At 39.1% G+C, this 143,397-nt stretch overlaps 8 protein-coding genes across 23 annotated transcripts in view; 3 read left to right on the top strand and 5 right to left on the bottom strand.

The window, feature by feature from the left end:
- Positions 1 to 31,916, bottom strand: part of mRpS29 (mitochondrial ribosomal protein S29) — a 35,127-nt gene extending 3,211 nt beyond the window's left edge. The window contains exons 1-8 of one of the 2 annotated variants that reach the window (XM_019054163.2): positions 31,194 to 31,916; positions 10,717 to 11,034; positions 8,360 to 8,475; positions 7,548 to 7,761; positions 6,595 to 6,687; positions 4,355 to 4,491; positions 2,480 to 2,640; positions 975 to 1,116 (exon numbers count right to left, since the gene is read on the bottom strand). In XM_019054163.2, the coding sequence (XP_018909708.2) occupies positions 975 to 1,116; positions 2,480 to 2,640; positions 4,355 to 4,491; positions 6,595 to 6,687; positions 7,548 to 7,761; positions 8,360 to 8,475; position 10,717 (864 nt within the window). In that variant the 5' untranslated portion in view covers positions 10,718 to 11,034; positions 31,194 to 31,916. Of the gene's footprint in view, positions 1 to 974; positions 1,117 to 2,479; positions 2,641 to 4,354; positions 4,492 to 6,594; positions 6,688 to 7,547; positions 7,762 to 8,359; positions 8,476 to 9,454; positions 9,679 to 10,716; positions 11,035 to 31,193 lie in introns of those variants that run through there. The other variant, XM_019054161.2, reaches the window with a different exon arrangement.
- Positions 31,917 to 34,682: 2,766 nt separating this feature from the next.
- On the bottom strand, positions 34,683 to 55,615 carry LOC109038893 (uncharacterized). 3 transcript variants are annotated; one of them, XM_019054154.2, is made up of 6 exons: positions 55,386 to 55,615; positions 50,881 to 50,980; positions 49,840 to 50,043; positions 49,393 to 49,527; positions 47,487 to 47,981; positions 34,683 to 37,027 (listed from the first exon to the last, which is right to left on the bottom strand). In XM_019054154.2, exons 2-6 carry the CDS (start codon positions 50,972 to 50,974, stop codon positions 36,903 to 36,905), a joined length of 1,053 nt encoding a protein of 350 aa, XP_018909699.2. In that variant the 5' UTR covers positions 50,975 to 50,980; positions 55,386 to 55,615; the 3' UTR covers positions 34,683 to 36,902. The 3 variants fall into 3 exon arrangements, with proteins under 3 accessions (XP_018909699.2, XP_018909701.2, XP_018909700.2); XM_019054156.2 differs by having other exon boundaries at positions 47,553 to 47,981; positions 55,386 to 55,613; XM_019054155.2 differs by lacking the exon at positions 55,386 to 55,615 and adding an exon at positions 52,328 to 52,782.
- Positions 55,616 to 59,517: 3,902 nt separating this feature from the next.
- On the bottom strand, positions 59,518 to 96,881 carry LOC109038914 (uncharacterized). 11 transcript variants are annotated; one of them, XM_072301765.1, is made up of 9 exons: positions 96,714 to 96,869; positions 91,386 to 91,603; positions 74,708 to 74,765; positions 67,807 to 67,939; positions 66,852 to 67,049; positions 65,424 to 65,838; positions 63,866 to 64,146; positions 62,063 to 62,460; positions 59,518 to 61,612 (listed from the first exon to the last, which is right to left on the bottom strand). In XM_072301765.1, exons 2-9 carry the CDS (start codon positions 91,391 to 91,393, stop codon positions 60,746 to 60,748), a joined length of 2,358 nt encoding a protein of 785 aa, XP_072157866.1. In that variant the 5' UTR covers positions 91,394 to 91,603; positions 96,714 to 96,869; the 3' UTR covers positions 59,518 to 60,745. The 11 variants fall into 11 exon arrangements, with proteins under 11 accessions (XP_072157866.1, XP_072157875.1, XP_072157876.1 ...); XM_072301774.1 differs by having other exon boundaries at positions 63,866 to 64,143; XM_072301775.1 differs by having other exon boundaries at positions 74,729 to 74,765.
- On the top strand, positions 67,949 to 74,693 carry LOC109038913 (uncharacterized). Its single transcript, XM_019054181.2, has 2 exons — positions 67,949 to 71,014; positions 72,811 to 74,693. Exons 1-2 carry the CDS (start codon positions 70,417 to 70,419, stop codon positions 73,254 to 73,256), a joined length of 1,044 nt encoding a protein of 347 aa, XP_018909726.2. The 5' UTR covers positions 67,949 to 70,416; the 3' UTR covers positions 73,257 to 74,693.
- LOC109038912 (uncharacterized) lies at positions 78,595 to 96,701 on the top strand. Its single transcript, XM_019054180.2, has 5 exons — positions 78,595 to 79,362; positions 81,701 to 81,889; positions 82,725 to 82,817; positions 87,959 to 88,267; positions 93,531 to 96,701. Exons 1-5 carry the CDS (start codon positions 79,278 to 79,280, stop codon positions 95,465 to 95,467), a joined length of 2,613 nt encoding a protein of 870 aa, XP_018909725.2. The 5' UTR covers positions 78,595 to 79,277; the 3' UTR covers positions 95,468 to 96,701.
- An 11,686-nt stretch (positions 96,882 to 108,567) lies between the features above and the next one.
- Positions 108,568 to 121,724, top strand: LOC109038810 (uncharacterized). Its single transcript, XM_072301743.1, has 4 exons — positions 108,568 to 108,982; positions 110,258 to 110,376; positions 113,446 to 113,727; positions 119,312 to 121,724. The coding sequence occupies exons 2-4, from the start codon at positions 110,283 to 110,285 to the stop codon at positions 120,349 to 120,351; spliced, it is 1,416 nt and encodes a 471-aa protein (XP_072157844.1). The 5' UTR covers positions 108,568 to 108,982; positions 110,258 to 110,282; the 3' UTR covers positions 120,352 to 121,724.
- Positions 121,725 to 122,241: 517 nt separating this feature from the next.
- On the bottom strand, positions 122,242 to 129,410 carry LOC109038929 (uncharacterized). Its single transcript, XM_019054201.2, has 6 exons — positions 129,216 to 129,410; positions 127,251 to 127,440; positions 126,440 to 126,521; positions 125,162 to 125,256; positions 124,033 to 124,216; positions 122,242 to 123,216 (listed from the first exon to the last, which is right to left on the bottom strand). Exons 2-6 carry the CDS (start codon positions 127,350 to 127,352, stop codon positions 123,125 to 123,127), a joined length of 555 nt encoding a protein of 184 aa, XP_018909746.1. The 5' UTR covers positions 127,353 to 127,440; positions 129,216 to 129,410; the 3' UTR covers positions 122,242 to 123,124.
- Positions 129,411 to 132,409: 2,999 nt separating this feature from the next.
- LOC109038812 (uncharacterized) lies at positions 132,410 to 138,695 on the bottom strand. 3 transcript variants are annotated; one of them, XM_019054011.2, is made up of 6 exons: positions 138,545 to 138,695; positions 137,810 to 137,973; positions 136,413 to 136,494; positions 135,992 to 136,086; positions 134,161 to 134,344; positions 132,410 to 132,727 (listed from the first exon to the last, which is right to left on the bottom strand). In XM_019054011.2, exons 2-6 carry the CDS (start codon positions 137,876 to 137,878, stop codon positions 132,636 to 132,638), a joined length of 522 nt encoding a protein of 173 aa, XP_018909556.2. In that variant the 5' UTR covers positions 137,879 to 137,973; positions 138,545 to 138,695; the 3' UTR covers positions 132,410 to 132,635. The 3 variants fall into 3 exon arrangements, with proteins under 3 accessions (XP_018909556.2, XP_018909555.2, XP_072157840.1); XM_019054010.2 differs by having other exon boundaries at positions 138,321 to 138,690; XM_072301739.1 differs by lacking the exons at positions 136,413 to 136,494; positions 138,545 to 138,695 and having other exon boundaries at positions 137,810 to 137,968.
- Positions 138,696 to 143,397: the final 4,702 nt, after the last annotated feature.

The following is a 143,397-nucleotide window of genomic DNA, read 5'->3' as shown; positions in this document are numbered from 1 at the left end:
GTTCAACAAAACAAACCGCAACAAAATCGGACCATGTGCGGCCAAACGCGAGCCGTTTGAACGCGCCGAGGTGCTCGACGCTCGAATCCGCGGGGATTTGAAGTTCGCTACAGGCGAAGAGCTTCTCTGCCTAAGCCTCAGTCGTTCATCACTGACGAAAAATCAAAGAAATTTTTGTAGAATAAGGGGCTTACCTCACTTCTCCACATAACCAGCTCGATCCAAGCAGGTCTGATACTGAGACCAAGAGAACAGCTTTTGGATGCCACGTGCGTGGAAGTCTTTCAGCTGACAGGGGATGAAAGAGTGGACGGCTTGTTTGACCTCTTCCACTGATTCAACATTAACTCCTCCGAGTTCAGATTTCAGATACGATAATAAATGGCAAACCAGACCACCATTTATTCCCGTTCCTGAAATCTGAACTTGGAGGAGTTAATTTTGAATCAGTGGAAGAGGTCAAACAAGCCGTCCACTCTTTCATCCCCGGTCAGCTGAAAGACTTCCACGCGCGTGGCATCCAGAAGCTGTTCTCTTGGTCTCAGTATCAGACCTGCTTGGATCGAGCTGGTTATGTGGAGAAGTGAGGTAAACCCCTTATTCTACAAAAATTTCTTTGATTTTTCGTCAGTGATGAACGACTGAGGCTTAGGCAGAGAAGCCCTTCTCCTGTAGCAAACTTCAAATCCCGCGGATTCGGCGGGAGCGTTGAGCACCTCGGCGCGTTCAAACGGCTCGCGTTTGGCCGCACATAGTCCGATTTTGTTGCGGTTTGTTTTGTTGAACTCAAAATATCCTGAGGAAGATTTTGAGCCCAAGTTTTTTAAAATTGGTCCATTCTAATGGATTTTAGAGAGGGGGGATACTTACTTATTGAACGCCCCTCGTATGTATGAATAAGCAACCATCTCTTTTATCAGTTGTGTTGTCCCATCACTGACCTTCGCACAATTTTCAACAATGATGCTACATACCCAATCAGCCTGTGTTAATTTCATTAGGGACTGCATGATAGTCACTCTTAAGGGTGGTACTGGAGTTTTGTCAGGGGCCTTCAAATTTGATTTAGGGTTGAAAAATCCATTGAAACCATCGATTGCAACCAAAGTTCTGCACCTAAAATCAATTTCCAAAATAGAGGGTTAGAAATCTGTATAGGAATTAGAATAAGGCAAAAGATATGTGATGATGTCAGGAAAAAGGGTTTTTCTTTCTTTTCTTCTAAAGAACTTAGAATTTAGAAATATTAAATTTAGAAATAATAAAGGTTCTACTTCAAACATATTGAGACCAAATTATTTCAATAAAATCGCACAGGGGGTCTACAGAATTTTAGAAAGACAATTTCCGACACTTTCCTCATTTCCTGAACTTTTTCCTGACCATTGGGCATATTTGCCTATGTTGCGAATTTGTGAATACAGAACACGAATTAGTTAAGTAGATGTAGATGTGATGGCTTCATTAAGGAGAAAAAGTATGCCGCACAGCATTTATATTAAAGAGGCTCACACAAAATTTGGAGCTCACACAGTCATTACACCATATTACAATGCATCCGATCAGGTTTGAGTGCCAATGTGCTACGTTGGCCCCACCAATGCTTCCCACAAGGTTGCCACAAGTATCACAGCCAAGAAGTTAAGACACTTATTAGTGCTTAACAATCAATGATAAGTTTGTAAGTTTCAGGGCTTTAACACCAAATCAAGTAAAGTGTGCATTTAAGTATACCTATTCATTGTAAATCACATTGATCATCTGTTAAGTCTCCTTCGCGATTTTTTTTTTCCTATTTCAAGGCTTAAAGACTTCATAAATCATGAAAGATGTGGGCAAAGTGTCCAGTTCATGTTGACATTCACATAGGAGACCAAAATATAAATGAAATGAAAAATGATGAATGACTAATGATGCGCAAAAATTTTTTGTATGACTCCTTGAAGACTTGAAAAGATCGGATTTTATTTTCTGACCTGTTGCGAAACAAGTGATTTGCTGATCGCTTGAGGGTTAAAAACAGGGTCACATGTGCCATAGTAAAAAACCATATGACTCCTTTATAGTATCTCAAAAAGTTCCCTCCTAGTTTACTTTTTCAAAGACAAACAAGCCAACTTTACAGCTTGAAATTCATACAGAATATTCTGCTAACCCCGAAGAAAAATTAAGCAAAATTGCAAGTAATTACATTCACTAGTTTTTCAAAGATAAATAAAAAATTAAGAGGTGTGTGAAAAAAGAGATACAAGGTTTTGCACTTTCGCCATCAATATGTAAGTTGTATGATTGGATGGCTTTAAAGATTTGAAAAATATATTCACAATTCACAGGTCATTGCAGCCAATAAAATTTGGATGTGATCTTAAAATTTATCATGTAAACAGGGAATGGGATAACCTTTTTCATATTTTCTCAATTTTTTTTTGTAAGATTGATTGTTCACTTGGATATAAGGACAGAGATCTTTTAAACTCACCTTTGTTCCGTTGAATATAATTTGATATTTTCTATTAATACATCAACAACATCTGCAGCATACTTGACTCGATTGATTCCATGATCAACAAGCTCCATAAGAGGTGCATCCTTCTCTGTGATTTCTCTTGCACTCCAGACAATTTTATCTCTTACCCGAAGCTACGAATAAAAAAATCCAGTATAGCATAAATATCCACATGATAATTAAATAGAGTCATATCCATTCTATTGTTGCAAAAATACATATTTAAGAACATACACTGCAAAAATTGGGACTGGAAATAACTTTGTATCAACCTACCATTTTACAACTAACAACAGGATTGAAAAAATGTTGTTAAAAACTGAAATGAAAATCAAAATACCAATATTTTTGAGAACAGGTAATAAGTTCTCGCAGGCGGATTGCTGAAATTATGATTATGTAAATCTGACGATCAGCCAACGAATCGCTAGCCCTTCATTAGGCTAGATAATCAACCAGCTAAAGGCGTCACCTTGCTGGCTGACAACTATTAACTAGTTGATTATTTGGCCTGATTAACAAATCTTAATGCTATTAGCAGTTGTCAGATTAATATAGGTGACCAGTAGCGCAGCTACATTCTATCTCAGTTTGGTTATCGATCAGATAAACAAATAGTTTTCTTGAGTGGCCTGCAGAGCATTATGAGACATTTTTGTGCTAAGTTAAATGACCCATTAAAGAGTAAGTTGAGGCTCTTTTTTCTTTCTTTTCAAAAATGTTTCCTGTTAAAAGGAAGACATAAGCTGAAACTGAGCAGCTTTCAGCACACCTTCAGATTCAATAGTGTAGATACGTTAAGAAAAAACCTTGTTCTTGGTTAATAGGCAGGGCCAAATTTTATGTTCTCAAGCTTTTTAAAAACCTAGAGATATTGTCGAGACTTAATTCATTCACTGCTTTGCAAACTTTGGGAAGGCAAGTGGGGGAGATTTAACCACTGTCTTAATTACTCATGTAATAAAGCATTAAATAGTCCTGGAAGAAATACAATAGTTGATCTTAAATGATGCTTTATCAACTGATCAGAGAAACCAACTATATGGGACTCAACTCATGATATGTTAGACTTCCTTTCACAATACTTTCATGATTAAATGAGTAATTTCGTGATAATTTTGATGAATTTGAAAATTAAAAAAATAAAAAAAAATAAATAAAAAAAGTGTTTTGACCATAAATCATGCGTTTGATAAAATTGTGATATCGCATAAAAAGTTAGTATCAGAGGTGTGGTGGTCTATGCACTTTAATGCCAGCACTGAAATCCCAGGTTTGATCATCAGTGGTGATTCATTTCAAAAGACACCAAAAGATTGAAAAATTTCTGTATTGGGACGTTATTGAACTTTTTTGTAACTCTTCATTGAAAGTTCAGATCTTTAAGAGATCTTACGTTTTGAAAAAAGTTTGACTCAATACAATGAACCGTTCAAGAAATAGAGGTAAACTAAGATTTTGCCTTTGAACTCTCTCTATGGGGGAGGCATGCTACTGTATCTTCCTTCAAAAGATGTATCATGTCCGATAGGGGGCAAAGTCTAAGGATGTAACAACCTCATTCCTAATAACAGGACTGACAGAGTAGGCAAAGTTTACCTAGGAAATAAGAAATTATAGTTTCACTCGCAATCATGAAGTTCTTTCAAAGTCTTAAGCAAGCTGAATTTTTGGCAAAGTGGTTGAACAGGTGTATTCAAATTCACAGTATAAATCCATGACTCAACGTATCACTGGTAGAAAGCTTATTTGATGCTGATAGTAGATGAATAATGGATGCTAGTTGACACAATAAGAGATTCAGAGGTACAAAAAATAATAGCTTGATCTAGTGATAAAGTCACTTACGTCCAACTTTGAAATCAGGTCAGCATTTTGAATTTTAAAGTTCCTCAACCACTGCGCAGATTCTAATGGTATATTGATAGATTCCGGTTTGGTCTCAGAAAATGTCACTTCCTTACTCCACCTCATCCAGATAGTGGCTGTAACAGAGAGAACACCAGTGATAAAGGAAAAATTAAATTTATAGAAACGAAACAAGGATACAGTTCAATGTTACTGAATAAATCAGATCTCTCCTATATATATATGCACGGAATAGGGAATAAGTGCTTGCTCCCAGGGACTGTTAGATCTACCTGCATAACATTTGTATCCCCATCTTAACGTACATACATTCAAGTCACTTTACAGCGCGCTCAGGCGCTTTGCAACACCTAATCACCACTCTTGTCTATCGACCCAGAGGTCATCTGGTAAATGGCATCTTGTAATTTTATCTTGAATTCCACCTATCCACGATTTTGCTGGACGTCCCCTGCGTCTTCTCCCAGGGAGAACCCAATCTAGTACCTTCTTAAGCAATTTGTCATCTGCCATTCGTTGAACATGACCATACCAGACAAGCTGTTTGGTCATAATTTCATGCATGATGTTCTGCTCAACGTTCATGATCTCACGCACTCTTTCGTCCTTACGTGATCTCTCCTCGAGATTCCTGCTGATCTTCGCCAGAAATCCACCTCAGTTGCCTTAAGTATTTTTTGGATATGATCTTTCATGGGCCACACTTCACTGCCGTAGGTCAGAATGATTTTGATTATGATATTATAAATCAATCTCTTCTTTTCTTTGGAAATACTTTGATCCCAAAGAATCCTATTTATCATAGGAATAGCTTTCCTTCCCTGCAGGTTTTGATCTTTTATGGCTTGATCCATCTTTCCAATGAATGCAATTTCATGTCATTTTTGAATTTCAAAGATGGCTAGCTAAGACTTCATCTGACTATGGCCACCTGATGGGATCAAAGGTTAATGAAAATAGTGGCAGTTGGCCATTAGAACCCTTGTGAGGCAACTCCCAGTTTATTTCTTCGGGGTTTCTACTTTCATTTGGCTTTCGAATTCCCTGGGTTTTCCCTGAGTGATGGCATCATAAAGTAATTCTCTACTACAACTCATCCAACACAGAAGTGAAAAACAATCACTAACCCGCCGCTCTGATAGCTGACGACCTAAGAGGCTACTCCGCCGTCTAAATTTCTTGTACAACTTCACTACCCCACGATCCTATTCTAAAAAATATTGGATTGTATTAATGTGTAAATAAATGCACTTTCAAAAACCATGCTTCACAGACATTTTATGATAATTTTTGACTGCTTCATTTAAGCCGATAAGTAGTAATTTTTTTACGTCTGAACAACTGTCAAAAAACAGTGATTGAGTCAGGCAAAATTGGACTTAGAGTGAAAAAAAGGAAAAATTGAGATAACTCTACCATAGCTCAGAGGGATTAATTCTGCAGATTTTGGCACAAAGAACTTTAAAAAATTGACTGTACGAGAGTATTTCAAAGTTAGAGAACGATGTTACGCCAACTTGAGAAATACAGAGTTCAAGTTTGCTGCCGCTGTTGCCAGCTTCCGAAGTTATTCATTTCAAATGCTAATAACAACATTCATAATGCAAATTTTAACCCTTTGTTCATGAGAGTAAGTATTAGAAAGCTGTTGGGATCGAAAATTGAAAAATCAACATTGTAAGTCCCATTTAGCTTGACTCTAACACAATTTTTCATCATGTTTATTAACATAGGAAATTAGTATATGCTAGTAATTGTGGGTAGAAATTTCAACTAAGAAATCACTCATTCTTTTTCTTCCAAAATTTTTGGGAAAACTCAAGCGGATTGTAAGTTTGCAAAATGGTAAGCCTACAGAAAAAACTGAGGGGTAGAAAGAATTAAATATAAATGCTGCAGTATTTCCACTGGATTGATTACGCGCAATTGACGAAACCTGCGGATTCTGAAAAAGCAAAAATTCCAGAATCAACATTAAATTCCCTGAGTTTTCCCTATTTTCCCGGTAGTAGAAGCCCTGTTTCTTAAAAAGAGTGATGTTCTATTGAATTTCTGATTCTGTTTATGATGATTTTCCTTGGAGAAAATAGGGACCCGGTACAATTCTTAGATCCTACACCCATATATTAAGCAGACAAAAAAATACTAGGAACAGCAATACTTTGATAGAATTGAAGTTTTACATGAGTTGTAATTCATCAATGCCAAATGATACTTACAAGTGGGAACATAGCAGAGGATCCATCCAGCTCTATGGGCAAAGTGACAGATGTGACAAAAAGTCATGGTTTTACCCTCGCCAAAACGACCATCTGTTAATGTGAGTTAAGAAAATATTGTGCTTTGTGGATTGAAATAATTAAAGAAATAGACACTTTGATATTGCACCTTGAAAAGAAGAAAAGATGGAAGGGTTCCGATGTGATAAACTTGCAGAAATTCACAATGAATTGGCATTAAAACTTAGAATGAAAACTTTTACAAGTTTTGAAATGGTGAAAATCAATTGGACTAGATTTTTCAATTGGGAATTACAATATCTGGCTCGTCTGTAAAAGTACTTGTGTGGATCAGAAAGTTGAAGGTACAAATGTTCTTGCTAAACTGATCTAGAAATTACAGTTCCTAATTGCACAATATAATCCATTCCACATTCTTTATATAGCAAGCTCTGCTTGATTCGGCTTTCAACAACAACAGCAACAACATTATTCAATTCAAGATTTTGCAATTTTCTTCCCCACATAGTGGTCTGCTATGAGGAGACCTGATCACCATTGTGCTTCACTTGGTCAGTTTTAGTTCTAAATGTATGCCACAATTATTCTAGAATTATGAGAGGTGAATGCTATGCAGTTGGTGATAAAGTATTTAGTCAGAAAATAAATGAAAAAATCCAGAGTAAAGCTGCGGTGTTATTGCTTTGGACGGAATAATTTCTCTTAGTTTATCTCTAGTGACATGATTCTTCGGACATAATTCATGTCACAGAGGAAGCTTATTTTCCTCCTGAAAGTAAATCTTGACAAAGTAATAAAATTTTCTACTAGTTTGTACCACTGATGTATAAGGAGCAATATTAGGAAGCTTAAGTTCCTATCTTACTGAATGATAGATACGACTAAAGATTCTGAGAATGAAAAGAGATTGTAGAGAGAGCTTCAAAGGATACAAATTACAAATTTGAGGATTGGCTTTGTGGGGTCCAGCGTCTTTAGTGAGTTGATTATTTCTAATGCTGGTTCCCTTATCATGAAAGCAGATTCGTTGAAAGTCTTGATATTACGTTCAAACTGTGCAGGAAACTCATAGAAGGAAAAAAGTTTCTTATTGTCCTCTATTGAAACAGTGTAGAATTTGCCAATGTCATTTTCTGAGTGGGTAGCCTGAAACAAAATGCGAAGGCGTTAATTCATCGAAAACGAAAAATTTATGGTATCAAATATAATTGAAAATACAATTTGTATACACCTGAGATCAGATCCCTCCGATGAAATCAAAATTTGACCTTTTCAAAGGGACCACTACAAAAAGACTGAACTAGCATAAAGCATTACATTTCCTTTTTAAAATCTTATGTAAGAAACGATTCAAACCACAGGGAGTGCGAGAATCTAATACTGGACAAGATATTGACGTGCAGTTCCTAGTAGTTTTTCAAAGGTCAAAACATAAAATTAAAATTTGGGGAAAAAAGAACACATGCTGAACTTGATGGTCATTACAATATTGCTTTGAAAATTTGTTGTCCAGCAATATATAGACAAGATGTAAGAGAGAGAAAAATGTGATCCAACCAAATTGATGAGCGTTTAAAATAATCCAGCTTGTCCCCTAACATTTTGACTTTAAGTAGCTGAAGTTATCAGTACCTATTATTAGACCTCCCAGAAATGCACCGCAGTAAATCCTTAACCTCTGATAGAACTTAGGTAGATAAAAAAATTAATTATTGAATAAGTAATGGAAGGTATAAATACTTACAGGGTCATTGGTTTCAGCCCTTTTGGCAAATACTTTTCGTTCATTTAAGTTGACAACAGGCTCAACTGCTGAGAAATTGCGAACTACACACTTACTCAGCAATCTGGGTGCTCTCACTGTGAACAGATTTTTATGGAGAAAGGAAAAAAAGAATAAAAAATCTTCATAACATAATTTACAAGAATACAAATGAATTCTAGGATAAGTGATAGCCAAGAGAAGCTGTTTTATTTTTCTAGCCTTCATTCAGCAATCCATGATAGGTTATATTAAAATGGTGAAACTACACCAGACCATGTGTCTCATTCTCAGTGTTTAAAAATCTCCACTCCCACTATATTTCTCAATCAATATCATTCCTTGAAGTTTTCAAGAATTGATGTTAGGTGAGTAGTTTTCCATTTAACAAATGGAGTATGACAGGAAGTCTACAACATCGCTAACCGAGATATATGGTCAGGTACTCAGTTTCATTGACGATTTATTTAAAGTTACTCAGTTACTAAAGCTGTGAAGCAATATCAGGAATAGGAACATGTGTAGACGTACATGTTGGTAAGAGAATGTATTCATAAAAAGCTAAACTACCACAAAATTAAAGAGGTTGAAATTTGCAATTAATACTTCGCATATAACTGAATCATGTATGATTTGTAAAACCAGATACCAGCATGTTGTTGCTGTTGTTTGTTTAGGTTGATTGGCCTAATTCCGCCTTGCGGATAAACATCCACTATAAAACCAAAATAAAAACCTGAGCATATTTGAGGGGAGCTTCATTTTGATGATTTTTGTTATCACCACTTCTTATCTGGATCTGGATAAAAGTGGAGATATCACATTCTCCAGCATAAAAATAGGTTACATGGGAGATAGAAACCCAATCAATAGGTGTGTTAGGTTCTTCGTTCATGCAGGAGTGCACGATCCAGTGGGTCGGTGCTTCGTCATAACAGTCTGATACATTACAGCCTAAAGTTCTGACCTATCAGTTCAATGTTTTCATGATCATAAATTCAAACGAAAATTTGACAGAAGCATGCTTGAAATATAAGACTTAACCTTCGAAGAAAATGAGAGTTCGAAAATACTCACGAAGTTTCACAATCATCTCTATGAAATTGTGACTAGGGTGTGGAAAACCGGATAATGAAAAGAATGAGTTTCGCGATGAATTTTCAAGTCCTCTTCATGCTAGGACGTTAGAAAAATTAAACGCGTGATGAATGACTACCCATCAATATTTTGAGAGAGGAAAAAGAGGAGAATTGAATTTCACTCCGGCACAAACACATTGGACGATGGACGGAACGATCAAAACATAACCTCCAAAAACTTCTGTTGATTGGTGCGCAGCCAGCACAGCAGGCTTCTGGCGGGCTGATGATTCCTTCGTACGTAATTTGAATTTTCGGCGGTTCTTTTGAATTAGCGGGCATGGCTCTGGGTGCCCGTCACCCGAATCTGTGTAATATTATATTAGTGGTTGTAACCACGCTCAACGCTGATTGGTCTTCGCACTGAACGTGCGGTGCGCGGTGGGAAACACAGCTTCGTGCCCCGTGAAAACTCGTGAAATATTCAATGAAATTTCAATTTTTCTCGCCTTCCGGTTATGGAGTACTTTACCAATCGCGTACTTTCCCGCGCTCAACGTTGATTGGCCGTTGCATTTAACCAGCGGCGCGTGGCGGTAAAAATTAATCCATTTCCCTGTACTTTCGAATGCGAGTTGGGTGATCTCTCCTGAAATGAATTGGTTATAGTTTTCATCAACGCAGCGTCGTTGCCTAATGTTCTCTGATATTTTATTTTTTGAGGAGAAAACAAGGCGACACTGAAATTTGAAATTTTGTAAGCATATTCCTCATGATCAGAGTAAATTTACAGGAACTTTAAAGGCGTTGAGCAATTTAGCTCTCTTTTAAAACAATAAAACATACAAGAAAATTAGGTAACGTGAAATTCTGTTAGGCTGGAGCCGGTCAAATTCGACTTATTTACAAAACTTTCAGTCTCAAAATTGCACTGACCTCTCGCTTTTAGAACGGTCTTCCGATAGGGTGTCTTTCATAAAATACGTAACGCTGTAGAGGCGGGGGAGGGGGTGCGAATCTGAGGAGAGCTGTAAGCCATATTATTTTCTTGTTAGATTGTAACATGGAGCACCGGTTGAGAATCGCTGTGTCAAAAAATAGGAACCAGAAAGAACAGACCGCGTCACAGAAGCGTTACAATAGGGAGGAGGGGGGAGGGGTTGTCGAAAAATCAGAAATTTAGCAGTCCGTATTTTATGAGATTTGAAAAAGTAGCGAGGTGGTCATTTTCTTGAAACTATCAATTCATTTGAGACTCACTTTTTCTTGTTTGATGTTCGACAATCTCAGATGGCGACCGGACTGAAGGCGGCGGACATGGAGATGTAGTAGGTGTTGTGGGGGGTGATTGACGGGGCAGCGTAGTAGGCGCTGGCGTCCTGAGCGGCCGGTGGGCTTATGACGGGGGCCGCCTCGGGGATGATGGCCAGCACGAACCCGAAGACCTCGAACATGAGCACGATGAGGATGATGAGCGCAAAAGACATTCCGACCCAAGGGGTAACGCCCTCAAAAAATCGTCAAGTTCGGGCACCCTGGGTAGCTTCTTGATCTCTTCATCTGCGACGCTATCTGAACCTGGAACATTTGAAATGACCTTAATTATGACCGTAGAGAGAGAATAGGGACACCAAAACCTAAAGGGACCCTAAGAATCTATACAGATAGTGGTGGCTTTGAAACGAAGGAGTTAATTGTTACAACTTACAACTAGTACAGAGTTGAGTAGAATCAAATAGCGAGTAGAATAGCGTGAATAGAGTGGGATTGAGTACATGCAGTTATGTAGGGAAGGGTGGGATAAAATAGACTTTGGTAGATTAGTGTAGAGAACAGCCGGAGAGAGTTGAGTAGAGTTGTTATAGTGCAGTAGATCAGAATGTAGGGTGGGATAGAATGAGATAGAATGAAATGGAAAGGATTAGTTACGTCCAAGGCAGGATTTAACAAACGGCAAAAGGTTAGGTGGCCAGCAGATTTTGCAGTTTCGATCCATTTTCCATGAAATTAAATGAAATCTACATTGGTTTGCCACCCAAATTAACCAACTATCACTTGCCACATTTTTTACCGACCTTGCAATGCAAAATAGATGTCAATGTTGAATTTTTTTCTTTTTTCATCCGAGTTTGATGGATATTATTAGTTTAAGACACGAGTGAACGCTTCCATGTGTGGAATTTGAAAGAAGTTCACAATTCGAAGAAAGTCCCAAGTGCAGTCAATCTAGGGCACGAGGTTCGTCATTTTGTGGGGGACCGAGGCAGTTCCGTGCATCTCGTGATAAATCAAGTATAGCTCCTAGAAAAATGTTATTCTTCGTAGTTACACGAAGAGCCAAAGAGGGATATAATAATAAAAAAAGGGAGAGATTTAAAAATAAGTGAGGAGTGCGAAAATAACAAGTGCGCAATTATTTCAGTGGGCACACTGAAGAGTAACTTTCAACGGTAGCAAGTCGCAGATCTTTCGTGGGCTTTTTCCGAGTACAAACCGGTTTTTCCAAAATCCTTGATTCGAGGATATTTCCTCTCGTCATTCATTGCCCTCTCTCTGGTACTCGTAAGTCCCGCCATAAAACACGCGAAACAGCGGCACTCTTCCAGGAAAATGTACGAGCATAGTCATTCAAATCGGCGAGAATGCAACAAAGTCTCACGGAGCTGTAAAATGCGAGCAAATATGTTTTGGCTCGTGCTCGTGATAAATTAAAAGGAACGTATTCAGAACGGGAAAACAAGTTAGCCGCGAAATTTCTTCCTATTGGCAAAACACTCATAGAGACTACTGCCCCCAGCCCAGCGTTGCCGTCTCAGCGGTGAATTCGCTGTTGCGATGAGTTGTATTTGCCTAGTCGGTTGAAATGAAGGCGCATAAAGCTCCCTACCGTTGATCGGTTTTATGTGAGCATTACAGAGCAAGCACTTAATATTTGGGTATCTTTTCCTAGTTTTTACATATTTTAATAGACGTTATTGGCTATTTTTTTTGAAGATTTAAAAACTTTACTCGTTTAAATTCTTTTTCAAATAAAATTTGATTACTTTATGCTCACCCGTGCGCGTGCCGGCACTTAATTACGAAGTGGTAATTTTATATTAATCTAAATTCAAAATATTGACCCTTGGATGCCCAAGCCGAGTCAAACTGGACGTATTTCTGTCAAACGAAATTAAGCGCCAATTTGAGTTCCTTTTGAAAAATTTAGAATGCCGGATAGCGCGTTATCTGTCAAAAAGATACTAAGCGCCATGACAAAACATTGCGCGTATAGGACGGAATGAGCCCGACGCCCGGTTTCGCCCCCAATTCAAGCCCCCCTCTACCTTCCTCCCCCTTTGGCGCTTAGTTCGGTTTGTCAGAAATACGTCCAATTGATCCAAGGTTTGCTAAAACCTGCAGGTTGTATGGGGCCGATATACGAGCCTTGGATACAGGTCTACAAATACATACTGAAAAAAAATCGGACATCACATTGAAAAGCAAAGGAACAATCGTTTGTTAAGTTTGACTTTTCCTCCGAATCTGAGCGACACCTCAGTGGCAGCATAAGGCGGAACATTGCGAGCTCACGCCGCGCGCCATTGCCATCGCGCCTTCAATTTTGCGGATGCAACACGGCCATCCATTAAGTACGAATAGATGTATCTCTGCGCCGTCATCAATGCGCATCCTTTCCCTCGTTCTGTTTCCATATTGTGTTGGTTCCGTTCGTCTTATTTGTAGTGGTTCTTCGCGGGCTACAAGAGCAACTCAGGTGAAGATAAGAAAGACGTGATTGGGATTCGTTTTTTAACTTTTCTCCCGAGTTTGAGCGACACCTCACAAGCAGCATGAGCTTAACATTGCGGGGTTCACGCCTGAAGCCATTGTGCCTTCAATTTTGCTTATGCGACATGGACATCCATCAAGCACAAATCGTTGCATCTCTGTGCTGTCATCACCGCTCGTCGAGGTGACTCTTATTTATGAAAGAGAAGTTTGCGCGAAATATGCTGCGCTGTGTCCAAATCAATAATCAATTTGAAGAAGAAGAAAAAGAGAATAAAAGCATGTTTAGAGGTGCATCCTAAGCGATCTGAAGGGCATACGTTTCAAAATTGGTGGTATGACAAGAGTTGTGTCGTGTCAGGGAAAGTTTTTCGACGGCTACTTCCAGAAGTCTTAAGCCGAGTCATATTGACCCGACTAGCTCCTCTGAGGTAGTAAACAAATAGATGAGGAGAGGGGCGAGAAAGAGCCAATATGTTTACCAAAAAGATGACAGCCAGTCAATGAACTCTAATAGCCAAGTTAGGCAAAGCTGAGGGGAAATGTGGAGGGGGGGATCCCTTCCCTAAACTCCCCCCTCTTTAAGAAGATTCGTCTTTAAATTGGAAATAAATATGGCATTTTAGCCATTGCAAAAATTTGATTTTTTTTTTTTCATTTCCAAAATTTCACGTGGTTATAAAACTGCCGTTGTCCTTTACAATGGTCCGGTTTTTAATCGGAGAGAACTTAATTTTTTTTTAAAAAAAAAAAAAAAAAAAAATTAGCTCGGTTAGAATCAACTTTTGGAAAATTTGTTGGGGTCCCCTGAAAAATTTGGCAGAGAACGGGCTAACGCATGGGCTCGTGAATGAAACTTGTAATTTGTTATTCACTTGCAGGCAACATCGCTGGAAATCATCACTCGTGTGATGAATTACTCAGCTTGTTTTCGAACCACTTTTGCCAAGGCAGGATAAAGGTCACGAGAAAAGAGTAATACCTACTGTATGATTATACACGTCATTTCATAGCTTTTCCTGATCCTACTTGCACCGGAGCTATAAAAATAGGAATAAAGTATTATAAATCCTTCAAAATTTGTTTCTCCCCTTTTGGCATTTTATTCGACTTGTCCTGTTAGACTGAACCCACAGAGTTACGTAAGTCGTCCGGTTGGGAATTCTTTTCCAATAATTCTAGAGAGGTATCTACCTAAAGAATTCGTCCGACGGATGCGAAAATAGCTCACCGTTTTCTGGTACGAATACCGGTTTTCAATATGTTCGGCTGTGTTCGCTGATAATTTATGAGTGTTATTAAAATGGCTGAAAAACATTTTTCAAAATAAAAATATGATTTTCATTTTCAAGCACGTCATTTTTAAAAATTAGAATAATTATACAGTAATAACTGCCTCAAATAGTTTTGGGATGATCAGTTGAAAAATATCTCTGCGTTTATATCAGTGGTGACATGTCCCCTTAACGTACCGGAACATTTTCTGGACATATTTTTCAAAACAGAGTCAAAATTATGTTTTTGGAATTGATACGATTTCTAACACTTCAAACAAATTCACCTAATTCGTAGTGATTTTCGGTCGGAATGCCTTTCAGCTCGCTCAAATGCCGGAAACGATAGAACGGATGCCGTTGGAAGCAGACTGACAGATGAACGTGGCTGATTTTTTGCCCCCAGTGCAACCTCCTCAGTAGTTATGATTTGAACTTAAAAAGTCAAAGCTGCTACTTCCGCCATCCAATCGAGGTGAGCCAGAAGTTGTATCAGTTCCATCGCTGCTCCGCTGACAACTCAATTGACAAACACGCAAGGTCAGTGCCTTGCAGAGCGCTTGATTTAAAGAAATCTGACTGAAACGAAACACTTAGCTATTGCAATTCTGCAATTTTTCGGAAAGTTTAAACTTTAAATTTGGGCGCACAGAAAACAATGACATTTTTGTGAACATTTAGAAAATAATGACGTAAAAAATTACGAAAAAAAACAAACAAATTAAAAAATGGCACATTCTATGAGGCATAGTACGCGAGGAGAGACAATTTTTCACGAGCTATAAACATTTTGAGTCCGCTGCCCGTAATGAGAAATTGTTTTTTTGTGCCCCTTTTCTCCTTATTTACTCTAAAGTATGTGCCTATCTTCACTTTTTCAATAAAATTTTTGGCACTATAATCAGAATTTCAAGCGCTAATAACTGTAAATCCACACTCGCGAAATAAATTGACCGGTATGTCGCAGCAAATTCCCTTCCACTCTAATTTCATTGACTCCACAAGATAGCATGTACTTACACGCAAGGCTCAACATTCATTCTTCATCAAGCGCATCCGAAGAAATGAAGTAATAATTCAACTTTTGAGCAGTCTAAGCTTTGTGAATTCTCATTTTTTTTTAAAAATTCCGCGCATCTCACAAACATTGAATTTAAGTCAACGCTAAAGTTAAAAATATCATTGCGCCGCGAAGTACACATTCAACATTTTTCGTCACCATTTCTCACTACTCGATTTTAATTTCCCTAATTCAAATAATAAAATCTCTGAAAATAAGGATAACTTTTCATACTCTTACTTTATCTACTCTTATTTGGTTCCTCAACTTAGTCGGCCTCCTGTGGTGCAGTATTTGCAGCGCTGGCTCTACAATCAGGAAGTCCCGGGTTCGATTCCCGGCTAGGCGACCCGAGTTTGATGGTCTCAAACAACGGTTGCCTTGGGCTGGTACATGGTAGGGACGGAGGGGGGAGGGGCTCTAACTGGAAGCGCAAGGATTACCACTTGTGTGGTATTTGAAGTAGTAAAAAAAGAAAAAAAAACCTTCATTCACTGGTCTATTTTACGAATGGGTACAACTTCAGATACCTCAAGGAAAGATAACCTAAAATAAGTGCGCGTGCTTGTTGGAACACCGCGTATTTCCGATCTCATTAAAGTGACCATAAGGATGTGCGGTGCCAAAAAAAAGAATGCCAAGGTTGTAACTAACTCATGTTCGGTGATTTTTCCATCGCATAACAAAGAGAAGAACCAGCAAATTACTCATTAAAGTAAAGCATGCATGGAGTTGAAATAATTCATTCCGAGCTTAAATTCGTTCGAAGCCGGAACTTAGCAGAACAACAAGAACCGCCAAGTCCGCGAGACGCCTGAGAAACGTGTTTTAGCGGATTCCGATATGCTGACCTTCGGATGCGTATATTAATTTTCAACCGTGTATGTGCCGTGATGCACAAAATGCTGCTCGGCCGCATCGCTTCACTCACTGTCAGTGAACTATCAAGATCATTAGATCGTTGCTTTCGAAAGCACTTAAGATTAACCGAGAGCACCTATCGAAAAAATGGATTCTGGAGGATGAGTTTCTGATCGGATTGGTCATTTTATGACTCAGAAGCCAACATGGGATCCAAAAAAGATGATGGATGCTGCAACAGATGCTTTGAAATTACTGAGGTGTCGTTATATTTTATTGTACTGAAAAAAAGTATAGCTTGAGGTACACTGATAAGAATATGATGATCAACATCAGGCTCTGGTAGCAAATACTGTAACTCTAATACCGTTAATTACCGTTAAACCGAAAGTATGGTGAATGCTACCGGATTTCTAACTATCCTTACATTAATGCCTATATTGATAGAATTTGTCCTAATTTTTTTCAGCGTATACTTTGCTTCAGGTGTAGTGGAAGCAAAGTTACATCAAAAAAGTTACATTACGTCTTAAAGTTACATCAAATTTGGGTGTTATTCTCCCCCTTTAATCACGAAAAACCTGCGTTTCGCGCTGTTTGCCGTCGGAGTTTTCTTTAAAGATAGTTATTTCGTGCCGAGCTTAGCCTGACGTCAGGCTTATCTTGATCTCTGTACCCTCCCCCATCATCAGGTACATTCCAGGTCCCTCCAGAACCTCTCCTCTATAGGTACCTGACGTCATTCGGTCCCCGTGATGCAATGTATAATTTCATTTGAGAAGTTTTGATGGTCATCGTGATTTAAAAATATGTGGAAGACACTTTTCATTCATAAAAATAGCATAAGAAAAGCACGGTCCCTTTGTCGCTAAAAAGAAGTATTGCGATACTTGCTCTCACTTTCAGTGGGAAACGATCGCACCGCGATGTGTCCGCGAAGGAAATGATCGAATCGATCAGGAGTGGAATTTTTACATTCAAAGGGAATTTCCTCATTTTGAATGCGCAATCATTGTTAACGTGTTCTTTCACACCGTCGGGATTAGACGGGAGAGTTGAGCAGTTCGAATTCTTTATTGAGACACGATGAATCATTCATCTCGGCTCTAAGCAATTCATCGTACCCTGGATGTATACATATTGCCGATACCTGTCAGGTAGATGCCGCAGCGAGTTTTCTGGCATCCATGGAAGAATTTAAAAGTGTCGCCAAAATCAACAGAATAGAGTGGGAAATCCACAAAATAACACCATTCCAGGATCTTGAAGTTTGTGGAATACTACGGCTGTCCCATGGAAAATTTGACGAGGGAAATTATATTGCCATTGCCGAACGTCATTTAATGGTCCCAAATCTTTGGGGAAAATGAAAACATGTTGGAGGCTCTGATCTAGCCGACTGAATGGTGGCAGGAATTGATCAAAATGTTTGTTTTATTGCGTTTAGGTGTTGCATGAAGCTCTTCAAAGTAAATCTCAACAAATCGATTCAAATGTATGTTGACACTATAATTTGGGTTTTATTTCGATATAGCTCAGGGAATTTAAGTACAAAAATGAGGGGCGTCATTTGACCCAAAATCGGTCCCAACTTGGATTCCTGTAAAAATCCAGCATTTTTTTAAGGTGAAAAGTCCATATAAATCGGAGGTAATTGGCTGTAGCCTCAATTTTGAATTGTTATGGACAAGGTCTCTTCTCCTATGGACGATCAAAAGTATATATATACTGTCGCGTTGACCGTAATGACGGTCCTGTAGAAGATTGCTGTATTAAAAAAAAAAAAAAAAAGGTTTAAAAGTCTTGATTCCCTCTCTTTCTCATCCCATATACTCAGCGAATCCAAAACAAAAGAATGAGCCTGGTTGTGCGGGGAACGTTACAGATTTAGAACATTTTACTATGCAGAGAATGTGGCATCATCTTTCCAAAGGCGGGATTTTGGTTCCAGAGCCTTTTTATCATATTTACATTTTTTGAATTCCTCCATTCCAAAACTTCTTACATCATTCTCATTGAATTAGCGGCCAAAACCTAAAATAGACTGCTAATATTTATTTTACACTGATCCATTAATCTCAAAATGCTGCCGCAGATTATTTTAAATCATTCATAAACGATATAGCTCTATTAATCATATCTTACGTAAATATCTCTCTTACGGCGCACTCACTTGGAATATCATAGCTCGTTTTAAGCTCTTTAAACATTTGGGTTTGAATGGTTGTATCTAGGAGCTGTCCATAAGTCACGTCACCGATTTTCCTGCAGGCTTTTAGCCCCTTATTCCCTCCCCCTACATCACCGACAAGTCACTCACCTCCAAAGCCTCGACCACCGTCGTCGGTCGGGGTAACCTCGACCTTCAGCCTGGGTTGGTGACGTAATTTATGGCCGACCCCCAGAATTTTAAAAAAAATTCAGTTAAACTTGATCAAAGCGTAGATATTGTGTGACGTCTGGGATACTGGGTCCCTAGTACCGGACCCGTGAATAATCACTACGAATTCACATGCAACCCTTGTTTCGAAAGAAAAAGTGAAAAATTTACCCTAAAAATTTCGCAAAGGTGAATAGATTTTCAAAAACACGCTGGGGCACTGTAGAACTCTTCTTAAATTTTCCAAGAAGTATACTTCTTGGAAAATTTCTATCTATTTTCAAAATTTTCAGTACAGAGGGATATTTTTAGTAACTGCGATTCATTTTCTTCCGTCGTCAGATGCTAAGAGTCTCCAGTCTGGGCATCCTCGACTTCAATGACTCATGGCTCAACTCCTCTGCCAAAGACAAACGAAGGGGAAGTCCAGGGGGGCCTGGCCCCCTTAGAACTGAAAATAGTATCATATGCCCCCCCCCATAAAAAAATAAACATTTTCCAGATGTTTTAATGCAACAATTCGCAAGTATTTTGTGCTGAAAGTAGAAAAAAAAAATATATTTATTTCGCAGAAATTGATGGAAAAATTCTTTATGGAAGCTTCAAAATGCGTCCGATTAATCATATAAATTCTAAAATTTCTGGAGGGATGCCCTTCGGACCCCGCCCCCCGTCCGTGCTTGGGGCCCGGACCTTAAAACTGGTACCAGGGCTCAAGATGGGATGTGGCGAGCCTGCATGAAGGCTATTTCCATTTAAATCTTCCGTCACATTCATACGGCGCAATGATACAACTATTTGAACTCTCCGGAATGCGTGAGGTATCACGCCGCATTTGACGGCGTTTTCAAATCAGCCAAGTTCCGTTATCGGAATAATCGTTTTGCATAGTTCATATTCTTTTGTTATATACCGTACCACTACCACTCCTTTATTTTTAATCCTCGTAGAAAAACCACCCATTTGCTAAATACAATTCTAGCTGGAGCGCACTTCAGCTTTGCATTCACCATTGCAAAAATGTCAAAGGAAATCGACACGCCCAGCGTGCATGGAGGCTATTTCCATTTAAATCTTCCGTCACATTCTTACGGCGCAATGATACAACTATTTGAACTCTCCGGAACGCGTGAGGTATCACGCCGCATTTGAAGGCGTTTTCAAAACAGCCAAGTTCCGTTATCGGAATGATCGTTTTGCATAGTTCATATTCTTTTGTTTCCATTTCTAACCACTTGTTTAATTATAATCCTCCTATAAAAACCACCCATTTGCTAAATACAATTCTAGCTGAAGCGCACTTAAGCCCATTCATGACTCCAAAATGTTAACAGAAACCGAAAAGGCCAGCGTGCATGAAGGCTATTTCAATTGTAATCTTCCGTTGCATTTCTAAGGCGCAATGATACAACTATTTGAACTCTCCGGAATGCGTGAGGTATCACGCCACATTTGAAGGCGTTTTCAAATCAGCCAAGTTCCGATACCCGGATTATCGTTTTGCATAGTTCATATTCTTTTGTTATATTCCGTACCACTCGTTTATTTTTAATCCTCGTAGAAAAACCACACATTTGCTAAATACAATTCTAGCTGGAGCGCACTTCAGCTATGCATTCACCACTGCAAAAATGTCAAAGAAAATCGAAGAGGCCAGCGTGCATGAAGGCTATTTCCATTTAAATCTTCCGTCTCATTTCTAAGGCGCAATGATACAACTATTTGAACTCTCCGGAATGCGTGAGGTATCACGCATTCCGGAGACATTCCGGAGGAAAAATTTTCCAGATGTTTTGAATGCAACAATTCGCAAGTATTTTGTGCTGAAAGTAGAAAAAAAAACATAATTATTCCGCAGAAATTGATGGAAAAATTCTTTATGGAAGCTTCAAAATGCGTCCGATTAGTCGTATAAATTCTAAAATTTCTCGGGGGATGGATGGGATGTGGCGGGCCTGCACGTGTCTAAACTTAAAGTTGATTTTGGGGGATTTTACCGTTTCTTTAAAAGAGAAAGCTCGCTTTATTAATCGTTAGCTCGTATACGTCGATACGTTGCTAGGAATTCCAGACAAAGTTGCAATCGAGGGTGTCTAATTCTTCCGAACCCAGTCAAAATGCGGAAGATATTTTGCCGAATACGGCCAAATCGGTGTCATTATTCATCCTAGCAGATTTCAATAATTAACAACCTTTAAAGCATGGAACATCACTTGGTCTCACGAAAATAAATAAGCAATTGTAAATTTATAGATGACCTTCGAGTCAATTGAATTATATGGGCGTTTTCTGATCATGTTCTCGTTTTAAGTTAGTTTGCGGTGATTTTATAATCTCTGAAAAAGTTCTGAAATCTATTCTTTCAATATTCTTGCTCTTGGCAGTTGATACTATTCAGATTCCCCTATTTCCATTTTCTCCAAAGGCCAGGGTCCACTCCAGAAGCTTCAATAATTAACATTCTGCTCATTAAAGCATGATATCAAGGATTTTTTTGATGAAAATTCTTTTATTCAGAATAGAATAGCGTACTCTATTCTGCGGAGAATTTGGAGCCAGAGTAGAAAAAAACCAGAAAAATTTGAATTCGAGTTTTAAAATGTACCTTAATGAGTGCCAGTGCAGGATTAAGAGGGGAGGGGGCTCAGCTCAGACAGGTGCATTGGAATACTTAGCTGGAGTTATGCCGAGAGATCTATACCGGTTCAGGTCTTTTTGACCTCGTCAGCAGATCGCATTCAGTGAGTGATCCATGATTTTTAAAATTCAGTATCAATCGGAATTTTTCAAATTCAATTTTTAAATTCATTTTCAAGTTCAATCAGTTTCTTTGGATTTTTACAATACCCATTAGACTTTCATTCTTTAGGTACTGACTTTTGTAACCAAGCCAACATCGATGATGCCAAATTTTGTCTTTACTTTCCGTACTTAGACTCTGGCTATGCTATGATTAGTGCTTTCTTCAGCCCGCTGATTGGCCAGAGGCTCGAGCCAGGTACGTCCAATGAGAGTTTTGTAAGTTGGCAACGCTGATTAGGCTCCATTTATTAGATGCAGTATAATAAATGGATAATTAAGATGACAACTGCCTCTAGAGTCCACCACCTAGAAATGCCGCATTCCATCATGACAGCACTTTTCAACCACGTGGGATTTTGGGGTGCCTACACTAAAAATTGAAGGTAAACTGATACGACACTAAAGCTATGACCTTTTATCGAGATTGTAAATAAAATAGATAGGTTCTCTCATCTTATAGATTTTGAATATATTACGTGAGTAAAACAAATTTTATTCATATACAGGATACACATTTTTTCTCCAAAAATGGCGGGTCATTGATCCACGATGAAAATGCGCTAATAATGGCATCGATTTTGCCGTATTCGTTGAAATATCTTCCGCATTTTGACTGGGTTAGGAAGATTTAGACATTGAAAGAAGCCCCCGTTCTTTGTCTAATTGCCACTAATAATCCGAAAGTCCTTGAAAATCGGTTTAATTGTTAAAAATCTGAGCATTTTATTTCAACTATATAAAAAGGTAATTTTTCATTTTCATGTTAGGCAAGACAGCCGTAAATGCCTTGAAAGTTTCGCTCATCTATCTCTGGTTGGCTAGAATAGATGAACGAAACTTCCAAAGCATTTACGGCTTTCTTGCCCGACCTGAAAATGAAACATTTTTCATATAGTTGAAATAAATTGCGCAGATTTTTAACCATAAAAACGATTTTTAAGGGTCTTTTGGATGATTGGTGGCAATTTGACAAAGAACGGAGGCTTCTTCCAATAAAATTTTCAGCTCAGAAGCTACCGAGCCCATTTTCTCGATTTGCTTTTATGGCTCTTCGCTATTACGGCAGTGATTTCCGATCGACATGTTTGCAATGCAACAAGGTGGTTTTTCCGGAGGACTCGCTCTTCAAAACGACATGAAAATCCCCCACTCATGCAAAAAGAGCTCGACTCATCGTCGGCCACTCTCCGATGACTAAGGCTCGAAGCTCATCACCGCCTTGTTGCTTTCCGCGACCGACACATCTCTCGCCTCGCTCGCAGCTTTTGCTCGCAGCTTTTACTATCAATCGAGCCGGATCGCGATCTAACTCGATCAAGCTCGATCGAAGGTGGAGGCTGCGCCGCGACGCGCGGTGACCCTGAACTACAAATCCGCGACCGCGGCCGACGGCGGCGACGCGCGTCGCGACGCCGCACAGTGCGACCCTCTGTGCTGCCGTGCTAAGGAAGAACGCCGTATGAACATTCGAGAGTTGCCAAATTTCCCCAAATAAAACATGTGTTTATGAAGAAAGTTGTATGCGTATTTTTCCTCAAAATTTTCCGATATTTTAGATTACATTACGAATAAAATTGTCTGAAACATTCCGAGAAAAATATTCAGAATTTTCCCAGTAAATTCGTTGGTTGTGAAAGGAAATTCGAAAACGCCTGAAGGCTCATACGGCGTTTTTCCTTAGCACGGCAGTGTGGACAAAACTCAAAAATTGACATCTCGACATCTGGATATGTTTTTTGTGTTTGTCATCCCAATGATATTCCTGCCTCACGATAATGCTTCATTTTCAAATTTTTCGCCCAAAACTCATTTTTTGGGTGGAAAGTGGATGGAAAATGGATCAAGAATCACTGGCCCATGAGAAATACACGGGAAATAATACGTCAACTTCAAATGAAAATTTTTCTTTGAAACGCAAAATGCACTGGATTGTTGACATTTCCTTAATCCTCAGCTATACAATTTCAATTCCACCAAAAAGATCTTGCGACTTTCTGCGACTATCAGAGATATTTGTCGTGTAAATAAATTCATGATTTATGTGACCCTGTTGGCAGTCATAGATTTGGCGGGAAAGTCTACCTTTCCCGCCGAAGTCCCATCTTATTTTTGAAACCTTAATTGTACTCCGAGAGACTTTTGAACTCGTCAGATAACACGGCAGAAATTACACAGGAATTGATACCTCAAAAGCCTATATCCATCCAAGAGTTTTGCTTTGTTGATTAGGTCGTTTTGAAGTTTTTTGGACCGCCATCTTGTTTTTGGGATCAATATTCCATGTTCAGGGTATTTTTGGCTTCAAAAATGGATTCTACGGCAAAAATTACTTGATACGTGACATTTCTCCCGTCCAAATCTCTTTTCTTCATCGTTGTTACGAGTCGTGTCCTATTTATCCATTAGGAGGCCGCACTGTGCGGCGAAGCAACCTGTTCGCCTTTACTCGCACGCGCGAAAAACGCCAAGTTCCGGTCGTCCGCCACCACCGCATCGCGCGCCGGACCGTTGAAGTTCGGTCAAGTTGAAGCCGTTGGCTGCGTCAGCGCTGTGCCGGTCGCTTTCGAAACCGTCCCGCGAGAATAGAGTTTTCGACCTGACGTCACGGCGCGTTGCGTCATCCGCTAGATCCAAGTCCGAGATACAGTGTGCGTTTAATTGCCGTGCGATTCTTGGGGGGATCCCGTTGGGCTCGCGAATGGACACATGCACATTTGACATCGGAGGAAGTCAGCGTTACGAGAACACGGGCAGAACTAGGAAAAACCCATAGGCGGATCCAGGAGGGCTTAGGAAGAGTACAGCCACCTAATTCTCAAAAAAGGAGGAAGATAAAGGGAAGAATGTTATACACAGAGAAAAAACTTCGTGCGTGGGACCCGAAGTTGAGGTCATATGGATCTCTGAAGTTTTCGGATCACGTATCTAAAAACTTGAGGTCAACCTGCCGAAGTTCGGGTCACACATCTGAAGTACTCCAGTACATATCGAAGTGCCTCGATGTCTGACCCGCACTTCGGCAGCTCTCAAGTTTTCGGATGCGTGATCAGAAAACTTCAGAGATCCATATGACCTCAACTTCGGTTCCCATGCAGGAAGTTTTTTTCTCCGTGTAGGGACGAAATGGCGGAAAGGAGAAGGAAGGGCGCTTATAGTTGGTACTTCTTATTCATGACTATACTGACTAAAACTGCACATTAGATGCTTAAAATTTAGAAAATATTGTGGGATATGCCCCCTGCGCGGAGAAAAAAAAACCTCGTGCGTGGGATCCGAAGTTTAGGTCATTTGGATCTCTGAAGTTCTTAGATTGTGCATCTGAACACTTTAGATCTAGCTGTCGAGGTTCGGATCACACATCTGAAACTTCAGTTCTTACATCTGAAGTACTTCGGTTTTCACATCCGAAAAACTTCGGTTCTCACATCCGAAAAACTTCGGTTCTCACATCAATGGTTTGGAAGTATGGGATGTATGTATGGGAGTATGGTATAGCAGTATGGAAGAAAAAACAACGTGAACTGGGAATTTTGCTCTGGAAACCAAGATCAGACAATGACGGAGAAAACTGGCGTTGTTTTAAAAATCTGGCGACTGATGTGGAGTAAATTTTCCACTCAAGATGGATGAATAATTGATCAGAAATGAGCAGCGTCCGCGGCTAAAACTAAATCATCGCCCAACCTATAATCATGGGCATCGCTCGAGACCGGTACCACCGCAAAAGCACCGCGCCGCCGCCGTCATTACCCATCCCTGGATGCGGAAGAGCGTCGCTGCGAGATCGATTAACGTCCACACGACTCAATAATATATTCGTAGCAAATTTAATTTTTACGCTCAACGCCATCGTATAAGAACCAACATAAAAAAAAAGGTTTTACGTCTAAGTTAAGATCTATTTAACCCTGAGATGTGAGATGTTGTCTGTCAATGGGAACGTTGCGTTGCCGGCTTGAGACAAGTCGCAAGAAATATCGAAATTCATATAAATATGATCATGACTATCGAGAGGGACTTCAGCCCACAAAACCGCAAAATTTAACTATCGATGCCGGAGCATAGAGGAGTGTTTTATAAACATTTTGGGACTAAAAACGCCAAAAAGTCTGGAATCAGATTGGATTTACGACACTTCAAAGTACGTATAGTGTCGTGAAAAAACTGGTTCAAATTCGAATCTGGGATTAACAGGGGCAGACTCGTTCTCTGGGCTATACTGCCATGCTAAGCAAGAACGCCTTACATCAAGATTTTCCTTCGGTTTTTGGAACTTAACACTTTATAACGTAAAAACTGTTTTACCCATGAACCTCAAATTTTCAAGTTAAGTTTTTGATAGTATTTGCATAAAAATTCTGTATAAACATTGTCCTAAGGTACACAAGTCTTTCTGCTATGATAAATTGTTTAAAAACATGTAAAATGGCGTTTACGGCGTTTTTGCGTTGCACGACAGTATATGGGGCAATTACCTCCCTGAACTCTGATCCATAGATCCCCGCAGAAGCCCTCTCTGTCAAGATTTTGGGGCTGCGTTCGGCTGTTTTTAAAAAATCTCGTTGAACCCTATAGCAGGGCCTCATCGTTTGAGGTTTTCTCTGCCTTTATTAGGAGGGCGGAGACGCCCCTAATTCTCTATTCATGCAGGGCACTGCCCCTTGAGCCTCGAGTCAATCCGCCTCTGATCCTGCGACGAAATCGGTGGATAATGATACAATTTTACACCCTCTATTTGCACAATAATAAACTATCTCAACAAAAATCACTCTGATGAAAATAATTTTTGTGCCTCTGTAGAGTGAAGTCCCTTACCCCATCGACGGCTATAAACACATTCAATCAATTTTGAAAGGCAACTGTATTTTTAGCCTGATTTCATATTAGACCACCTGCAGAATCAACCCTACTCAGGACAATGATTAGCGGTGAAACTGACAACATCAACTCATGGGGCGCATATGCGGCAAAGTTTGAAATAATTAAAGGACATCGGACATGCTTGAAGAATTTATTCGAATTTTTTCAATGGGATGATAATGAAAATCCCCTCTCTCCTCTCAGCCCAAGTGTACTTAGGTTCTTTCGAAAAACCGGATTTTTCTCAAGCACCTGTGTGGTCATATTGACCGCAAAAAGAAATCTACTCAAGAAAATTGACTTGGCATTTTATCAAAAAAGCAAACTTGCCAAGTCATTTTTTTAGAAAATATTCACGTGACTCTTCGGATAAATTGAGTCCGCGCGATTACTTTTGCTGATCAACTTTTTCGAAGTGTCTCTTATTTTGACAAAATTTAAAGAAAAGGTAGGGTGAACAATTTAGACGTCTAGCGTCCTGGAGAGCCAAATTGTTGTGCTGATGTTGAGGGAAAAAATAAAATTTTACACCCCAGCAAACATTAAATTGATGACAGGAGGATAAAATTGATCGGGAAAATATTGCATTAAATAAGCGAACTACATCCTGTCTGGCAACTACCACGTGGCAAAATTATTAAACGCGTAAATATGAAAGACATAATCTTCTGAATGTATTCATAAATTAAAGTATGCACGTTGCAGTAATTCAAAAGCTGTTTTCTCGTGGGCTAAACCCCATGAGCGAGAATTGAGCTGCATCGGGGGATCCTGAAAAATCGCTTGCGTCGATGACATATTGATTTGTTTATGAGCCAGGCGAGGACTCCAAGGGTGAGATTCTGACTCCGTTGCTTTTCAGATTTTTCAGCGAGATATCCGGGGCTCCTTAGGGAGAAACAAGTCGCCAATCAAGAGCATGAACATTGTGCAATTCTCCTCATTACTGTCCACCGTGTACAGGGAAAACCTCAATGCGGAAAGTAATCTAGGTATCGTTCTATTCGCGGGTTTATTCTCATCGTATGGATTTTCTAAAATGCGCTGTGCGATTTTAGAGATGCCTTTATTTTGAGCGATGTTCTTCAGAAGCTGAGTTCTGTTCCATAAAAACGTGCCAAGGTTTCATTCGAAAAATCCATTTCGACGGTGTAAGTCGGCAATCACATCAACTCGGATTTGCGGCGTCGCAGACTTCCTATCATACTTTATTTTTTAAACGGAAAACTTCTCAACGACAATTCTTTAAAACTCTCGTGATTTTTCTTCTCTAGGTGAAGAAAATTCTGCAAAAACTGCAAGAAATGATGTCAATTTGTTCTCCTTTAAAAAAATATTATAGAGGCGGAGATTTTCAGACACCGTCGATTTGCTTAATTGTCCTATTGTAATCTAATGCTGAAATATTTGAGGGTTTCACGCGATAAAAAAGAAGGAAAAAGATTTAAAAATATTTTTCGCCTTTTTTTCAGGCCTCGCAGCTTGATTATTAAAGAACATTGAAGAGTTCAGCGCAATAGTTGAAGTGCTCATCAGCAATTTTAAGTAGGAGAATTATTGTTGTATCGTGTCCGCTCAGAATTCCTGTCAGTTCTCTTATTAATTAAATGGGAGTAAACACCTGATAAATATTAATTAATAATTGAAAAAAGGTCATTCTGATTCTCAAACTTAAAAGAGACACGGCATGATTCGACGCACAGTGCAGTGTATTGAGTCAAGTGGAGAGGTCGAGCATGAAATTTTTGACTAAAACTGCAAATTTTGATGTTAATTTCGTCACACTTTAAATTGAAGGGGTGCATTTTGCAGAGAATTTCACGAGGAAACCATTGGAACCACTTTCAGAACCTCAATATTTTGTATAAACGAAGTCATAAGCTTCTAAAGTTTCCAAATTTTGTCCGACCTCTCCTACTGACTCGATCTAATGTGCGACGTAGCGGGGCCCGGGGCGGGACGCAACATTTTCACCCAGTGTTTCAGCTGACCGATGAGATACGAAACGGTACTATACTGTCATGCTAAGGAAGAACGCCGGATGAACCTCCAGGCTGCCAATTTCTTTGATAAACCAAACTTCCTGATGAACTATGAATTCTTCATCTCAGCAAGAACGCCGGTGAACTCCAGGCGTTGCCAAATTCCTTGATAAAACACAAACTTCCTGATGAACTATGAATATTTTCCTTCCAATTTCTCAGACAATTTTGTTCGCAATTTTACCTAAATTCCCAGAGAATTTCAAGGAAAAATATTCCTAACTTTCCTCAAAAATTAACATTTAATCAAAGAAAATTTGACTCTTGAATGATGTAGATTACTGCGACAAATTTACTCAAAATTTGTCTTCATCGTTTTTATGGTTGGAACCGATTACTATCTAATGCGTCTCGATCTTTTAACATGACCGAAACAAGCTACACCCTAACGGTACAAAACATTAAGGGGATAGATGGACAAGGCGCATGAGCGCAGTTTTTGTAAAAATTGAGATATTCACGACCCTAACTTAAACTAGTTTGAAAGTGTATTCTGTTAAAAATAAGTACAAAAATAAAATCCAACTTTAAAGCATCAAGAAGTGAGTCTAACCAACCATCCTTTCTGCCATGAGGCTCCATGTAATTTTGAAACTTCAAACTCGTATTTCTTGAAATAGCAAAAACTGCACTTATACGCCTTGTCCTCCAAGCCCCTCAATAATTGTAACACTCCCGCATTCAACTATTCCTCCTTACAGGTCGTTGGTGTTGCATGCATGAAAAATGAAGGCGCCTTGGCTATGCCAATGAAGTCTTAAGTGTAGGATACGCTGAGCAAAGTCAATAGGGCAGTTATTCAAAGACCAAGGGACGTAAAATCATGGACCAAGACTCTGAGAAAACTTCTCTCGATTGGGGAGAAAACTCTTACAAGTGCGGACTCAGGAATTACGTTGTACATACATATTTATATTATGAATTCGAATGTTTGCTCTGTATGAATAAGGGTCCAAAAATACACCTGCCCTCTGCGCCTATACCGTCCGTTACAAGTCATTTTTATCCTTTCCGATATGCCTGCCAACTGATACATGATTCCTGTTTTTGAACGCTGATTTATATTCATTTATATTTCTTTGATCCAATCCCGAGAACTCTCTCAATAGACCGGATCTTGGTCGTGATCGTGCCTAGTAGAGCTTGGCATAAAAGCGAATAACAGGTCGGATTATTTGCAACAGTATCACGATGTTATGAGTTATTGACCTCGGAGATACATATTATTTTCAAAGGCTTTGATCGAATAATGAATTATGGCGATCGGAATATTTTTATTTAGTATTAGCAGGACACATTCACAGAGGTCGGAAAAATCTTTTCTGGAAGAGCAGGAGAGCAAACGGATGAGCGTACGATTATGTATTTATCGATGCTTCATGCAAAATAGGTAGAAGATGGTGGAGTTAATAGAACATGGAAAAAAGCTTGCTACTAGGAGCTTTCTCTACTAACGTTGTTATTCTCCGCAAATTGTTAAATAATTTCATTGCACAGAATGAAATAAATTAATAAAATTCTCTTAACTATGTTTTTAATTTTCTTTTTCCATGATGAAAGATGCAAATACAGAAGTCACAAAAGGTCCCTGGCAAAACTAGTGAGCCTTTACAATAACATTTTGGCTTCAATTTGTAATGAGGAACTACTATTTTCACTCATTTTAGAGGAAACCAGGAGACTACGCCCCCAGACCGCTTCGCAATCGAACCCGCTGAAGCGCTTCGTGCCACCGGCGTTATACGTTACGTGTTACTCTCATGCTTAGAGATACTATATTTTAGAGAAAGACATGTGTGTCATTAATTTCCCCACGTAAATAAGCGATTTTATGGACGAGTCAGAAATAGTGGTTCCTTAATACAAAATGAAGTAAATATGACAGCATATCGATGACTGACATTAAGCTGGATAACTCCGATTTGCGACGTCAAAAAATTCTTTGACACTTGATTTTTCAGTACAGAAAACTTCTCAAGAAGTTGGAGCAATAAAGCTGTCTGGTTTACCTTTGACAAAATAAAATAGGAGTGGAAGTTTTTCGAAACGACGAGTGGTTCCCGTTCCCGACTCTAAGCATGTTTATGCTCTGTAACCCCCCTCTCTTCCGATCGCTGGGGGAAATTTTTTACATCTCTTCCTACTTTATCTTCTGAAAAAATAAATGTAAAGACCCTCCAAACATACAGTGATGATTAAGAGCTCCTTATCCATCGAGCTCCTTATCCATCGAGCTCCTAGTTTAAATTCATATTTTTTTCATATCGATAACTGAGGTCGAGAAATGTGTCCCCATTGCGTCGTTCCAAAATTTTCGAGTACTTTTTATTTTTTCAGAAGAAAGCTACCTACATTTATTTTTAAAGTTGCCTAGAAATATTTACGAGTAAGTCGAAAGATTCGCAAAAATTCTAAGAAAAATTGTTGGTTAGTTTCTTTCTTTAAAAAATGAAACATGAGTAGAGATTTCCACTATTACAATCGAAAATACGCATGTTTCGACTTCAGCCATCGACATGTAGGTACATACCTGGATTTAATCTCTGACTATGATCGAGTTAGTTACATTAAATGCCGATTTTCCAAAGACGAGCTCAGTTTCTTTCTTTTTATTTGTATTTTACGAGGATGTAAGGACTTGATGAATTACTTAAAACTATGACATTGCGTGAAAAACTTCGACTTACCTGAAACTGTTTGTATGGGTAATCCAGATAGGTAATCCAGTCTTCAGAATCAAACGAACGCACTCGCTTTTTTTTACTAATTATCAAAAATATTTAGTATTAAGAATCACAATGATGCACGAACACTGTTATTTTTTCACTTATTTCCTATTTCTTTTTTAGATTAAATCAAACAAAGCAAAAAGTGCCTTAACATTTTGCACGGATGAACACTTGACAATTAAAGCTCCGATAGATCATCCAAGGTAACAATGATGCGTGATAAATCAGAGAGTTGGAGAGTAAAGCAAAATAACAACAAAGTTCATTGGTAAATAAGGAAAATGCTATCTACCAACGGACAGATTTACGTGTAGTTTCCGGCGATAATGGCTCTATAACGAGTATCGGAGAATTTTCATTCGTATTGAAACGGCACTGAACTCGCAGGGTGTAATGTGGAAATGAGGACGCGAACACACACAAGAACAAACAAAAAACATGAAAATCGACTCCTCGGGGTCCAAAAAGACAGGAGTCCAGGAAAAGCTTGCTATTTTTGAAAATCCTGACACATGAAACTGCGAATGAACAAGTATTCCCACCCACACAAAAAAAATGGAATGGAATGGAAAACGGCGCGGTATAGTGATAAAGGTAGGGCGTGGGAATGGTCTCAGCGGCGTGATCGCGTGGAAAAGCGCGCGGCGGTATGGGCGGCTGAGAGCGTCGATTGGAAACTGGATAGCATGTGGATTTCCAAGTCAAGAAAAGAGGAAAATACTAAGCGGTTGGGGCTCGGCGCAAGACCGGTATAACCTTTGGAAAAAGTCAGAGGTGTCTGACATTGCGTATAAACATAAACAGGTTAGCAGTGCAACCGATCAGATCCGCGCTGTCGCACCGCTCTTGCACTTGACCTTCAGCCGCGGCTGTCAAATAGTCCGCGAAATTCACGCTGAGAACTTGGACGTATGAATGATTGTTTCGTCTCGTTGCCAAGTATTACACTGCCGATGAGGAAATCTGAGTGTATTCTTAGTAGGAGAAAAAAATAAGGAGAACATAGCCAATTATCAGATTGCACTGCCTGAAAAAAACCACTTCGAACGAAAAGCTCAGTAATTTCTCATACAGCCAGGGCCGTTGTCGCGGACGGGGATGAATTGTCACCCACAAAAGCTGCAAATGTACACCCCCTCCGAATGAGTGAGTGGAGGAAGAATAGAAAATCGTCTATTCTGCGGGTCTGGGGATTTTCACTGGAAAAAAAAAAAAAAACACATCGGATCTAGAGTCCAGACTCTTGAAAACATTGACAAGAAAAAATACTCTTGATTCAATCAGATTTAAGCTTAAATCAAAAGGAAATCCGCTCAAATTAAGAGGCTGGGTTCTTGATTTAAGCTTAAATCTGATTGAATCAGAGTATTTTTTCTTGTCGATGTTTTTAAGAGTCTGGACTCTAGATCCAATGTGTTTTTTTTCCCCAGTGTTCCTTGCATGACCAATGACTAGAATTACAAAATATGGTCCAGTTTTTTTTAAAACATATTTTAGAGATTAAAAATAACCTGCATGAATTAAGATTTAATAGAATGCGACCAATTTTCATACAGATTTTCGTAGTAAACACAAGTCGATGTACTTCATGAATGTTTGAAAAGCTGAGGATTCTGCACGAGATCAAGAGGGCCCAAAGGGCCCAACCTATGAATTTCGAATGTCCAGAGCGATTACAAATACAATTGTATACGCACCGTTTTTGAGAAATGGGGGGGCAAAGTTGCCAAATCGCCATCATTCTGGACAGCATTTTTACAGCAAAAAGACGGGGAAAATGGACGAAAAAGTTACACTATTGATGGGTTTCGGCTGTAAATGTTCTTATTGAGCCCCCGTGCATGTAACTGTGTTCAGTTTCAAAAATTTTGGACGTACAGTGGTCCAAAATGGGGAGAAATCGTGGACAGATAAGGATTCTTTGTCAAACTTTTTAAAAATGGAAGTAAAATTGTTGGTCTCCTGCAGAGATCATGGGGAACAATGTTCTTATCGGTCTTCAATGCATTCAATTGAGTTCAGTTTATCAAATTTTCATCGCACAATGGTCCAAAATGGGAAATCAGTGGACAAATTAAGATCTTCTGCCTAACTTTTTAAAAATGATGCACGACTATTGGTCCTCTGCAGAGATCATGGGAACAATGTTTCCTATCAATGCATTCAATTGGGTTCAGTTTATCAAATTTTCATCGCACAATGGTCCAAAATGGGAAATTAGTGGACAAATTAAGATCTTCTGTTGAAATCTAACCTAACCTAACCTAACCTTTCCTAAATCCTTAGAAAGGATTTATGGTAAAGTATTATTCTAACTACAATTATTCTCTGGACAACTAACTAGGACAAAAACCACCCAGTTAGCCGGATTTTAAGGATCCAAAAGCTAAGTTCCTCCTGAATTACTGTTTCCAGACCTCATTTGTTCAGTTCAAAACAGTGAACATGGATAGCTTTTATTGGCTACTAACTTATTTTGAATTTACCCTTTCGAATCTAGTGAAGAACCTCATAGTTTCATGTTATTTTTCAAAAATTTCAACAGAAGATCTTAATTTGTCCACTAATTTCCCATTTTGGACCATTGTGCGATGAAAATTTGATAAACTGAACCCAATTGAATGCATTGATAGGAAACATTGTTCCCATGATCTCTGCAGAGGACCAATAGTCGTGCATCATTTTTAAAAAGTTAGGCAGAAGATCTTAATTTGTCCACTGATTTCCCATTTTGGACCATTGTGCGATGAAAATTTGATAAACTGAACTCAATTGAATGCATTGAAGACCGATAAGAACATTGTTCCCCATGATCTCTGCAGGAGACCAACAATTTTACTTCCATTTTTAAAAAGTTTGACAAAGAATCCTTATCTGTCCACGATTTCTCCCCATTTTGGACCACTGTACGTCCAAAATTTTTGAAACTGAACACAGTTACATGCACGGGGGCTCAATAAGAACATTTACAGCCGAAACCCATCAATAGTGTAACTTTTTCGTCCATTTTCCCCGTCTTTTTGCTGTAAAAATGCTGTCCAGAATGATGGCGATTTGGCAACTTTGCCCCCCCATTTCTCAAAAACGGTGCGTATACTCAAGCTAAAATTTTTACCAGAGTTTTAGGGTATCATAAGGTATCGTTTGGGCCCGGTTTCAGCTCGATTTATGATGCGAATATTTTATCTCTGGTGTGCGTGGTGAGGTATCGCTCGAAACTGAAGGCGTTTTCAACTGCTAACAACAGTTTGACGTAGTTCACAACTACGCGTGTCTGGCTCAGGGATCAAATAAGCCCGCATCCCTCTTGTCATTTACTGGAAGACTGAAATGAAGATCCGGCTCGAGAAATTTGCAAATAATGCAAACTGTTCCCTTTAAGGATTATTCCAACTGAGTCGGACGCGATAAATTTTATGAATGTTCGAGAAATAGTTCTTACAGCGGTCAAAACAAACATAAGTTGATTTTATTGCAGCAAAATGCAACGTAACAATTTATTCAAATTTTTAAATGAAACAAATTAAAGCTGACAAAGGTATAGGTACCCGACAATCAGACACCGATTAATGTGTGTACAGATGGCCATGAAAATGAAGTGATCCGAAGCTTTAGTGCAAATAAATAAAACGGTAACAAGAGAAGAGGAGAAAATGAAAAATGAAACTTTTGACTTTGCTCTAGAGGAAAAACCACATAGAGAGTTTACGGGGGGGGGGGGGGGGGGATTAATTTTCCCGCGAGTGGCGCGTCAGGTATTTGTACACAAAATTTGACAGAGTATTATTCTAAAATAGCTCTAAAAGTACAATCCGATTAAATACCGCAAATGAAAATGCAAATAGATTTGTGATATTCATTTGAGACGGACTTTTGAAGGTTTTTCGAAGTCTTTCTCGGTCAAATTTTTTGCAAAAATTTCTAACATACTACAATGTAACGTGATTCTCGGAAATTCTTGAGATATGTCTTAAAATCCAGAACCATTGATCGTTTGACTACTGAATTGTCCTCGAAAATACTGAAAACCTCCACAGAATTTAGGAAATTATTGACGAATCCTTTATTATAAGGTAATTCGCTCAATGACGAATGATAATTTCATTTCATTTCCGGCATTTTAAAATGTATCCAAGCAATGTAAAATAACTTCGCCAGTCCAGGTATGAATAATTCAAAATAGTTTTATTCGCGAAAGAGTAGAAGGTATGTGCGTGCAATGCAATGTTTTATGTTTTTTTATTGTACTCAAATTCCAGTCATACACGGAGAAAAAAAACCTCGTGCGTGGGACCCGAAGTTTAGGTCATATGGATCTCTGAAGTTTTCAGATTGAGCATCTGAACACTTTAAATCTAGCTGTCGAGGTTCGGATCACACATCTGAAACTTCAGTTTTTACATCTGAAGTACTTCAGATGTGAGAACCGAAGTTTTTCGGATGTGAGAATTGAAGTCCTTCAGATGTAAGAACTGAAGTTTCAGATGTGTGATCCAAACCTCACCAGCTGGACCTTAAGAGTTCGGATGCTCAATCCGAAAACTTCAGAGATCCATATGACCTAAACTTTGGGTCCCACGCACGAAGTTTTTTTCTCCGTGTAAGCCCAACGCAGACGTATTTTTCACATGGATTTAGAGCATGAAGAAAATATATTCTTCAACTCATGCAAATTTTTCAGTAGAACTTACTATTTGAGAGTGTTAAAATTGCAACGTAACATTCATTCGATGATGCTTTGAAAAGTACATACTTAGTGTATTACTTAGATGATCCATTTGCACTGGAACCTGTATATATTTTTGGAAGTAACTTTCTTGTACTCCTCTTTGTTTTGTTTTTATTTTGAAAACTGCAATGATGTATGCGTGTACCGATCACGATAAAACTTAAATATCGCTACCAATCATTGTAAAACGATATCGATATCGTTGATATCTTTTTACCCATAAAGAACATTTGAGAATACGAAAAAGGGAAAGAGAGAGAGAGAGGGGGAGAGAGAGAGGGGGGTATAGGGGGAACATGAGTGGAAAATTTACGCTCACTAAATACATTTTACTGAACTACAAGTTAATATGACATTATCAATCCTGTATACCTAATAAAGCTTCTTTTGTAATTCAAATGGGCAAGTTTAATTAAATTCTATTTTTGATAAATGGAAACGTCCACGAACGGAGGAAAGTTTCGTGATAGTGCCGTATAACACCTAATAATCTTTTAGTAATTTGTGACCATATTGATAACTTTTTGACACCTACCTACGTCAATTTCTACGGTACATTCCTAATAGTTTCCAAGCTAAATTCGCATTCCTCACTCCGGTAAATATCGTCCGTCTCATCATACGGCCAATTTCGAAACATTACTGAAATATTGGATTACATAAGGTGGAACATACATCAGAAAAGGGGAGATTGAGTCTTTCGATGATGTTCAATATCATGACCCATCAGGCAAACAGCTCGGCTTAAAATAGGTATATGAGAAATTTGATGAGAAAGAAATTACCATGTATACCTGAAGTCAGTTTCAGGCCAAGTTAATTTTCATCTGATGAAGAATTGATGGGGCCAAGTCCTTTCAAGATTCAATACGGCGAGGAACTGTCTAGATTGCTGCTGCCGATTACGAAGTCTGTGGTCATCTGGTAGATATTCTCTTCTAGGAGGAAGTTTTGGCACGTCCCGCTTCTCTTTGCGCGTTTCTAGTTGTCTCGGAAGGATGGCGGGTTGCCCCACCGGGCGAGGCATCCTGCGATTGAAGGGAGCGCTTGATCACTTTCAAGTCTGAAACATATTCCAATGAGCGGTCATCTGTGTAAAATTGGAAAAAACTTAGAAAATGCTTTTGGTTTTACAGGTATATGAAGACGATATCTATGATTCAAATCATCGGATGGAAAGTCTTCCTCCTTCAAAGGCAAGAGCTGCACGTCGTCGTTTTGGTGCTCCAGTTTCTTAGCAATTACGTCAGGAACATTCGTATCATCACCAATTTTACTATTTTGGTCAACTGGTGATCGGAGGAGTCGATGGTGGTCAGACTGAGGAGTCGATCCCCCGAAATGTTGTTTTCTTTTGTACCTTCGTTGCAGTTCTTCTACCTAAAGGTGATCGGATTGGTTTTGAGTAATAAGGGTTGATTGTTAGAGGAGGGATCGTCTCTGAATAGGAAGTAGGTATTGGAGTTGAATTATAATGGGATACGGACACTCCATTAAATGAAAAGTGGGTTCCAAAAACTTCCTTAGTCATCCTTTAGTCACTCTCACAGTGCTCTCTGTGTTTTTGGGGAAGGAAGTATTTTTGTGCCAAGTTTTGTTCGTTTGGTGATGCCTCTGTGACATGTTTGGGACAAAAGGTTGTCTAGAGGCAAAATCACTTTGCCTACGCTCACTTATTGAGGTTGATAATGGAAAATGACTCAAGAGACGTTGGGTATGCGAATTTGTGAAGCTGCGCCAATATGTTTGCTCAAAGGATTGCATTTCTTCCTGATTTAAAGGACGAAGCGTACGTATACGAGTCATGTCTTTAGAATTTGCCGGAAATGTGGTCAATTGTGTGGTCTTAACTGATTTAGGTGAATGCATAGGCAATGAGATGGAATTCTCTACCTTCAAAGAGGGGAGGGAGAAGGTGGAGAAGACTTCCGTATTCTCTTCTTTTGGGTTAGAGGTTGTTGATAAGAAGTCACTAGGATCTCCCTCTTCACGCGTAAGCAGACTTACGATGGTGCGTCTCAGTGCTTCAAGAGGAGAAATTATTGCTTGTCCGATTGACTGTAAGCCACTGCTTAAAAATTCAGTAAATTCAAATGATGGTTCATCGGTATACGAGTCATCGGTTGGCATCTCAGTGGGAATGGTTATTGAGTCGTTTGAAAAACTGATCGAACTACTCTCGTACCTAATGCGACTTTCCTGATTTCCAATTTCTTTTAGGCTAACTTTTTTAATTTCCATTCGCTCGTCTCTTGTCATGTCTTTCCCGTTATTATCTGCAATTGAAGGACTTTCATTCAAAATTTGAAGCATTGTACTATTAATTTCTTTTTCGGGGAAAGTATCATCGTTCTTCGAGATTCGCTGAAGGTTTGATTTAAGCTCAACACTAGAGTTTCTGAACGGATACTGCTCTTCGGAGCGCTTTGTGACTTGAGAGTCTGCCGATTCGATTACGGAGAAATTCCTTTGCAGCATGTTGGGCCTGCTAGTGATTGGTATTATTGTCTGATACTCACCAGTTACAGGGGAGGTGGTTCTAAATTTTGAATCGTCTGATTGGTGTGACCAGGAAGAGCTGTTGGCAGTCTGTTCTGAAAACAGAGCTTTTTCGCTAAAGGGAGAGAGTGTCGTGGCTCTCTGAAAGCTTTTCTTCGAAACAGTTTTAGACGACAAAGGTGGTATTTGCTGTGTGCTATCCTGAGAAACGATGGCCGTCAGTGAGGCCTGACGAGTATATGAAGGGGGTGAGGAATGTCTCATAACAGGGATATTTCTGTTACCGACGGTAGTCTTGGTAGGATATTTTAGCGAAGGACCAGTGCCGATGTATCTTGATTTCAGCTGTGGATCAGGATATGTCTGGGCTTCCTCAGGAATGATCGGTAAGATGCTGTTCTCTGCAGGAGTATTTGGACGCGTAAAAAATGCCCGCTCTGTATAATCGGTGGTATGGATCGGTTCTGAGAATTTAGGCCTCGCACCAGTTTCGAAATACCTTTGTTCTGGAGTACCTTGGCCAAAGGCGTTTGTTGCGAAGGCTTTGCGAGTAGATGATGGAAGTAAGGCAGATTTCATTACCTGAATTTTTCTTTGATCGACGGACATTTTAACAGTATAGCTCGGAAGAAAAATAGTGGAAATTTCTTTTGATTCGGGCTCTGAATGGCGGTTTGAATCGGTTTCAGCAGGAAAAGTTGGTAGGAGATTGTCCTCTCCAGCAGTTTCGTGGGAAATGGATGATGACCTCATTGCATTTTGAATGGGAGCTATTGAACCCGCTTTTTTAGATTTGGCTCGAGGCTGAAAATTGTCTTGCTGTAGAGTTTCCTGATCCAATTTTTCCGTTGATGATATCTCGTGAGTGTATTTGAGGTGCGAGGAAGATTTTCTATGAAGGGTTTCCTTACTTATAGCGAGTTTTGTGGCAGTCTCTTTAAAAGGCGGAATGGTGGAAATACGTCTCGCCCGATGCTCCGGGCTGATGCTTGTTAGGGTTTCTGTAGTTATGGTTGGGGGAAAATCGTCCTCTATAGGGGTGTTAATTGAAGTGAGTGATGCCCTCTCCGCATTTATGAAAGGACGAGTGAAGGTTAAGAATTTAGGCTCGGCATAAGGCACGAAGTAGCTTTGCAGTGTAGTTACCTGCGGAAACATGTCTGGTAGTAAGGATTGACGAGTGTGTAAGGGAAGGAAGGAATGTTTGTTAGTAGGAATTTTTCCGCTTTTGACAGGCATTTTGGTAGTATATTCTAGAGATGGATCAGTGCCAATGGACCTGGGCCTGGGCTCCTGGTTGAGATTTGTCTGGGTCTCCGCAGGAGTGGTCGGAAAGAAGTCACCCTCTACCGTCGTGTTACGAGAGGTGAATGATACCGTCTTTGCAAACGGAATATAGGGAATAGAGGGTACGAATTGAAGCTGAGCTTGCGGTTTGAGGTATCCTTGTTGTACAGTTACCTGATTTAAAATGTCTGTTGCCGAGGCCTGACGAGTGGATGAGAGGAATGAAGAATTTTCAAGGGGGGCCGTCTTGCCTTCAATGGGTATTTTGAAACTATATTTTGTTGGAGGATGAGTCACATTATAACTTAACTTGGGCTCTGGTTGGATGTTTGTGTGAGCATTGGCAGGGATGGTTGGTAGAAAATCGTCTTCAGCACGACTTTTATGTGAGTTGAAAGGTAACCTCTTCGTATTCTGGATAGACGTGGTGAAAGGTACGAATTTCGGCTTGCCTGATGACTCGAGATAGCTTTGATAGGGGGTTTTCTGATCAAAAGTGTCTGTTGATGGGGTTTGTGGCATAAAGGTCGAAAGTGACGGAGACTGCATGAAAGGCACTCTCCGATTCTTGGTCGATGCTACGGCCGCATGCTTTAGTGGAAGGTTGGTGACAATCAATGTAGACTCTTCCTCTGGCTCAAAAGTCGTTTTGACTTCTGCTGGGTGTATTGCATAAAAGTTGTTATTTGCTGTCGGACTGGTTTGCAGAAGGAGTCCCTCTCCTTGAATTCGACTGAAAGGAAGGATAGTCGGAGTGATGGTGGGTTTTAGTCTGGGAACATTTACAGCGGCGCTTGAGGTGAGGTCCAGGGGCAAATTATGCTCATTTTGGATACTACGATTATGGTGGTTACCAAAGCTGTCGATGGTCGGAAGTTTTGCCGTTGCAAATACCAGAATATTCTGTGGAGGCATCGAAATCGAGCTAACCGAAGGAGTTGGGGTAGTTATTTTGCGTGCAACCAGAGAGGAGAATGTAAATCTTGGACTGTCCGTTGTTTCAGGTTCAAGAGCACTGCTGGTTTTTTGTTCCTCATGGACTAATCGCTCTTGTAGAAATATTGACGGAGTAGTTTGGGTGAGACTTTCTACAGGTTTGGAGAATGTCGTAGGCGCTAAAGATGGGAGAGCCGCAGAAAACCCCCGAGAATCTACTGACGACTTGCTCTCGTTACCTGTGGGACGCACTGTTCTAGACACGTTGGGCTCTTCCTTTTGCTGAAATTCCTCTATTCCCGTCGCAGTAGCAGTTAGAGAATCTGTAATCCTTTCTTTCGGAAGACTTGTGGTTGTCATACTCACGTGAGTGGGCAGGAATTGACGCTCTGCATGCGAGATGTTTCCAGTCGAAGATTTCTCAGAAAAAATGTCCACATTTGGAGAGAAAGAGGGAGGAGTAATTTTAGACTTATTAAGGTGAGATGATGTCAGAGAGTAACTGCCTGAAGTTATGAGTGTTAAAGCAGCATCTTCTGTAACACCGTCAGCTTGGCTGGAAATCTTCGTAGACGTTATGTTCTTCCTGTTTTGAGTTTTTGCGATGCTCGTCGAGCTCCCATGAGGTGAGAATTGGTGACTGAGGAGAGGACTCCGTGTAGGAGTTTCAAAAGTAATATACTCCAAAGGGGGTGGCTTAGAAGTGGCAACGGGAAGCTCGGCAGGTTTTTCGGTCTCAATTTTTCTGCGCTTCGCAAATGCTGCAGTTATGTAGGTAGGAAGAGGATTTGTTCCAATGATGCTTGTCTCGGGTTGTCTTGGTTTGAGGAACGTTTGTCCTGTCTCCGAGAGAGGTGTGGAGTGCGTGGATTCCTGTTCAAGGAGGTTAACAGTGTTATTCGCGTCACGCTGCGGGAGCAGCTTTGGCTCTTTCAAATAGTGCTTTCTTGGAGATTTTTCGTCAGACTCTTTTGTCGCTGGAAGTTCTGTAGAACCAAAGATTTGAATGTTTTTAAAAGATATATGAGGTCTACTTGTGGGAGTGCTTGGTACCTCAAAGCTGGTGATGGCTTCATCTGGTTCCTCTTTTACAGTAGGTTCGGATATTCTTCCTGTTGAATCATCGAAAATTGTTTTTGCTTGTGTTTTTTGAGAAAATTTGTTATTAAATGCGTCTACATTGGGTGAGATGGTAGAATTTTGTGTGAAGTCTGTAGCTCCGTTCAACGGCGTGGAAGTCTGGTTTGTTTCTGGATAGTGATATTTCTTGAGGTCGAAGTTACTACCAGATGGAGAGACATTGGTGCTTTTATCTACATCCGGACTAACGCTACTCTTCGAGTCATGCTCTGGGTATAATCTGGGCATGATCGAGAGACTGCGTGTAGGCGATTCTTTACCAAAGTGCATTTTGGTCGAATTATCGGATGCTTGAACGGTTACTATGATTTTTGGATGTGCCTGTGGTTTAATCGTAGAGGAGCTTGTAAAATGAAACTTTTCCATGACCTGCGAGGTGACTCCTGGAGTTGGTTCCTCGAAATCGTGAGTTATTAAAAGTCCATTGGTAGTGGATGTGTGATTGACTGTTTTGTTGTTGAGAAATTGTTTCCTTATCGTTGGCTCAAACCCTAACCTCTCATCTGAGAATGTTGTATGCAAATAAGACGGAATATCTGCAGGGAGTTTCCGTGCGTCCGGTGATAATGTTGTGGTATTTTTGTGGAAATGAGCATTCGTAGTTTCCATACCAGTGTCATCTACCCGCTGGAAGTTCGTGTGTCCCCTATCCGTCGAATCTTCGAAGATTCTATCTCCCGTTTTAGGATGATAAGCATGTGTGAAGTTATCATTCACAGATTCCAGTCTACGTTCCACACCTGCGGAACCTGGGGTTGAGATGTCTTCCTGAGATATTTCTGTAGCTGTTGAGATTGAAGAAGGAATAATTCTGATCATATTTTGCTGAACGGATCTCCCTCGGGAGCTGTCTATAGTTGTGGGTAAAATGTGGACGTTATCTGAAGATCCACTGACTCTATTCATAATCATCCCAAATGATGTGCTACTCCTGTGCTGCGTTTGAGAGGTACTCGTCCTACTTCCTTCCGGGAAATTCCTGCGCTCATCGAGAGGAGTTAGTGTAAAACTTTTCTTGGTAAACAGATCTGTTATTGTGGTCTCAGGTGTATCCGCGGGCACTGAAGCAGGTTTTTCTGCGTGGAATTTTTTGGATACAAGGAATGTCACAGTTCCATCTTTAAGAGGTAGATTCGTGACAATGATTGTTCGGTCAGATTCAGGTTTGAGATTAACCCGCTTCCCATCCAAGGAAGCTGGGAAGTCGGTGGCTTCATTTTTGGGAAAACTGGTGGTGCGTTTAGGAGTAGATCCCGGAGGCTCCTTCCACCCTCCTAAAGAACTTCGCGTCGAAGGCTTTTCAACAAGATTCTCGATGGATGGTAGCTTTGTTGATTTAATAGTTCCAGTGCCCTTTGAGGGTATAATTGTGGGGGACGTCACGTCCAACTCGTCAGTGGACTGTGGGATGTTTTTGAATTTTGAAACGCTGTATGACGTTGGTAGGAGAGTACTGCTGATTACCTGTTTAGAGTAGAATTTCAGCTCGCGGATAGGTGTGTGTGTTGTTGTTTGACCAGAGTCTTGCTCCACGTCTGAAAATGATTGAGGTGGTGAGGTGGGTACTTCCACAGGGAGCTTCCGAGACCCAAAGGATGTCGTTATTCTTTTTGGAAGGAGAGGATTCGTAGTTATCATACTTGGTCTTTCTTTCAGGTGAAAGTTTGCCTCTTCTGCTGCAATAACATCCAAATGAGTATTCCCAATATCTAGCAATTTAATAGTGGTCGCGCTTTTAAGACTAGGTTCCAATTTAGGCATCACATTAAAAGAGCTTGGTGTCTGAGTTCCTTCCGGAGAGATTTGAATGGTTGGAGGTATACGAGGAAAGGAGCTTGGTGTCTGAGTTCCTTCCGTAGAGATTTGAATAGTTGGAGGTATACGAGGAGACGCAATTCCATTTTCATTAATCTTAAATGTTGTTACGGAGAGTCTGCTTACTATAGTAGGCATTGCTTCAGCAGTATCTGTGCCTTCGTTAGCTGTGTTTAAAGTCGTCTGAAAAGAAGAGGTGCCTACGTGTAGAGATTTTGAGACGCTCGTCGTGCCTCTAAGTGGAAGGAGTTTTCTCTTGGCAAGGGTTGTTTCCGTTGATGTTTCAATAGTATATTGATTCGTAGGCAACGGTTTAGGAGTATCTGCCACAAGTTTCTCCGAAGCACGATTCTCTGCTTGGGTTGTTCCATGTTCAATGATTGCCAATGTTGTATGTCGAGACGGAGGATCTGTGACGATGAATTTTGGGTCAGGATCTGATTTAAAGTGCGCTTGTCTCTCTTTAGAGGCACTCGTGATATATGTAGTTCCTAGTTCAGAGAGACTAGTAATAATTTTTGATGTACTGTCTGATTGTTGTCTGCGCTCACTCCATAGTCCTCTTGTCAGAAGCATTGGACTAGAATGCTCTGTGGCTGGAACGTTAGTTGATTCAACAGTTGAAATTCTCGTTGGTAGTATCACAGATCTATTGACAGGAGTAGTTACTACATCAAAAATGATGGTAGAGTTATTAGATGTTTCTTTAACAAACGATCTTGATAAACTCTTTGTTATTGGAGCGTTCTGTGGTTCTGCCCGTTTTGTTTGCAAAGGCGTTTCTGTAGTTTTGTCAACATTGATTTCACTAGGAGATGGTTTCGTAACATTTACAGCCTCCGTTATCAGAGTAGGATATTGATCATTCGTTGATTTCCGGTCTTTGGAAGGCTCATAAATTGAGTCGTCCCATAGAGTACCTTTTCTGGTGGATAATTTCACTGTTATAGCATTGTTCTTGGTTTCGGCTCTTGTTCTTTCTACTAGATTTTCCGTAGGTTTGATGATATCGTATTCAGGGAGAGGTGTTTTTGTAATGTTCACAGCTTGGCTAATTGGAGTGTAAGTTTTTCCAATGATTGAATTCCGGTTTTTTATATGCTCATAAGTCAATCCATCCCGCAGAGTACTTTGCGTGGGGGAGACCTTTTGTAAAATTCTCCAGGACTCAATTTCTTTTTTTAAATCAGGCCACCATGATTCTATACTTGTGTTGTAATTAGGTAACAAGTGCGTTTTATTCATCCACGAGATGACATCTTTAAATCCAATAGATTGTGTTATTGCTGATTTGGTTGAACCCTGAGAAGAAAAATTCCTTTGAGGGGGTACAAATTGTGTTGTAAGTGGCCCTCTGGTGGTGTTAAGTATTAAAGTGAAGTATGATTTTATTTTTGATTTGAAATTAGATTTTAAAGCGAAAGGTGGTGCTGTTGGCTGTATACTACTGACTCGTGTTACAAAAACTCTCGGTGGATCAAAAAAACGTATCGTACTTGGACTAAAAACTTTTGCTTTAAGGCTATCAATTTTTCTTACGAACATAGGGTTGAGAGTAAGAGCCAAGTTCGAGTCAGATCTCCCGAAATAAGGAATCCGTGATGTTATTTCCGGTTGATGATGATTATGGCCTTTAGCTGGAGCTGTAGGAAACAAAAGTGGCTTCAGCAACTCTTTAAAAATATTTTCACCGTATCTTGTGTTAGATATGAATGGCTGATTAGTACTAACTCTTTGATTGATATTAAAAATATTTTTTTGGAAGTCTAGTCGGCTAATTTTTTTATTTGTCATTGAAGAAAAACCTCTAGACGGGAATGCTACCGACCAATCAGGAAATGATGCACCAATGGACTGACGGGGGGAAACGGTACTAGTAAGGTTACTGACCGGAAATAATTTTGGATAAGTTAATGAGCTATACTTTTTTACCTTCCAAGAAAGCAACTGCTCAACTCCTAAGAAAGGTGTCACTACCTGTTTTTCTGAATTTCCTGCAACCCTAGAGGTAGTACTATGCAAATCAACCCGAGGTGTAGAGTTTTGACGAGCTTTTTGAAGACTTGGTTTCTCAAAATTCCATGGAAAAAATTGTCCGGCTCTGAAAGAAGGTTTCAATGGTCGTCGTTGAGGCTTTGTACTAAATATTTGAAGGGATGACGTATTTTCAGTTGTATTACTGAAAATTGTGTTCTTCGCACCGATTTCAGGATGCGATTTTTGGACGATTCGTGGGAGATTTAGTCTGTCCCTGGTAATACCTATGTTTGAGGGCGACATTGATGTTCTAGAGTGTGGTCGCGCATTTTTTTGATGAGCAGACTGAAGCTTGTTGGAAAAAGAAGATGCATGTGGGACCGAAGGACTTGTGACTATTTCATGTGCAGGATGTGCGCATGTGCACGAGGACCCTTTGTTTTCTTTTGAAAAATATGGAGTTATGGATGTTGAATTCTGACGATTAATCCTTGAACCACTAGAAGGACGACGCTTTTTAGTTTTCCAGGAGAAAAATTGTTCAACACCGAGCGGAGGAGCAACTGACCGTCCAATACTAGCCCTTTTGGAGGAGAATCTAGGGAACTCAGTATTTTTAGCTCCGTTTCTATGAGTATCATATGCATCGTGAACAATGCTGGGAATTCTGCTATCATTTACAGGGCTGGGAGTTTTAGAATTCCGAGCCTGTGTATCTTTCGATATGAGTTTGGTGGGAGTCGTTTCTGAACTTATTTTTGGAGTTAATCGGCTTACACTGAAAGGACCTCTCGTTTTGATTTTCCAACGGAAAATATGCTCGCTTCCTGATAAACGACGTGCTGAAGGTCTATGTGCTCTCTTATTTGAGATCAATATTTGTGCACTTCCATTGTTTGGTGCAGTTGATCCAAAAGCATCAAGGCTAGAAGTGTTAAAGGATACTTGTTGCTCGTTTCCAGAGAAATTTCCGTTACCACTACTCCATTGGAGGGTTGAGATGTCTGGATTGATCATTGTTTGTGACGGATATTTTGAACTCGTGCTTGATAGAACGCGGTGGGACTTCGACCCTCTGACATGCTGATTGTTGGTTGTATTTTTACGGCTGTTATTTGCTTTTAATTTCCGATTGCCAAGAGGATTCCTGTCTCTAGTCTTTGTCGGGAAGGAGGCTTTTGACGAGTTGAAGGTGGATGATTGATTAGTGACCACAGGAAAATGATATTTTGGATCACGACTCCCAATATCCTTTAGAGTGCTGTCCAAATAATTTACAGTAGTATGTTTTTCTAAAAACCGCGAGGTTTTTGGCGGAGTTAGAGTATTTTTTGTGGCATGAGGAGATTTTTTACTAATAGTCAAATTGTACTCATCGGCAAATGTAATGAAATGGTCGACTTTGATTGTTGAGGAGCTTGTTCTTTTAGAATAAGGTGAGTAAGTAGCAGTAGAAAAGTCATTTCTATGGTTTAGCCTACGAACATCACGTCTTTTGTTCTGTATGGAGGACATGAATTTTATGGTGGGGTCAACGTTAGAGGAAGTAGTAATTGTTCTCAGTAACATTGATTCTGCAGTTCTTTGCCTAGAGGCATTCGATGGTACAGTGATTGATGTCATGGATGGACGAATGGGTGAATTGGGAATCGCCTCTTGATGTCTATTGAAGTTTAGTGGAAAAGTACTAGACAAATAATGGTTATTAAAACTTGAATTACGTTCAGTGATCTCTCCTAAATCAATGCCTGTATCACTTATATCACTAGAAAAATAATTCTTGGGTACATGAAAAGATGAGGCTGAATTTTTACTTCGATTTGAACTGAAAATAAAATTGGAAATATCAGAAGATTCGGTAAAAATACCTGATGTTGTAATATTATTTTGCTTAAATTGTTTTGGCGGAAGAGAAGATAGATGTGAATTCATACTTGGATCCGTCGTTCGGTCTGGAGAAGATTGCACCGAGGACATACTTCTTTTAGGACGATCCTCAAAGTAAACCCCTTTGCGATGACTGTTTTGTACGACATTTGGCCGTAAATCACTTATCTGTGAATTAAATGTTGAATGTTCTTTGTTTGGATAATCCAACTCATGTGGTTTAACAGTTTGATTTGACTGGAGTGTTTCATGGTTCAGCGGCTCTTTGACGATTGTTCGGTTTGCATACTTTATACAATCTAAATCTAGAGCAAACAAATTTATCGGGAAATTTACGATTCCAACAGTTAGCATAAAACAACTTCTAATTGACATATTTGTGAAATCGTAAGTTATGTTGTGAACATTCACGCAAACCGTTATGACAGGGAACCATGGTATGCAAAGTGGAAACGAGATATTTTGCAAGTAATCTCCTGTGAACAAAATAAAATACGTATTAAAACCAATGAAACAAAGAGGTTCCCAACAAGTAAAAGCGCGAGAAGGCAAGGCAGTCCACACTTATTAACATATTTTGTCATATTTGTGACAAGGGAGGCAATACTGATTTTGACAAAACCGCCTCATTCACTGACAGTTTTCGTGATTTGAAGTCCACATATCTTAATTTATAAATGAGGAGGGCTGTAATTTTCACCATACCTATATCTTTGTACGGTCTGTCGTAATGGTTAGGTTAGGTAAAATAAATTCGGCTAACTTTTCTAGCCTTACGCTTAAGTCTCCAGAAAAGTTCTAACAATGTGCAGTACATGTTCATGCATACAAAATGTCTACTTCTGATCAAAAAATCAAAAATTTATTAGAACTTCTTATGAACGCCCCCATACAACAAAAATGACTTGTCTAACTTATCTAGTCTTGCGCTCCAGTCTCCAAAGCAGTGCTAATAATTTGTGTCACATGTGGATGCACATGTGTGTAACAACAACAAGCGTATACAACAAGCGTGCTTTTGGTAAAGACATTCAAAATTTAGCGTTATATATCTTATGAACGGCCCTTTGTAACAAAAGGTTTGTCTAACTTTTCTAGCGTTGTGTTTAAGTCTCCATAGACGTGCAAACAAGTTTAAGTCTTTGACTTCTTTGGCGAATCGTATTTCTCGCTCTAAAATCAATTTTCTGAGACTAAATACGTGAAAAAGATAGACTCATATGCACGACACAAAATTTTCAACCCCCAAGTGGCTGTATAACTATATCGCCATTGGATTATAACGCACTAATATTAGCACCTCCAATCACAGTCCGTGCGAAGCACGGATTACTTGCTAATTGAGGGGGTTGGAGAACGTGCTGCATAAGTGCAGTTTTTGAAAAATGGAGAGGTTTGTGAGTTCAACTAAAATTAGTTTAAAAGTATATTCTGTGAAAAATTCACAACTAAAATCCAACTTTAGAGCATTAAAAAGTGATTTAAACCTCCTTTCCGCCATAGGGCTTCATGTATATTTGAAACTTTAAACACGTATTTCTTAAAATAGAAAAAACTGCACTTACGTGCTTTGTCCTCCAGGCCCTTCAATTCGTCATTAGCAATCATTTTTTTATGACCCATTGTTTTCAAAGAATAAATATTTTCTTGGTTCATTCATAAGGAGACATTTGCTATTTCCTCATGAGCCTAAACTTAAAAAGTATGAAGTAACAGGGTATAACACTTGATTCTTAAGAGAATCATATCCTTTATGGCAATAATTGAGTCCATTTATCCTCGAATTAAATGGGAGGAGCTGCAAGATGATTATGATAGAGTGAAAAGGACACACTTCACATTTTTTGAGCTCAGACTCTATCGTGAGTGATGACGACCAAAGCCTACCTGGTTTTAAATCAAACCGTTGTGTCATCGAAGCGCGTGTCATCCCAACACTTAGAGTGGTTTCAAACAGCTCCACGTTCTCTTTTAAGGTAGAAATCTCGGTAGATCGATTTTTTGGTGAAAAGTCGATGCAAACTAAAAATTAAAGACCACACAATATTAATTTTACTTTATAAAGGGACAAGTAAACAAGAATCCATAAAATTGCAATTAAGGGGGAGAACTCAACATTTTTGCGATTTTGTAAACACATTTAAAGTTTAAAAATTACAAGACGTCTTTTGGATCACTAAAACTTTAAATTCAGGTTGTGTGGTTGAAATTTGGGAATTAAATATCAATATTTCTAGAGTTCACCTCTAAAGTGGGTCTTGTTCAAAATCAGGAATGTACTTATCATCCTTATTCGTTGGCTTTTTGTGCCCTTTTTATTCCATCAACACTCACCCGGCTCACGAACATCCATAGCTGCCAGCTTGAGAATGGTGCAGCAGCTGTAATGGCCATCCTTTACCTCGCAACTGTCCGTTGAGAAGAGTTCTGCTTTGAGCTGATTGTTGCTTAAAGGGTCGAAGTGCTCATTGACATTGATCCGGCGAAGTGGCTGTTCATTCTTGGCGTTTAAAAACTCCACCACAGGATTATCAATCTCTGTACATCATAAGTTATTAAAATAATTTGAAAAGGAAGAAAAACGGAATAAAAAATCGAATCTGAAGTTGTCACTGGTTCTCCCATCTTAAAATACCCATCGTTTCATCTGCACTGAAAGCAATAGTTACGGGCTACATAGACATACCGTCCGTTCCGGGCTTAGAGGCTGGAAGTTCCGGGTGCTAGAGCAGTACCTTGGATTGCTTCGGGTGCTACGCCCGGAGTTTTCGGCCTCTGAACCTGGAAGAAGGACGGTACGTCTATGTAGCCCGTAACGGCTTCCACAGCCAGAATTTTCTTTTCAGTGTGGTTAATTACTTAAAGGAGGGCAGGTGCGCCAAGGATTTGCACGACAAGGGAGAATATGCATTTTTTATGAACAATAATATGTGAGTTTTTATTAAACACCAATTCAATAAGACGATCGAAAAATTCGGTTAACGAATATTTTGAAAATGTCAATGTCACAGGTCTTCATTTAAAACTGATAATCGATAGAAATCTTCGGTTGACCATAAATCTTCCTCCCAACATTACACTTTTGAGATAAAGAATGAGTTACTCATAACACTGAAACATACTTAACCCTTTTCCTTATACTTTTTTTTCTCATGATAATCGTGATCTTAGTTCAATCATATAGTCGCGAATGCAGTCATGTTGTGAAATCTCTCAAAATAACGTTTTTTTCGGAAACAACGTTCATTTTTTTGAGTCCCGGGCAGTCGTTCCTCGTTTTAGCGTCTCTCGATGTAACGTTTTTCCGGAAACATTGTCCTACTTTTATTTCCACTTGGAAAACGTCACAAGAGTATATACGATTTCAATAATTACCTGAGTGGTTCTTTGACTGATGACCATGGGCACAACTTGCAGCAATCAATAGGATCGATACAAAAAAATCGATACATCGTAGCTCCTTGCGCATTTTTATCTGGAAGAATACAATAAGTGTTTCAGGGCCTAAACACAATAATTAGCCTCTGGAACCGTAGTATAATGCACCATTTTCGCGCAAAATGTTGGCAGGTAGAAACACGTAGGTATTATGTCCTTTTTCTTTTAGAGAAAGCAGCCAAGCCAAGCGCCAAGGCCCCAACAATTTAACGGTTTACTCCCTGAACCGTTTGCTCGATCTTGAGCAAAGATTCCCTCAAAACCTATTCTTCACATAATGAAATTTAAATCAAATTTACCCCTAAAATACACGAAAAATAAAGAAATAGTTGCCCCTACATCATGAATTCCATATCCAAAGTACTTTCCTATAGTCGTAGTCACATAGTTACTTTTATGGTAACAATTATTTCGATCCCGATAATATGAATACCTACATTATTGTCGTCAACACGGAAGCATTGTTACCAGGACTAAAATATTTGTTGCCCAAAAAATTATAAAATATCGCAACTGAGGGAAAATCATTTTAGGATCTATTGAATTCATTATGTGATGGTTCTATGATCCCCTGAAGGCAGATTTTACATGGAAAGAATCAACGTAGGTAGACTTCCGTTGACGGATGTCCAATTCTGTGTCTCCGAGACGAAAGAATGTAACTCCCTTTCTTCTCCACAAAATCTCTGCTCAAGTCGATAGACGATAAGTCGCGCAGTTTTTTTTTAAGTTGTATTTTTGCTAAGATAAGTTTGGAAATTTCTTACTAAAAATTTCGCGGATAATTTTTTTCCGCGGATTTTCGCTTGTAATCGCGATTACAAGCAAAAATCTGCAACACGGGCCCAATTGCAATGTCATGTTCTTGTAAAGAATTGAGTTGTTTGAGACAATTTGAAAATCTTAAAATGGAATAACGTGCCTGGCTGAACGTTAAAGCAACGGAATGTGAACGGAATGCAATGCGATGTGACAGCGTCAACACCTCCATCAATAATTGTAACAGCAAACTAAAGCAATTTTATGAGCATTATGAAGAGGGCATTAATAGCTCTCTCATTTTTCAATGTCATTCGGATTTTCTCAGCGACATGCGCACGAGCAACGAGCATGCCTTTTATAATATGTATTTTAACAGCAAATCAAAGGAATGATCAGCTTTGCAAGAATTTTTTGAAAAAGTTCACGACAAAACTTTCAGCTATTTTTAGGGATTGCAACCTTTAATTGCCTCATGAGACATTTTTGACCGTACACCCCTGCGCCCATGAAAAATTTCTGACTACGCCACTGATTGTACTTACGCCTGAAATTAAAGACTGAGTCTATGGAAATGCAAGAGCCGAGATAATCTCTACAACCACCGCAGACAAACTTAACCTACCTTAATCGTCGTGTGTTAAATTATCACATCGTCTTGCACATTCATCCTGAAAAACAACACTGAGAGCACACTGGATAACTGTTTATAGCATGGTATCCTTTTTAACGCCAGTTTGGGGGTTAGACCCGCCCCTTCACGGAGCCGTGGCGATGAGAAGGGCGAATGGCGACAAAACCAGCACCCCTGAATCAGTAGATCACGTTCGGACACAAAACTTACTGTATACTGGTCCTTAATGGGTCTAATGGGAACCGCAGCCGCTAGCGAGCAGATTGCCGGATGGGGCGGTTTTCCGACCGCGATTTTCCACTGTTCGGTGAAGTTCGGAATCCGCGGTCGGCTATAATTCCGAATATTGCTCGCCGCTGACTTTATCACTCTTGATAAAGGGGTCCCCGTCCGAATTCGTCATTTTGGCAGTAGTGTGACTCTCGGCGGCTGCTCCGCGCTTTGTTCTCCCATGTGATTAATTCGAGCTGATTGGTGATCAGAATTCCGCTCGAGTTATTTCATCGTACGGTCAGTGGGGCAGTTTGACCGCATTTTGCAACAGGAAACTGCTATTTCAGTTTCATTTTTTGAAAGAGCATATAGATTGCATTTTTGCGAAAAGGAACCAAGAGCATTCGAATGTCGCTAAGATTGTGCATTTACCTTGCAAATATTAACTGATCATCTGAACAAGTTTTACCTTTACCCCCAATAAACTTAAAATTCAAGAAGAAAGTTAGAGAATTTAAGTAATTTTATTGCAATCATGGAAGTTGCACAATCCGGAGGGTATGGATTCGATCGACATGAATCGATAGAAAAATGAAAACGTGAATCGATCGACACCGATTCGATCGACAGATTGTTAAAAAACCGGTGTCGATTCGATCGACATGAATCGATCGAAAAATGAAAACGTGAATCGATCGACGTGAATCGATCGACACCGATTCGATCGACAAATTATTAAAAAACCGGTGTCGATTCGATCGACAAGAATCGATCGAAAAATGAAAACGTGAATCGATCGACATGAATCGATCGACACCGATTCGATCGACATGAATCGATCGACACCGATTCGATCGACAGTTAATTCAAAAACACCCGGATCGATTCGATCGACATGAATGGATCGAAAAATTAAAACGTGAATCGATCGACGTGAATCGATCGACACCGATTCCATCGACAAAATTCGATCGACTCACGGATTTGTTGATCGATTCACGGGTTTGTCGATCCATTCACGGGTTTGTCGATCCATTCACGGTTGTCGATCGAATCGGTGTCGATCCATTCACGTCGATCGATTCACGTTTTGATTTTTCGATCCATTCATGTCGATCGAATCGATCCGGGTGTTTTTTAATTAACTGTCGATCGAATCGGTGTCGATCGATTCATGTCGATCGATTCACGTTTTCATTTTTCGATCAATTCATGTCGATCGAATCGACACCGGTTTTTTAACAATTTGTCGATCGAATCGGTGTCGATCGATTCATGTCGATCGATTCGCGTTTTCATTTTTCGATCGATTCATGTCGATCGAATCCATACCCTCCGCACAATCCTAGCAACACTGGAATGCTATAGGTTCCTTTTTGCAAAATGCAATCCATATGTGTCATTAATTTCCCTTCACAAATGGGTGCTTTCATAGGGGAGCCAGAAATAACTGTTACTTATTGCAAAATGAAGTTCAGTTTAGAGTTGATAGGTACCTATAATGCTCTGCAAAGAAAGGGCGCAACACGGGGGGTAAAAATAGTTTTTTAGCGTTTAGCATTTAATTGGAAATTCTCACTCTTTGCGTTGAGAACCAGAATATTATGCCAAAATCATAAGAAAAATTGATGGGTTTATGTATGTGCCCAGGCCCGCCACATCCCATCTCGGGCCCTGGTACCAATTTTCTGGCCCGGGCCCCTAGCACAGGGGGGGGGGGGGTCCGGGGGGCCTTCCCCGGGAAATTTTTGAAATTTTAAATCTATTTGGACGCATTATGAAGCTCTTATGATGGAGATTTTCCATCAATTTCTGCAGAATAATTACGCCTTTTTGTTTACTTTCAGCACCAAAAACTTTCGAATTGTTGCATTCAAAACATCTATACATTTTTTTTTTGAGGGGGCAGATGATAATTTTCAATTCTATGGGGAGCCGGGCCCCCCTGGACTCCCCTTTCGTAGGTCTATGGCAAGGGAGTTAAGCCATTGAAGTCGAGGATGCCCAGAAAGGAGCCTCTTAGCATCCGACAACGGAAGAAAATGAAACACAGTTACTAAAAATATCATTCTACAGATACTCAAAATCTTGAAAATCTCTAAAAAAGTAAGAAAAATTTTATAGTGCCCTAGCGTGTTTTTGAAACTTTACTCACCTTTTGCGGAATTTTTAGGGTAATTTTTTCACTTTTCCTTACGAGACAAGGGTTACACATGAATTCGTAGTGGTTTGTCACCTGCGTCACGGGCCCCTCCAGGGCCCGGGCCCCGGTACCAAGGACCCAGTATCCCCCCCCTTGTGGCGGGCCTGTATGTGCCAGCCGCTTTCACAGCCCCCAGGGACATTTTGTGACACTCTCTTACATTGAATTTTATTTAAAGTGGGTTTAAATAAAATTATTAATCATACTCAAGAAGTTTAGCAAACTTTAACAAGTTAAAATCTGGAATTCGTATTGGATCCTTTTGTCACGCAATAACGAGAGTGTGCTGATATTATAAAGTTGCACATATTGCATGATCAGACATCCCCATGCAGGATTATATTCTTCATTAAGGATTTGATAACTTCTAGATGCTGGGAGAGCCAATGAATAGAAATGATATCAATTAGGCCAGAGGAACTTTGTACTAAGGCGCTGAGGACCTAATCTCTAAAAATTCTCAGTGAATGTAGTACAGATACTTCAGGTAACTTCCAAATTCTGGACGAGTTAACATGTAAATACGATATCAACCTAGCTAGAATGGCTCTATACAAATCATTGAGGATCTAATAGCTAAAAATTATCAATGAAAATCAGACATTAAAATATTGAAGGGCAGTTGTAACTCACAGCCGAAGAGAGTATCGGGAGCTCCACACCACACGGAAGAACAATTAAGTTTGTGACCAATCAGTTATCTCCCGATGAATTGTTTCGCTATCAAAACGCAAGCTGATTCACCAGAATCCAACTTGAGAGTTGCGAAAAATCAGCGATGAGGATGGAGACCACACGTCCCTAAGCTGGCTGTATTGTGAAGATGATGCAAGTTTGTCAACCTGATAAAAAGCGTGGCAGTTCACTTGAGCGGTCATAAATAGACTACAATTTGCCATTGGGCCCTACAAATTCTAGCTTAGTTTAGAAACAAAGCATGTACCTTTAGTTTCCTTATGCACATGATTGTTTTTATGGATGGATTAGAAATTGTAGTTCCTAATTGCAAGATGCAATCCAAATGGGAACCAGTGTCTTCATATATACACTGAATTTTCCTCAGGATTCTTAACGAGCCTTTTATCCACGTAGTACTGACGTCAACAAGGAGTATCATCACTACATCCTCACGATTGTATCAATCCGAATCAGAAGGCTACATTCCGTTAAATTGTTCTTGGTTTCTAATATTACTCTATACAACTTTATTGAACTGACATACAATGGTACTAGCCAATTGGCATATAGACGGTGTAAGTCGGCAGTCACATAACTCGTTTGCGGTGTCTGAAAATCTCCGCCTCTATGTTATTTTTTTAAAGGAGAACAAATTGGATTGCATTTTGCAAAAAGGAACCACCAGCATAGCTTTTTTTTTTTTTTTTTTTTTTTTTTTTTTTTTTTTTTTTTTTTTCAGTGTTTCTTTATTAAGTCAATTTTCTTACTAACTAAGACAGAGTTAATTACTACAAAGAGAACAGTATTTATATAAAAGGTAAGATGACAATTAAAGAATAAAATATAGAAGAAAGTACCGGGAAGGCAATAAAGCATGACATCAGTACTAACTTCTAATTCCAAAAGATTGGAAAGATAAGAGAGAGAGCGGTGTAAGATTAAAGAACGTAAAAAAATAACATTAACATTGGAAAAGAAAATAAGAATTAAAACTATCAAGAAGAGTCCATTGCATTGAAAGCTAAGGTCTTAATATTAATAATGTCTTTAACGTATCTCTTAATTCTAATCCAGTTTGTCAAGTTCTTTATAATTATCTGTTGGAAATTTCCTACATTAAATACTACATTCAAATCGGCCTCAATTTCTAGTCTCATTCTTAAAAACCTATCACACTCAAAAAAGGTGTGTTGAGCATCATCTACCACTACTCTAGAGCAAAAAACACAGTTTGGGTTCTGAACTAGTTTGAACCGGAAGAGGTAGTATCTGAAGCTTCCGTGACCTGATAGTAGTTGGGTGAGGAAAAAGTCAGTTTCCATTCTGTTGTCTCTAAGGATCCACTCTTCGAAATCGGGAACCAGCCTTTTAAACCAGGCATCTTCAGAAGGAGGGGAAGAAAGCCAAAGATCGCACCACTGATGTAAGATGTCTTGCTTTATATCGCTGAAGTTTTCTTGTTTCCCATATCTTCTCATCCTCTCCTCCATTGTGAGTTGAATGGGAGGAAAACCCGAAATTGCCTCCAAACACCTTTCCGATACTGTCCTGTAGGCAGAACAGAGCCTCAATTTGATAGGGCGAAGAGTTTTCTGAATAAGCTTGATATTCCTTATTTTCGTGGCGTCGTGGTGCCATACAGGAAGACCGTATAGGAGAGCAGAAAGGACAGACGTGAAAATTAGCTTTTTCTTAAGAAAAGAAGGCCCCTTTGACAAAGGCATTAAACAAGATAGCGATCTGATAATTTTTTCCACTTTTTCACAAGCCAGTTCGATGTGAGAGTCAAAACTAAGGTTTTCTCTAGAGAGCCACACCCCTAAGTATTTCAACAATTCGCTCGATCTAATCCTGACATCATCTACTAAGACAGAGGAAATCTTATAAAGATTACCAAAAATGAGGGCCTCGGATTTCACAGGCTCAAGAGTAAGGTCTTTTTCTCTGAGGACATCGCCAATCTGTTTTGTGACTTCTCCTGAGACTTTCTTCAAGTCCCAGGTATTATTACCTGAGACAATCACTCCCAGGTCGTCCGCAAATGCTGTTTTTAGCTGTTACCAGCATAGCTAAGATTGTGCAACTTCTTTTGTCTTGGAGGAAAAACCCGATTATCCATTAATTTTTTCCATTTTACTCGCTAAAAACTGTGAATTTAAGACAAAAATTACCATCTAAATTTCATAGTTTTTCACAATATCCGCAATTTTATTGCAAAGAATGAAGTTGCACAATCTTAGCATCATTGCAATGCTAGTGGTTCCTTTTTGCAAAATTCAATCCAATTGACATCATTCCTTGAAGTTTATGCAGAATTCTCTTCGCATAGAGAAGAAAAATCACGGCAGTTTTAAAGAATTGCCGTTGATTAGTTGTCCGTTTAAAAAATAAAGCATGATAGGAAGTCTGCGATGTCACAAACCGAGTTATGTGATTGTCGACTTACACCGTCGATATCATTTATTGCCTTACATTTTTCTGCATTGGAAAGAACCATACCTGAGAGCACGAATAGGTGTTTACTCGAACGTCTCTTGTTTACCTCGCTACACCAAACGTGATTAAACCGAAAAGATGTTGTGAATCCATACTGGGATGATATCGTCCATTCGGGGTTTGGAGCCCTTTCACCCAAACCTTTTCCCCCAAAAGTCAAAAGATCCAAAGCCAGTTTCCCCATTGCCCCTTCATCCAAATTCACCGAGAAAATTTTTCCCAAAGAATTTTCACCCAGCATTTTCATCCAAATTTCACCCATGAATGAAAATCCGTATTTATTAGATTATTTGAATTATTAGGCAATTTAGGTGACTCACAATGATTAGGCAATGTTGTGGCCTATTGCTCTCAAGTAATCCAGCTCTGTGATGAAAAACTGATTGATAATGGTTCCACAGAACTGGACTGTACCTCGGAGGTTGCACCCTGTATCGGCGCCGAACGCGCTCTCTTGATCCATTGACGTAAGTTCTGTCAAAATATTTTGCCAATTCTTCCATGCTCTGTGGTAATGTTGGCAACACTGGATGCACAACACTGATAAATTTAAGGATAGTATAAAACAAAGAAAAAGAAAACTGACACTGGGTAATTTTGTTGTATTAAAAGCGCAAATAAAATAACCTACTTAATATCACTCTATGAATTTTGGACTAAATGAAAAAAAAATGCTTGTAGTCATGGAATGGGCGTATGTCTACCTCAGTAATTTCTAGTCAAGTAAATTGTATCAATATACCATAGGATTAAACATCTCACGGGTGAAATTACTTGGGCTTAGTGTCTATGGGTAAAAAAACTTTGGGTGAAAATTCCCGTGGGCAATTGGATTTGGGTGAAAGGGCATGAAATCTCCATTCGGGGTTCGCCTTCATCTTTTCCACATAGGCAACATACATACCTAAGAGTACGAGTGCCTCTTTTAAAAACGTACAGAAATCCCACAGTATGGTTTGATTGAGCCAATAAACGACGATCGAATATTTTATTAGGTATCTTCCACTGAAGTTTGCTTCCAATTCAAGCGCATAGGCGACGAATGTGCCCCACAGCACAAATGTAATGGAATAAAAGTCCATTTGAACACTTCAAATTTATATATTTCCATAAGCTTTGATTGAACTGATAAACGATGTTGTCAACCTATTGGTAATAAATATCGTCTACTTGGGATTCCCCTCCAATTCGCCGCATAGGCAAAAAACATACTGTAGATCGTGAATGAGCGTTGTCTTTAAAAAAAAAAAAAAAAAAAAAAAAAAAAAAAAAAAAAAAAAAAAAACACACACACACACATTCATAGAATTCCATCAGCTTACATTGAACCTTTTAAACGATGCTGTGAACCTATTGGTAGGTATATTTTAGTTGAAGTTCGCCTAAGCCATGAGGTTTTACCTATCATTTTTCCATTCTAATTTTTTTTATTTTCCCTTTTTGCACAATTCAAATGATTTGGTGGTATTTAAAATTGCTCGTACATATTCTTGATCAAAAATAGTGAGGCAAACCCCACGTGAATTTTTAAAAATTCTAACTAATGACTACCTATTTTTCGAGAAATAAAACTCTGTAAAAAATGCATGTATCATCGGGGGCATTGTTTTATTTTTTATTTATTGAAAGACATAGACATAGTAATTTCAGAAAGATTCTACATAACAAGAACGTATGTATGAAGAGATATACACAATGATGAACTGTACGTTCAGTCCTGCAGCATTGGCTACGGAATGTTTATAGCAGTTAGTAAAGAATTTAATTTTTAAAATGTATATTTACACATGCTAAAAAGATGACTTCTTTTCTATATAAGTTTTTCTATTTCTTTCTTATGAGAAGGTATAAGATTAAATAACAATGTTTATCGTTTCATTATTTACTGGTACACATGAAACTTTATCATGCATGGAATTGTAAGGTGCGCTCTTTTTCCTTGATAAAGAAATTAACAAACTGCAAGTCATTAGATGGAAGTTAAAAACTTATAGGATAATTTAATATTTCTCTATTTCTCCCCCTCTTCATTATAGTAATAATGGGAGTTTTCAAGAGGCCTTCACGTAGAATCACGAGAGGAACAATTTTCACGGAATTCAAGTAGGTATGATCCACCAGTTTGACTTTGGGAATAGACCCTCAAAACGATTTGTCATTGGTAAAAAATATGAAGTACAAAAAAATTAGATTTTATGATTTTGACAATCTTAAAATACGTATGGACCTGCCTTATGACGTGAAACTGTGCGATATATTTTCTTATGTATCTTATATTTTTCCTGCGATTGCAAATCATCGCAATTCCCCGTGAGTCACGAGGGCATCTGGGGCCTTTTGTTCTCTTGGAAACGTAGGACGCCTTCAATTCACGACGTACACAACCCGCAATGTGCGGACCCTTTTACCTGTCAACAATTCCGGACCTTGAGCGCTAATCCGGCCTCTGATTTTTAATACGACCCCTAATTTTCATTTAACTTAACGGAGCTCCGTCATTATTACTGAACTTTGACTCTGAACTTCGAGTAATAATAACCCTCATGAACTGAATTCTGGTTTATTCAACCAAAGTTTCCCTCCAAAATATGGTCGATGGTTTATTAGTCAACCCAACCTCACTGTTTTTCAAACCTCATTTACAAAGTTTGCTCCTCTCTCGTCACGACTATTAATTGGACTTTTGCAATTCGGAACTACAATTTCTGGCTCGGTTTAAAAACAACGTATGTACCATTAGTTTCCCTATGGACATAGGAGTTTTTATAAATGATCAGAAATTGTAGTTCCGAATTGTAAAATGTAGTCCAATTCAACTCCTATCCCGGGTGTCTGGTGATCAAAGGCGCGTACTGGGTGACTGTGCCCAGCACGCGCGCCAGGAAACTTTCGAGCCAGGCCCTGATCGTGTTCGCGTACCTATCCCACAAGCCATCGAGTCGACTCTCGAAGTTCACCCTCTGGCCATCCAAGAAGTCCCTCAACCGGAAGCGCATCTCGTCCAGCTGTCTGAACAGCGCGGCCAGGCTATTGTTCAAGGCGGATTGGCCCTGGATCTGTTGGATTGCCGGTATATCATCGTCTCGGGGATCGCCGATCTGTCCCTCTTCCTGCGTTCCACTCATATCATCCCATTGCGACATTTCGAGATCGTCCACCTGACGGATTCTTCGATTCGAGCTCGGAGCAGGGGGAGCTAATCTGTGGTCGGAGATGCGGCGTCGGAGAAGATCCCTCAACCTATTCGGAGGGGAGGTCGGTGGTTGCGGGGGTGGCGTGGGGTGGAGAGCGAGGGTGCGGTGCTCCTCGCCGTGCTGCAGGAGGAGGACTCCGCACTCCATGAGGTTCCGGTTGAACTGCTCGGTGCTGTTGGAGTTCTGGGCGATGGCGCCCCAGGCGTCCATGAGAATCGGGGCCGCCCTGGAGAGGCGCACGAAGTTGAGGATGGTGCGGCGGTCGGAGCGGACGCCGAGGAGGTTCGTGATGCTGTAGGATAGCATCTCGGTGATGGCGCGGGACATGAGCTCGTCCCTCGGGGTTCCGGTACCGAGGGTGTGCAGTTGGTAGACCATGTTCTTGCAGACTTTGTTCGAGCTCGGTTGAAGATTGTTGTTCCTCACTGTCATGCGAATGAAGTTCCTCGTGAGCTCGTGCATGAGCGTTGCCTGGATTGGGTCTATGCACACCTGGAATAAAAGGAAGTGATAGTTACCAAAGTATGGGGAAGTAATGGACCATATTTTGCAATTATGAACTACAATTTCTGGCTCATCGTTGAAAACACGCATGTGCTCATGAAAATAATGATGAATGCGTTGTTTCTAAACTGAGTGAGAAATTGTACATCACGTTTCGTCGCTCCTGTCGTTCCCTTACGAAAGAACGTTTGTAACTACATTTCAATGTTGCCAAATTTCCCCTTCTGAATTACACCTGTAAATTATCTGTGACCAGGAATATATTTGGAATTTCTTGCCCATTCGACATGTTCCATAATTTTTTTTTTTTGACCCCATACGAAAAGCAGACAAATTTTGGACACAAATTTCAAAGTATGTAAGAAATTGTCTTTTTTTGCTGTATACGGGCTTCGTTGTAGGACAGTTCCTTTGAGAGGGTTTTACATAATCAAATACCTTGCCGAGGGTGGTGTTCCGGTGCGAGTTGCGGGAGGTTGCTGTTCGTTCGTACAGGAGACACAAAACTTGGTCCACGTACTGGAGGGGGTGGTAGAACACCGGATGGCATCCGAGTTCGAATTTCGGGAACGGGTAGCCGTCCATATCCAATAGGCTGATCCTCCCGTCGGCGCAAACTCCCTCTTGGCGGCGCTCTCTGAAACCGGTCAGATTCAGGTCCAGGTCGAAAAGTTCCAGGACGAAGGAGTCCGCGGCTAGCAGGCTCGACTCGGCTGCTAGATTCACAGTTTTCCTCACCGTCCACTTGTTCGTGTTTATCATGAAGTTAATGTTCCAGCACAAGGACGACGCCGGTATTGGAGCGTAACAGAGAGGTATCGTTACACGGTAACTTTCTGAAAGACCAAAGGGTAAAAATACTATTGAGGAGACTCCGATAAAATTAAATTTTAAAGGTCGTAAGCAGAGCCGTTCTTTAGATATACGGTGCTTTTACAGGGAAAGTTCGACTCCTGAACGATCCAATTGTGATTAAAAATTGTATTCCACTGAAATGAAAGAACAAGTACAAGGTTTTTCATGAGTGATCTTAAAATACCTACTGGTAAACTGATTTCGAAAATTTACACTGTGACTAAGGGTGATTTAAAAGGACCTTTCAAACAGCATCACAAAGAGGAAGATTTTGACCAAATTAAACAGTGTAGCTTTATAAATACATCCTCACATCAGATGGCAATGATTTATCCCCGTAGAAGATTCAAAATACAAGAGAAAAAATCCAAGATTTCAATACATTTTAAGGTTGGCGTAAACCTACTTTAAAACTTGGTAAACTCTCAATATTTTCTCTTTTGCACATTAATGGGCCTATTGCATGCAAGAGATACAGCCGCGCAAATAGACTTTTTAGAGGTTAAATGACACGAAAATTACAATGGTCACATTAAAAAAGTCTGAAATACACTCCTTACTGCGCAATTTGCGTTGTTAGGAACGCGCTTTTTCAAATTTCCCGCGTCTGGGGGCAGTTTTCGAATCACCGGAAACGAGCAAATGGCGGGCTCGGTGATTTCCGGAAGATGCCGAGTCGTTGTTGTTGTTGTTATTTTTTCCTTCAGTTTGTTTACAAACCCAACGTGATCTCTTATAGTGGTCCATATACGTTTATGCGGTAACCAAATCGATCAACTTTTAAATATCCAACGCAATCCTTCTACATTTCATTTCACGATATCACGAGCTCCGATTTTTAGGTTACCTATGTCGTCAGTTTTAGTTGACCGGAAATAGCCGCGAATTGCCGTTAATTGTTTCCGTTAGAAAACTGCCCCCAGACGCGGGAAATTTGAAAAAGCGCGTTCCTAATAACGCAAATTGCGCAGTAAGGAGTGTATTTCAGACTTTTTTAATGTGACCATCGTAATTTTCGTGTCATTTAACCTCTAAATAGTCTATTTGCACGGCTGTATCTCTTGCATGCAACAGGCCCATTGTACTGACAAATCATTTGAATCCGTTGCATGGAATTATTTAAAAAACACGCGAACTTTAAGAAAAACATGAATGTTATCCCTTAATGATGCCAAATGAAATTCCTCCTCGTAACTCCCTCAGTCACTTTGTAAATCATATGGGCGCCCTCTGAGGGGAAAATTGGAAGAAGAACGACTATGAATGAGATTATCTCCAGGTGGTTGGAAAATATGGAGTATTAGTAAGACATCTTAAAAAGAAAAATCATCACTATCCACATTAAAAGAAGCCTCAACAATCTACCTCTAGAGAGATGGAACTCACCAGTTGCGGTGTAATACTGAACGAATCCTCTGAGTGCTTCCCTGTTGAAAATACCGGTGCGGTTGTTGCCAAAAAGATTCATGTAAGTGTTAAAAATCCATGCGACTACCTCCCCAGGGTTGGAGAGGAATTTTTCAAAAGATTCTTGTTGTTGATTGAGAAAAAGTCTCCATGCAATCCGTAAAAGCGTCTCGACCCCCGTCATATTCGCTCCATTTGCTTGCAACATTGAATCAAAAATATTCTCCAAGGAGAGGTTCCGTATGCGAAACCATTGTCTGCTCCAAAGATAACAATAATACAAATTTTATTACGAATTTTTTTCGGGATATTTATCAGTGGCGTGGCGTGAATTGCGATATATCGATTGTCATGCCATATAAACCTATGGAAAAGGATCGGTAAACAGGGTGTTCGCAGCGAACACCTTAATAATCGATTCTTTACTATAGGTTTAATTGGCATAACAATCGATGTATCGCAATTCACGCCACGCCACTGATATTTAATAATTATTATTCTCATGTAGCAGAGAGTATTTGTCTCCATGACTCCTTGTTAAAGTGATCTTATCTGGTATCGTCCTATGACGGAATTTGGCCAGGCAGACAAGTGTTACCGTCAATAATTAGTTTTCGTCAAGTGCATTCGTCGTGAAAATTTAACGCCAATTTTCCGCGAGGAGCGGTTTTCGCTGTTAGAAGGTTCTGTCACAACAAGGTTCAAAGGTGGATCCAGCAGGTCGGCAACGATTCTTGATGGAGCACCTCGTCCATCCAAAAATCAATTTATTTCCAAAGGTTTAAATGCAGAGAAAACGGTGCTGCCAACTTGCTTGATCCGACACTGGCTGGGTGACTCTCATTCCATCGAGTTCGCTTCCATTAGCATGATGGCAATATGAGTGGCTTGGGAACTCGAATAGTAATTTCTAATTTTGTCGTCTTTCGGTGATACAACAGACAGCACCTTTAATTAGTCGAGTTAAGAGAGAAACCAAACACGCAATTTGACCTGGAGCGGAGCGGCGCAGAGGGCAATGATGACGAGGACTGAGATGAAAAGGAGAAGCCCTCGGCGCGGCGGTCGGCATGAAACGCATAGCGCCTACAAGACTGCACGAATACTTCACGCACTACGTCAAACACACTGCGGTCAGCAGGAGTCGGCTTGAGACGCATTGCGCCTAAAGACTGCTTGAATACTTGACGCATTTCGTCAAACAGTGCGGTCAGCAGCCCAGCAGCGGTCGGCGTGAAACACATAGCGCCTACAAGACTGCATAAATACTTCACGCATTGCGCCGAACACAAGGCGGTCGGCGTGGTGGCGGAAGTTGCAAGTATTAAACCACATTTATGTTTGTTCTTAGGTTATGTTACTTCTTATGATAGTTCTCCTTCTTGGCCTTGATCCCTGAAAATTTGAAAGCCTGGAGCATGAATGCGTACTAACCCTGACCCGATGCTCACTGAAGGTTGCAAAATCCTAAAATGGATTAAAAACCTCAAATAACTGAAAAAAGAAGATAGAAAAAAAGTTCTTTAACTATGCTTACCCACTGACATAATCAAAATCCTGGTCATCGAGTTGGAAGACGTAGTCGAGGGACTCGTTGACGATGTCGTTGAGCGTGTGGTTGAGGGCGGCGCTGACGGCTTGCCTCAAGTCCTGGAGCCGTTTCTCGATCCTGCGTCGGTCGTTGGCCGGGTCCAGGGACTCCTCGAGGGAGCGGTTGAGCGCCCGGCGGAGGAGACCCTCGACGGGGCGCCCGAGGAAGTAGCTGAAAGGGACGTCTCCGAGCTCCCCGATCGGCCGCCGCGAGACCTCCGCCCAGGCCGGGTTCTCGCTCGCGTTGAACAGGGAGTTCACCTCGCGATTGTAGCGGCTCATCAGGGAGCGCTGCAAGTCGCCTACCTCCAACCTGGCCCGCACGAACTTGGAAGCCGTGTCCGCGGGGATGTCCTCGCAGGCTGCCGAAAAAGTGTTTCTTGAAATTCAGTACAGTAGAGTCTCGATTATCCGCGATAATTGGGACCGGAGATATCGCGGATAATCGAAAATCGCGAATTGGAAGCCGTGTCCGCGGGGATGTCCTCGCAGGCTGCCGAAAAAGAGTTTCTTGAAATTCAGTACAGTAGAGTCTCGATTATCCGCGATAATTGGGACCGGAGATATCGCGGATAATCGAAAATCGCGGATAATCCGAATCTACGCAAGACTGCTGGAAAAAGTCATCGGAAAGACTGTATTTTAAAGGAATCAGTGAAGACACTTACCATGCATTAGAAAAGAATATAATCATCAACTAAGAATCAGGTTTTCCCCAAGAGTTGAAAGTGCTCCGACCCTTTTCTACCTTCGTTTTTAACACTCAGGTAATAATGGAGGCCTGCACGTGCGCGTATAAATGGAAATATGGTTTTCCAAAGAAGAGAGGAATGACCCCGAATTTCTCCGTTCGGTCCCGGTCGCTTTGAAAAGAAATAGAAAAATTAAGAAAAAAAAGTTCGCTCCACAGACCGCGGATAATCGAGACTTTACTGTAGTACAAAAACAGCTAACGGCATACAGTGGATCGAGCCAACAGGAGAGGTCGGATACAATTCGGAAAGTTTAAAAGCTTATAATTCCGTTCATACAAAACTTTACATACAAGTTTTAGAAGAGGTTCCATTGGTTTTTTCGTGAAATATACCTCTGGAAACACCCCTTAAACTTTAAAATCTCTCACATAAAAAACATCTAGATGCAGTTTTAGTCCAAAAAGCATGTCCGACCTCTTTGACTCGATCTACTGTGCGGCAATGGAGTGTACTGGTACTGTAAGGGTGATGCAAATAAAAGCAAACGTAGATTCGTTCTCAGCTTACGTGTCGTAATTCTTTGTCGTCTCTATTTTCAATTGAAGTCGTTAATCGTCATTGATTATATTCAAATTTGTATGCTTATCCTGCATTAGTTCTGCCAATTCATTGATACTTACCGTAATATCTTCTATCTTCATCAGTGTTGATATCAGTTTCACAGCATTTCAAAGATTTACTTAGATCTGCCCTTTGACATGTTCCCCATCTGAAGAAATTCAACTCGATGTTAAAGTCATCACCAACAACACTCCGGTCCAAATACAGAGAAGCATTTTTGCTTACAGATTCTTCGACGGATACATCATCACTTCCATCTGCAAGCAAACCGACTCTTGATTAACAAACTTTAGTTTTATAAGCCGATGGGTCTATTTTTCATGACTTCATATTCCTCGTTCACTGCTTGACATGCAAAACTGAAGTTTCCTTGTTTTACAATTTTATGTAATAATTAAGGTACTCTAATACGCTACACCACAGATGTAGGTTTCAAAATCTGCCCGAAGCTGACAGGATGTTCGTTTGGTTAATGAAATTAGACCTTTACCTACTACCTGGCCGATGTTTTTAAGAGGACCTAATACTTTAATATGGGAAGTCCTATTGATATTAAATTTGTGGGGGCTTTTGATTATTGCTTGTGCAGTGATTGTCTGTGCAGCGATTACTTGTACATGAGCGTAGCTAGTGAAATTGGGAGAGGGGCAAGGACTCATTTATCGTTCATCGCTAACTGATTTTGAGCAACTAAAGACGATCACAAATTTTCTAGGGGAACGGGGGAAGTGCAAGAGCTTTCTGTGGGGATCAGGTCCTCCCCTAGATAGTGCATGTGCTTGAAATTTTTTATAGTAGGGATTAAATCATTTAGTCACCGAACGCAACTGAGGAAATATTATAATACATATTTAAGATTGAGTAAAGATTTAGACAGTTTTTAGTGATGAGGTTTTTTTTTTTTTTTTTTTTTTTTTTTTTGTAATTTTAGAAGTCCTTAAAGATGACCTGAAGTTGGAACACAATTATTTACTTGGAACTTCATTTAGAAGAATTAAGACCCCTCTGAGTGACCTGAATATCTCGCATCATCGAGTTTCTTCCAAGACTGAGCAGAACAGAACCAAGGAATGATCGATAGCCATATTGCAAGCAGCACTACTCTTCCACTAGTTTTCGAAGTGCTATGCCATATGCGCTCCATATCCTAGAAAAACAATTAAAACATCATTTTGGAAGAAGCTGAACGTCTAATTAAATATTCAAAATTCGTTTCAATTTTGCACAGATACTTGTAGCTCATAAGAATATCCGTCCGAAAAATCAAAATAATTTTGTTTTTTTATAACTATGGAGGAAAACAAAAAGACTAAACGGAAAGAAGAGAAAAAACATGCTCAAAAGCATTTTGAGTAAATATGGCATGTTCAAGATGGGTGCAACGGTGTTCGACACTGAAAACTTATGGCCAGCTTGTTTTCTTCACTGCTTGAAAAGCTTGATCTTTCTAACAATTGAGAGACTTTAACGCTAGGCTAAGAAAGCGCCCGGGAAATCTTACTATCATTCATTTCGGAAAGAGGGGGATTTTTTATAAACTTTTAAACATTTCCTATTTAATTCTTGAAAGTTTACCCTCTTGTCCCTTTCCTGAATAAACTGCTGCTGATTATACGCTGTAATTCAGTGGACAATGAAGAGGAGTTCCATTTCATGGTCTTGGCGGAATCATAAATAAAAATGTTTATAATTTGTTATCGTCAAAGTTTTTCTTTTTCTTGTTTCTCTTAATTCGTATTAGCCGAAGCTTGTGTTTTAAAATAAGTCAACTGAGCAGCTGCTTATTAATATTTGAAAGTTAATGTGCCTTTGGATGAACGTTTTTCAAGGGTTTAAAGGATTGATTTTCTGATCTGATCAGGCGTAGGTATTCATGCAAGCAAACGGACTGAGAAGTTCTTGAATGGTACTACCACAACCTAGTTTCAGGTGTGACTTAAGCTAGAGTACTTCCACTAGCTCAGTTGTTTTACATATAGTTGGAGACAATAAAAGCCGCGTGCTGGAAACAAAAGGTGGATAGCGGATCTAAGTCATCAACCATTGAAAGGAACTCAATCATATGACTGGTGAGAACAAAAAGATGCAAGTCAAAGAGGATCCGTTGGAAAGCGCACAGAAGGGCAATGATGCCACTTTGAAATGTCATCCTGCTGTATATTCCTTCCCCAAATACAACGTCATGTATTCCAAAGGGTGTTCCTAATGAATCATTACGGTCATCTAAAAGGCTAAATTTCCAATTTAAAACTGCAACTAAAGCATTCAGATACAATTCAATAAAACGTGAAGTATATTATTTAGTGGTAATTTTAATGCTTCAATTAGGATATATTGCCTGATACGACAACTAAGCGAAAAAGGCCACGGGTGTTTGGAACTGGTCCAATCGGGCATTAGGATGAGGCCCAAGCGACAGAGGTCGACGCGCCGCAGATCAAAACTTTACTTTTGTAGGTTAGGGTCTCGGTCCTGCAATTAAAATCAAATCTTGATTTCATCTTCGCAGACGTCGTGCAACAGACTCGGGAATTTTGTGGATTTTAGTCGTCGTGGCCGGAAATTGCGGAAGAGCGGGTATCCACAATTCGAAGAACAGTGTGCGTGATTATCAGACCCTAATTTTAAGTCATCCTCCGCCAAAATTCATATAAGTTTATTTTATTTAAGTTCTTTCGGGTGAATGATCGAGATAAACGCTGTGCCGCGCCGCGAAGTCGGGATGAAAATGAAATTGAGCGCCCGGAATTTATGTTTTTCGTGTGACTCTGTGAGATGATTCGGAAAAAAACCATTATTTTTTTTCGAGTGATAATTATGTGATAACGCCACCCACCACGAAGCGCATGGAAACAATGTAGTGCCTGTATTTTTGGATACAACTGTTCCCGAATCTGTAGCGAACCTATTCATCGAATGAAATATTTATTCTCATAAATTCCGCAGATGCTTTGTGTCACTTGAACTTTAAAAGTGGGCCAATTATAGAGTGGCAAAATAGATAATTATTCAACGAGCAAGCCATCAATATCGTCCTGAATGACAATCTTAATCAGTGCATCTATTAATTGTCCTCGAATTTTCAGAAAATATTACTCTCCGCGAGTCACAAGTAATAAAGGTAAGATCATATGAATGAAGTCCCGTTAGACATCGAAAGTTTTTAGTGATAGCATACGACGTGTACGTCGGATTGAATAGTAGATGGATTTATTCAAATGAAAGTTAATGAAAGAATTATCAGAGAGGGCACGGGACATTTATTTTTTCACGATTCGCGAGTTAATGGAATTCTCACTCAGACATTGAATTTCAATAATTACGGACTCATAAGCAACAAGAGGCTCGGATACTCGGATTGTTCAATCTATAATAATTTACAAGTTAATCAGTTAAAAAAACACAGTTAAAAACAATTTAATCTCGTAGAACCCCGGATTTGCAATAATAAACGAACAGGCGACTCATTTTTTTCTCCTCGTTTCTCCTGTTTAATTTTTCATTTGCCCGGTGAAAATGAACATGTAAAATATTTTGAAATCTCTCGTTCTTTTTTTTTCTTTATTCAATTTATGTCTAATATAATTTTGTGTTAAACTAATAATACTAAAAAAATCCTTGACAATGAAAAGTGCGAGCGTCACGACAAAAGTTGCCTCGATGGTCTGTTTTATCTCCATACTGGTGCCGGTGAACTTCGCGTCGGACTTCGCGAACGTGACCCTGGAGGCCGACGCCCCAGGGACGGGCCGGGATCCGGGTCTCTTCGACCTGTTCCCCAACTTCCCGCGTCCCTTCAAAATAATCGCCAAGCCGACACCGGGCCCGAACAAGACGCAGACGATCCCCAAACCCCAGAAGGGCGCTAACAGGACGCAGAGCCCTCAGAAGCAAACTCCTTCGACGGGGAGCGTGGAGATCCCTGCGAATCTGACCCTGCCGCTTCCCGTCTCCCTCGGAGGGACGACTCAAGCGGCGCCGGTGAGTGTGGTCAGCGAGGCCGTCCCTGCGAGCACGGAGGCTCCGTGGTTGGGGCAGATCAAGTACCCGTGCTCGTGCGACGGAGGGACCTGCGGGTGTTGCACGGGACGCATCCTCCAGAACTTCAACATCAACTTCCAGCAAAGGGGCTGCGTCAACGTCACGTACTTCAACGAGGACTTCGAGTTTCACGTCCGGATGATCTGGAACGATCGCGTTTTCTATCAGCGCAGGATGTCCGGTGAGTTCCTTTGTTCGTATGTGATGCAGCCACCCCCTTCCCTCCCCCGAAATCGACTTTGTCACCATCTATGAAGGTTACACTAAATGGGTTACATTTTTCAAGTGGGAACTATAATTTCTGGCTAAATTTAGAAACAGCATATCGACAGTGTAAGTCCGCGACCACGTATCTCGGTATGTGACGTTGCAGACTTCCTGTCATACTTTATTTTTAACGGAAAACTACTTGACCGTAGTTCTTGAAAACTGCCGTGATTTTTCTCCTCTTTAAGACGAAAATCCTGCAGGAACCTCAAGGAATAATGTTGATTTGTACACTGGAAAAAAAAAAACACATCAAATCTAGAGTCCAGACTCTTGAAAACATTGACAAGAAAAAATACTGTTGATTCAATCAGATTTAAGCTTAAATCAAAAGGAACTCCGCTGAAATTAAAAGGCTTCGTTCTTGATTTAAGCAAAAATCCGATTGAAGTAAAAATCCGAATCAAGAGTATTTTTTCTTGTCGATGTTTTTAAGAGTCTGGACTCAAGATCCAATGTGTTTTTTTTTCCAGTGTACTTTTTTAAAAAAAAATAAAATAGGAGCGGATATTTTCAAACAACGCAAACGAGACACGTGGTTGCGGGCTCACACCGTCGATATGTAACTTAAGTTTCTCCATGCAGATACGTGTTTTTATGTATGAGCTAGAAATTGTAGTTCCTAATTGCAAAATTGAGTCCGAATAAGCGCGTGACCTTTTCTGCCGTGCTGAGGAAGAACGCCGCAGAAACCTTCAGACGTCGCCAAATTTCCTTTAAAAATGCGAAGTGTCAGGGAAATCTGTGAATATTTTCCCCTCAATTTTTCAGAGTATTTTAAATCTGAATCTTATCTGAAAATACCAAGCGAAAATATGCATAACTGGCATTGAAAATTAACATTTTATTGAAGGAAATTTGGCAACTCTCGAATGTTCATACGGTGTTTTTCCTCGGCACGGTAGTATTTTTTGGGACCGAAAGTGCATTACATGCAATAACATTCAGAATCCAATGGTATGTCATTTGAGTGGTAAAAGTCACTGCAATTTATAAAACGCTTACATTTTTCACTGCAAAATATGCGAGGTTTTCATACCGTTTGATTCCCAATCCATGGGGGAAAATGTCATAGAGTGGAAAAGTCTAACATCGAAAAGAAATAAAAATGGTGATTTTCTGTTCTAGCGCTAATCCAAAACCGGGGATACATACAAATATGCGGCAACTCTTTGGGCTTATTTTATTTTAACTGTTGTTGAATTTACATTAGAGGGTCTATATTTTGTCTCTCTGAATACGGCACGTACTTATAGAGCTGAGCTAGCGGTCGAGAGTCGTCATCAATTTTTGCAGCATACTCGATGTACTGACGAATGAAGTTTTATTTGACGGAGCGGTACCGACGCATAACCACTTCAATTTGATATTAAGATCAATTGGATCGCGTCAAACAGAAAGGAACCAAGCCACATCAGCTATTGCCAAATTTAATCGGGCAATTTAATTTTTTACGTGAAAACGGTTGTGCGGATTTTTGTGCGAATTTCAGTGGATTTTCTCCACAGTGCGCAGTAAATTCCTGCAAATTTTCAAAGAAATCCACACTGATGTTCTCTCGTAAAAAATGGAATGCCTCTGATAAATTTGGCAATAGCTGATGTGGCTTGGTTCCTTTCTGTTTAACGCGGTCCAATTCGGGCTCTTTGTTCCCGAATTCGTTGAACAATCTTTCAAGAAGTTTGGCTAATTCGCGGACTCTTTTTTCAGGGAAGAACCCACCTCCGCTATGCATCCCCCTGCCGCGGGTGGTGAACCTGAAGTTCTGCGTCAAGTTCAGCAACATCTACATGATCGGGCGGAACATGCACATGTGCATCGACATCGAGGGGCTCCTGGTGGAGTACCAGGTGTTCGCCTTCAGCTTCGACTGCATCCGGTTGGGCAGCAACGGGTTCGCGGTCGTGCGGCCTGAGGACGGCGGGGGGTTGGGACCCCCACCGGACGAGGACCCCTACATCCCCAAGCCCAAGCCCACCAAACCCCCGAAGCCGCCCAAACCCCAGAGCACCAAACCCAAGCCCCCGCCCGGGTCCCAAAACGGCAACAAGCCCAACAAACCCAAGCCCGAGGGCACCACCACCGAGGACTACGACGCCATCGTTGCCAGTGAGGGGGATGAGATAGATTCCGCCAAAAGTGCTCTTCAGCTCTGAGTGCTAGAGTGCCACAATTCGTTGCCCCTCTGCGGGCCGATTATTGAAACTTATAGACAAAGCTATAGACGAAGCCGACAAAAGGGATTTGGAGGGATCCTATTGGTGGAAGCAGGTGGTGGCAATGGACATAGGAGGTAGGTAATAGACCAACTAACGGCAATCCACTGAAGACCCGACAGTTAGTCCATCAATTTCTTCCTTGGTCTATAAGAACCAACCATGTCAACCAATAGGATAGCTCCATACTTCCTGTGTCTTCTTTGTCTATCGCTTTGTCCACCAGTTTCAATAATGGGCCCGCTGGACGTAAGGGCATATCTCAATTTTCACGTGAGCCCTGTTTCACAATAAAGCCATGCCTTCTGAGGCTCGTGCAGAGATCGAGATACGCCCTTATGCCAAAGGAGTGACGAATTGGGGGGGGGGGGGTGATAAAATTGCAACGACACAGGGCCGAATTTTAGATTTTTGGAATAATAACAGGCGCAGTAAGTAATGCGGCCCCTTTAAAGTGCACCATTTGGGTACAGGGTCTTTAATGGCGAGCTTTCCCTGCAGAAGAAAGTCCGGAAGGCCCTTTCTCGATAAAGTAGGAAATTTTAACCCCTCTTAAACGCAGTTTGAGGCGGGTTTTTTTTTTCAGATATTTTGCGGAAAAAGAAGGAAATGGGTCTATTGTTGATAAATTTATAAGCCAAAGAAGAGAAAGTACTGGAGTCGAAAAAAGAAATGAAAAAGTTTATGTAAAAGGAGAAGAGGGAAAAACTTTAAGGCGCGGACCAACTTGTGGTACGGGCCCCCAGATGCGCGCTTAGTACGACTGTTCGGTAAATCCGGCTCTGCAAGGATACGGTGTTTTACTCCATTACTTGTTTCTATATTTATTATCCACGAGTCTAGTTTTCCAAATAGAGTAGCTGTCCCAAAAGGGTGTTGCTTTTAGAAACAATCTCACACCAAAATTTTGTAACATCAATGATGTGGGGTTTCAGCAAATAATAGACACGGTGTGAAAAAGCTTTGAAGTTAATCTACTGTTTAGAGATTTTATTTTTTTTTTAATGAGAGAAGTTACAGTTTGATTTTTGCAAAATGTTGTCTTCTGCGAAAATGAGAAAAACTTTAATAAAATCCTCACTTCCAACACATTGAAAACAGAACTGCACATTATACGGCATACCTATAGTAAAATTAAGTTAAACATTTGGACCATCTCATGTGGCTCTGTGACCTTCGAGGATGATAAGGCTTTTTTGTTTTCACTGTTCGAATAAAAAATTTCCTTTTTTACATTAGAGTCTTGGCCTACCTCAATGTCACTTTCGTTACCTATTAGGACTATGAATTCCACTGTGCTAAATCAACAGAGTTTTCTGTACCCCTCCAAGCTTCTTCTTAAGAGTAAAAAAATATGCTAATGTGAAAAAAAATGTGAAATAATTAGTAACCAAATTCCATCGCTGAAATACCATTTGCCTAAGAGGACTCTCCGGTTGATTGGTTCGTCTGAAACAAAAAAAGTTTTTTTAATCTTTGATTATTTGACTCGACGTAGACCAGACAGCGTTTAAAATATATCTACCGTGAGCTGTCAGAACACTATTTGAGGTAAATATTTCATGCCACACTGTCATGTTTCAAGACAAATGTGCGCGAAAAATCCAAGAAGTATTTTTAATTTTGATTCATAGAAGTTACGATTACGTGACTATGATTTCGTTATTAGTTCGTCCAAAAATAAAATAATTTCACAGTTTAGTTCAGATCTGAGTTCTGACTTCCATTTGAAAAGCACGTGGCAAAGATTCAGAGATGAGATTAATTTAAGCTGCTAAAATAGTATTTTCGTGAAACTTTCTTCTCTAGCATATGTTTGCAGTAAAGAGATTTCAAAAGTTACTCTCAACACACAATTATTTTCCATTCGGAAAACTAGGGTTTACAATGTAACTTTGGCCACAGTGTGTATAATTTACAGTTATAATGTGGCACTGAAGAAGATTATTTTCCCACGCAGTCAGTAAGTTGATTCATGATCTTCAGATACTTAGAAAAGAGCCTACATATTAAATTCCAAAATTTAGTTTGGAATCACATACGTCAAAAAGTATTCGCCAAATTCTTTTTTTTTTTTTTTTTTTTTTTTTTTGCGGAAATGTATAAGTAAACAAAATACGTGCATCTAAAACACTTTTTTCTGACAACGAGAGGCAGAGTTCTTTTTTTTATTCGTGTAATCTTCAATTCTAAAGAGCACCTACAAAAGGAAAAGTGATTTCAAGAGCACAGCCAGTATGCTGGAACTTGACCTGCTCTTGGCTAGTTAGATGTTGGCACGGAGTGAATTCATTAAGTCTCTGATCAAGTGGTCAGTGGCTCAGTCATCAGAGTCGCGCAGTGTTGTCATATCTCTTATTTAAAATTATATTCATTGTGTATGGGTGGTGTGAAATAATCTGAGATTTTAAGCGTGACAATGCTCTGACGAGCTGTATCACCGCGGATACGAAACACAGGGCTGGAACAGCAGTAAAAATATTCTGATTGAAATTTTGCAAAATTTTCTAAAAGGTTAGGGAAATTGACACATTATTTATGTAAATCACATTAGAATCTGCCCAAGATAATCGAGAAGCGTCCAACCTTAGAATAATTTCCCTGCTTCTTAAAATATATATGCCAAATGACCAGAGTGTGGCTTCACCACACCAAAAAAAGCCTTGGACCTATCTCTGCTGAAATCAATGGCCTGATGAGAGAGAAAAAGTAATAGCAAAGATGATGGCACATAAACCTAGTGCATTTACAGAGGCTGAAAAGCCAACAGGATCCAAGAAAGCTGACCTAACCAAGAGACTTGAAGATAATGTCATGTAGAGTGAAAATGATCGTGCCTTTAAGATAGAGTTTAAACTCTATCGAAGAATCTCTATTTCACCGAAGGAATCTTCGGTGAAATTTAACAGATGACATTTCTTATATATGAAAGTGGAAAATTGTTCTCGTGCAACGTAATCATGTTCCCTTATTAAGATTTAAGACAATTCTGCATTTATGAATGGGGCTCTAATTAATTTAACAGTATATGTATTGGGTATTGCATCGCAAGATTGTCTAGTCTTGACAGAGTAATATTGTCAAAATTTCAAATTTAAGCACATATCAAAATGTGAAAACTGTTTTATATCCGTTTCAAAATTTTTCATTTTGAACACCGAAGGATTCATGTTTTCAAACTTGGTTATTATTTGACGACGTCCCTCACAATATGCTTTATGGATACCGAACTATCTCTTCATATCGAAGTAATTGGAGCTAAAGCTGGCACCCTTGATCAGGAAACAAAACAGAAACTTTCCGAGACTACGTATCATTAATCAGAGTGCAACGACACGTCAGATCAGTCATTCTAATCATTGACGGTTGCTGGGTCAGAAACCACATTCTTCAGGATTTTAAAAACTTTTGTTTGAAGTGCAGGAGATTTTTTAGATCATTGGTACTTTTTGGTAATCTTCTTCCTCTTTTGCAACCAACGAAGAACTTCCGTCGATTTGATCATTTTCTTTTCACCCGAATAACCGAGGTAAAATTTTCGCACGCCCGCTAAAAAAAGCCAAATGTACATTCCTTAGAAAGTTACGCTATTTTATTCATATCGGTAACAAAGGAATCATCTTTTTTAAACCTGTTCTATCAAGTGCGACTTTTTTTGTCACATTTGCACACAGAAAAAAGACATTAGGCTGATGTTTGGCTCTACGTTGTTCGCTAAGATGAGTATTTGCAAATTATAGGAACTGGACGAAATTAATTACATGAGTCAATTTAAGTCATAAAAGTCAGAATTACTGTGCTGGCCAGTAACTTTCTCAGAGATTGCATATTACAAGAAATTTAGTAGGCAACCAAAAACGTTTTTCCCAATGTTCCAACCCATACATCTTGTTCATGAAATAGATTGTTAAACAGGATGCTATACAGCCAAAAAGTGAGAAAAGACGTTAAAGAGGAGGTACTTTTATGTGTTTGAACCCAGCTTGAATTTTACCATAATAGCAATAAAGGTTGAAATACATTAAAAAAAAAAAAAAAAAAAAAAAAAAAAAAAAAAAAAAAAAAAAAAAAAAAAAAAAATACAAGGACACCTTTCAGAAAACTGTTAACATTTATGTTTTAGAAAAAATTCGTGTATGTTTTTTGAGTGAAATGCAAGTCAAGGGAGGATCAACAAAACCTGAAAGATTTGCTGTGTAGTTTTTATAACTCTTATAAGGTTTGGAAAAAAATGTTAAAGACTATTGAAAAATATAAGTTACAGTTAAAGATTATTTTGCCTGTATACTACCAGGCGTAAAGTTTACATAAAGATAGATCCAAAAAAGGCTCTTAAAAATGTATTTTATCGTTTTTTAAAGGATTTTGATTAATTTTTTGTAAATTTAAATGCCTTGTCAGGAAAATTATGTAACCAAGAGGAAAATTGGAGGAATAAGAAGTGGATCGAGAGTTACTAGACTAGAGATTTCTTTCTAAAGGCCTCAAGGACACGCTCTGTTATCTGAAGTCGCTGAAATACTGAAAGTCTACGAAGTAATAGTTGGAGAAAAAAAATTCGAATCGTAACCAAACAAGTTTGTGAACTTGAAAGTGCAGATGAGCTCTTACGCAAGCTGGCCCGCCATGCGAGCCAAAAAAAGCGCCCAGTCACCGAAAGCCGATCGAATTTGAGCTAGGCGTGAAAAAAAGTCTGAGGAGCGTTGGTGCACCAATTAATCGGTTTCGTTGGCGGCAGAAAGTAGAGTAAGGATATCACGCCAGCGAGATGAGATGACGGGATAAGTGAAATTGTCAACTTTCTTGTCAGCGGTAGCGCCGCCGCGTGAACTTGCGAGCGGGGGTTCCGTGCCAACTTGCTTCCTCGCTGTTGCCGGCTCAACATTCACTAAAAATGGGTATTTTTTATTTTTATTTTTTTTAATTTTTTTTTTTTTTTGTTGTTGATCAAAACAAAAAAATATTTTCGATTTTTTTTAAAATATTTTTTTTTTGTGTGTGAAAGGTCTTTTCTTTTATTTAAAGAAAATTTTTTCGGTGAAATAATGTTTTTTTTCGGTTCAAATAAGTTCCTCTTTTTTTTTAATTTAAAGAATATTAAATTATTCATCGATGAGGAAGCTGCATTTTTTTAGACAAAGACTTTTTGGAATTGGAAACATCATTCTACGCAAAAATTAAAATCTATAAGTAACAAAAACAATTCTTCGCCCCAAAAAAATCACTTTAAATAAAGTAGAATTTCGTTTCGATTTAAATTTTTACCGACCTTTTTTTTTTTTTGGTGGTGCGCCGACAGATTCCTCGAAGCAAACCAATATTTTCGAAGAAACCACCCAACAATAAGAATACTCCTTGTAGGAGTATGAACGGATTTTGCCTCGCCGTAGAAGGGCTTATATGAGTATGATTTCTCATCCAACAACTCTCTCGGTCGGCAACGCTGCGACCTTCTCGATCAGCTACAACTTTCTTCCTCGGTGTTTTTTTCAGCCTTACTTTAAAATTTATATTTCACTCTCTTCACCTGTGAATAACCGGAGCCCCTGCCTGCATCACTCATCATACACATTTTTGCCCTTTCCACTCGATAAGTACATCAGTGCCCTGCAGTGCGATTTGGAAGAAGTTGCATCGCGCGTAGACCTGTCAGATAACTGTGTCAGTGACTCATCTTTCACCTACCTGGTCAAAGGATTAACAAGACTCTTTTAATCTTCGGTCATCGACTTAAAGCTCACAACCCTCACAACTTTGTTTTTTTTCTCGCAACGGAAATAATTCGTTTTGCAAATAAGGCGCCTACCTCAAAAGTTGTTCGATTTATTTTTTTCCGACACGGTTAATGACATTTTAGCTCCAAAGCTGCAATTTTTTCGATTTTGCTGGCTTCTGTTTCAATTAGCATTTACCGATAAGCAAAGGAGAATTATTTCGATGGTACACCTTACATAATTTACCATGGGTGTCAAGACGCACGTGAATTGGATTATTGTCTCCGTAAGTGTTCTGTGGACCTCAGTGTTGTTGGCCGCCATAGTTCAAGGTAAGATTTTTACACATTTCAAACTATCCTCTAGAGTGTAAAGTTAATATGATTCCTCTTTTAGTCACTTCATACCACAAATACCTGGAAAAAACGTTCGTGCGTGCATGACTCAAAAACTGTTGTTGAGGGTATTTTTGCTCAGAATCAAACCCCTTTACTTTTTGACCTTTCAGCTCGTATAATTATAGCTGGTGGAAGAAACTCATTAAATTAAATTTTTACAAAATTTGTGTAAAGTTGGTTCTATGCACTGCCTCCTGTATCCAGTATTATTCGGCACTTTCCACTTAAACCGACAGAGGCATCATGTACAAATTTAGATGAGTACCTAAAAAATCTTGCCAGAGCTCCTTCGACAAATAGCATCTCCTCATTCCCTGCCCTATTCCATCAATTCACGATTTAACAGGCGTCCTCTACCTTTTCTGCCAGGGGGAGACCCAATCCAGAACCTTTTCAGACAACCTATTATCTGGAATCATGTGCACATGCCCATACCGGACAAGCTTTTCCTCTTTTTCTAACTTGTTTCGAATAGAGATTCGGGTCACATTTCTTCTTAAAAAACATTCAGCAAAACTTTATCACGTTACTTTCACAGCATAATTTTATAATAAAAATAATATTAATGAAATTTTTTAACCACAATTTTACCATGGCTGTAAGCTTGAATTTTTCCCAAATTTTGACAGGAGCAAATCCATTCTCAAAAAAAACATCCAAGAATATTTTTTATGAATTATTACTTCTTAGAAGAGGTGATATAATGGTGAATACAAGTTGAGTTTTAGAGGCTGGTGGAGCTGTACAAACTACAACGTTGAAAAGTGGATAATCCGGTTCATTCGGATCACAAAAAAGGGAAAGGAAAATTGAGACAAAGATTTCAGGGGTGGAATGTATCGAGTCGGGGGAAATGTACGGGTAAACTGGAAGTGTTTCTTAATTTGCATTCAGAGAATCTGAAAACACGTTTCATTAAAATACGTAAAGAAGAGAGCGATATTTTTTTCTTTGTGGGGAAGGGAAATCTTGGTTTATTTTGAGACACTTAAAGGTACTTGTAATTCTTTTCTCGAATCATTTCTTGATTCTCCCCTTCAATTACTTCGTCTTTCTGGCGTTCCACTGAGTCAAGCAGAATTCATTATTCCAAGATACTGTATCAGAGCTTTGAACGTTCTGCACTTTTAGTTTTTCTATAGGTAACTGAAACTGTAAATAAACCAAAATAATCAGTACCGATTGAAAAGGTCAGGCAACCGAGATATTTTAGGGACTACAATTGGGTTAATGTGACAAAAATTCAAGACTGGTGTTTTCATTGAGCTGATTTTTTTCCTAACTGAATTGGTTCTTTCCATGATTTTTTTTTTACCGAAACAATACTTATAGTACGTATGGAGCTATAAATCTTTATTTCTCCGATTTTAAGATTAGCTTATTTTTATTTCTCCGAATTCATCTCTAAAATGTGACAATTTTCAAACGATGAGAAAAATGAATTCACTCTAAGGTCTATTCATAATTTTAAAATTGCTCCTAATTTAACATGGGAAAAACATTTCTATAAAGTCGTAAAATTAAAGTTTTAGTATCAAATACGCATAAATCCAAGAGAGATCTTAAATGAAGGAAAAAAGTTAGGATCTTAAAGGCTCATAACTTCATTTTTTCTTTTGAATAACCCACAAAATAATGTAGACTTCATATGATCAAAGCAATATCTCAGCGTATTAGGGCAGTTAGCGACTCCAAATTGCCAACGGAACGAACGTGAGAAGTCCGGAAACCCATCTGCCCACAGACCATCAGGCAAATGATATACGGACTGACCTCTCCTTCTGTATCCTGCCGTTGACGTGTATAACTGGACTGGACATATACACCGTCTTCTTCCGAAAATATTTAAACCTTTAAGCACTAAACAGTTTAAGCTTTAGCTTTAAAAAAATTATAGTTTTTTTGGTTCCAGGAAGGTTCGAAAAATACAGTTTGCGACCCTTCTATTTTATACATACAATGTTACAATTAAAAACCTTGATTTACCCACTATTTCCCTTCGTAAGATCGACATGATATCATAATCTGGATTGGCCGATTCTCCTATATGATATCAGTATGATCTCATACTGGTTTTCCCTTCCTGATCGTATACTGATATCATGTTGAGCCAGCATGATATCATTCTGATTTGGCACGATATCATACTACTTCTGCATGATAGAATTTACGAGGGGTAGGAATTTTTCCCTGCATGCTCCTATTTTAGGGCCATATAATCTGTCCATCTCTCATTCAGGGTCTCAGCTAATAGTGTAATATTTGATTCCAGATTGGCAGAAATGGATGATATTCCGAGATGTGCACACCCACAAACTGATCCCTGTGATCAATCCGCCGACGAACAACGCGTCAAGGGTCCAGCTCTTGCGCATGGGGCCCATCCCTTGCTCTTGTGAAAGTCTCATTTGCGGTTGCTGCGTTTTCATGGATATCGAGTATTTTGACTACCACCGAAACGGTAAGAAAATTCCAAGATGGTGTGTTAGTCATTGGCGGATCCAGCAAATTGGCAACAACGTTTTTCTCCATTTAAAACGATGGAAATGTATCGATTCTTGGAGTAGCCAGGTGCTCCGACAAGAATCGACTATTTAACGTAGGTTTTAATGGAGAGAATCCGGAGTTTCCAAAGTGCTGGATCCGTGTCTGGTGTTATTGCAGAATAAGATTCTTGCTTTCGCAAGAAGTGCCTTGAAAGAAGGTGTTTCTGAGGTAAATAGCGATAAATCGTTTCCCCGCTTGAAAAGGGTCAAAACTTATTTTTAGATAGCACAGAAGGAGCTGAAAGTTTCTTCATTGGGCAGAAACTGTGCTTAAAATTATACCATGTTAGTGGCAATTTCATAAGATCTCTTTAACAATAATCCTGACAAATAATATAGTATCTCGGAGTTATTTTTAAATATTATTTTCTCGCAAGTTAAAATTCTTTACAATATTAAAAGAGTAAGATGTGATTGGTCATTATATTTCCCGCTATATGCACATCTATGAAACTGCGATCAAGACTCAGGGAGGGAAAAAATTGGAACTAGACCGAAGGCCAGCGAACTTACTTCCGCATCCTAATGTGACGCACTTAATGACGCAGTGAAATATGTGTTACTTTTGTTACAATGGACTGATGATGATATTTATTCTTAATATGCGATCTTTAAATTGTAGAGGAAAGAAAAATGGAAAGCCTGATCAGAGTTCAGAAGTCTCCAACTCTTTAATTCTCTCTTTTGTGCCTTTACTCTAGGTCATTTTTATTTCTAGTTAGACATCGTCCAAATTGTTTTATTTTTCAGGTTGTATGAATATGACCTACTACCCGAACGATTTTGCCGTGGGAGCTAATATGTTGTGGAATGGGGAATCTGTGTGGTCTCAAAATGTATCAGGTAAAAAATACTTCACAACCTTTTAGCCACGAATAATTATTTTTAAAAGGAAGTGCGTCCTTTACTAAAATGTCGAGGGAATGAGAACTTTTCAAATATTATTGTTCATTCCTATAAAGAAGCTCCTAAGTGTCCAAGATTAAAAACATTGACAGATATTAGACGTTAATAAAATTTGGTGCCGAATGACAACATTCGGTTCGATGCGAAGCCGGGACGTTTTAAAGTTTCGGAAAAGTTGCACTTTTTGAACTGCGTATTTTTCGGTTTCTGCAATGCTTTTTTGCGCATTTAATGTGTGCATCGTGTTTCGTGCGTCATTTACCGTCAGATAATGCACTCGCAAGTCCAAATTCGTACATGATTTAGCGACACATTAGGTGTTGCCTAATTTCCACTCATATTTTATAGTTTGCTGAATACTATACAAAAATCTGACATAAAGTTCCATGAATACGTTATCCATAATCTTGTGGAAATTGTGATGAAGAGTCAGACACTTTCGTTAGTTTTAAGACGAAAAAAAAAATTAACACGAGAGAAAAACAGGCCACGTGAAATAAAGTTAGGCTAATGCCATCCCATTCGTTAATTAGCATCCGACTGACCAAGAGACTTCTTATCGAAAGAGCAGAATGAAGTCTGGTCACACTAGCCACTTGGCAGAAACGGCGAGTGATGTCGCTTGTCAGGTTTGAACTGACATCGTGAGAAATATAAAACGTGCAGTAAATAGCGGTTTATGAGCATTGGAAAAAAAAAAATCCGAGCTTATTTGCGCCGACGATAATTCCATGCCCGGTACTCGATTTGCAACCGTCATCCAGGCGGCACAAGCGAGGTGCAAGAAGAATTCAAGCCCACTTGATTTAAGAAGTCCAATACATTGTCACAAGAAAACAGGGCTTCTCCGCATTTTCTAGTTGCGCTGAGGAAAGTTCCTGTTGCGCCAAAAAAAAAAAAAGAATCAATAAATTCAAGTTCAAATTTTGTCTGTTCTAGTTTGTATTTTTCTTTCGCGATAAAATTGTTTTAGTTGTGATAGGAAGAAAAATTGTATCGTTATCGTAAGTTTCTGAGGAGGACAATCATTGGAGGAATCCTGTTATCTGCTGAATTGCATATGTTTAAGAGGAAAATACAACCCATCCACCGTATGATGTCACAAGACGTCAATTTTTTTACTTAGGAAATATTTCCCCGCAATGTCAAGTGCCGGAGACTAATTTCAAAAATTACTGTGAATTTAGCCCTTATAGTACTTCCATATAAAATCATACCCTTTTTTCGGAGTGTTTGTCGGAATGCAAGTCAGAAAACGCTGAGGAAAACTTAATTTTTATTTAAATCAATCCCATACTTTTTGCATTAAATTTCCCTTCAAAAATCTGATTACCCATCAATACTGTCGAAGCTCAAAATACTGCCAATGATGCTTACCATTTGGCTTGGCTGAAATGGAGTGACGTCATACATGTCGATGACTAAAATGCGACACCATGTATCTCCATTGCAATGTTTTATTTCCGCGCCTAGTTTATTATTTCGAAGATAAACAAGTCGACTTTTTGGCTTGATATTCATACAGAATATTCTATTGATACGAAAGAAGATTCAAGAAAGTTTTCAAGAAATTACGTTGACTAGTTTTCTGAGAAAAAAACAAAGTATGGCAGGAAGTCTACAACATCGTAAACGGAGATACATGGTCTCACACTTTAGCTTTCGATATTTAAACCGCGCACTTGTCGATGCTAACTCCAGAAAAAATGTATTGAAAGTTCGAAATTGCACGGTAGCCGACCTGAAGTTTACCTCATTGAGGACGAATTTCAGAGGAAAAAGTTTATAATCAAATTGTAAAAAAAAAACAAATATTCCAAAAAAAAATACCATCTTAGGAAAAAAAGATTAAATGCAGAGAATATGGAATAATGTTGACAAGAAGGTGTCGAGCTTTGAGTTTCTGTGCTATGAGTTTTTGCCATGAGTTTGAGAATAATTTAGAGATATACGCGTCTGGTTCTGGTTCTCGAAAAGATGTTACATAAGACTAGATACCTCCTCTAGGAAATCCACCTCAGCATATGAATTTTTGGCTAAAGGTCACACCATTGATCACAAAAATTTCGCATCCTTTTGAACTAGCCCTAACGCAACTAGGGACTATAGCTCCAGGTGAATGAACTTGAAGTCAACCGTATCCTGACCGTAATGAATATCGGAGGTAGTTAAGTGTAAGCGATTGATTATTAAAATGAGAGAATAAATGCTTTGATATTCATCAGTGTTTCGAATAGACGTAGAGATACACACTTGCTCTCCACAAGAAAATCACCGCGGTGATAGTGTGGTTCTTTTGTGTTAGATGCAGAGCGGGACTTAATGATTGTGTAATGGAATCCGGACCAAGAGGCAAACACACTGACTACGTTCAAATTACTGATTCCCGATTCGATTGTTCGTAAAAAATGACTGAAAACAAATACGAAGCGAATAAACTGGTTTTTCTAGTAGTGCCGTCGACAAGAGATATGCAAGCAACAATACAAACAAGTCAGGCCTGGAATTTAGATCCAAAATTAGGGAAGTTGAACGTGGAAAATGTTTCAGGAGTCTCGGAGGAAACTTCCCTGGTGCGCAAGTTGAGTTTGAAATAATAACAATAACTGATTCAATTCATCATCATCATCATCATCATCACAATATATAATTCCGTAAGCCCGATCCTTTGGGTCAAAATTCAGCGGGAACTGCCGGACCGATCCGGGCGCAGGTGGTACCGGCTAGAGTACCTGTATAGCGAGAGTATGGACAGTTGTGAAACTCCGAAAATACATCAGGCCTTCACCGATGCTTCTGCGAATAAAGTTAGGACCCAGAAATGCAGCCAACCTTTGAATTTCAAGTATCCAGAGCGATTTACTAATAATATTGTTACGAACCGTCGTTTATTAAGCACGTGTTTGACTCAGTTTTTGCATAAATTTACTCAATTTCGCGGAAGAACGCTCATTTCTGTACATTCTTGACTATCTTGGTTAGAATTGGAATCTGCAGACTTGCAGTGAAATTTTGTGCGTTAGAAGTTGGTTAGAAGGGTGGCTGCACTTTAGGGCACTTAGCCCTCCATGAAGCGATCTGTCCATACTCTCGCTATATAGGTATCTAGTACCGGCTCGTCCGTCCCGCACTGAGAAAAAACTATGGTTTATAAACCTATTAGAGGTAAATATGGAACACCTATAATAGTCGTAAATAAACTAATGATTCTCGGTCTGTGAACCATACTAAGGTCTCTGTACCTAATTAAGGTACCCCGTACCATAACTAAGGTATATGTGCTATTATTATATGTAGAGGTACTACTATTAGTGGTGTTCCATATTTACCTCTAATAGGTTTATAAGCCATAGTTTTTTCTCAGTGCGGTCCTCCGATGGCGGGAAAAATAGAGGGATCGCGGGGCCCGCCACGCCCCTTGCGCCCTTTGATAAACCGGTTATCACGTTCGTCCCGTCGGGAGATGCGCGGTTTATCGTTAATTTCGGGCGCTTGATTTTGGTCAGCCAATAGTCCGGCTGCCCGAGGTGGTTGTTGTCATGGAAATCGCCGTGGGTGATGGATTTTTGGCGGAAGCGTACCTCAAAATTTTACGTAAATAAACCATTTTCGCACAATAGGAAGTTCAGAGATCAACTTTGAACGAGATATAAACAATACGATGATCAAAATGCGGAGCCACGGATCTCCTTTTGCGACGTTCCAGGAGCAGACTCCCTGCCACTCTCAACGATATTTATTTAAAATTATCATAATTTTTCTTCTCCTTCGGTAGAATATTCTGTATATATTCCAAGCAATAAAGTTAGCTTCTTTCTCATTCAAAAAAATTGAAAAAAATGAGTGAACAAAAAGCTGGAAAATTTCCGCAATCCTTTGATCCCAAGATTGCAGGCTCGCGGTGTGAACACTAAATGGCAACGAGTATATACCGTGGTAATAACGTCTTTTATGAATAAATTCAACCTTTCCGCTCATGGAAGAAAGAATAATTTACTAGGGTTAAATTGCACGGTAAACTTTACTATGACAGTCTCAGTACTGTGAAAATATGGCAACATCAATCTTGACGCTAAGCTCAAGCTGTATAAACTTTGAATTCAGTTCCCGTAACCAATGGTCAATTTAAACGTTAATAGCTTAGTTAGAAGTTAATTTCAGTAGTTTTCGTCGCGCGAATCGTGTTCTGTATGAAATTCTGTAGAAGAATCATGTATCAGAGTGCATAAATTCGTAACTTGTTAAATGGTCCATTCAATCGAAAAAAGCGAACATGGAAAACCTTTCTCTTTTCTCAGAAAAAATGTTTTATCGGGAAAGACGAGGCAACGTTGGACTGCTTACACGGCGTCGAAACACAGCATGGAACTTTTAAGCCACATTGTTAGATGCCGTGATTATCCTGACGCGAGTTCGAATAATCGCCCGAAACACGTTGCGATCGGCGTCAAACTCATATCAGCGCCTGCAAGCCTGCAGGAATACTTCATGCATTGCGCCAAACAGTGCAGTCGGCGTCGAGCGAATGTTAGCGCCTTTAAGACTGCATGAATACTTCTCACATTGCACCAAACGCAATGCAAGAGTTATTTGCGGTAACTATCCGACTACGGCTGTAGGCACATTGCCGCTAGCTGGATTTATGGCGCACCACACTATGAAGATGACTCGACACTCGACTGAGCTCCCTTCCCGGGCTTGCGCGTTGCTAATAAAATCGCCGCAAAACTAGGACGACGCGTAATTTTTTTGGACGGGCCCTGCCCGGTTTTTGCCAAAATTAAAGGGTAAATAAGTGTCTTATTAAGGTTGTCAAACAAATCAATTGTTTACAAGAATGTACCCGTGCGATTTTCGTCCAGAATGTTGCACGATTTTTTCATGAAATCAGCAGAAAAATTTTGGACATTTTCAGTCAGCAATGCCCAAGATACTATTGATGAAAATGCATTTTTCAAGAAGAGGTTTGGCAGCATTGAAATTTAGATACGTCCTTTCGTCGGAACAACCAATTGTGCCCCAGGCCTGTCTTTTCTTAGTGAAATATCGTCATTTTGATTCTGATTCTGTTACTGCAGGCAAGAACCCACCTCCGGTGTGCATGCAGATGCCGATCCCGTACCTGCCGGCGATGGACATGTGCGTGCGCATGTTCGACATCTACACCCCCTCGGGCCCAGAAGGCTACAACATCCACATGTGCATGAACTGGGAGTTCCGCACGGAGCGAGCCCCTCTGCTTGTCCTGGAGTTCGACTGCTTCCGCATGGGACAGGACGGATGGGCCAACATCAAACCGGGCACCCCCAACGCCGGGCTCCCTGTCGACATGGGCATGGGCTCGGGAGGCGAAGGCATGCCCGCGGCTGGAGAAGAGGCACCTCAAGGTAACAGTACCCTTTAATTTGAACGCGGATTGAGGGAATATTCAAGAAATCCCGATGCAATTTAGGGCATTCACAGGATGGACGAGGGTCCAACCTACAAGGGGAGGCTACCGATTGTCCCCCTCAGATCGGGTTCAAATTTGGCAGGGAGGTAGAATAGGTTAATATAAGAACCCGTATTTTTTTTTAGGTGCCAATGCCCAGCCGTTTTTGAGTTATGAATTTTTGAAGTTGCCGTTTTTTCGTGTCAGCGACGCGCTCAAGTTGAGCCTACTGTGCGCGCACCTTCTAATGCAATCCGAATATCTCACTGCTCACGGGAGACAATTGTCCAAGCGGTAGCGCGCTCGCCTATGGTGCTGCAGGTTCGGGTTCGATACTTGTTCCATGTGTTCAATTTTTAAAATTGATTATTTTGTTTTTTAATCGCTTCATCACAAGAAATTGTAAGTCACCTTGTAGACATTATGATTCTAATTATTTTTTAGGTATATTTTATTTTTTTATTTTTTTAATGAGTGTTTGACAAAAAAGGAAAAAAATATAATTAGCATCACAACGTCTACAAGGTGACTTACAATTTCTTGTGATGAAGCGATTAAAAAACAAAATAATCAATTTTAAAAATTGAATACACGGAACAAGTATCGAACTCCGAACCTGCAGCACCATAGGCGAGCGCGCTACCGCTTGGACAAATTGTCTCTCATGAACAGTGAGGCATTCGGATTGCATTAAAAGGTGCGCGCACAGTAGGCTCAACTTGAGCGCGTCGCTGACACGAAAAAACGGCAACTTCAAAAATTCATAACTCAAAAACGGCTGGGCATTGGCACCTAAAAAAAAATACGGGTTCTTATATTAACCTATTCTACCTCCCTGCCAAATTTGAACCCGATCTGAGGGGGACAATCGGTAGCCTCCCCTTGCTAGATGATGTCCTATACTACCTATCCTACTATACTACCTATACTGCTATCCTACTACCGTGCTGAAGGAAAAACGCCGTATGAACATTCAAGAGTTGCCATATTTCCTTCGATGAAATATTTATTTTTGAAGAAAGCTGCGGATATTTTTCCCTGAAAATCTCGGAAACTTTAGGTGACATTGCGAACAAAAGTAAGTATCTGAAAAATTGGAAGAAAAATATTTACAAATTTTCCCGAAAATTCGTGATTTACCAAGGAAAATTTGGCAACACCTGAAGGCTCATGCGGGGTTTTTCTTTAGCACGGCAGTATGCTTAGGCATTCTACTTTTTTCAGGGGTAAACCGTCCTTTGGGACTGGGGCCCAGGGCCGGATTCGCCGAAGTACTGGGGTGCTACATGTCGGCGCAATCCGACCCTCTGGAACGATTTTTTCTATTAGCATTTTCAATTTTTCTTTCTCTGGGGTTGTTCGATCAAATTTTTTGGGGGTCCCTGAAGTCCAGGAGATTTTAGAGAATTGACGAAGGCCTGAAATTAGGATTTAGAGTTCATGGGACCCTTAAAGTTCAGGGTTTAGGACTCCATAGTAAGAGCATCTGAGACCCGTTGTTTTTTTGGAAACTTGGACCGCCTTCAATTCACTAAGTATACAACCCGCAGTGCGTGAGCTCTTTACCCGCCAGCATCCAGCATCCGGGCCCCTAAGCGCTAATCCGGCCTTAGTGGGGCCACAGAGGCGATGAAGCTCCTATCCAGGGACAAATTAAAGAAAGCTATATGGCCCCCAAGAAGGCCTCGAGGCTCCCATAAATAAAGGAAAGAACAAACAAACGAGGTCCCTTCTAAACAAAGAAGCCATAAGAAGACAGAGAATGTAACGTCATAAATTATTGCCTTTAATCACATTCAATTGTTCGCATTTTGCTGAACGTCGCACTGTTTTAGTCTGAAGATTTGCATTGAATGCAGATCAACCAGAAACTAATTTATTAATTAACCAAAAAAGATATTCTCGTCACACTTCATACTACTCGCATTATTCTGATCCTCGATGTACCACTCCCAGTCATTAATTTGACACTCATCAGATTGTTTCCATGAACTTTACCACAATTAAAATTTTTACCGATTGACTTTCAAATGATACGCACTCGATGTCGTCGTCGGCGATAAAACTATCCTCCAATTTGGTTCCTTTTTTTACGCACATTCTCAGCTGTAGAGCACTGCCATATATGCCTCATTACTTATTGATAGAGTTGCTTTTTTCATTTCAATTGATGATACTTTAAAATGCTTCAACTCACATTTTAAAAAAAATTATAAGATGAAGTTGTTCCTATCCAAAAATATATTAAAAGCAAGTGCTTTTCTTGAATTTTAATGTTTGCAAAAAATGAGACAGACTGTACAAGTATCGTGGTTTCTCGAAACCAAAAGACATACCTATAACTCTCAAGAATTAGTCAATAACGAATCATGAATCATTGGCCATCGATATTTACCCATTTCAAGCAATAAAATACCCTGAAAATCGAATTTTTTCCATGAGTTTAAGTGGTAGATAAATCGATTTATCGATAAACACGACACGCCACTGGAATTAATTAGGCTACAGATAGCGAGGACCGCAAACAAATTATCGGGCGTGACTTGCTCTACATTTGAGACAAGTTCTGCTTTTTTTTCAAACGTTCATTCAAGTTTTAGAGTGTGAAAGATGCCTTTTTTATATTTGTATTCATTTTGCAAAGTCGAGGAAGAGAATATCTATAAGGAAATATAGCCGAGTTCAGTCTGATTGCTAAAATTCTAATAACGGAATACCCATGAATGAAGAAAGATTTTGATTACGTAAGACGCTCTTATATTAATGGCTCGAGACAAATCCTTGGCGTTCATCATAGATTTTAGTTTTTATTTTTCCCCCAGAAAACCTGCTAGTATCTTCTCTTCTACAAAATGGTAACAAATATTGTGAATAGGAAGATAATCTTGCAATGTTTGTATAAACGATGCTTGTGAATGATTATTCTTCCTCGTGAAAAAATTAAAAATAAATTAATATTAATCAACGGTGTGACTCATTGTAAATCAGGACACGTTTTAAGAAATCCATTATTGGTTCCTCATTATGTTTTAATCAATTTAAAATTGAGCCCACTTTAGAGTCACGATAATTACCTGTTCATACATTTGTAACGAAAATTAGGTTGATAGTTAACTCAACAGCCGAATTCTATATTAATCATCCTTTTATCAGTCAAATCTCAGGGATTTTGCTCCACCGTGATCAGCGGCGATTCTTGAAAGTTGAAACTTTGAACTTTGAAAGTTGGCATCTTTGTTTCTCTTCCATTTGAAAGTATGTAAAACAGGATATTCCTGATGAGGCAGCTCTCCTAAAATCGATATTTTTAATGCATTTGTTAGCGTTAAAGTATGTAATTCAGTTAATGTATACATTAATAGTTAAAGTATACATTGACTGAAGCAGCCAGTCAACGTGTGTAATTAGATTTTTATTACTCACTTTAACTAGTTATTTTATAGAATAACCAGTTAATTCATAGATTAACTGGGACGTGTCAGTTAAAGTATAAAAAGGGAGGAATCTTTGAGCCCCACTTTCAGAGGACATCCAAACATCGCCTCAAAAGGGCTCCTTTTGACACCCGAACGGAAGGCCCTGTTTTTTTGAAATTGGACAAATCTCCGTTGTTCCGTTGTCTTTACACCATGCAAAGACCATATTCTCGACGTCTTGATTTGCCCTCTCTACACTCCCTTGACCCTGACTTTGTCTCGGTTTACGGTGCACAATTTTTAATTCAGCCCACATTTCCCTCAGACACTCTATCATTGAATTGCAAATTTCCCGGCCGTTTTCCGACTGCAATACTACTGGGGCTCCAAAAATCGTGAAAATGTCTAGCAAGTTGTACGCAACCTCATCTGCTGTTTTTGTCTTAAAAGCTCGCAAACTGACGAATTTCGATGGATGGTCTTGATAATTTAAAATAAATTTGAATTCACCATCGGGCTGCGACTGCAAATCAATCGAAATCTAGTTGACAGCGACTATTTACGTGGGGAAAAATTATAGGTTTTACAACAATGCCCCTTCTAATGACATTCTTCTTTACCTGACAAGTTTCACTAAAGTCTAAACAATTTGAACTAGGGCTTGAGTAATGTTTTTAAAACGGACATATTCAGTTCGTGCATCATGAAGTAGCCGTTTGTTTTTGTTTTGATAATTTGACTTGATTTAATTGTGACTTTCACACTTTACCTGCAAGCCGACCGTTATTCTAAAGAGTAACTAGTTAAAGTGTGCAACCCACGAAAATTCTACACTTTAACTGGCCGTTTCAGTTAATGTATACTTTAACTAGTTAATGTGTACATTAACGGATTACATACTTTAACGCTAACGTATTGATATGGAAGTAAAACAGGTTTTCCAACCGCAAAATCCCGTCTGAACGTGACTAAGGTACAACACCATACATAAAAAGGTTGCGACAATTATTAGTAGAGAAGATAATCAGAATTTTTGATCTTATACAGATCATTTCCATGTTTTCCTTACATCTGATCAACATTATTAAATATGTTGAGTTGATCTGCATATATTAACAAATTAATGACCCTTCTAATTTATCTCCTGAAAGGACTGTTAGGAATCAGAAGTTTCTGGCTATGGTCCTTGCGCTAAGCAAAGCCGCACTTATTTTTTGTTACATTTCGTTATTTTGCTTACGAAAGAACGTAATCTCATTTCAGTGTTGCCAAAGTTCCCCTCGTAAATTGCATATTATTATACTTGCGTATTTGCATATTTAGGAGAATCTTGGGCATTCCCAACTGAAAATGTCTTTGAATTTTTATCAAATTTCATACAAAAATAAAACAAAAATTGGATGAAAATTGCACAGGTACAACTTTGTAAAATACAGTAATAGTTCGAGTCAATTTGACAACCTTGGAATGAAGTTACATCTCTTCGTGCGGAAAACGACGATTTTTCCAAGCTTCAATGCTGATTAATATAATTTTATACAGGTTTGCTCATTTTGAACGATATCATCTAGCCATCAATTGAAACGAGTTATTGCTGAAAAAAACATCGAACGATCAATAATTAAATAGTCTGACAGGGCCCTTTGAAAGATTCTTCAAATGCTTCTCTTGCCGTCCATCTAACTAATGTATCGTAGTTCATGATTAAAATCAGGACTCCCCCCTCCCCCTCAAATAATTAAGTCATTGGCCTTGTTTTATTGTCAGTTCTGAATTTAAAACAATAAACTTTGTTGTTTTCAGGCGCAGAGGGAATAGTGGGTGAAGTTGAAGGAGTAGTAGAAGAAGTTGTAGGTGAAGCTGAAGAAGCTAACGATAACAAACGAAATCTAACGACAACGACAAGAAAGCCACCCAAAAAAGTTCCACCACAACCACGTCCATCGACAGCAGCCCCTTTTCTGAGCCTCGAGGTTGAGGAATTATCCAGCTCTAGTCTTATAGTGCCTAACACAACCGACAAGTACTCCAGCAATAAAGTAACACCGGAAGAGAATAATCTCGAAATCAAAGCACCGAACTTAAACCTGAATATTAAGGAATTCGAAGACCTTAACACGAGACTCAGTGTTCTCAACGCTCCGGAAAAAGTGGTCAAAATAGACTTCAACCTGGATACCTCTAACAATACAATCACCGAAAAGGCCAAACACGTGCAGTTCGCTAAAAACGCGCATTTTCCAATCGTCAAAGATGCGATCGACCTAAATCGGGATCTTGAATCTTTGATCGAAGACCCAACGGAGGCAAGGACTTTGGGATTGGACTACGATAACTCCATCCCAGATTCGGTGCGAGTTTCGACCCAAGATAGGAAACTGACTCGATCCAAAAGGGATGCGAAGGGGAGAGGAAAGCGCATCCGGGAACGGGAGCGGCCGGCAAAGAAGAAGGACAAGAACCCGGACAGGATTGAGAATAAACGAAGAAATAAGAACCGAAACCGAAATAAGAACCGCGAAAAGCACAGGAACCGGAATAAGCTCTACGCGCCGACGCTGAGTTTCAACATCGTGGAGATGTCGCAGGAATACAAGTCCGGAAAAGATAAACGCCCGATGATGCCTGGGTTCCACGATGATAGCCGCTCCACGGCCGGTCCCATGGGACCACCGAAAGAAATCGTGCTCACGTACCCGGAACCTCGGGGTCAAAGGTCACTTCGAGAACACTCGACAACCGACGATAATTCTTTGTGCCATGCGGGCTCCTCTCAGGAAGCGGAAGAAAATCCTCTTCCGATAGGTAGAACTAGGAAAGTCTATAAAGTAGTAGAAGAGCCGGAGGTGCGGGAAGAACCGGAAGAGGATCCACTCCCGCAGAGAAGAACGAGGAAGATGAGAGCGCCAGATCAAGAAAGGAGGTCTCCCCAGGAAGGCAGAGCTAGAAACGGGAATAGAGCCTTGTCTCCGGCGAAGAAGGGATCCAGGGTCCCGACTCAGGAGCCGGAAGTGAAGTCGTTTCCGGAGGGGAGGCCCAGGAAAGGGAGGCGAGCACCGGAATTGGAAGTCGGGCTCCGGAGAATGCGCAGGTCGGTTGACCCGGGGGATAGCACGGCGTTCCCTTACAGACCAGTGACGGAGAGACCGGAGACAGGGCCTGCGCGAGCACAGCGAACCCATCGAGACAGGCGGGCGACCGATGAGAACCGGCAGTCGGCCGAAGAGACCCAGCAGTCGGCAGAAGAGGACCGAAAGTCGGCTAACGAGAACCGGCACTCGGCTGACGAGAACCGGCAGTCGGCCGAGGAGGACCAGCAGTCGGCTGACGAGACCCAGCAATCACCCGCGGAGAACCGTCTGTCGGCCGATGATGACGAACAGTCGGCTGACAAAGACCTGCGGTCGGCCGATGAGAACCGGGCACGAAAACCGGGGAAGAAAAATCGGCGGACAACGGCTCATCCCTCATTCGTGGCACCGGCGTTGAACCTGGACATCCTCGAAGTGGAACCTCCGTACCGACCTCTCTACGGCTACAACGATAGGTACAAGTTGGATCAGACCCTGACGTCGATGACGACGCCTGCGCCAACAACGATGAGCCCAACGACGACGCCGATGACGACACCGATGACACTCAAGGTCGGGCCCGACATCGACATAAATATCAATAACCTCTACATATATTTGGCTACATTCACGACCTACATGAGGAATGAGACGCTTGATGAATATTAGGCCGCGATTGCCGTGAAAGAGGTATCGGAAGTGGAGGTAGAATCCCTCTAGTGGCAGAGTTTTTACATCTTAGGTCCTGGATGTCACAAAGGAGCAGAAATATTTTACAGTCTGTGGTGTCTTCCGTTGTCTTTGATCAACTCATTTCCGCATTCCTTTCCCCCTTTGTTTGTTTCCCGCCGTGACCATAGCTCCCTGACCCATTCCAATTTATAATCTTGGCAACTAGCGAAAGTGTTTCTGCCCATTTGTGACACCCAGAGACAAGACACCATGTGAGCCTAATTAACACAGGAACTAATCAGGGATGGGACACTAAATGTATTAACTTGGGCTAAAAATAGACTCTAGGGATACTCGAAGTGAACTCAACTAACTTGAGAATAACAAAAGTTTCGCTCATTCTAATTGATAGATCAACTGAAGGTCTCGTTTCTACGAAAAAACCTCTATTAAGGCTTCTTAGGTCGCGGCACCACCTGGCACGAAGAAATCTTCGGATTAGACACACCTTACTCTCCTCCGTGCTCAACTATTCTTTAGCTTAGCACAGTTAGAGACTCATCGTTGTTAAAGGTTACTCCAGGTGGAATAAATAACCACTGCAAGTACCCCTATTCAGGTCACTGGTGAATATCCTACCCTAAAACTCATATTAAGTTCCTACTAAATTGCTTTAAGAGATTGTCGAGGACGCTCCTGAAAAGCATTGTGTGCGGGAAAAGTACAATAATATAGGTAAAACTCTATAAATAATAACTTATTCAGAATCAACATTTACGATTGCTCAAAATGTTTCGAAGGTATGCATTGCTCGGTCAGACCAATGGAATGTTCAAACTAATCAAATTTTAGTTGTAACCTCGGCGTACATGGAAAACACATATGAGAGAAAATGAGGTTGCAACTGGGGTTGAGGTTACGGAATGTTGCAAAAATCCATTTCTCGTTATTTTTCATTGAAAGTTTGCCCGGAAATGAGAAATGCGCTCTGGTATTTTAGATTTAATTCTGCCAGGGACTTAATAGTGATAAGGCCTAATAGAACGATTAAAATTGTGTGCACCACCGAAAAATAGAAGTACCCAAGAAAACGTGAAAAAATAAGAGAGACCAATTAAATCGTAAGCAGTACTTTATGTTATGTGTGTTTTGTGTATGCATTTTCTTAGGCCACAACATTCAGTGAGATTCTCGACCTTTAATTGAAATTATCAATTTTAGAATAATGTGCTGAAATATTTACCTCTGAAAAAAGTTATCGGGGGCATTCGAAGGTCAGAATATTCATCCTGCGAAAAGTTTGTCACGTAAGTTGAAGGTATATTCTCTCATTTCTAGCAAAACTATCGATCCAATTGGGACACTGAAACTGTGACGTTAGTCTGTGATAGCCACCAAGTCTGTTTTCCCTCTTGCTTTCATCCCATAAAAAGATTGGAGAATAGAAACGAAAGTTTATGGCCATTGGGCTACTCTGTGATTAATTTTGAAACAATGCTGTGTCGTGGAAACTGAGAGATAATGAATCATTTCAATCGTCGATGATTACAAACTTGCACCTTGATGGCAACTTTGTGCAATGCTGCAACATGATATATACATTCTCACACTGAAAAAAAAGTATCACAATCCCAACCACACTACTGGCTGATTTTGGCGCCAGATATAAGTTTCGCTAGCCAGAGGCATGGTTAATCCAACCACACTTTTTACAGACTCAACCGTACCTCTGACTAGTGCAACTATACTCATATATCTAGCGCCAAAATCAGCAAGTCCAGTTGAGATCGTGATACTTTTTTTTCGTGTTGCTTATATTCTAATCTTGACTTACATTGCTGCATAGTAATCATACCAACGTCCTCGTTATACATTCGAAGAGAGAGGAGGAAATCTAAAAAAAGAGCATCAGAAAAATTCAATTTTTCAGAGAGTGGTTAAAAAGGTTTTGAACGATTAATTTCACCTGAATATTCTTGACTAAACAGCAGCCGAGTGTTAATATATAATTTAATAATATACATGGAACATTGCACTGCATACATATTTGTTTGAGTTTCGTTTGATCGCTTGCGTTTTCAGCTATGGGCAATTTCATATAATTAGTTTCATATTTACTGGCTGTTTATATTTAAAATATGATAATGTTCGAAAGAAAATATTTTTTTTTTCTTCATAGAAAAATGTGTAATTGAGATTTTTAGCAAGTATTCCAAGGGAACTCGAAATTCATGTTTCAATGAGTTTACAATTACTTGATTTTACTGTTGTGTTTTCTTTTTCTATCAGCTTATGCAATTAGTCTTTAGGGAGCGTGAATCTATTTTTCAGGACTCGTCTTTTTGAGGCGTAACCCGTACATTTGTAAATTCGTTGTAGAATTTATCCTGCTTATACTTGACAATTTTTATATTTATTGACTGACAGAACATTTTTTATGCCGGAATAAAAGATTGATGAAATTTGAAACACATTTCTCCCTTACTTAGCCCTGTTTTAGTTATTATGAGGCGTTATTTATTATTTATTTATCATCATTATTATAAAAAAACAATCGCACAAAGATATAATTTGAGTCACAAGGACCCGAAAACATATAACTTTTTGACAGAATTAAAAATTAAGAGCTAAAATATTTTAGATTAAAATCTCATGAATTGAGACCATACTGTGGTAGTAGGCATTCCATCCGTTTAGTACACCCGATTTACTTACCAGTAAGATAAATTGATCAGGTTTAATTTCGGTTAGACGGAGAAAGAGATACTTGGTAATCACCTATGATCACTTATGTGCTCTGAAAATTTGAAGAGATAAATTTTCCGCAATGAAAGGGGATCTATAAAAATATCAGTTGGTATGAAAATTGTTACGATGCTACAGTAAAATTTTACAAGTCGACTAAAAACTAAGGTGACAAGTTGTTTTTGGCAAACAGCAGACATTAATTATGGTCTCTCACTAATGCTCATGGATTGAAAATTTTGGGACTCAGTTGCTGGTGGCTGGAGGTGTGTCGTTTCTAAGCTTTGATGATTTTAGACACTTACATAAATTAGAGTTCTGATATAGTTAGAGGGAGCGTGCCAATAGACGTCCAAAATAGTCAGACACACTGTATTTTATCAGTGATTTGAAAAATCCAAGTAATTTGAAATGGATTGTTCTAAAATTCTGTCAGACATGCTCAGCGGTTCTCCTGCAGCTGATCAAAATTCGCCTTCAATATGCACGATACACAATTTATCATACACCGACGAACTATTTTTGGCAGATTTGATCATCTAGGCTGGTATAGATGTTAGACTGGATTTTTTTCTTTCAATGTGTCTGAACTTCAAAATTCAAACTGAGGAAATTGAAAAATTTATTGGTTACCGGCTAAAAAAATTCACAGAAAGTTTTCAAGCTTCAATTATACAGGAAGGCTTTATAGAGGAAGAAAGAAGAATTTTAAGGAGAAGTGAAACAACAAAAGAAGAGACTAGGAAGGACTGGTTATAAGTAAGCATGTAAAGGGATGTGTACAGAAAAAAGAGAGAAAAATCAGAGGAAAAAATTAGACTTTCGGTTGAAAATTAGCAGGTGGGAGGCATAGAATTGACATTTTTTAAAGGGCATGTATTTAAAAGTGAATTTTTAAGAAAAGAAAGGGGCGAGGAGGGTAAACGTTTTTAATTCTCTCGAAGGGTTGAGATAAAAGTGCAACACAATACAATTGAAAAAATCCAATTGCGCCATTCTTTCAAATGTTTAACGGAAATAAGTAAAAGTCAGTTTGGTATTACGAGAGGAGGTACGTATTGGGAAAAAAACGTTGATTTCTTACACCATAATTCAGAAACTTAACCTGAGCATTATCCAAAGATCCATAAAATTATGGAAAATTCAGTTTCAGTATCTTCTCCACGTTTTAATTTTATTAGAATTCTTATTTACACCTACGGTGCCAGTTACTTTTTTTTATTTTTGGAGGTGATTATGCTTTGAGGCGACCGTGAAACCACGTTTTGATATATATAGAATTGAAAAAAAAAATGGACAAAATTACAGGTTTTGAAATTAATGTGATACATTGTACCTTCTATGCCTTACTAAGTATTCAGATGAGAGCAAGTGCTTTTTCGCATTCTATAATTCTAAAATAGTTGACCACTGCAGTGGTAAATGAGAAGGCAGGCACGTCCAAGATAGATAGCGGAGGGGTACCGAACATTTTTAGGCAAGATTAGCTCATACTAATGTCAATGCATTTGATATCAATGGACGTAGAATATGAATAACAATTCCTCGAAATTACTTCGCTAGAAACAGTGCAGCCTCCTTACATCAGCCATTGAAAAAAGCACTGCGTTTTCTTTCATCAAAATACTTTTGACTGCTCTCTATTTTACGAGCTTCAACTGGGAAGATATTACTAATTAGGTATATGACTAATTGATGAAGGAAATAAAATTTTAAAGGAATACACGAAATGATATAAAATTGCTAGTTTCTCTCCCGCAAGCAGCAGATGATTTTCGGTTAGGTATGTCGCGCAAAAGTTGCCTGTGCGTAAAGTTTCCCAAAAACTGCCAGCGTTCGGCCTGAAATGAAAAATACCTATTGGTACTGCTTGATATAAATCATGATAAAATCACAGCAGCTGTATGCTTTGGCTGTATCAACTGCTGAAGATTCTGAAAAAGAAAAACTTAAAAATAAAACGAACATTGCATGATGTGGCCGGACCTGCGAGAAGGGAATTTACCTTTTGGGAGAAAATTGTCCTTATCTTTTCAAAAATATAAATTTAGTTTTTTCACAATCTAAACATTTTTGAATGGTAACTTTTTATTGGACTCTTATCTCCTTCAATTTTGGAACTTTTATGGTCAGGCTTGCGCCAAAATTTTCAGAATTTTTTCCATGTATTTGAAAAAGTGAGGGAAAATTAACTCACGGAAGTTAAGGCCCCTTTTCACAGACCCGGACACAACTAGACTTCTAGACTAGGGTTCAGTTTTTGACTTTGGAAAAGAGCTTGTCTCTTGTTTTTGGGGCCAGGAGGACAAGGCGCATAAGTGCAGTTTTTGCTGTTTTAAGGAATACGTGTTTAAAGTTTCAAAATTACGTGAAACCTTATAGCGGAAAGTTTAAACTCACTTTTTGATGCTTTAAAGTTGGAATTTAGTTGTGAATTTTTCACAAAAACTTCTAAACTAGTTTAAGTTGAGTTTATGAGTATCTCGATTTTTTCAAAAACTGCACTTATGCGCCTTGTCCTCCAAGCCCCTCATACTAAAAAAAAAAAAAAACAAAACAAAAAAAAAAACATTTATATATTTTTCGCTGAAAATGCGTAAACATGACGTGAACTACTCTTAAGTTCCTTTACTCTATCTCTGCCTCCGGTTGTTTTGGCGGGAGATCAAGACTGAGAGGCGTTCATCTGGTCAGCATGTCAACTAGTGTCCGGTGCCGAGGCTTCCGAGAACTTTGGATCAGTTATCTGTAATTTACGAAGCGTCCACCGGTTACTTCCGGCTCTGGCAGACTCCTCCATCAACTTCCGCTAAACACACGCGCAAGATTGTCTCGTCCCGGTCAACTAACTTCGACAACGGTGCAATGGTTACTCTTCCGATGATTTTGCAAAGTTAATATGCACGGTTTAATGTATCGATTGGCAAAGTTCAAAACCACGTGTCTCCGTTTGCAACGTTACAGACTTCCTGTCATGCCTCATGGTTTCCCTGAAAAACTTGTCGCAATGTATTCATCGAGAACTTTCTTGATGTTTCCTCTTTGTTGGTAGAATATTCCGTAAAAAATTCAAGATATAATAGTGGCTTGTTACTCCTCGAAAAAATATAATAGAAGAGGACTTTTTGAAACACAGCAATGGAGATACAAAGTTTTGCACTTTAATCATCGATGTATTAATTTTGAGGGCAAACATCTGATGAAAATTGAATCTTTGACATGCGTCGAGGACAAAGAGTTAACAAAAGGAACGAATAATCATGAGATATTGGCGCTAGCGTCCTCCTCCAAAATAAAAGTTCATTTGAAAAGTGAAATTTAAAAATCTTATAAGCACCATCAGGTGTTGCTTGGGTATTTTGTGTGCCTTTATGCAATAATAGGTGAAGATTTTTTCTCAAAATTCAATTCTTATTTTGTCGATGAGAGTTGTTATTCCAAAACGAATCAGTTTTTATTGAATGAGAGGAATAGTTGTGCAATCTTAGCAACACCTAGAAAAATTAGAAAAATTTGAAGAAAATTAAAGGAAATTGAAAGAAATTAGAAAATCTAGACAAATTACACTCTCGTTATGCATATTAGGTTTTGAATTTCCACTCTTTTTTGACGAGTTTTCACGTCGTTTTCTGTATTCATAATCGCTCATTAAACAGGTCCTTTCTATAAGAGACCCCTAATGATTTACAGCGTGATTAAGAGAGGTCTCATAATGTAAACAAAGCATCCATAAAAGCACAACTTTAAAGCATTTTGAATAAAATTCAACTGTGTTATGTTGATAATACGCACTCGGAAGGCATTAAAATGATTTGCCTCTTCAAAAAATGAAAATTGCAAAAGAGAAATTTACTTTAAAATCTCAAGGTGGGGTCGCAACCGTAAACTGCTGTTTTCCCTTCCATATTTTTTTATCTTTTGTACTGGCTCATTACTGATGTCACTTTCAATGATCCATTTCCGTTACCGTGTTGAACTTCAGTTGAGATTCGTTAAGATTGTACTTTTCATGATGATTTATTGAGTGATATGAAGTAATACTGTGTGCTCCCTCATTCACAATGTCAATCATATGAGTTCCTTACAAAGAAACAACTACAAAAAGGGTCCTGCCTTCATATTTTGCACGACCTATCACACAAAAAAAAGAAAGTGAAGATCCGCTAACACCAAACATAGGTGGTGATAATGTATATTTACTTGTAAGCAAAGCAGATCACATAAAAAAGGAAGTGAAGATCCACTAACACCTAACATAAGTAGTCTGCCTTGATAGTGAAGAGAGCAGTATAAGTGCAAAAATGAAGTTTTAAGAAAACGGGCTCGGAAGCTCCAAACCAGAAAATTTTATTGAAAGAAGCCTCCGATCTTTGTCAAATTGCCACTAATCGTCCGAAAGACCCCAAGATGTAGTTTGGATAATTAAAAATCGACTGATTTTATTTCAATTACATGAAAAGGGTAATTATCATTTTCGTGCGAGGTCATTGTCAGCAAATTACTTGTACAGCATTTACTTGTTGCAAATTGGTAGCCGATGCGATTTCGGTTGATTTCACCGATATGCGTCATAGTATCCAAACGGCGAGAGCTTCGTTCAGCCAGGTTCTCAATCAAGCGGAGTCTCGGGGTAGTGTGAGCTTTATTTCGGACCCGAGTGAGATCCCGGGTTGAGAGAGTGGGTGAGAGTAATGCGTCGCATACCGCGAAGTACAGAAAAATTACACTCTCGTTGGCTGCATGTCAGTGCTCTTAGATGACCGGTGTCATAAAATGAAATCGAACGCGAAAGCTCCTTCATCATATCTTAATCAAATACCCGCAGGCGTATTTCTTGCCGGGCCCCGTAAGCTCCGATGAACAGGGGACCAGTGCGTTTTCTAATCGAAAAGGTTTGGACGGCATTTGAAACTTATGAATATTGAGAACCGAGAGAAGATACTTCCCTCCTCCCTAGAGGCAGTCACAAGCCACCTGCGAGCCGATTGTTGAAATTCATAGACAAAATGAGAGACAAAGAAGACATAAGGACTATGGTGCAATCCTGTTGGTTAATTGGGTGGTTCTTATAGACTAAGGAAGAAAATGATGGACTAATTAAAAGGTCCCTTGTGAGTTTCCGTTAGTTTGTCACCTACCTCCTTTATCCATCGCAACAACCCGTTTTCACCAATAGGATCCTTCCATATCCTTTTTTGTCTTCATTGTCTATCGCTCTGTTTACCAATATCAACAATCAGCCCGCTGGACAACTTCCTCAACAACGGACGACGTCGGGTGGTCAATCACTTAACCTATGAGCAAATGCGGTCAATAGCGCAGAGTTTTGCAAAAAAAAAAAAAAAAAACCCACACACACAAAGAAACAACTAAATTTTAAAGTTACCTAGAATCATAATCTTATTATCCATAAATTTTAAGTGCACAGAAAATTTGACATGAAGTCTACCCTTAAATTTGAGTCTCTCTGCAGGAAAATTGGCCTTCCTAAAAATAACATAACCAGTCACCACCAAAGGATCTATTAAAGCTTTTCTGACTGGCCGAGGCAGTTTAGACTAATTGCTGCTAGATTTAACCATGGTCATGGCCACTTTTGGCGAAAACCAATAACTATGGTTAAATCAACCATCCTGCTGGGGAAAGTTTCTTATTTTTGGACTATCCCTTCTAGAAAGATGGCACATTCAACCGCGTTTCTTGGCTAGCGCCAAAATCAGCTGTAAATATAGTTAAATCTGTCAAATCTCGTTTTCCGTGAAATGGCTATTGTTAAATTTTGGTTCAAAATTGTAGGCAACACAGGGCCGGAATAAGGGGGTGGCCACTTGGGCCGCGGCTTATGGTGGCAAAATTGGGGGGGGGGGGGCGGCAAATTTTGCAATCTTTTTGAATGTAGGTATCAAAAAATGAGAGAAAACACTCGGATTCAGACAATAAATTACAAACGAGAAAAGGTGACAAAATCTCTCATTTCCTGAGAGTAAAAGTATTGTAATTTCTAATTTTGTTGTCTTTCGGTGATACAAGAGACAACACCTTTAATTAGTCGAGTTAAGAGAAAAACCAAACACGCAATTTGACCTGGAACGGAGCGGCGTAGCGGTCGGCATGAAACACATTGCGCCTACGAGACTGCATGGATACTTCACGCATTGCGCCAAACAGTGTGGTCAGCAGCGGTCGGTGTGAAACGCATAGCGCCTACAAGACTACATGAATACCTCAAGCATTGCGCCAACACAGTGCGGTCGGCGCGGCGGTGGAAGTTAACATTTTTAACCACATTCATGTTTGTTCTTTCATAATTTTTTCGTTCTTTTTTATAAATGGAAGGCCTTCTCCAAACAGGGATGAGTTTACGGAACTGAACTTTTGTTAGTGTTGACAGGGCTTTTACAAAAAAATTTGCCCAACGCGAGTAAACACGTCTTTTGCACCCCTCCCCCACCGGCACGTTCACATGATGGTTTTTATAGATTATACTCGACAGATCACACAGGTGAGATTATATTGATATCGATTGGTTCAATATGTAATCAAAGCCTCAAAAGTCAATTTAGAAATCTGAGGTAACGAGTCTTATATGATCGAATTTTTATTCTCTCGAGTACCAAACGGCAATGAAAAGTGAAATTGAAAACACCGCACCAAGAACAGCCTATAACTGGAAACCGCCTTTTGAGAAAAACGCATTTAAAGTTCTGTTTTTGATGTACTGCGCAGACTTTTCTATGCAGGTACCTTGTTTTGGTGTTTTTGGGTGACCTAACCCTTCTATTGAAGGATGCCGGATAGATTTTGCGATGCATTTTGGGTTTATACTCTCATATATTTCATTTAAAAAAGCAGTTTATAGGCCATTATTAAGCCCAACAGTCATTTTGGTGGCAATATGAAGTATAAATCATTTTAATCACGCATGATTAACGCAAAATGAAAGAATATCGATAGTGAGTAAAGGAAGGGGTAACTAGCACCTTATAGGACCATTTATAGGTCGTTCTTGCACCCATCGATCCAGAGGTCTGACTTAACTCGGAAAAAAAAGGTTTTTCGACCTCGAGCCGTTACCTATCTATATTCTATAGCTACCACAGCATAGTCCAGGGTAAGTAGAATCCAAAAACCAGATGGGCGTAATAACGACCTATACGCCTATAGGCTGTTCTTGGTGCGGTGTCCTCAATTGTAATCTTTCGTCACATTGTTACCGCGCAATGATACAACTATTTGAAATCTCCGAAATGCGTGAGGTATCACGCCGCATTTGAAGGCGTTTTCAGAACAGCCAAGTTCCGATACCCGGATTATCATTTTGAATAGTTCATATTCTTTTGTTTTGTTCCGTACCACTTGTTTATTTTCAATCTTCGTATAAAATCCACTCATTTGCTAAATACAATTCTACCTGGAGCGCATCTCATCTATGCATTCACCACTACAAAAATGTCAAAGGAAATCAACAAGACTAGCGTGTATGAAGGCTATTTCAATTGTAATCTGCCGTCGCATTTCTAAGGCGCAATGATACAACTATTTGAACTCTCCGGAATGCGTCCGGTATCACGCCGCATTTGAAGGCGTTTTCAAAACAGCCAAGTTCCGATACCCGGATTATCGTTTTGAATAGTTCATATTCTTTTGTTTTGTTCCGTACCACTTGTTTATTTTTAATCTTCGTATAAAATCCACCCATTTGCTAAATACAATTCTATCTGGAGCGCACTTCAGCTATGCATTCACGACTACTAAAATGACAAAGGAAATCGACAAGACTAGCGTATATGAAGGCTATTTCAATTGTAATCTGCCGTCGCATTTCTAAGGCGCAATGATACAACTATTTGAACTCTCCGGAATGCGTGAGGTATCACGCCGCATTTGAAGGCGTTTTCGAAACAGCCAAGTTTCGATTTCAGGTTTGTAGTTTTGCAAGAAATTGGAGCAAAAAATCAATAGAATGACGGATTTTACGAGCTAATGCAACTTAATACACTTGTGTTTCATTTGACGGAAGCTTTAGAAAACAGTTCGGTCAGAAATTTAAATGATCTTACGGTCCATTATATACATAAAGTTCATATTCTTTTGTTTTGTTCCGTAGCACTTGTTTATTTTTAATCCTCGTATAATAACCAACCATTTGCTAAATGCAATTCTAGCTGGAGCGCACTTCAGCTATGCATTCACCACTGTAAAAGTGTCAAAGGAAATCGAAAAGCCCATAGCGTGTATGGAAACCGCGTTTTGAGAAAAACTCATTTAAAATTTTGTTTTTAATGTACTGCGCAGACTTTTCTATGCAGGTACCCTGTTTTGGTGTTTTTGGCTGACCTTACCCTTCTATTGAAGGATGCCGGACAGATTTTGCGATGCATTTTAGGTTCATTCTCTCCTATATTTCATTTAAAAAAGCGGTTTATGGGCCATTATTACGCCCAACAGTCGTTTTGGTGGTGATATGAAGTATAAATCATTTTAATCACGCATGATTAACGCAAAATGAAAGAATATCGATTGTGAGTAAAGCAAGGGGTAACTAGCACCTTATAAGCCCGTTGATAGGTCGTTCTTGCACCCATCGATCCAGAGGCCTGACTTAACTCGGAAAAAAAAAGGTTTTTCGACCTCGAGCCGTTACCTATCTATATTCTATCGCTACCACAGCATAGTCCAGGGTACGTTGAATCCGAAAAGCAGATGGGTGTAATAACGACCTATGCGCCTATAGGCTGTTCTTGGTGCGGTGTCCTCAATTGTTAGGAATTTTCTCATTTTCAGCTTTTCCAAATTAAATCCTAACATTTTTGTTTGAGGTTATGTTCTATTGTTTTGAACCAAACGATACATCGAACCACTGTCGAATATGATCTATTGATGTTTCGAAACAGATGAGAAGGGGGCGGAAAAATACAGGCGGCCCATGGGCGGCACGTAGGTAAATCCGGCCCTGAGGCAACATACAGCCTTTGGAGGGCAACTTCAATCCTATTTCATCTTTATTTGACGTTAAGTTCACCTTATTCATTTTTTATAGACCTAACTGATAGCTAAAATAACTTCCTTTTACTGAAATCATGACCAAAAGAGACAACGCTGGTGGGTCTGTCCGCTCAAATTTCTGCACGTAGTTGGCTGCGCTGTTGCTCGATTGTTCCCATAAAGATCAAGTCTTAAGACCTACGGACCTACGGAGAGCTATCGACAATAACAAGGGTGCGCGCATTTACTGAATTAAATTATAATCGACTTAGTAGTCGTCTTCCAAATCCTTCTCTCCTTCATGCCTGGGTTGGAAGATGCAGGCGAATGTCCGTCCATCGACAAACACACATCAAAGTAAACTCTCGAGGAAGGAGACAACGCCAAAAATTATCCTCGCTGTAATCGCGGCACGTCTAATATTCAAGGCTATGGTACAACCAGAAGTCATGGGCCCGTATTTTCAAGTGACATCCAACAAGTCGCATACAGTTCCTGTGTGGAAATATTACGAACTGGCGAGAGGGGAGCTCTACACAATACGAATTCAAAAATCGCGGAAAATTACTTATTTGCAGGGGCAAGGTCACAGAGGGGTGACAATCTTTACCGATAGACTAATTTAGTGGCTACATCATTTGATATAATATGTAAACAAACACAGAACCTTGTTTCTGATTCGCGCCCCTTGCACCATAGTCCAAGTCCATAGTCTATAGTCCACCATGCGTCCAAGTGTTTCTCACAATCGAAAGTTCTCGTATTTAATGAGTTATGCTTGATTGATTTATGACCGGTCAATTTTAATAAATCAACACAATTAACTCATGAAGAATTGGCACATGAGGTTATGTTAGTTTGTTTTGGTTTGAACCAAGAGCTCGAATGACGTAGTCACCAAATCAGTCTATTGAGTCCGAGGGAGGAGACTCCCTGTTGCAATGTTGTCTGTGACCTGGAGTCCACGGCAAATAAGTTAACGCACTTCTAGACTACGACAGCAGATCGTCTGACGTCACTTTCATATGTAAAGAAAATGCAAGAATCAATATGGCGGATCTTCTGTCGCAGCCTAAAAGTGCATAAACTTAATTTGTGTGGATTATACCTAGACTGCTTGCACCATATCTGCTTTATGCGCTCGTGCACCTCACTCTTACATAAAAATCTGTTTATTAAAACAGAAGCTCCGGGTGCGAAAGCTATAATTTCGGGCATTGTGGACGCCCTGTATTTTCCGGGCGTTGGGGCGGTTATTTTCCAAATGATTCGTATACCCTAAATATGTGCCTTACCTCGTTTCTTTCAGGGAACAGCGGCAACGCGGCAGAAATTCGGGCAAAAGCTCGCGTCTGCCGGCGAAAATCTCATTTCCGTCGGCAAAACAGTGGACACCGCTCATCATACACCCTCAGGCAGCAATCAGCGGAGCTTTTTCGTATGTATGCCAAGCTTAAAAACATAGGTAAATAAAGGAGTAAGCGTGTGCGCATGTGTGCGTAGAAAGAAAAACAGAACTGGTTTTTTGAAGCCGATGGAGCAAGTCCAAGTCCGCTGCGAGGGCCCGGCCGCTCCAAGCTCCAAGTGAAAATGTTAATGACCCATCGACAGTGTTGTCGATTCTCCTCGAAAATCCCGGTTTTCCCCAACACTGCTCCGGGGGCTTTCATACTATCGGCAACATAGCCCGAGAGCCATATCTGGTAAGCCTCCGGAGCTGTCTCTCGATTCGAGGCTGCCAACAGCTCAAAACTACCCGGCATTTCATCTTCATCGCATCAGGTAAGAAAAAAATTACGCTTATTAATTTGCATCCTTTTATCTTGTCCCGACGTGTTTCTGCGCTCGCGGTCTTTCTCGAGCACGTGCCATTCTGCCATCGACTGCCACCTCGAAACCTAGAAAGGCCACCATCGACGCCTCGAAATGCATGTCACACGAGCGCTGAGAAGTATTGAATTTTCCTAAGTTGCATCAATTATTTTATATTTCAGCGTTCCATCACGTGGATTTCCCGCGCATATTAAATTTTTCGAGTGAAATTGAAAATTTTAAATTTGAACGGCCTACTTCGAAATTAGAAGCATATCTATTATAACCTAAAATTTCTCGTCGCGATCAATATTTTTCGACCCCCCCCCCCTCCTCCAAGAAGGAAGAATGAAAAGACGAAAAAAAAGTTCATAGATAAATATGTGACAAAACCATTCTTAATCTCTATATGTTAAAACTTGAAATACATCGCCGTTGTGACTTTCAAAAGCAGGCCATGTGCTGATCTTGATGCACGCTGTTTTATAATCGTAGTTATAAGTACTCATATACCTTATTTCTTTATCTTTTTACAAATAAACACACTAAAAGGCCGTTTGCAGTTACTTTTAATCATGTTCCTCTATTGAAATATCAATGATATTTAATCCTTTTTATAATGCACACTTAATGGTGTAAATACACGTATACTTCCATTTTTTTAAGTTTAATTTTTTGTTTGACTATTTAAAAACAACCAAGTGAATATGTTTATTTTTGAAAAACTGGTATTTTAAAGAGGGCAAAATGTTGTTTGCTATAGTGATGTTTTCGGAAAAAATCGTCAACCATGTGTACCTCCAAACATTTACGAAAATGGGTATTTTGAAAGATATCCGTAGAAAAATGGGATTCCTCATTCTCAAAATATCACGGCGGTCACTTTTTAGGAAGCTATGACTTCATTATGTGCACATATCTTAAACACATACATAATACTTTAACTAATGTGAATCACCAAGAGGAAAGTTCTCTCTTCTCTACTCATTCCTGAGTGCAGAGAGGCCGGTGCCAGTCTATCGATGATAACTATCGCATTTAGTGTAAAAAATGTGAAGATGATAAAATCAACAAAGTTAAGTGATTAGTCAATCAAACAACAACTTTTAAGTAAAATTTTATTATCATGAAATTATATGTGAATTAAACAGTAGGTATAGGCGGATGATTTTAAAAAAAAAAAAACTTATCAGATTTTACATTCTTAGTTATTGGATTGATTTCTTACAATGTTTTGTTCCCTAGGTTCGGATCGTTGAGTGGGTCTAAAATGCAGCATCACAAACTTTTCAAACGCATCGTTGAATTCGTATTTGTGGTTAGCAGTCTTCAGGTATTCTACATTATCTCAGCTGAGCAGGAAGGTAGGAATAAATTTTTATCCCCAGCAAACTCTTTAAGGGCACACTGATCTGTCTACAGCCATTTCGGTGATGCACAATTTTGTACAAGCAAGAGCTGAGCCGCTGTAATGGTCACTTATGAATGTACTTTCATGACCAGTTTCGATTTTGATTTTTGTACTCAAAATCAGCCAATGAAACGGAAAATTCAGAAAAAAACCAGAGAACTTTAGGCCATGGAACATTCTTTCAAGTAAAACAAATTTGTAAGTAAAATATAAAAATGTAGACAAACAAAGAGAATCTTTTTGAGTATTTCAAGAGCACCCAGGGCCGTATCCATAATCGCACAGTCGTCCTTAAATAAGTCCATTTCACAGTTTAAGGACAGTTGTCAGTAGTTTTAAAAGCCATTAACAGACCATCATAAGGAGGGTAATTTGAGAGAAACTCATCAATAAAGCTTAGGAAATAGATTCTTGCGAGGATTACAATGATTTACCTCTACAAGAAAATACAAAATACGAAGTAAATTTTTTTATGATTTCGACGTACTGTAAGGTAAGTGCAGATCTACCTTTAAATTAAAAACGCGCACAATTTTTTCTTTTATATTTTAAATTTTTTTGTTTTGACTAGTCACTATAACTCCATTCATAATTCTATTTTCAACGTCGAACAAATGAATTTCATTAAAGGTACGTGCAAATTATGCATTTTAAGATTTTATGTCACTATGGCCTCCCTAATCCTCCATTAATCACAATGTAAACGATATCGATAGCTAATGGCGAAAAATGCATATCTCCCCTGGTAGCACAGGTCAGATTGAAGATGTTTTTAAAATGTGTCATTGATCCGAAAAAATTTCTTTAAAACATTTCAATGAAACATCTTGAAAACATATCATGTGTCCAGACGGTTTTGAAAAGGTTTCTAAAACAACTCTATGTCACCCCTAAATTTTGTTTCACAGATACGTCCGATAGATGTTTCTCATACCTTTACAACACATCTCAGTGAGGTACCTATCGGCACCACAAATTCGTCGCAGAGATATATCTGACACATTCTTGAAACATTTCGGTGAGAGGCATGACATTCCTTTGTATCGTCGAAACGTTTCAAAAATGTTTTCAAAACCTTTCAGTGGTTTGTTGAAACATCTTGAAAACATATCATGTGTCCCGACGGTTTTGAGAAGGTTTCTAAAACAACTCTATGTCACCCCTAAATTTCGTTTCACAGATACGTCCGATAGATGTTTCTCATACCTTTTCGCCACATCTCAGAGAGGTATCGGCACCGAGGCTATAAGTATCAAAAATTTTCAGACATTTGTTCTAACTAATGTCGTTGTGGAATTAGAACCATCACAGCAGGCATCCCTTGATACCAACCATGCATGAGGGCTGACTCGTTACACTTCATCATTATCAACCTATCAGAGGGATTAGAACACCTTCACTTTAGAAAAGTATACGCAAAGCACGATGTACGGTTTCAATATTCTAGATAATCCATAACTTATGAGCTTTTATGGAGATGAACTCGATTCATACAAGGAATTAACCGTGTTAATAACCTCCACATAATTAAATGTCCAAAAAGTATAGCTTGAGACGAAAAATTAAGCTGAAATTTGGTAAAATTGAAAAATTAAACTTCAACGCCCTCTGGTGGATTCAGTTTGAACTAGGTAGGAAAAGTTTTAGAAAGGTCCTAGAAATGTTTCTATGTTATTCAATGAAACATTTCTAAAACGTGTCAAAAACATTTTTAAGTGACGTATAAATTCGAACAAAATATTCAAAAAGGTTTCAAAGACATTATATTTATTTTTAATTGAAAACAAATCCAAAATGTGTCAGATAGGTTGCTGGGAGGTGTTGTTGAGTCGTGCAGGAAAAGTATCTGACAGCACTTTGAGAAGTTGCTTGAAACAAGCTGTAGATTGCATTCGAAACATTTTCAAAATATTTCGAAAACATTTCACCGAACACTTCGAAATTGGAAGTTTCTGAGAACGTGTTGGAGATGTGTTGAAAACATTTTTCTAAAACTTCAGCGACACTGGTTCGATTTATATTCAAAACGTTTTGAAATGAATTGAGGATGCTGATCGGAAAGAGAATTAAAACGTTTTGAAAATGAGTTGGAGATATACCGCACCAATCAGTAATATTTATTAATAATTGAAAACATATCTAAAATGTGTCAGATAGGTTCCAGGAAGGTGTCGTTGAGCCGTGCAGGAAAAGTATCTGACAGTACTTTGAAAAGTTGCTTGAAACAATCTGTAGATTAATTTGAAACATTTTCAGAATATTTCCAAAACATTTCACCAAACACTTCGAAATTAGAAGTATCTGAGAACATGTTGGAGATGTGTTGAAAACGTTTTTAAAAAGTGATAGTAGAACAATTTGAAAACATTTTGAACACATTTTAAAAACATTGTTTTCACGTTTCTGTAAGATGAAATGAAAATATTTTTAAACTGTGTTCAAAACATGTTGTCTCTGATGAAATATTTTACATGACTCGCAACTTTGTCTTCAAAATGTTTTTAAAACATTTCATTTCCCCTCCAAATTTTTCTTTTGTAAAATGTTTTGGATTGGTTTTCAAAACATTTCTGTTGTGTTAAATGTATCCAATTTGAAAACATTTTCAAAATGTTTTGGATATGTTTCAATGAAATGTTCAAAGTATTTGCGTCCTTGAAACATTTCTGAAATGTTTCTAATATGTTTCATCGAGATGAATCAGTTTCGACACAAGTGGAATGTTTCTAAAACCTTACCGATCCGAGCTGTGCTACCAGGGTCAGGTTATACCGATGCCAAGACTTTCCCCAGTTTTCCTGGTGTTCCCTGACTGTGGAAACCATATGTCGAGACTCTACTGCACTATTTAATTTGCCCCTCTGATTGATAAGAAAGAGCGATGGCAATGAGACGAATCAATAAAATTGCAACTCAGCGTCTTCATGGCCATACGCGAGCAAACAATAATTTGAGGTGCACTGGAAGTGCGAGTCTAAGCAATGTCCACAATTAGTTTATGACTGAATTTATTGGATTCTAGACTGGCGGCATCACCCGATCTACTACAACACCAAGAACGGCGTACCGATTCCGTTATTGCACCAGGAGGAGAATTTATCGAATAACGGGCTCATCATTTCGTACGGGCGACCGCCTTGCGCATGCGACGCGTGGGATTGCAACTGCTGCACAAATCTCTTCTACGACGCCATCAAATTCAGGGAGAGAGGCTGCTTCCAGTTCGGCTACAATCTCAAGCAGGAAAAAATCAGGGTCAAACTCCTCATGAACGACTCCACCGTTGTCGAGGACGATGTCACAGGTCAGTTTATCATATGAGCATACTGAATGGTGAATTTGCACGAGAGGACACGTCGTCCCCCGGACGAGGGAACGTGACTTTATCCCAAGGTTGCAAAATTGACCCGAACAATTCGATTTTTTACAAAAATGTACCTGTGCAGTTTTTATCCCAAATTTTCCTGATTTTTGCACGAGATTAGATGAAAAATCACAGAAATTTTCATTTAGATTTGCTCAAGATTCTCCCGGTAAAAATTTGATTTGGGAAGGACTTGAAATGAAGTTACGTTCTTTCGTTGGGAACAAGGAATAGACCGAGTTTAACAGAGCCGTGCAAAGTCTCATTTAAAAAAAAAAAAAAAAAAAAAAAAAGTTATGAGTAGTTGTGGATTCGACGAATCGTGAATTGGACCGAGTTTATTAGAAAGGAACCAACCCACATTAAGTTGAAACTGAGAAAAAGAGGTTTGAAGTTTTATTCCTTCATACGGCAATTCCTGCATAAGGCACCCATCCTGCAAATGGTGTGGACCCAGCACCATTTCTCCACCTTGTTACATAAGGCTCAAAGTAGAAAATAAACTTTATCCCCTCTTTTCACAAACTAACGGCTAGTGGAACTCGAAAACATTCTTAACTCAATTTTTTCGGAAATCTGGGTTGGTTCCTTTCTGATAAACTCGGTTCAATTGTCTCTTGCTAAAAATTCAGTCTAGAAAAAATATTTTGAACATGAAACCGGTTGCCAAATTTTGTCCCTAATATTGAGTCTTATGGAGGAAGAATATTGCGAGCCTGTTTCTGTCGAACTTTATCCAGTTTTTATCAAGTTAGATGACTTTATTAAAATTTCCTTTTTTCAACTGAAAACACCTTCCAGTATCCGATAGATAAGTTGGACGTATTTCAGTAAAATGGAACTATATCTATTCTGACATTAACCCTGAGATCCATTTCCAAGATAACGTGCATGACAGGGCTCATAATACAATGGATATAGTAGTTCCAATTGATTTAAATGCGCCCGGTTGTGAGCAGTTTTGTGCAGTTTTGTACCGTATGGAGGTTGCGAGATTGCATTTTAAACCGACAATTTTAGAGCTCCAAACGCGTGGAGAAAAATAAATCACCATCACCAGGAAAATTGCATCTGAAATAAAAGAGAAGAGTAAACCCATAAGCTACCTCCACAGTAATTTCTCTTGTCATGAAAATCATTTTGTGTAAAATATGTGGGGGGAAATCAAGAAGTATTTTCTTTGTAGCTACAAAACATGATTTTGATGACGAGAAAAATCATTGTTGGGGTAATGAAATTTTACAATGGGCTCATTTACTATTCTACTCTTTTGCGACAAGAAACGATTCTCCCTGTAATAGTGATTATTCTTCTTCGGACACAGACCAAAAGAATTCCAAGAACCTTCCGAATTGATTTGAAACATTTTTCGCAGCAAAGTGCTCGTGAAACTCTTCCTTGGGCAAACTACTGGTAATAATAAAATATTTGAATTGTAAATTTTTTGTTAAAAGGTCCCATTTCTTGTAACTATTTTAATCATTTTTTTCAAGCATTTTTTTTTCTTGTTTGAACGTTAAAAAGCACTACGTTTGCTCATTCGTAACAATAATTAGACGTTTGAGACTTAAGGCTGAGACTTGACTTGAACCTCTCTATAAATTTACTCTATAAATTAGAGAGGATGTACCGACCCACAAAATTTCAAGTCAAAATGTTGTTCAGTTTTCTGTTGAATGAAAAAAGCTTACGAGAGAAAATTAGGCATCATCAGAGGTATATATGCTGATTTTGGTTAAGTCTGTTCAAATTCGTTGAAAAATTGTGAAAAATGAAGGGGGAAACCCCATCGCATCACAACTTTTACTAAAAAGTTATAAATGAGCGCCGCTTGGTTCTGGCAGAATGCCTCTCTGGATTAATGCAAGCGCTTGGAAACTTGAATGCATTCAACGGTGGTGACAGTTATGAAATAAGTCCCAGAACTTGAACTTACGAGCCATTACGTGGGCCATTTGACATCCAGAACCATCGTCTGTTAGAAAGATCGAGAAGAGAAAGTGTAACCTTGGAAGAATGTCTCGTATGAAAATCATTGTCAGATCGTCAAATGTTTTTGAGTCGATGTTTGCGCTCCTTATTAGCGAAATTCATCAGCTTGAGACTTATGCTAACCGAGAAGGAAGGAAGGAGATGTAACGGTGAAAGAATGTCTCCTTACGTCAAAGCTAATAAAGAGAGCCGTCCAAACTTTTTGTGAGTGAACCAGTCATTAGATGTAGCTTTCAGGTTAGAAGGAAAGATATTTGGAATCTGACTTAGGAATTGACCTATAAAGATAAGAAAAAAGAAGGTTTTCTTTTCTCAGATTTTGAGAATAAATATATATTTTTTATGAGGAACCGTTTCTGACTGAAAAATATGATTGCGATTTTAAAATGTTTTTTTCCGCCACTAAGACAGAATCCCCTTCCGTGTTACACTTTTGATCTCCTCCACTAATGACAAATTTTTGACCAAACCGTATTACTTGAGATTTATTCTTGACTTTAGAGTGATTATTCACGCGTGTTCTTAGAAAAATTATTTTAGGCAAATAATTCATTTCTGATATTTTATTATCTAAAAAGTTATTATCACTGCGAGCTTTGGTGCACGTAAAAAAGGACGTGATGAATATTCACACCTGAAGACGTGACTGGATAATTTGTAATACGAAGAGAGAGCAGGAAAAAAGTGGCAATTTTATTAAAACGAATATTCAAAATTTGTGTCCGCCATGCGATAGAGCAAGAAATTTAGATGTACTTTCGTGCACTTATGCTGGTAAGGTCGTTAAGTACCAGTAGCATAGCACACTCGCCGCATTTGTGTTGCATATGCTGAAAACAAACGCCTTCAATTACATCGACGGCAACATGTCTTACCTTGATTCGTTTGATTTGATTTCCATCGTCAGTGTCTCTATTGAATATTGATCCCCGACATACTTTCTAATAAAATGATGAATGGGTCAGGTACTTCGGTAAGAATCGGTTATTTATTCAATGCGAGCTAAATGGAGAGAATAAAGTATTGCCAACTTGCTGGATCCATACCATACATCCATGGAAGAGCGGATGCTAAATTCACTTTTATTTTTGCGTGATTTTAATTTTAAAAAGGACTTAGCTGTTTCTCGTACATATAGCACATAGTCATGTCGATCCCTTCCGGCCAAAATTATCACAAGTTATTCGACGTTTCAAAATTTCCGCCACCATTTAATTTTTGGCTTCCAGGACTTTATGTCCACCTACCTTTCGTCCATTAAATAAATGTTCACCGCTATTTATTTCCAATAAACGTTAAGTCCAGTCTTTATTAAGTCCACATGATTTAATGTCCAACCATGAATATGTCCAAAATTGTCCAAATTGTGGACATGTTATGTCCACATTTTTTTCTTCTCATTTAAATGACAGGAACCACCTCAAAAATAAATGCATACTACTACTACTACCTTCATTCTTAAAAACATTTCATTCATGAATCAAGTCATGAAAGAGAACAGACTCTAAGAGCAGATAAAAACATATGTTCATGTGTACACTGTACGGATATGATAAGATGAAAACCAAAGCGGGAGCCTAGGTAACGCTCCAATGCCAAATTAAACATTTTTCAGTAACCTATGCAGTCAAAATTGAAAGTCCTCTTTAACTAGTTATTTCGTGCGCCTTCAATCTTGTAGGATACTGTGCAACGCCTCTGACGCGAAATAGTTGCTTATAGCGTTGCGGCGCGGTAGGAAACCAGCGTGACACGCGCATAGGCGCCTACAAACCTAACGGGATACTTCACGCGTTGCGCAATGCGTGAAGTATCCCGTTAGGTTTGTAGGCGCCGGTGCGCGTTCTGCGCTGCTAACACGCCGCTCCGCTCTGTGTTAGGCTCTAATATTTAAACTCGTGGAGTTAGTGTTTTTCAACTCATGATTTTGAAATGTTTTCACTCTCTGCATTGATTACTCCCTTTTAAACTGATGAAAAAGAAATATGTACTCCTGGAAAATATAATGTGTTTTTTTGTAAATATAATAGTGGTTCCGTATCAAATTTAATGATTTCCAAAGCATTCAAATTTATTATTTTATGTTTTGGGCTTTTACTGTGCTGCAGCGTGGTGTAAGCGCAACCAAACGCTCAAAATTGGACGTATTTGACTCAAGGAGGTCGATGTACAAATAAGTTAAGAACAAAAAATTGCGTGCTTCTCAGTTTTTTTCCTCTTTTATTAATTTTTGTATAGTTTCTTTCATCACAACTACGGCTCATTGAGATTCATATCGATGCCATTGCTTGGAAAAGGTTTTACAAATATTTACCTCGTTTTAAAAATGTAAATGTTTTTAAAATGAAGTAATCAATTTCAATAAAAAAAAAGAATGTACATTTAAGGCATATTTTATATCGGAAATTTCAAGGATAGAAATGAAACCAAGTATTTACCAAAGACAATTTGAAAAAATGAATCAAAAGAAGAAATTAACATTTCATTTAAAATATGAGTTACGATCACAACACCTCATTCTCTCTTAATTTTCTCATTTCGATATTGACAATATGATTTTACACACGGACTAAAATATGACGCTTAAATTTGATTTTAGTGAACTTTACATTTGTGGACTTAACTTAGTGGACGTTTAAGTAATGGACTTAACAATAGTGTGGGCTTTAGAACTGTGGACGTAAAAATTGTGGACGAAAAGTCTGTGGACGTAAAAAAGTGGACATAAAGTCCGTGTACCAATTTTTGTCCAGAGAAATTGTTGTTTCAATCTGTTTAAAATTTCACCGAATTTTATCGGCAGCACAGAGAAAATTCAGTGAAATTTTCGGACTGCAGCTTCGTTGAATAATTTCTCTACATAAAAATAAAATGGCGGCGGAAAGTTTTTAACGTCGCATGGCGCTTGTGATACTTTGGCCGGAAGGTATGACGATGTTATGAATAGGTAGGTATACTTGCGGACCAAGGTCACTTCTCTCGTGGACGATGACATGCACGCTCTAAGAAAAACAAAAATGTGATCCAGAAATGGATAATGCACTTAAGTCGATACAGTTGTCTTTTGCAAAAAATCATATTCACATGAAACTGACAAAAATGAAGCAATGACTCCCCCCAAGTTAACCCCTCTTAATATTTCGAAAAATGGTACAGGAAAACAGATAATGTGCACCACGTTTAACAGAAAGGAACCAAGCCATATCAGCTATCGCCAAATTTAATTGGGCAATTTAATTTTATACATGAAAACGGCTGTGCGGATTTTTGTGCAATTTTCATGGTGAATTTTCTCCACAGCGCGAAGCAAATTCCTTAAAATTTTCAAAGGAATCCGCACAAACGTTCTTTCGTAAAAAATTACATTGCCCAGTTAAATTTGGCGACAGCTGATGTGGCTTGGTTCCTTTCTGTTGAACGCGGCACATGTCACTCAGGTTGAACTTGAACCAGAGTCCCAAGTGGATTTGCAAGGATAAAATTTTCAGAACCCACTAAAACTAAAAGATGATTTGTGTTCTTCTTCCGACAGACGAGAATCCAGCCCCCTTCTGCCTCTCCAACCATTCACCATCCTCGACTCCCCTGGAGATGTGCGCAAAGGTATCGAACCTAACCTTCCCCGGCCCGGGGCGAAACATCCAGTTTTGCCTCAACTTCGAGACCCGTCACTCCAGCCACACTTTCATCCTGAAGTTCGAGTGCGCCCGCTTCGGGGACAACGGCTTCCAGTCGTTCAACCCGGACGAACCGGAAATCCTGGTGACCACCCTCAAACCGCTCGCGGCCACACGAGCTACCGGCACCGGTTCGACCCCACCGCCGCGCGAGGAGAGCATCGACATGGACCTCGCCTTCAACCGCTTCATCCACAACGACACGAAACCGATTCAGGTGGCGAAACCCTTCCTCCCGACGGCTCTGCCCAGCGGTGCGGGCGTATCGCCCACCAACTTCCTGCTCGCGGCGAAACCTTCCGGGTTCGTTCTTCCCTCCGCGGAAACCAGTTCCAGCCCGCCGTCGATAGTAGGTTTGATGCAACAGCCGAAAATCCCCAAGGACCAGAGCGTCGAGGAGTCCGCCAAAGTGGATAGCTTCGAGACGAATCCGGACTCCGTCAATTTCACCTTCGGTTCCGGGATGTCCGGAACCGGTTTTTCTGGAACCGGGGTTTCGGCAACCGGGTTCTCTTCTCCGGATGTCTCAGGTATGAATTTCTCGAGCGACGCCTTCCCTGGGTTTGAGATGTTCGATCGTGAGAACAGGACGGACCCCAATGGGACGGTAGCAACTAGCAAGGACAAAGAATTCATGGCGTCACTTTCCGAGGCGGTGAAAACGCTCCAGGAGCAGAGGAAAGAGAAAACAACGGAAAATCCTGATTTGAGTGAGCTGGAGGAAGTGTTTATGGGCAACACCGACGAAGCGTCAAATGAAGCGTCATCTGATGATTTCCAAACGGTGCCGTACAGCCCGCAGTACATAGAGTCTCATAGTCCTCCACCCATGGCCTCCACTGAGAGACCCACTTACATACAGAAAATCCCATTCAAGAAGTCATCACACCGGTAAGCATGCGGTGTACTCTGCTCACAGAATCAACTGCTACTTGTTGCGTATGGAAATCAATGCCTCCACTGAGAAAAAAAGTTAGGTTATACAAACCAAAAGTATACAATGTTGCAAGTCAGCTGTACTGTTAGGGTCACGTAACCGTATTCTCGGCTCACGCAACCGAGTTTTTTTATGGTTTTGGTCCAGTTTAAGAGTACGGTTGCATGAACTGAATTCATGGCTCCTATAACCGTGAGTATACGATCTCATGAATCGAACAGTGCGAACGATATGCCACACCCGTGTTTTCGGTTATTATGGCAGAATTTTTTTTCTCAGTGTAAGTAATAAAATCGTATCCCGGTTGCGAGATTTGAGAATATCCAAAAACAAATTAACCATAAGACCGCCTCCATGGCATTTTGGTGAGTGTTCTAAAATTTGTGAGGAAATTCACAACAAATTTCAAGGACGACTGTGAGTTGGTTTCTTTGTAAACATGTAAAACTAGAAGGGAAATTCCCAATGTTGCAATCGGAGTAACACATTGTTCGATTTAAATAAATCGAAACGAGCATGAGTGTGGCTGGAAAAATATTATGGGGGCCATAAGTTATTTCCTCGTCAAGGGAGTCTATTATAATATTGCGCAGCTACTTACCCAGACCTTTACATTTTTATGAGGTAGCCATTAGATCCCCCTAGCCACGTCTATTAAAATAAGGAAAAAGGGTGCACTCATTTGCTTTGCATGAAATTCTGAGCACTTTTGACACTTGCGGAAAAAAATTGGCATTTTTAACAGTTTGGGACATTTTTTAGCGAATCCCTATCCTTGAGTCATTACAAATGTGGATTGTTGGCACTTTAGTCAACTGAGAACGCTTTGCAAGTGTTATCGAAAATACAAAGGTTTAAAAAGTTAGACTAAACTTCTAGACTAAGCTTAATATTAAAATGTTTAATTAGTATGTGTAAGGATCTCCCGTCCCAAAAAAACGACTGAACCGAAAAATGCAACTTCTTTAGAATATCTCACACCTTCCAAAACTACGTGAAAACCAAGATGATTGAGATATCTTATAATCTCATCTCAGAGATTAGTATTTAGTTCAATGAAAACTTATTATAAACAAAAATTCTACATTTTTGCATACGTCATTTCTTCCGACTGATTTTTTTTTTTAAATCTGCCTGATTATTCGTTTTGCAAACAATGAAAAAATGCAAAAGGTACACGGAAAGATTTGAACGATTACCGATTTGATTAAAAATGTAAATAAATAGTAGTTCCTAAATTCTTGTATATTTGTACAACTTATATTTGTCTCTTTAAGAAATTATGTTTTTAGATTTATATTAATTTATTAAAAACAAAATTGACCTTCTTATCTCGTTTAATATTTGTGTTTCATTTTCTTGCGAAAATTTTCCAATATGCTTGCGTACATCCTGTTCCTTGTGCCTTTTCGTCTACCGGATTATCCCCCTCTATGGATACTTATCTCTTATAAGAGGATGTTGGTGGGAAAATGGAGTGAAAGGCAAAATGGCGTCGTGAAAAAATTGTGTTTTAAGTAGTCGCATGCATAATACCAACTTAAAATATAGGATAAAGCCTAGATATATCGTTATAGCTAGACATTGTTCTATACTAAAATGATAGACATTAAACTCTAAATTCTTTCAGCAATAGACATTTTATTCCGAAGTAAATAACGACAGTGTAATCAGAATGTTGGCGGGGTATTCCTCCAAGGTAACGAAAAAGTGGAGGAAAATTTTTTAAACCCTCCATGTTATCATTTTCCCTTCAATATCTCAAAAATATCACTCTATGTGGTCACGCACTGAGCCTTTAAATATGAGGTATTAGAACTTATTTTGAGGAAAATAAACAGACTGTAATTCACTTGGAAAATTTATTTACTTCAATTTTCAAGCAAAAAGTATAAAAAATAATAAAAAAAACAATTTAGCATTTTCAGTAAAAAATAAATCAATTTTCTTATCTGTAAAAAATAAATACATTAGCAACGTAAACCCGTAGTGTTTAACAATAGTAGATAAGTTTGAATCACTTCCGATAAGTAATAACGAAGAAGAAATGTGAAGTATCCCTAATCTTGGAGTAATTTCTGCGTGATATTATTCGAACGTTAGATTGGGGAGACCCTGGAATCAACACCAGCTTGAGACAAATTGTAAATTACACATTCAAACTGTTCTTGTTATTTAGGAAAGGTACATAAGGTACATACATGAAAGACTGGTTAAATTCAGGAAGTTAACTTAATGGTTTTTGAGTGGACATCATTATACATTATAGTATGCAACATAGATCGTCTGTCTCAATTTTTTTTTTTAAACCTTGTTTAAAGATAATTGTGATAGGAAAAAGAGTAGTACCAATAACGTTTATTAGCAACTTTTTTTTTTCACCAATCATCAATTCAAAAGATTGAAATAATTATTTCTATTGACTTCCCATAGTATGATGTTTTAATTTCCAAGGTTCGAAATGCCTTAAGGACTAAGATTTTCCTTTTTAAGACCGAATCGGGCTTATTTGAGAAAGCTGACTGTACCGCATAATTCATAAGGCGTATTGTTAGGGTCACAATAATTATCAGTCTTCTCAACTAATACTAAGTTAATTTTCAGTGGTAGTTTAAACCTCCAAAAAACATAATGGGTAAGTAAAAAAGAAAAGGCAAGCAAGTCAAAAAATCCAAGAGGAATTAAATAGCACCCCTTTTTTTGTTCAAGTGAAGTCTTGAGGACATCCACCTTAGACGATGGCCCCACTGTTGTTCTGACCAACTTCTCGCTTCAGCTCTTTGTAATAACTATGAACAGTCAGAAGTAAGTACGCAGCAAGAACTGAAACCAAATACAATTAAAATCTCATATTAAAAATTCTTTAATCAATGTATAGTGTAAATAGTCGCAGATCTCATAAAAGGAAATCACAAGTGTATTATCAGTATATGCATTCCAGGCGGAACTAGGAATTTTCAAGGGGGGGGGGGGGCACAGGAGGATATAGAACTTGGGCTGAAGGGGATCTGGGGAGACCGGGGGGCCTCCCCTCGAAAATTTTTGAATTGGAACGTCTCGAGAGCAATTTTAAGCCATTCTCAATGACAAATTAAATGGAATGAAATATTACAGATACCAGAAATTTTGCTGACTTGTTTTTAAAAATATCCCCCCCCCTCAAAAAAAATAAATAAATCAATAAATAAACTATGCTAGGAAATCTGCAGCGTCAGAAACAAAGATGCGTGGTTTGGCACTTTGACCATCGATATAATTAAGGCTGACATTATTCATTTAACTGCATTTTGCAATTTGGAACTTCAATATCTGGCTCTGTCTAGGAACAACGTATGTACCATTAGTCCCCCTTTGCACATGAGTGTTTTTACAGATGAGCCAGAAATTGTAGTTTCCAATTTAAATATATGTATATTCCATTCGTATCTTGTCAGCGCGATAGTGTGGAGTAAAACTCTCCTTTCCGAACATTAGGTCTTCAAGTAGACTTTCTCTGTCAAATACGGTTAATAGAAATCTAATGAAGGCTGAGAGCAAAATGTTTTGAAATGTGGCGTGCCCAGGAAATAACGGCTCTGCCATAGACGCTGAAATCAAGGAGAGGCTTTATGAACAATTAAGATAGGCACATGTACTCACCCAAATCGAAAGCTTTCAGCCAAGGATTCGTAAGGGCTGTTGCGACAACTGTCGAAATCGGCGTGAGAAACGTCTCAGCGTCATGTCTCAAAGGCGTGAACAAAAGTAGCAAAATCACAAAAATTTCATGAATGAAAAAAATACATCCATAAAAAATGAACGGACGTACTTCTTTCGGTATTTTCTAGAACAAAGAGAACAAAATAGCGAGAAGTTAAAAAATAAGGGTTGTTGTAGTGTGTAAGAACTAATGTGATTATATCCAGAACTTTACTATTGCGAGTTCGTTTTGTTGAGCCCACCTGGTCTCTGTGTTCCGCATCAAGCTTTTGGATTCAGTTTTGAAATATGAGGAATATCAAGTAAATGCTATACTTAAGGTGATTCGATGGACGCCATATTTTTTGTCAGAAAGGCATGCGATACATCGCATCAATTGGTTCCATTTTTTCAGCTATTCGTCATTTTTCTCCAATTTTGAAATCGCAATCCTGTTGTCAGGAGACTGAAGCACTCACTTACCAATTTTAACAAAGAAACTCAACGTACTAAAGGCGTGGTTTTTTTAGAGAGAAAACATCGCATTCGATACTGATATCGAAACTGCACTCGAGTGCGATATTTCCTCTCTAAAAAAACCACGCATTTATTATGGTGAATTACTTTGTAAAAAATTGGTAAGTGAGTGCTATAGTCTCCTGACAACAGAATTGCGATCTCAGAATTGAAGAAAAATGACGAGTAGCTGAAAAAATGGAACCAATGGATGCGATATATCGCATGCCTTTCTGATACAAAATATGGCGTCCATCGAATCACCTTAACATGGTTTTTCGTGATGTCTGCCTTCCTGAGTTGAAAAACAGAACTTTCTTTATCGTGGCCCCATGGTATTTTAACTTTTATCACATTCTTTTTTTATGCCATGTACCTGACCGTGACCTTTTATATGACTGATCAGGAACTCTTCATTAGTTAAGTAATATGCATTATTGATAAATGAGTATTCTAATAATATAACTTTGATAATATTTATTGGTAAGAGTTGGAGTGCTGTATTTCTTCGAAAAATAAAGAAAAAAAGTTAGCTCGAACAAATGAGATTTAAATAATTCCTAAAATTACCAACCTTGCGGATTCCATCGATGAGAAATATGCAAGAGATCACCATGAGTAAGAGTAAAAAGTAGTATTCGACGATAAGAAGACGAGTTATCATTTCACCTGTGAACAGCGAGAAAAAGAGGAAATAAGAGTGAATTCTTCGAGCAGTTAAAAATTCGGTTGGTAGGAATCCATGAAATACATGTGACAATGGGAAGATGATCGGCAGTGCTAAGTTGCAGCCTCACAAACATTTATTGTGAGGTGCAAAACCTCTGTCACACAGATTTCAGTTCGGACAGTTCAGAAGACGTAGGATAACCATTCGCCTGCTCCCAACTTCATGTCAGTGCGGAAATAAGAATCGTCACGGACAGAAAATGACTAAAAATTACAGTGCGAATGCATGATCAAGGTTAGAAATTCCTGCAGATGTGACGCATTTCCCATATTGGATTATTCGTATCCTCGCTCTAGTGGAGGTTGGCAACAGACCCATATTGATAGCAGGGCCGGATTTAGGGGATGGCCACATGGGCCGCGGCCCATGGCGGCAAATTTTGCAATTTTTTTGATGTAGATATCAAAAAAGAGACAAAAATCGGATTCAGAAAATAAATTACAAACGAGAAAAGGCGACAAAATCTCTCATTTCCTGAGAGTAAAAGTATAGTAATTTCTAATTTTGTCGTCTTTCGGTGATAGAAGGGACAACACTTTAATTAGTCGAGTTAAGAGAGAAACCAAACACACAATTTAACCCGGAACGGAGCGGCGCGGCGCGGCGCGGCGGTCGGCATGAAATGCATAGCGCCTACACGACTGCATGAATACTTCACGCATTTCGTCAAACACACTGCGGTCAGCAGCTGTCGCGTCGGCTTGGAACGCATAGCGCCTACAAGACTGCATGAATACTTCACGCACTGCGTCAAACACAGTGCGGTGCGATCTGTTTGTTCTTTCATAATTTTTTCGTTCATTTCTTATAAATGCAAGGCCTTGTTCACACGGAGATAGGTTTACGGAACTTAACTTTCGCGCAAAATTCCGTGAACTTTTGCTGGTAATGTTGACAGAGCTTCGCAAAAAATGTGTCCAACACGAGTAAACGCGTCTTATGTGACCCTCCCCGCTGCACATCTACTTGATGGTTTTTATTGATGTTTCAATTTCCTTTCCGTCGTATATACAGCAAGGAAGACCATGCATATCTTAAGAACACCTGCTGGACTTTCTCATATTCGTAAAATATATTCTTTAATCGAATTTTTTCCCCCAAAGCAAAAGAGAGCATTAGTACCTGTGTTGCCGGTGGTGGATATTGATGTTATGAAGTCATACTGTTTTGGTAGCATAGGAATTATTCCCATGAGTCCAGCGATCTGCAAACAAGTAACAGTTATACTCATAGTTTATCGACTCATTCACAATAGATACGAGTGTATACATTTTCATGAATCATGAATTTTATCATGATTAGTCACATTATCATGACTATTACTGCAGCGAATATTAGTCTACAACTACAATGATTTCAGATAACTTTGAGGCAGTGGCGATTTTTGAAAGTTGGCAAAACTGTTTTTCTCCATTGAAATCCATTAAAAATATCGATTGTAGGTGAGGCAATTTGCCTCACCAAGGGTCCTCTGTTTTACATACATTTAAATGGAGGAAAAACAATGTTGACAACTTTCAAGAATCGCCACTGCTTTGAGGTGGCGTTAATTAATTATCAAGCCCATGATTAATTTTATGCTTTAAAGTTTGTCGGGGCTCATGCCGATCGAGTTTATATTGAATCATTTTGAAAATGATCGGAGACGGAATAAGTGATATTTTGCTTCAATAGTCAATTTTTGAAAACCTCCAGCTTCAGTATTTTGATGTCGGTAATAAAATTGTAAGAAAACTTTTCTAGGCAATAATGGTTAGCAATGATTGGTTAGGCGACAAATTCAGAACTTTTAGGCTGTTCAGCATAGTTTTCCTGACGTAGAGATCATCTTTTGTCTAAGACACCTAAAAAAGACCTAAAGGTGTACCCGAGGGAAGAAATTGAAGCAAAGAGATCTCATCATTTCACCGAGGTCTTAAGAGTGAATACTCACCAAGTAATACCATGCGATGCATAGTGATCCTGTCCGCAAGGAAATGCAGAAACAAAAAGAGTTCAGAGTGGGAAAAATATCATTTGATTTGCCGTCACCCATGGTGGCATAAAATGTAGGTAGTTAGAGGAAACTAAGTGATTTAGTCACAGAATGACGCTCCCGGCGCAGAAGTCAGCAGACACAGGACCTGAAACATGCATAGAATTTTATAAACTACACTACTCGATGCATACAATAATTAATACTCTTCATACTGCTAGAATCATTCAACCTAACGCTTATACCAGACGAGAGAGCACGGAACTACATATCACTGTAGCAAAATTTCCCCGCGCAAATCGCATTTCACAAGGAAACTATTTGGCATTTCTATTAGAAAATTTTACTGTTTTTCATTCTGAATATACATACGCAAAAATGTGCATACTTTTGAACAGAGATAGCGTATACATATTGTGGCAAAAATTGGAGTGTTCTTGTCAATTTTACAGCTTTAGAACGGAATTACGTTCCTTTGTCCGGGTAACGACGAATTGATGTAGTTTACTTTGACTCTCCATTATGAGGGGATGATCCATTTGCCTACTCTCCAATTTGAAGGCATTTTTTGGAGCATCTATTTGCAGGATGGCGCATGCGAATAGCATGAGCATGAGCTAAACCATTGCTTGAATATAAAAGTTTATTAGGAGGTAGGTGCAACTGACCTCGACCAATTTATTTTATCAACATGTTTGCCAGCTTGGCGGTTTGTCTTATCTTGACTCTCTCGTGTAAGTGTACGGCTATGTGCCTCTAAATCGCAAATCTAATTATAAAATGTCTCATTTTAGGGTATCATTGAAAATTTTGTTTCCTCGTAATTTGCCCGCATTACTAGTACTGCTCGTTACATATTTCAAATTCGTGTCTGGCGATAGTAAAAAAAAGTGTTGCCACGTTTCGTGGTTCAAAATTCTTACTCATGATGGCTGATAACAATTGTGTCCTCCTATGGGATTTGCATGGCTGTTAATGAGGCAATTATAAGTACTAATTATAGTACGACTTTATCTGAAAGAAGAAATTCGAGGTGCCAGTTCTTGTTGCCATGCTTTGATCTTAATGTTATGCATTTAGAAAGCCATAACAACAGCGAAAGTCTCAAGTATAAGCGTAAAATTACCCCCAAAAATGCCAGTTATGTTTATCGGCTCTCGAGGATAGATTTGAGTAAGCTCAATCACTATTCCATAGAAAAGACGGTACGTTTCGCCGCATAACTACTGGTATCTGAATGGCAATTCTATGATTGCATGCTATCCTTTACACAAATAATGATCGTGTATGTACGTCAATCTGTTCAGGTGCGAAAACAGTCAATGACCCCTGGTGATAAACAACTCGCGTATTGGTAACACAGTCTTTCACGATTTCAAATTAAGTATTATTCATACGATAAATTATACAATGATTGATACAAATTCCATAAATTAGCGTTATGCAGGTCATGCTTCTTTTAACATGTGCTATGTTGAAATTTATGACTCTGACAAGGCACACATACGTATGTGCTTGTACGACCACTCCAAAACCTATGGCCAAAGTGCGAAACAACGTATCTCATTTCCATTGCGGTGTTTCAAAATATTCGCTCCTATTTTATTTTTTCAAAGAAACAAACAACCAGCCAACTCAATAGCTCAGAATTCCTTCAGAATAATCTATAAGAAAAATCAAGAAAGATTTCGAGAAATTACATCCACTCGTTTGAAGGGCTGCAACGATACAAACGGAGATACGTGCTTTCGTACTTTGGCTTTTGGCCATTGAAATACAAATAAACCTCACGAGGAGAAAGTAATACTCGAGAGTGCTCGACTGCAACACATAAACATGGGTGCTCAAACGTGTGTTCACCGCTGCTATTTCTGCATACTTATAACCATTGGTCTAAGAGTATATACACTGATAAATACTTACCAAGCTTGCAAAATGAGGCTCACTTCCATGCACAAACAAACAAAAACTGAAATTTCAGTACAAGTAAGTAGGAGCTAACACCATTTAAAGACCGAATGAGAATTTAGGGCTTAGGAAGAAAGTAACACAATCTATGTCGACAAGCCGGTCAACTGTTTTTGTTTGGATGTGATGCGTCACCGTCTGGGCGCCACAACTCCACGAGGGGGACTTTCAAGGCTGGCGAGGCGCCCCCCTCCACTCCGTGTTCATTCTTTTCCCCTCCAGAACGCACAGCCTTCCCACTCGATAACCCGTGGGAACAAATAGGGAGGCTTGATAAATCATCAAGAAGGATATAATTTTTTTTTTTTTTTTTTTATTTTTTTTAATTTAAGGCAATAATTCCTTAAAGAAAAATTCAAGACGATATGTTTTCCAAACAAGCAGTACGATTTGATTCTTCACCCCCCCCCCTTTTTTTAGAAAAAGCTAAAAATTTAGTAAAAGCTAAAAAATAAAGCTTTTCATTTTTATTTATTTTTAAAAACAAATTATTTCCCTGTTATCCTCTTTTCCTTTTTTTTCAAAAAAAAAAAAATAAACTCCATTTCGTTGTTTCAGAGGAAAATCCCTTTAAAATTCTCTGGAAAAAGTTGATCCCATTAAATTATTTTTCAGAAAAAATGAGCCCCATTACATTTTTTAAAAGAAAATTGATACAACTATAAACTTGTTGAGGTACTTTATTTTAAAATCGTTAAAAAAAGCGTCTCTTTTCATAGAAAATCTACAGATCCATTCTCTTTCTTTTTTTTTACGTGAAATTGACGTTTTCTGCTCGTTTAGAAATCAACGCAATTCAGTATTTTGGGCGAGAAAGTTATTTTTTTTTTTAAGCTCAAAAGTGAAAATTATCCAAAAGTACGTAAAAATTGTCGACACTTGCTAACACGTCTACACTATAGTTTGCTAAAACAAGCTGTTTTTAGTTGTTTCCTGAAAAAAAGATTTTCATACAAAATTTATTCAGAAAAATCGACGAGATTTTCCCCAATATTTGTACCAAATAATTGATTACTCGAAAGAAGTGATTTGGAATCACCATCTCCTCACCGATTTTTTGGCGCCAAGACCACAGAGCGAAGAGGGTGCGTTCCTCCCTCCTCACCCTAGAGTAAAGTGAGATCGCTCAAGCATGTTAATAGTTCTGTTTCAAAAACATCACCCGAGGAAGCCCGCAGCTGTCAGTAACGTCACCCTGAAAACATCCTCCGAGCTCTCCATAAGTTTACTAGACCTCCTCGTTCCTTCTTTGCCATCTACATTTCTTATAATAAATGTATAAATTATTTTCCTTTATAATTTTCTACATGCAGTTAGATCTCCCGCCTCTATTTTCCCCTTTTTGGGAGGTGGACACAGAAATTAAATTTATCAGTAGTGCGTTATATATTAATGTTTATAGTTTTACCGGTGCTCCTCAGTGTAACGCTTAATTCCACAGTTGAAATTTGTTTCCACAAAGCGACTCCATCGATTTTCTTCCTTGCAAGAATGCACAGTATATACTCACTCTAGGGAGAGCATTACTATCTTGATCCTTTCAATGTAAATATGGTGCCGAATTTTGATTGATCCGCGAGACTCGCAGACCAATCAAGAGCCTATAGGCTTTCGTGAAGCTCTTCAGGGTCAAGAACAAACAAAGTACAGCACTATGGAATCGTTGCACACTATCTGCCCAATGAGCTCCAAGAGAGTCTGAAAGAGAATAGCCAATCAGGAGGCTGTTCAGAAATTGAAATGGTAGGAGTATATTTCACCATTATCGTGGACAATTTTCTACATGAATGAACTAAATGGAGCTCTTTCATGTGTCAGGAATTTGCGTCAAAGTCCTTAAAATTTGGCGACTCAAGGCACATAGTGATGGTATATGATTTAATGAAGTGTATAGTCTTGATTACCCTGCCTCGTTTCGATTTTTTGCGATTGGTATCATCTGCAGGTGGCCATTTTAAGGTGGTTGTCAGTGGCGTGGCGTGAATTGCGATATATCGATTGTTATGCCATTTAAACCTATGAAAAAAGATCGATTATCAGGGTGTTCGCAGCGAACACCGTAGTAATCGATTCTTTACCATGGCTTCAAATGGCGAGATATCGATAATAGATTATTCACGCCACGCGACTGGTGGTTGTCCGTCGTCGTTTGAGGGTTGAAGGAGAATGAGAAGGGTAAAAAGTTAGTTGAAAAGATATTAAGTCCCATTTTATAAATAATATACTTTTTTATAGCTTGTTTCAGAGAGACTAAAATTTAGCATTGTTTCATCATAAAGTAAGAATATAAATTGAGAATACGCATATTCTAAACGCATACTAAGTATACATAAATCAGTAAGTGTTTATTTTTTATTTGTTCAATGATATAACAAATCAACGGCGCCTAATTTATATAGGGTAGTTTCCTTGCAACGCGTCCATCATATAAAGGCTGGAAGTGTCAAAATTCTCTAGTTCTTCTATACCCTCTGTCGGAGAAAAACATGAATGACATGAGGCACAGGGTTTGTACGCCAGCTTAGAGCACCTTCTGGACGGAGTATGACCATTTGTGTGCCGGTTTTTCATTGGTCGCGAAAAATAGGCTGATATGGTGCGCTTACGGCCGTGAGTAAATAAGCCAAATGGTGATTCCACGCAACTATAGAATTCTCTCTGGGAGGAATTAATGAAATAATCATTATATCTGATGAAGAATTTAATTATCTAACGAGGGCCAAACTTTAGCCCTAATTTTACGTCACATTAACATGATAAATCGAAGAACACTCTTAGTTAGGTTGATCCAGAGAGAGGGCTGGTAACAGTGAAGTTAGAGTAATTTCTCGAGAAAGGGTCGACATACATTTTTGAAGCTTATGAACCGATCAGAGCATTTGTTTATTTACAGCCATAAGAGCATCACGATAACCTAAAACTCGTAGACCATTTAAAAAGCGGTAAAACTTTATTTTACTAAAGAAACAGGAATGACCGTGCTACAGTGCAGATATACTGTACGCCAGGTCAGTTAGCGGACAACGGTTTTGCCTTACTTCTGAACTTGTAGACGACACGTTCTCTGTGCTCCAACACATCATGAGGAATGAAGATTCAAAGCTTCTTTTATTTTTCTCCATGCTCGTTCCTACGTTCAAGTGCTTAGGAACGTCAGAGCACCTAATTCGTTTTGGGCTTTTACAACAGTGCCTACACTCTAGAAATTGTGTGTTGGTCCAGTAAAAGAGTTTGCTGAGAGTATGTTGAGGCAAGTGCACGAAGTGTATTAAAGTCAACACAAAATAATTAAGCAAAAAATGAAAGCTCAATTGCCCTCAAGCCCTCAAATTGAAGCGAAAGAAATGAGTTTGAAGCCATAGCGGTGAATTCTCCTCAGATGGCAATGCTACCTGAACCGTGGCGGCCTTTTTGCTGTGCTTTCGTGTAGTAGCTATGCACGGTCAGAATTAGGTACGCTGCTACAACTACAACAAGAAATGAATATTCAGTTAACATTCAAATCGAGCGGGAAAAAGTTATAATATTCCATAATAGCACACGACTTCAGTCAAGTTGCATGAAAAGGTAAGGGCCTTTAAGTTAACGCATCTCGATATTCCTCCGACATGTGGATTTGGGTTTTTTAATGAAGAGCTACTTTTTCTACCTCATCCATAAAAACCCACATTTGCATCAGGAAACTAATGGCACATGCATACATGTACATTGTCTCTATGAGTTAGCAGGGCCGGATTTTCCTACTTGCCGCCCATGGGGCGCCTGTATTTTGCCGCCCCCTTTTCATTCGTTTTGAAACATCAATAAAACCATCGAGTGAACGTTTCAGCGGGGGAGGGGTGCATAAGACGCGTTTACTTGTGTTGAACACATTTTTTGGGAAAGCCCTGTCAACACTACTAGCAAAAGATCACGGAACTTTGCGCGAAAGTCAAGTTTCGTAAACCTATCTCTAATGGACAAGGCCTTCCATTCATGAGAATTGAACGAAAAAATTATGAAAGAATAAACAGAAAATTTAGTTTAATGATTTTAACTTCCGCCGCCGTGCCGCGCCGACCGCACCGTGTTTGGCGCAATGCGTGAAGTATTCACGGAGTCTTGCAGGCGCTATGCGTTTCACGCTGACCGCACTGTGTTTAGCGCAATGCGTGAAGTATTCATGCATTCTTGTAGGCGCTATCCGTTTCACGCTGACCACAATAACCGCCATGTGTTTGATGCATTGCATGAAGTATTCATGCAGTCTTGTAGGCGCTAATATGTATTACATGCCGACTGCCGCGCCGAGGGCTTCTCCTTTTCATCTCAAGTCCTCGTCATCATTCTCCCTAAGTCGCGCTGTTCCAGGCCAAATTGTGTGTTTGGTTTTTCTCTTAACTCGACTTATTGGACGTATTTCTATCAAACGGAACTATGTGCATCATGACGCGAGCCCTGTTAAGCACATATTCTTATTGGTCTCAGAGCTCATGTCCCAATGCACATAGTTCCATTTGACAGAAATATATCCAATTAAAGGTCTGTCTCTTGTATCACTGAAAGACGACAAAATTAGAAATTACCATACTCTCAGGAAATGAGAGATTTTGTAGCCTTTTCTCGTTTGTAATTTTTTTTTCTAAATCCGATTTCTTCTTATACCTACATTTAAAAAAATTGCAAAATTTGCCGCCCCTTAGATTTGCCGCCATGTGCGGCTGCCGATGTGGCCACCCCTTAATCCGGCCCTGTGAGTTAGGAGTATAGTCGTATCTTATGGCAATTTGAAATTCATGAAGGTTTGGTACAGATTCAAGTGCCCTCTCGTAATTATGACTGTTAAAAGATTTGATTAGGAATGGATCTGGGTTGTAATTTCACAATTAAAATATATTAATTAAAGAGAGCATGTACTTACCAAGATTAATTAATTTCAGGTACGGATTCGTAAGCACCATAATATGAGCTGCCGACATCGGCCGTAACGCAATCTCAGCGTCTTTTCTCAAAGGAGTGAATGCGAGCAGCATAGTTACAAATAGTTCATGTCTCAGGAGTAGGTTACCAGAAATCACGAACAATCGCGTGTGATTTGGTTTATTCTATGAGAGGAAGAAAATATCATGATAATTAAATCACATGACACCTGCTAAGTGACGAAAAGAGATTCAAATGAAAAAGAATGAGAAAACGGGGAATATACAGGAGGTATACAGATTTAAAAAAAAAAAAAAAAGCTACCAAACCATTATTCCATTATTTATAAAGCCTACAATAAGCAATTGAATCGCTGGGTGCAGAAGGAGCAATGGGCCTGTTGCAAACTTTTGCTAGAGCAGAATGAAGAGTTGTTTCCTATAGATAATGCCTCAAAAATCACGATGAGCGCATCGGCAAAGTCTGAAATGCACTCATAACTTCACAATCTGCGTAAGAAATTTGCGTTATTTTGAGCTTCCCGCTTCAAAAACGATACTACTGCACAGGTGAACATTTTGTTAGAGGAGTCGCTCCATCGTCGGCAATATTCATCATGGCCGACGCTTGCGCAGTTCCTCGCGTAATTCGAGGAGAGTTCAAGGTCAATTAAGGCGGGCGAGGAAAATATGAACGTAAACACGCCGATTGTTATATGGTTTAATCCTGTTCAAGTGTTATCTCGTCCCATCACACGTGTTTTGGCGGACTGGCGTCGGCCATGATGAGTATTGTCGCCAATGGAACGACTCCTCTAACAAAATGTTCACCTGTACCGTAGTATCGTTTTCGAAGCGGGAAGCTCAAAAAACCGCAAATTTCTTACGCAGATTGTGAAGTTATGAGTGCATTTCAGACTTTGCCGATGCGCTCATCGTGATTTTTGAGGCATTATCTGTAGGAAACAACTCTTAGTTTTGCTCTAGCAAAAGTTTGCAACAGGCCCATTCTTAATTACAATGCGCATGTCTCAAAATCTCTGCTAACATTTCATTCATTATGATTAAAGCAAATGTTCGTTATTAATTTGTTGTAACTTTTACTGAATATTCATCATGATTTTACTGTGCTAAAAACGTAAAATTTCAGAAAGTTCACCCTTCAGTTTCCTCTCTATAATAAAAATTAGCACCGGAGATTTTAAAACACCGCAACCAAGAAATGCTCTTTCTGCACTCAACGCTTCAATTTCACTTATGCATGAACGTAAATTTTTCTCTGCAATTATTCAACAAACTTAAAAATCATTTATCGGTGCATTTTCGGATGAAAAGAATCAATATTAGATATTCTTTTTTAGTAAGGAGACTGAACAATTTCACGGCAGCAGCAACGTAATTACCACTTTATTCTCTCACTAGGAGTACGCCGGTACGCCCTCTGACCTCCTCGCGACCCAACCCCTCGAAGCGGTTCGCTTCTTGTGCGCTGTGCGGCAAGCGTTTTTGCGTAACGGTAAGATTTTGTCGGCTTATGCACTACATACTCATAAACTGTAGAAAATTACGAGAAAAATAATGCTCAGTATTTTTTGGAAGTTCCATGGAATGATGTCGCTCTGATCTCCATTTATATGTTTAAGTACAAAGGGAGAATCCGAAACACTGCAATGGAGATACGTGGTTTGGGAATATCACCGTCGTTGTATGCATGCATACATTATGTTATAATTGTATGTGTATATATATAAGGTGGAATCGATGGAGAGAGGAAAGGTAGCAAATAAACTGACGCTAATTGACATTTTTATAGTATAAACAAATCATGCTCACCTTATAAATGCCATTGATGAGAAACACGCAGGAAATAACCATCAGTAGCAATAAAAAGTAATACTGTACAACCATGAGACGTGTAATTATTTCACCTGGTTAGAGATCATAAGAATGAAGTATAAAAATAAAACACACTCAAGAGACAGGGAAAGTGTGATAGCTATTCTTAATATAATTTGTACATTTATTGGTACAAGATAATGAGATTATACATATTCGGAGGCTATTCGGCAAAAAATCAATGGGCCGGTGACAGTAGGACGTCACATAGTAATCGGTATGATGTTTTTGTGCTTTTAAAGCTGAGGAATAAATGATACGTTCTGTTTGTTTTAATTTGTACTTGAAAAGTAAAGGAATTTTCGAGAGTAGGATAAAATATAAAATGTTGACCGAGACGTAAAATAAAAAGAGAGACCTGTGTTGCCAGTAGTAGATATTGATGTAATATATTCATACAATGTGGGCACCATAGGAAGTATCCCAATGATTCCAGCTATCTGTGAAGCCAATTTAGATTATTAATAAGATTATCTGGATTTTGTTTTGCAATAAGGAACCAGGAGCATTGCCATGTTGCTAATATTGTGCAACTCCGCACCCTTCGCAATTAAATTACCGTAATTACGTATGCAAATGTATGGAATGCAAATGGTAATTTTGTCTTAATTTCACATTTTCTAGCGTGTAAAATAGAAAATTATTATAGATGATCAGGTTTTTTTCCAAAGACAAAAGAATTTGCACAGTTATAGCAACATTGCAATGCTCGTGGTTCCATTTTGCAAAATGCAATCCATCTAGTAAGTTCATGACAGAGAAATTTTCAAGAATATTGGAACTGTTAGAGCAAACACTTGTTATATTTATTTATTTTTTACAATCTTCCTTATGCGTTACTGTTTTCTAAATCATTGAAATAGAAGTGAAACCGATTATCAATGATTTGACATCGACCCTTTCTGGGATAGCAAATTCATAAAAATAGAAAGCACATATAATGCTAGTAATATTTACATCGATGCATTATTTGCGATAGAAATGCAGTTTCTTTTTCTTCTCTTAATCCTCTGTGACTTTTGTCTTTGCGCAGTTGTAAATGCATAGTTACTGCATCGAGTTTAAAATATTAGGTTTATTAAAAAATCTCGGACTGTGAGGAAAGCTCTGTATATCATTAGGAACACAGTATATGATTGCAAAACACATTTCCTCTCAATGGGTCTGCATTAAGCATAAAGAAACCAAGTCACATCAACATTGCCAAATTTCATCGAGGAACTTCTTTTTTTTTTTTTTTTTTTTTCTTTTACAAGAGAAAAACGGTTTAACAGATATTTTTAACGTTTCAGGGAATTCGCATCACGTGACCGTGAAAAGTCCCTGAAATTTTTTGGATGAATCTACACAAGCAAAAAAAGCTTATTCGTTTTATTTTGCCGTGACAAATAAAATCGTCGGTTTAAATTTTGCTCTATATGCTGATGTGATTAGATTTCTTACTGTTAAATGCGGCTTAGTTAAAGATCGTTTTCCTTTCTTTTTTCATTTTTGGCCATGCGTAAAGGAAGGTCCTGCATCTAGTTACTAAATTGGATTATTTTTCAAATAGAAACTATACTCACTTTGGCTCACCCACAAAAGCACCTGCCTACTTACTACTATACACAGGGAAACTAACGACACCTACGCGCTACGTTGTGTTGAAATGAACCAAAAATTGTAGTTCCCTGCTGCAAAATAAAGTCCAATCATGCACAGAATTGAACAAAAAGAACCAAACTTGTTGTTCATTGTTCAGGATTGAAGACTTACCAAGTAGTACCATGCTATGACAAGAGATGCAGTCCTCAAAGACACGCAGAAACAGAAAGAGTCTGTCATCGTAATATTTGCAACTATCACAGGTGGAAATCGGACAATCTATCGTTAAAATCTATGTTCTGCAAATTCTGGCCACGTCAAAGCAACAATAAATTCTGAAACGGATAAAATTTCGAACAAATAAAAAGTGAAGATAGATCATTATTTTCTGACTCCAGATCAATGATATTGCTGCAAGAAAGAAGGAGCTTTGGGTCTAAAATCCGCAATGATGGGCACAAAGCATCTACGTGAACATATGTATGTTAGCGGCATGTAATCGCCTTAAATTGAGAAAATATGCAAAATGCGTAAAGATAAGAGAACACCATTGCACCTAAGTTCAACCAAAATAATACCTTTTTGGCAAAAACGATCAGGCAGTATTTAAATGGCATTGGTTCTCGTAACTGATGCTATTAATTTCAGTGTTTATTATCATTCGTCATCAAGTTTCACTCACCAATTGTATATTTTCCTCCCTTTGCGCTCGTACTTTGAATTAGTTTTTGAATTAGTTTTTTTATAAGCATGTCGTGAAATTTGTAGAAATAATACATAAAATAGCCCGAAATATGACAAATTTAATTTCCTTTGCATAATTCTATAATTTTCAATTTTTGATATATGTAAAGGAATGTGTCTTGAAAAATTGCCATTAAAATTTGAAATTAGTTTTAATTATACCTAACGACCACACAAATCACTCCCGAGCTTATGAAGAAAAGAATAACAAAAATTCCGAGTGCTGATTTCCTCCGAAAACATACTGAAAGTTAGTGCGGCGCAAAATACAGCCATTACAATTGACGAGACTGCGGTGTTTAGAAGACTGTGTTTCAATTTATAACTCTGTGCGTCACCACAGTGTTGTAGCTTTGGCGGTAAAATTTGGGTAATGTTCATAGTTCTCGGGAAAACTTGCAAACATATTCATGCGAATTGGCAATCATCACTGACTATGCTCAATGCCCGCTGGATCAAAGCGAAACGCGGCTACATTTTCGCATGAAGTGAAGACATTTAGCAGGCCCATCTTCACCAGGGAGCATGATAATAGGCTTCAATTGAACGTTTTTCATTTTTTTGTATGTTTTGGAGAGAAAAAATACTCTTTTTTCTTTTAATTATCACCCTTTTGGTAACATACTGGCGCTTTCTCAGCCCCCACACCTCATCCGCCAATTGTAACTCCCTCAGAAAGGTTTACGGACAGTAGGTCTACAAGAAAAAAGGCTACAAAAGAAAGGGCTACCTTTTGTGGTCCACAGTCAAAATGTCTACATGAAAATGCCTATTAAAATAGTGTCTATAGTAAAATATGTCTGCGGTATTAACATGTCTTCGGTTTGATTGCCTACTTTAAAAATGTCAAAGTACGTATTTATGTCGTCTGATAAGAATCTCATTTGAAAGTGTATCCCCAAAGAAAGGACGAGGCTGTGGATGCTGCAGAAGCTGATGCGTAAAAATTGTGAGTCACATTTCGCGAATAATTCACCCTATAAATATCAACATGTATATTTTATAAATATTTTATTTATTTTTTTATTTTGTAAATATATTTTATATATTTTTAGTGGCCAACATAAATATTTTGATATTTTCTAAGTGGGCAAACAAACCGCAGACATTTTAATAGCGTAGACATATTTGACTGTAGACATAACTTAAGTAGGCATTTTAATGTAGACGTTTTGATTGTAGACTAAAAACGGTTTTGTAGCCCTTTTTTCTGTAGACGTACTGTCTGCATACCCTCAAAAAGACAGTCGCGTCAATTTGACCCGGGCAATTTCTAAGGATAGTCGTAAAAAAACCTGATATGAAACAACTCTCGCCAGAATACCAATTTTAAAACGTGCGCCCATTAGAGCACTAGAGAGACCTTCACACAATTGTTTTTTTTTTTCTTTTCTTTTTTTTTTGTTTAAAAATCATGGTTAATTTACACACATCATATTTTGAGCAAACTTAACTTTTCTAAAGTTTCAAAATTAAGACGCAACTCAACGCGATACTATTCGTGCTTGATAGATGTCATTCCTGCATGCAAAAGCAAAACTGAAGGCGAGATGGCGTAAGGCGTGAGGCTTGAACTCGCAATGCTCTTCTTAATGCAATGAGATTTGGGAGAAAATTTAAAAAACGAGGCCGGATTACGTCTTCCCTATCTTCGACTGTGTTGTTCACGTGACGATTGAAGCACCACTAAAAATGAGACAAACGAAACCAATACTGAAATAGACCAAGGGACAGAACGCGCGTTGATGACGGCGCAGAGATACAACTATTCATGCTTGATGGATGTCCGTGCTGCATCTGCAAAATTGAAGGCGCGATGACGCGAGGTGTAAACTCGCGATGCTCTGGAGCTCCACTCTGTGCTGCCGACAAGGTGTCGCTCGGATTCGGGACCGGGCAAAATATCGCATTAGGCCCCCTTAACCGGCCAAGGATCTACGCCCTCAGATGTGAGCCGGTTGGGCTCTGGGTCGAATGCCGAAAAATCCCCATTTCTCGTCAAAATCGGTCCTCAGTCCCGTGTAAAGGATATAAAACCTGAAGAGACAGAAATTGACCAAATCATGATGCACTCCGTAAAATTTAGAAATAGAACGTTGCAAATCCGACGCCGAAAATAAGGAGTCGATTCATATCCCTCTGAAAAGCACGAGTTTGTTTTATACGTTGAACTCATATTTTATGTCAATGCTTCTAGAATAGCTTTGAAAATCAGAATGTTTCGTCAGAAAAAGTTTTATACAACTAAGGTACTAAGGGCATTACTTCAGACTTATCACGGGGGACGGAGGGAGTGGGGGAAGGGGGGACTGTTAAGAAATCTCTTTAAATGCCCTAAACTGCCCTAAAATTGATTAAAATTGACAAAAAATACCCAAATTACATGAACTTTCCACTAGAGTGGGTGGAAAGCAATTTACCCCCCCCCCCCCCATTGTGACATTTTCGTATGGGGCACGGTTATAAACTCACAAAAAAACAGTGTAGATTTTTGCGGCAATTATTCAAAATGTATTAATCACTGGTGCTTCTGTGACTGTACCGAGGGTGTTGCATTTTTCATAATGCCATGCTAAGGAAAAACGTCGTTCCGACATTCCATCGTCACCAAATTTCCTCCAATTGAATACGAATGTTTTGGAAAGCCTCTCAACTTTTTCCTCTGATTTTTTCAAAGCATTTTTTTAACACTTTGTTCTTGTGTATCAAAAAATTTCAATGAGAAATACCTGTCACTTTCCATAAAAGTAATTCCTTTATCAGGTGAAATCTGACAACCTACGAATGCCCATAGAGCGTTTGTCCTTAGGTCGGCAGCATGCTACTTGTGTTAATCTGCTCGGCCTCTAATTCCGTCCCTGGGGCAATCACTCCTATCCCTTGGGTATTCTCACTGTGCATCCCTTCTGGCGCGGGCCCTCCGACCTTTCGCAGTGAAAAAGGGATCGCGCCTCTGTATTGTAAGCGATTTCGCTGCTATCAAGTCAGACAAAAAAACAAGAATTGTGCGGCTATACTAAGAGACAACCCCGTATACGCTTTTGTATGTTGTCAAATTTTCTTTCATATTTACGAATTTTTAGGAAGATATGCGAGCACTTATCCTTCCAAATTTTTCGAACATTTTGCCCGAAATTTAAACGGAAGTATATTTAAAAAATCCAAGAAAAAATATTCATATCTCCTTTAAAAATTGATGGTTCTATTAGGGGCGAATTGGCAACCTTCGAATGTCCATTCGACGTTTTTACTTAGCACTACAAAGTATGTAGGTTTTTGTGCAACAGTTGGAGAGTATGGCAATCCTGTTCGATTTGTTCGTCCTGAGTGAAACCGAGTCACATTGTCACGCTCTTATCTTCGGAATTAATTTTGTTTTATTCTTACAGAGCATTTTGCTATGCTTGTGCAAATCATCTAAAGTCCCCGAAGAATATGTTTTCTCTAATTTTAATTAAATGAATGAGATTTCTAAATACACATTTTTTAGGAATTAAACTTCCACGGTATTAAAAATATGTTCTTAATTCGTTTAAATTGACCATGCAAGGATTTCAAATATAAATTTTTCAATCAAATAATGGTTACAGGTTTTGAACCTTTATGTTAATTTTATTCTAAAGGACCTCAATAATATGACCTGCTGAGCATCTAACATGACATTTCCGTAAAAAGTGGATATTGCAGGTTTTTGACCCCATATAAAGCTCCAAATATCAGTCCAATATTTTTTTTTAAGACTGTTGCTGTTCGTTAAAAAGTTCTAGCTGATCAATTTCAAAGAAAAAAAAATCGGATGATTTTAGTTTCCCGAAATGGCGCAGTGTATTTACATTATGTGTACACTGCACACACTGTGAATTGCTGGTGATACGTAATTGTGGACTGATCTTCCCTCAGATATCTCCAATCACAGATCTACTCCCCTACTATCAACAGAAATACAAACCCACTTACATGCGATGAACCCAATGTTATTACCAAAATTCTGAAACTCTTCACTTCTCTTAATTTAAAAATCTAAACTTTCGTATATACTCCCATTTTCAAAATTCTCTGTGAAGACGTTAATAGCCTGTGACGCTGAATGTCTTAAAATATACTAACTAACTAACTATAAACTTGCAGCAGGAGCGTTTAAACAGCGGTCTGGTTATTGAAATTGATAGACAACGCGATAGACAAGGAAGACACACGGAGTATAAAGTGATCCTATCGGTTGAAACGAGTAGTAGCGATGGAGTAAAGGGTGTAAACCATAGACTATATAACTAACGGTAAGCCATGAATGACTCTATAGATAGTCCCCCCTTTACAGATTTTTCCCCTTAAGTGCATAAGAACCATCCGCTCCAACCAATAGGATCACTCTATACTCCCTATCTCTTCCTTGTCTACAGCTTTGTTTATCAATTTCAATAATCAGCCCGCAGATAGGATATTTTAGTAGAGTGGGCATATATTTTATAACTTCACAATAGATTTGAATGTTGTAGGCGCTCATTTAGTTAAAAAGCTGAAAAACACGAGGAAAAATGAGCAGGTAAGCAAAAAGTAGTCTGTGAAAAAGATCGCAGTCGAAAGGGGCGGTGGATTCAGGAGAATAAATCAAGAGAAATTGTTAGTCAGTGTTTTGGCATGGAAAATGATATCATAAGCAAGAGCGACTCCTGCATAATGTATGATGTGATTTTGGTAGCGAGTGAGTCCCTAAGGAGCGTGTTAGCGGCCAACATAAATAGCGCTTCAACACCACTGCGCCTCATAAATGCGGCCATAATGCCAAATTCAAACCTGTAATGCCAAATCACCCGCCTTCTCCGGTTTTCTCCACGCTCTGCCATTTTACAAGAGACCCCCGAACGAGGAACGCCACACGCTAATAAAAAAAGAACTTGTAGGAGACTGTGAAGAATTGAGTCGAAAATTTTCAGAGAACACTGAAATATGAAACAAATACTCCTCAGCCCGAATCAAAATTTCCTTGCTTCACTGAAAAAAGAGGGTTGGACGAT

Source organism: Bemisia tabaci, chromosome 1 (assembly GCF_918797505.1).
Source record: "Bemisia tabaci chromosome 1, PGI_BMITA_v3".
NCBI classification, from domain to species: Eukaryota; Metazoa; Arthropoda; class Insecta; order Hemiptera; family Aleyrodidae; genus Bemisia; species Bemisia tabaci.
Note: the sequence above shows the minus strand (reverse complement) of the source record. Positions and strands in the feature narration are given on the sequence as shown.

What these genes read in the sequence shown, in the direction of transcription:
- LOC109038810 (XM_072301743.1), top strand. Translation starts at nt 110,283, where the DNA reads ATGCAGCATCACAAACTTTTCAAACGCATCGTTGAATTCGTATTTGTG. An exon ending in TATCTCAGCTGAGCAGGAAG is followed by an intron (nt 110,377 to 113,445) that starts GTAGGAATAAAT and finishes ATTGGATTCTAG; the next exon opens with ACTGGCGGCATCACCCGATC. An exon ending in TGTCGAGGACGATGTCACAG is followed by an intron (nt 113,728 to 119,311) that starts GTCAGTTTATCA and finishes TTCTTCCGACAG; the next exon opens with ACGAGAATCCAGCCCCCTTC.
- LOC109038914 (XM_072301765.1), bottom strand. An exon ending in GATTTTGATTATGTCAGTGG is followed by an intron (nt 64,147 to 65,423) that starts GTAAGCATAGTT and finishes TTATCTTTGGAG; the next exon opens with CAGACAATGGTTTCGCATAC. An exon ending in GGAACACCACCCTCGGCAAG is followed by an intron (nt 61,613 to 62,062) that starts GTATTTGATTAT and finishes CTTTTATTCCAG; the next exon opens with GTGTGCATAGACCCAATCCA.
- LOC109038893 (XM_019054154.2), bottom strand. Translation starts at nt 50,974, where the DNA reads ATGCGCAAGGAGCTACGATGTATCGATTTTTTTGTATCGATCCTATTG. An exon ending in TATGGATGTTCGTGAGCCGG is followed by an intron (nt 49,528 to 49,839) that starts GTGAGTGTTGAT and finishes TTTAATTTTTAG; the next exon opens with TTTGCATCGACTTTTCACCA. An exon ending in AAATAATATTACAACATCAG is followed by an intron (nt 37,028 to 47,486) that starts GTATTTTTACCG and finishes AATATGTTTCAG; the next exon opens with ACTTGAAAGTGATCAAGCGC.
- LOC109038912 (XM_019054180.2), top strand. Translation starts at nt 79,278, where the DNA reads ATGGGTGTCAAGACGCACGTGAATTGGATTATTGTCTCCGTAAGTGTT. An exon ending in GTTGGCCGCCATAGTTCAAG is followed by an intron (nt 79,363 to 81,700) that starts GTAAGATTTTTA and finishes ATTTGATTCCAG; the next exon opens with ATTGGCAGAAATGGATGATA. An exon ending in TGGAGAAGAGGCACCTCAAG is followed by an intron (nt 88,268 to 93,530) that starts GTAACAGTACCC and finishes TGTTGTTTTCAG; the next exon opens with GCGCAGAGGGAATAGTGGGT.
- LOC109038913 (XM_019054181.2), top strand. Translation starts at nt 70,417, where the DNA reads ATGAAAAGTGCGAGCGTCACGACAAAAGTTGCCTCGATGGTCTGTTTT. An exon ending in CTATCAGCGCAGGATGTCCG is followed by an intron (nt 71,015 to 72,810) that starts GTGAGTTCCTTT and finishes CTCTTTTTTCAG; the next exon opens with GGAAGAACCCACCTCCGCTA.
- LOC109038812 (XM_019054011.2), bottom strand. Translation starts at nt 137,878, where the DNA reads ATGACAGACTCTTTCTGTTTCTGCGTGTCTTTGAGGACTGCATCTCTT. An exon ending in ATCTACTACTGGCAACACAG is followed by an intron (nt 136,087 to 136,412) that starts GTCTCTCTTTTT and finishes ATCTCTAACCAG; the next exon opens with GTGAAATAATTACACGTCTC. An exon ending in TCATCAATGGCATTTATAAG is followed by an intron (nt 134,345 to 135,991) that starts GTGAGCATGATT and finishes TTCCTCTCATAG; the next exon opens with AATAAACCAAATCACACGCG.
- LOC109038929 (XM_019054201.2), bottom strand. Translation starts at nt 127,352, where the DNA reads ATGGGTGACGGCAAATCAAATGATATTTTTCCCACTCTGAACTCTTTT. An exon ending in ATCCACCACCGGCAACACAG is followed by an intron (nt 125,257 to 126,439) that starts GTACTAATGCTC and finishes CGCTGTTCACAG; the next exon opens with GTGAAATGATAACTCGTCTT. An exon ending in TCATCGATGGAATCCGCAAG is followed by an intron (nt 124,217 to 125,161) that starts GTTGGTAATTTT and finishes TCTTTGTTCTAG; the next exon opens with AAAATACCGAAAGAAGTACG.